Below are 144,179 nucleotides of genomic sequence, written 5' to 3'. Positions count from 1 at the left end.
TATATATCTTAATTGATTTACAAAATAAATTGGATAGAATTAGAGTTTTACAGTGTTCATCATCAGATCATAATGCTACTTGTTTTCAACTAATTGTTGATTTCAGGAGATTTTCTTTGACGTGTACAAGTATAATAAAGTTTTCTATCCGCAAAGGGTACAGGAAATTAATTCCAACTCCTGACACACAAAACCAGGCCCATGGATACTGTATCATATGACTAGCTACCCCCGATAGATACTAAACCAGGACTAAGGCTTAGACTTAACGCAAGGTCCATGCATTACCACCAGCCTATTTCATCTCAATTTACTTTATGGTTTTAATCTGACACAATGCCTACTCAGAGGAAACACAAATGGTTATCACCTCAAACAAATTAAAACCAATTTCCTTCACGTAGGCTACCATGATTACTCATCATTTGGATGTTGGATGTACTTCAGGTAGATCTAATAAAGCCATGGTGAAAGCAGAGCAGAAATCATACTATCAAATTCAGTAATTTGCTTTTAATAATATATCTGAGGAACTGTTTTTTTGACTGATATTTTAAAGATACTTACTGTTTATACCTTTACAATCTAATGTTGTTGTTTAAATCTTGTATTGTTTTATAACTTTTAATATAATTGAATGGACTCTTTTGGCACTTAAAGCATAAATGAAATAGAACAGATGGAAGCGGCAGTCCCAATGATAAATTCCTCCCACCCACCCCAGGCTCTCCTGCTCATGTGAGAAAACACCTATGGGCAGGCTTTACCGAGGGCATGCCCATATTAAGTGTTTGTAAATCTGTAACATTCTTAGAACCTAAACATATCAATGCAGCACGTATCTGCATCTACACAAATAAAGATCTTCTAAAAAGATAAATGGTCTCCTGAGATTTTTTTTCTGCTAACATCAAGAACTCTTTTGCAGCAGAAATCAAGACCCCAAAACTCATTCCAGTAAGTCAAGTTCATTCCACCTCTGTGGTTCAGATCATGGATGGACAGACACCAACTTAAGGTTTTGGTATTTAGTGTTTTTTACTGTTTTTTTATGTGACTTCCTGGATACTTGATTACTTAACAAATCTATCAGATTTTAAAGACTAACTTCATAATGAAATCACAAAATATATGGATTTAAATGATAATAAGTTGGTAAATTATATAATTTATTAGACTAAAGATACATTTACAGGAAAAAAATAAAGCTTGATTTAATAAGGGACTTGGATAGTGGGATACAGATTTAGATTCTCTTCAAGAGAAACTAAAAAATGAAAAAAAAGAAAGTAAATAAATGGAGATGAAATTAGTATTGACAGAGTTAAGGAAATAGAAGAAATCCAAAGTTTGTTGTCAGACAACAGAATTAGAGAAAACAAAAATGATTTTTATGCTACTACTCTGAAAAGCTTGCACAGATTAGCTGATAGATCTAAAATGTTACATAAAAATAATCAAATTAAAAATATTTTAAATCCAAAAATGAGGAAAATAATTCAGATATAGAAGATATCCTACAAATGTTTAACAATTTCTATAATTACATGATCAAGAAAGAGAATAATTTAGATGAAAATTTAAATATATTTTTAAATAATATTAAGTGAAATATTAATCCTTTTTCTTTGTAAATATCTTATGAAAAAATGACATTAAACAAGATCAGTGATCAATAAGTTTTCAATAAAGAAATGCAAAAATAATAAGGTTCCAGGATGGAATTGGTAAATTTTGGAAATCTATAAATTATTACCTCAAAGTATGCTATTATTACTACAAACAATTTTTAAAATAGTCATAGATGCAGAAAAATCCCCCTTCTAGAAATACTTTTTATTTTCACCATGTTAAAACCAGGTAAAGATCCTGGCTTATGTTCTTCTTAGAGACCCACTTTATTACATTTTGATTATAACATTGTTTATTTCTATGTTTACTAATAGATTAAAGAATCTATGAATTTTCTGACACATAAGGATCAAACAGTTTTTGTTAACTAGAAAGTTACAGGATAATATGAAAAAGAATTGTAATTATTATGGATTATCTAAAAACAAAAAAAAACATTAACTTAAAATTATGGACTTGGACATAGAAAAAGCTTGTGATTCTGTTAATGGGTCTTATTGGTTTAAGTTGCTAGAAATCTGTGGTTTTCCTTATGAAATTGTTCAGTTTATTAGCGATTTATTTAACAATTCTAAATCTCATCTTAAAATTGGAGCTTTTCTTCCACATGGATTTAAATGTAATAAGTGTAGAAAACAAGGTTATCTACTGCCTCCTCTATTATTTGCTTTAGCAATTGAACCAGTTATAAATTATATAAGGGATAATGCAAAAAAATGAGGGCTTTAGGATAAGTGGATTTCCTTCAAGATACTTCTACTCACTGATGATATTCTGTTAACTTTTGGTAACATTAGTAAGTCATTTAAAGAATTCCAAGATTTAATTAAAATTTGAGAGAATATCTAAAATGAAATGTCATAGTGCAAAAACTAAATATCTGCTAATTAATCAAAACTTCATGAAGACATGTTTAAATAATTCAAAAACAAGAATAGTAAAATTGTAATATATATTTAAGAATATTTATTTTGGATAATATAGATTCTATTCTACAAGAAAATTATAGGATTGAATCTTGAGAATCTAACTACTAAGTAGGATAAAATGTGCTTTTCCTTTGAACGCAAATTTATACTAATTAAAGTGGTTATATCTTCCAAAATATTATATATGGTTATATCTCCCAAGATATTATTATATATTATTCAATCAACAGCTTTGTTTTCTGATAAAAAAATATAAGATTTAAAGAAATTGCTATTTAATTTTCTTTAGCATCAGAACATAGAGACATGGAAGAATTTGTTTTCCAAAGTTGGAGGCATATTCTCAGACTTCTATGTTTAAAACCATTTTATGCTGTGAGACAATTGTTATAATGCAAAATGAAATCTATTACATAGATCCATTTGAGACAATTCCTCATTAAACACATTTCTCCATTCATTAGGGATTATGGATTAAAACATAGTTTTATTAATAGCATATTAACGTTATATTAAATTCATTTTGAAATTATATTTACAAACAATCCAATTAAAATGTTTTTTTTTCCTCAATTTGACATATGTCATGTATTCCTGGGTTTATTAACAGTAACATAAAGAATAATGTGTTAGAATAAAACACAATAATCTTATTTGCTGACTTACTTGTTTAATTAAATCCACTGTCTTTCAAATAGATAAGATTATGTAAGTATGTAGATAAGATTATGTTTAAGTATGAAGTTGAGTATATAAACTGGTTACCAAAAACAACATTATATTTTTAAGTATGAATTTGAGCATATAAAATGGATACTAAAACACAAAATTAGATTAAACATTTGGAAAAAAAGATTTGGTATCAGACACAGAGGAATTCTTAGAGTATTTTCATTATGTATTAGTTGTAATGGAGATGTAAAATGAACAGTTTCAAGATTATGCAATTTAATATTACAGTTATATCTAAAATAAACAATACATACTGAAATTTTATTAATCATTATATAATCTTAATGATGTGAATGATGCCAATAACAATGTGCTGATTTTAAAGACAGTAAGATTAACAAGAAATAGTATTTATGGGAAAGTATTTACATGGAAATATTTGTAGATAATTGTTAAACACCACATAAAATTGGTAAAACTTTTAGTATTAAATAAAATGTTAATTAGTGATATAAGAGAATACTAAAATATGACTGGTACTATATTTTTATGAATGTTTCAATAATGTTAAGTTCTGGGAAGATATACAATACTTTTTAAGGCAGCATGGTTTGAAAAATATTTTATATCAGATTCCATTATTGTGACTAATGTTCCAATTCCAAAATATATAAATGTACAGCAATATCCCTCAGTATGGACACCTTTGGCTATCCCAAGGAAAATTGTTACTATGAACTGGAAAAAAGAGTTTTCTCCCAGCATTTCTGGATTCAACAATCTTGCTGCTGCTGTTTTCCAAAAAGATATAGGCCCTGAGTCCAAAAGACTTGTTGTCAATGTAAGTGACCACTTACACTGAGAGCAGGCTGAAGATAGGTGTTTTGGAATCTGGCTACCAGTGTAAGCCTGTATACAGGCCTTACACCAAAGTATGTCACTTACACTGAGAGCAGGTCTTGCAGAATCAGGGCAGACTTACACTGAGAGCAACTCTTTTGGAATCTGGCCCATAGACTCTACTGCTATAAGAACCTAAAAAAAAATCTAAAATATTTTAAGGAAAAAAATATTATTATAGTAATTTAAGCAATTTATAAATTTTGATTATATAAGAATTAAAGATTGTACTGAGCAGTATAGTCACTTTGGTGGCCTATATGGATGTAGTCCTAACTACAGTCCAGCCAACCCGGGTCCGATTAGTGGCTTTGGAGACTGACAGAATGGCAGGGCTGGATAGGTGGTCGAAAGAGAGGAGTTGTCCTTAGAAGCAACCAATGAGTGCAGGGGTGGGGAAAGGGAAAAGAGTGTAGGGCATATACAATTAAAAAAAAAGCACACTGGATAGAAGTACAGATGGCAGAGCCCCCAGGAAAGCATGCTTTTGTAACCCGTTGTTCTTTCTCTGCAAATATATCAAGAGCTTCTAGTCTTAGATAAAAAAGGGCACCTCACACTGCTCCAAACTGGTTACCTAGTCAGCAGGCCATCTGGCCATTATTAACATCAAATCCCTGCATGGTAAACAATGTCCTACTGGTGCTCTGCTATGCTCATATGGGTGTATACATCTCTATTGTTGACCACTTTCTGTTGATGTCTCATAAGCTGTGGGGTGTCACACTATGCATATTTTGTCATATATGTCATGCTATAAAGCCTGATATTGTTAAATCTATCATAATTACATCTATGGTGCATTTAGTGTTCAGCATTTCCGTATACCATGGCCAATATTGTCATGTAAGCTATATGTATGAATCATCTTGTTGACAAGTCACATGTAACACATGCATCTGTACATCTATATGGCAAGCCATAATGTGCTACTAAACAACATGGATGCTCACAGGCAGGACTTTTGCATAATATACTGTTATATAAAATGTCATACCACAACACATATCATGTAAGTATCTTTAAAAGGGATTCCTTTGTGATATGCACACTACACTCTTATGTGTCACAAATAAATATGTATGGTACATGTTAGGTTAGTACATGTAGCATAGCTGCATAACACTGCTGGGATATGGCACTGCCTTTAAGATGTCTTGCAGTCTGTCCTTAGGTGTGTCTTCTCTACTTACACATTTGCAGCACTCCACTTTCACTTCCCTAAATTCCAGGATGGCATGCATGCCTATTTGGGTACCAGCACAGCACCATGGGCAGCAGAAATGGATAATGGGGTGATACAAGTCATGTGAAGGATCATTTTAAACTGACCTGTTGATGACTTTGTTACAGTCTTCCATGCTGTTAGGTGGCTGTTGACAACAAAGGATATGCTGAGCAACTGGACAAAGGAAGGAGGATACATGGTCAGTTACTGATGCTGTGTTACTGTGCTGCAAATTATAACCTTAAATTTGAGTGTATTAGTCAGACAGTGGAGCTAAACATTCTGCTTCTGTGCCATGGGTGTAGCACAGAGTATTAATGGAGAGGAGTGTAACACTTCTTGAGTCTATCCACAAGTCATTTACTTCCATTAGCAAGATCTGTTGTGCAGTCTGCCTGTCAGTGCCATATCCTAGCCTAGCAATACGTATCCCTTTCATTTTGCAGAATCAGCAACCTAGTCTGGTGTCCATCCTGCCTGACCTGACTCTCTACCTTCTGTATTTTTGTATTCCTCACCTACATTCTGTGCCCTTTCTGTATCAGCAGCCAGTCCACATTTGTCTTGTGTGGTATTCTATATTGGACAATATGGTCATTTAGTGGCAAGAGTTCTTCCTCATCATTTCTGGCTTTGTCATTTCATTCTCACTTCTTCTTCTTACTTTCTGAGTGAAGTTGTGCATGTTGTCTGCATATATATATGTTTTTTTTCTCAGGCTACTCTGGTTTCCTCCTACCTCCCCAAAAATACACTGGTTGACAGTAGTAAATCTTTCATGTATATGTTGCATTTACTGTTGCACCTGTGCGTAGGGTCTTGGATGAAAAAAGACAGTTGAGTAGCTCATTTGCTTAGTTAACACAAGATGAATAAATAAATAAATAAATAAATAAATATTCTGTATGTCCACTTTGCATGTGAGTGTTTGCGAGCATGCGTGTGTGTGTGTGTGTGTGTGTGTGTGTGTGTGTGTGTGTGTGTGTGTGTGTGTGTGTGTGCGTGTGTGTGTGTGTGTGTGTGTGTGTGTGTGTGTGTGTGTGTGTGTGTGTGTGTGTGTGTGTGTGTGTGCAGGTGCTCCATACATTCATCTCCACCGTATGTTCCATGCCTTGAGACTTCTCTTTAGTTACTCATCTAATCATTGTGTTCATTCTTGCAGTGTGAAGAATGTAATAAAATGCTCTAACATGTTCTTCTTCCCTGTCTGTTCATAGTCTTGGAAAACAACTTCAGATATTTGTCCTTACATACTTCCAGTCTGCTTTCTTATTGCTTCCTTTTCTCATCTTTCAATTTCACGTCTCTCCACATGACTTACAATGAAATATATTTACAGTGCTATTTGCTGTCTAGTGTGTAATACATACATGCCACTGACTGTGAATGCAGTCTCATCATTGTATGCTGATGCACACGGTGCAGAACACAAATGATGTGTTACATAGCACATTATGTCTTTCTTACTACCCATTGTTGAATGACTGTAACAAGATGGTATGTTTTGATGCTGTACACATTGGCATGAAGATTCCAGACTTGAGAACTATGTAAGTAAATGGCATGTACAGATGTGCTTTTATGTGCCATGGATTTAGTAATAGTACTGTATAACACATATTACTTCTGTTGCTAGATGTATGTGATTTTAGATCATAACTATTCATTTTTACCTGTCACTGATATATGGCATGTCATGTCATTGATGCTTTATGCCCATGACTAGTACTTTGTGTTTGTTCTGATGCTTTGTTTTCTGATGTATATATTTAATGCCTGTGCATGTTGCAACAAAAGGATATTCCTTAATTTCTGAAACACCTCTATGATGTACTTGATTACGAAGTCTGTCAGAAGGGTGCTGTGCACAGTCAATTTACAAGATTCTCAATGCTCTGTGTTTGGCTTGGTTTTCTTTTCATAATGATGTCCATTTCATGCTATTATCATGACTTCTGTTGATGTTTTTCTTTGCAGTAAGCTGTGTAGTTTCACGACACAGCATTCTGTGTGCTCCATGTTTTAGTTTCATTTCATTATGACATATCATTTTTTTGGGGACTCTGATCTCTGCTTACTTTGTATAGACCTGTGTATTATCTTTATACAACATTTTAGTTATCCTGTGGTTATGTTTCAGACTGAGTTATATTATGATGCTATGACATATCCTGACCTGTTGATTTGCAAAAACTGTTGTATGTGTTATATGTGGTAGCACCATGCTACCGCATAGCATTTTGTGGACCACATCTCAAGATTTCATAAAGTTGTGACAAATTAATTTGCTTTATAGTGCTGAGACCTCTGTTGACCTTTGTATTAGCAGGAACATGTGTCATTTCACTGTGAGTTTTTCTTCCACATGTTCTGAATAACATGATGTTCTGTGGGCACAGTCATGTTTTATTCATCTGTACTAACTCTAATGTATACAAATGTTTGTGTGCGATGACTCCACACAGTTGTCATAAATTCTGGATTAGATGTCAGGCATGTATGTTGTTTCATGTTTTTTCTTGTGCTTAGACTGTGGAGTCTCAGTTTTGATACACAATGATTAGTGCTGTATCATTTGTGTGATCTTGTGGTGACAGTTTCTCATTGTAGATCTACTAGAAATGCCATTACATGTTGCTTTGTATGTAAGTTATGTGCAGTGTTGTGTGACACATGAGCATGTTGTTTCCTATTAATGATATTTCAGATAATGGAAGACACAGGGTGATGATTTGCATAGACAACCATTCTGATCCTAGACTCCTCTGCATATACTACAATTTTGTACAGGACATATCAGCACTGGTAATGTTGCTATACACATTTTTATATAATCCCTGCATGAATTGTTGATGTCAGTGTTGATCCCAATTTCTTAGCTGGTACACAGCTCATAGTCACTGTCTGTAACACTCCAATTCTTATTATACTGCCTTTTACCTGTAGGGTTATAATGCTTGGAGTTGTGCATGTTACATGTGCTACCTTTAGCATGCATAATGCACTATGAACACTTGCATATATTTGCTTTGTTATTTCTTGTTTATCTCCCCCTTCCCACCCAGTAATGTGATGCTGGCATTGTTGTGTGCAATGTAATGGTATACCCATAGCCACATTTTGTCAGTCTACAAATATACTGTGTTTTCTGTGACTATCTTAATTTCTGATCTGATTGTGTGATAGTGGACATCTATTTCCTGACTATGGTTGTGCCATTCTGTTATACATGCTGTTAGAAAAATATGTATTAGTAATATGCATGCTTAGTGCATTTGAGGTTTAAAATGGTTAATACATTTATTCTGTTCATACTGCATGAATCTGCACAGCTATTGGAAACTTAACAAGAAGCATTCTATTTTCTGCTAATGTCAGCAAATAACAAGAAGTAATTCATTTCTACTAGTGTCATGAGACTTAACAAATTGTTATTGATTTTCTGCTTATGCCATGAGAAAGTACACAGCTGCTAGAAGCTTTGATAAGGAACACAATGGATGCTTGAAAGTATAAACCGTAGTCAGCATTACTTGTACCTAAGTTAGAAATGTACCTTGAATCTAGGCAAAATGTAACACATATATTAGAACTGCACAATTGAAGAATTGAAAGTTTGTGGTGGGCTAAAATAAGCCCCAAGGCCAGGTTGTTTTTCTCAAATGTTTTGTAAATCAGCAGTTATTCTCAACTAGTCAGCAATTAGTTCAGTAACATTTTCTGTAGAACAATACAGAAAGCTGTGTCTAACTACGTCAGCAATAGAAGTAACATTTCTGTGTGACATGGAAAGAACTGTATAAAAATGCCATACTAATTATTAATGTTCAGACAAACCATTCTGACAGCATGCTTTGTCTCCTTGCTGCAAGTTAATAAAGGGTGCCTTGCTTGAACCTTACGTGAATTGGTCTTTGACGTTTTTTCCTTTGACAGATTGGTCCTTCGGACCGGAATCCTCTCTTCACCTCGGATCAGACGGGCCAGGTGGTTGAAACCGTACGGGGAAGAAACCAAATCCTTCTTCTTATTTGAAAAGCCCTCCGACTGAATTGTCGTTCAAAAGAGGCCAGCCACTTTCTGATCTGCAACTGAAGGACGGGTCTCCGTGAATCAGGTGATCAATCATGTAGGCTCAGGTAAGGTGAATCTACTTTTTCCTGTTTTCTGTTTTAGATCAGGGACCAGATTTGTATTGTTTTTGTCAGGACTGTATTTTTGCTTACAAGTCAGGGACAGAAAAGATTACTGTCTTGTCATAGAGCAGGAGAAACAGAATAAGTAGGCAGTCATTCTGAAGAGACTATAACAAAATCTGTGGTACCACGTTAAAAATAAGAGAAGCTACGTAATGATTAAAAGGGTAGAACAAAATGGGTAATAATTGCACAAAAAGACCCCAAAATCCGCCGTTAACAGAAGACGCAAAATACATGCAGTCGCAGTGCACCGACAATATTAAATATTATTCAAAATGGGTTAATAAATATGAATTTGATGGAAAATTAGAAAAATCCTCACTTATCAAGCTTGTCAAACAGCTCAAAACCGATTCCAAAGGTCAGGTAAAAAAGCAACGTAAATTAGGAATTCCTCAGGCACACAAGTGGATTGAGGAAGTAAACCGTAGAGAACAAAAGAACAAAAATTCAAAAGCAATGTTTTTAGATAAGGAGGACAATAACTTAGTAATAGCATCAGCACCTCCACCTCTCTTACCAGAATATGAAGCAAGTGAACAGGTTAGTCCACCCCCATGATATCCTGTGGTCACTGAAGAAAGAGGCATTATGAAAATAAAACCATATATTAGAGATCCCATCGGGACCAGGTCTCGAACAAGGGCAGGTAACTCAAATGAAGGCATCGAGTTATATCAAATGGTTAAGAATTCATGATCTATGAGTGAAGAAGAAATATGCCCACTAATAGAAATACCCAACCCTCAGGCAGTTCAGGACAATCAGGACCCAACTATTTTAGTGTATAGACCTTGGACTCTGGAGGATATCCGGAAAGCCACTGAGGGAATTCCCCATGCAAAAGTTAATTTTAGAAAATTCTCTGAAGACTTACAAGGAATGAGGCTGAGTTATAACCTAAACAGAGAAGAGGTAGAAAAAGTAGTTAGACAAATTGTGGGGCCAGATTGGCACATGATTAGTGGCAACTGGAATCCCCATGACGCTACACAAAGACCCCTCCCACATAGCAGTGCAGAATTAGACAACAGAGTAAAAGGTCTTACAGACTGCATCTCTGAAAAATGGAAGCCTAGGGCAGACTGGACTTGCATTAATCAATGCATCCAACAAGAAGGTGAAACTATTGACCGGTATTATGCCAGACTATTAGAATGTTTTAATAATCACTGTGGGATGCAGGTTCCTGAAGATCAAACACAAAATTCCCCATATGAACAGCAGTTAAAGAATGCATTTTTAAAGGGCAGTATTGCACCTATAAGCAGTTTTATTACAAAACACATGGTAGATCATCGTACAAGCAGGTTACAGTCATTACTTGAATATGCTAGGCATTTTAATAGAAAAAGAAAAAGAAAGCTCAAGTATTTTCTGTAGAAGATAGAGCAGAAGTTTATGTAGTACAGTCTGGGAAAAAGGGCAAGAGAAATGCCCAGGGAAACAAACAATCTGATCAGCGATCAGAGGACTTTGAAGGGTGAAAGAAAAGGGTGAATGTTTTAAATGCGGTAAGAAGGGACACTTGGCAAAGGATTGCAGGAAAAACAAGAAGGCAACCATGGAAGACAAGGAGGGTGAGGACTGACTATATGGTAGTCAGGAATCACTAGAAGGGGATAGCGAAGAAAGGACAAATGAGAATGTGATAGAGGGAGTAGAGGATGTGACAGAGGAGATAGAGGAAGTGCAAGAAGTTAGTGATAGTGAAGAAAATGAAATATTAGACCAAGCTTTATTGAGCGTGGAGCTCTATTTAGCAGACACAAAACCAGAAGTTACACTCTTGGTAGAAGGGAGGGAAGTCAAATTCTTGTGTGACTCAGGGGCATCCCGAACCCTGATACATCCCTCCAAACTGCCAGAAAACACAGAGTCACCTGATTACATACTGGTAAAAGCAGCTAATGGACAGCTGTATCGGGTGCCCCTCTCCCGTAACATTGCAATAACTGATCCAGTTTCAGGATTGACTCAGAAAAGCAAAATTGTTGTTTCTGCAAAATGCCCAGTAAAGCTCTTGGGCAGAGACCTCATGCAACTATTTGGTGTCGCAGTAGTCCCAACCATGCAGGGTATGGAAGCACAGCGACAAATTGATACCTTTGCAGTGCAATCAGAGGGTGAAATGTTTTATTGGTACAGCCAGGACTTGGTTATGACTGGTCCAGGGACTGTGACTGAAGAATTAATGAATGTAGCCATCAGCAAGTTCCCCTCCCTTGACATTGATAAGCAACACCTGTTGCACTGTACCCTGTATTATTGTAACACACCAGGACCTGATAAGGAATATGAGCAAGAATTGTTTAAAAATCATGCAAACAGATTGATATTATGTAACCTGTACTGGGACACAGAAGGGAACAGTGTAGCCAGCTGTTCATTGCCCCAGGAGTTCTTTGCACTTTATAAATCTAATCAATTACCACATGTTAGCTTATCCAAGAACAAAAATATAGAATGGGCAGACCTAGGAGAAAAGGTCATGAGATGGGAGAAACAGACAGAATTAGAGCTGTCAGAACAGGGAATACAAATACAGAAGTTGAATTGGATAACTCAGACCCACCCAGCCATGCACTTGCAGTCTAGCAAGGACAGCTGATTAGCACTCCTATTAAAGGAGGAAGAGAATGCCTTACAAGACATACCAGAGACTCTCTGGTCAACAGGAAAATCAGATGTAGCACTTATTCGTACAGTGGGACCAGTTACCATCACGCCAAAGTCAGCATTTAGACCACAGAAAAGACAGTATCCCTTAAGAAAAGATGCAGAGGCAGGGATAAAGCCTATTATAGCAGCCTTACTTAAAGGAGGGATACTAGTAGAATCTCTCGATTCACCATGTAACACACCCTTATTTCCAGTTAAAAAAGCAAATGGAGAATGGTGTATGGTCCAAGATTTACAAGCTGTAAATGATGTAGTAATACCAAGGGCACCTACGGTGCCAGACCCACACACCCTGTTGAATGATTTAAAACCTCAACAGAAGTATTTTTCTGTGGTAGACATCAGCAATGTGTTCTTTTTGATACCGATACACTCTGATAACCAGTATTGGTTTGCATTCACATTTCAGGGGAAAAGGTATACATATACGTGACTACCACAGGGATATTTTGAAAGTCCAAAAATATTCTCACAAGAAATGGCAAGAAACTTGGCGGGATTCACCCCACCAAGAGGCAGTCAGATTTTACTTTATGTCAATGACATCTTGCTGGCAGCCCCCACCCAGCAGGATTGTAGAGATGATACCATAGCACTTCTACAATTCTTAGCCACTGAAGGACATAAGGTAAATAAAAGTAAACTGCAGCTTTGGAAAAAACAAGTTAAATACCTGGGATATCCAAGGAAGGTAGAACATTAGATGAGGACAGAAAAGTAGCAATTTTGCAAGCACCAAAACCCACTACCAAGAAGGAAATGATGTCCTTCCTGGGTACAACTAATTTTTGCCGGAGCTGGATTCCAAACTATGCTTTGGAATCTGCACTGCTAACTGACCTTATATATAAGAAGCCTATGGCAGGACAGGATTTATTACAATGGACACCAGAAGCAGAATCTGCTTTCTGCAAATTGAAGCAGTTAATAGCATCCTCATTAGTTCTAGGATTACCAAACTACCATAAACTTTTTTTCCAAACTGTAGATTGTAAGCAAGGTTATATGACATCAGTGTTAACACAACAGCATGGGGATAAGCAACGCCCCATTGTTTACTATTCATCACAACTAGACCCAGTGGCATGGTCCTTACCACACTGTGTACAAGCAGTAGTTGCAGCTGCAATGGCAGTACAGGCTTCGGCCTCAGTAGTCTTATTCCACCCTCTCACCTTGAGAGTGCCTCATGCATTCGCGATTATTTTACTACAAGAAAAGGTGGCATATCTTTCCCCTGCTAGGCATCTTTCCTGTATGACTATATTGTTGAGCCAACCTCACATGACAATTGAGCGATGCATGACTTTGAACCCTTCTACTCTGCTCCCGACCCCTGCAGACGGCACACTGCACTGCTGCCTGCAGGTAATTGAGCAAAAGACACTACCTAGAAAAGATCTCATGGATGTCCTCTTGGATGATGCCGAGGTGACATACTACGTTGATGGTTTGTGCAAAAGGGGTCCTGCAGGACAGAACCTAGTAGGATATGCAGTAGTTTCTGACACTGAGATTATAGAAGCAAAACCTTTACCACACAACTTATCTGCACAGGCAGCAGAATTGATTGCCTTGACACGGGAATGTATCTTAGCAAAGGCTAAATGTGTAAACATTTTTACTGACAGCCAGTACGCTTTTTCTACTGTACATGTTTTTGTGCAACAGTGGAAAAACCGAGGAATGATAACATCTACTGGCAAACCTATAAATCATGCACAGTTTATTTTAGATCTTTTAGAATCTATTCAGTTACCTCAGAAAGTAGCCATTTGTAAATGCACAGCTCACACCAAGCAACAAAATAGGACTACAAAAGGTAATGCGAGAGCTGATACAGCTGCAAAACAAGCAGCTACAGAAGTATTTCTTTTAAATGAGGAACTACAACCCTCTGAGATTTTAGACTTAGAAATGTTAAAAACAATGCAGACACTCACTACGCAAGCTGAAAAACAAAGATGGGTAAAACGAGGAGCAATTCTCAAAAAGGGACGGTACATCTCTAAAGAAGGGAAACTGATACTACCATCTAATTTGTTTAGATATGCAGCTTTGTTCAGCCATGGGCAGTGCCATGTCTCAACAGGAGGGATGGTACAGCTGGTGAACCAGGTGTTCACAATGTACGGATTTACAAACTACTCTAAAAAGTTTGTTTGACATGTCAAATTTGCAACAAACATCATGCACAAGGGGCGTTAAAGCCCAAGCAAGGGAGTTTCCCTACACCACCATATCCATTTCACACTATCTGTATGGATTTCATAGAATTGAACAAATTTGAAAATAAGAAGTATTGTCTTGTCATTGTAGATATGTTTTCCAGATGGGTGGAAGGCTTTCCAACCAAAAATCCAGATGCAGCCACAGTGGCAAAAGTACTTGTCAAAGAAATCATCCCTAGATTAGGCATTCCGGAAAGGATCTACAGTGACAATGGTACACACTTTGTAAACCAAACCATGCAGCAGTTAAGTAAGCATTTTGGTATTTCTTTAAAAAATCATTATGCATACCATCCGCAATCTGCAGGGCTAGTTGAAAGGCATAATGGTATATTAAAAAACAGACTGAGAAAGTTAATAGCTGAGACAGGAAAAAATTGGTTGTATTGTTTGCCCCTGGCGCTGTTGAGCATGAGAACTGTTCTGACTGCAAAAGGATTTACTCCTTTTGAAAAACTATTTGGAAGGGCTTATTATACACCCCAATGGAAACTTCTCATGTCCTCAGACCAGGAAGCTGATTTTACACTAGCTGAATATATGAAGAAAGTCATGAATTCTAAACATCTGTTGCAGTCAAATTCTGTTTCAGATAGAAAGCAAACCGAGACATCAGAGGTGGCAGTGACACCCGCAGACTAGGTGTGGATAAAAGTTGTAAAGAAGAAGAATTGGTCATCACCAAGGTGGGAAGGTCCATACCAGGTGCTTCTTTCAACACCCACTGCAGTCAAGATAGCAGAGCGAGCTTCATGGATCCACCTGATGCACTGCAAACTAGTTAAAAACTTTGAACTGGACAAAAATCTTACCTCTCCATCGGGGCCCTCAGCACAAAGTCTGGCTACAAAGGGGGGTCAGATCAATAGGACTGATCCGTCTCAACCCCAGTGAATAAACCATCGGTGCTGAAGGTCCTATTAGGGCAGAGAGTAAGATCACATGTCAAAAACAAAAATGATGGAATCCAGAAAAATCCAAATACACCTACTCGGAAGAGTCGGAGAAAACAGGAATGCAGAACAACCGTTTCCTCAGAAGTATTGCATAATCATCCTGTTGACTGTACTAGTGACAATAATCTTTTTGTTGTGGCCATTCCTTTTCCCAGCCACACAAACTGAACTGAATAAGCGTGGAGAGATGCACGTAGAGTGGCATCCAAACTTCAACACTTACCAGGCAATCAAATATGTGTATGCTGAGACCTTCAATGTTTCGAATTGCTGGATTTGCACAGCTTTGCCAACAGCATACAGGGTGATTATTGTTAACTTCAGTCCCCCTAGGAGCCAACAAGACCTGGGAAAACTTAGTCTATGATACATCAGATGTCACATCACAAGATAAAGTAGCATTGCACTTGTCTGTTCGACAGAAGGGGACTGTGTGTTTGTGTGTTTTTACAAAAATGATAAAGTTCAGGTGGGTTGGAGCAATTGCAATGTAACTGTTCCGTATAGATGCTACAATAAAACTGATAACACAGGTTCCTATTGCAACACAAGCTATGATTCATTTTTTGAACTGATGCATAGGACAACTGATGAAGTAAAACATAATGCTGACCTCTATAAACAACTGATTATAGTTGACAAAAAAATGTTTCATCCAGAGCCAGGACATAGTAAAGTTACTACGAAAGTAGAAGATTGCTACTTTGCATGTGGTAGGAAAGCATATAAGTGGTTACCTGAGAATTGGTCTGGCAGTTGTTATTTGGGGTACCTGGTTCCGGCCATACGACACACAGCAGTTTTACCTCAGGGGAAAATTCGGAATGTTCGATGAGAAATCAAGAAGCCTGTCAACCCAGTGGGGCAAATCAATGCGGGCTGGAAAAACCATCATGCTGTGAGCTTAGGGAAAAATGGACTGTCACATATGGACTTGGGAGATACCATCATCTCGTGGGCAGGTGTACTGCCAGCATACGGAGCAACAAAATCAATCTGGAACTGAGAAAATTGTCTAAACTTCTCGAAATAATGAGCAATGCAACCTTTTCCACTCTAGAATTGGTGACTGATGAACTGACTGGCATGAGAACTGTAATGCTTCAAAACCGCATGGTTCTTGACTTCACCCTAGCGGCGAGAGGAGGTACTTGCGCTTTAATCCAGGAGCAGTGCTGTTCGTATATTCCTGACCACAAACACGAGATAGACAATCACCTTGAGGTAATTCAGCAGGTGTCGGCTATGACCAAGCCAGAACCAAATCCATTGACGGACTTTTTCCAGAGATTGTTTGGGGGTGGGGCAGTATCCTAATGAACATCCTGATTGCCATCTGTGTAGGAATGATCCTGCTGGTGGTATGTGTGTGCTGCTGCATCCCCTGCATGAAAAGACTGATTAAAGACTTTATAGACATGTCAGTTTCAGAAACCTTATACCAAGGTGCTGAACTTGAAGAATTGCTAAAAAATTGAAAATGCTTTCATAAGTTTAAACTGAATGACTCTCTTAACTGCAAATCCTGAGTAGGAAGAGGTTAGGGGAAGAGAAAAAAAAACTGTTTATGCTTATTTTGAAAGTAGAATAAAAGTATTAAAAGGGGGGAAATGTTAGAAAAATATGTATTAGTAATATGCATGCTTAGTGCATTTGAGGTTTTAAAGGGTTAATACATTTATTCTGTTCATACTGCATGAGTCTGCACAGCTATTAGAAACTTAACAAGAAGCATTCTATTTTCTGCTAATGTCAGCAAATAACAAGAAGTAATTCATTTCTACTAGTGTCATGAGACTTAACAAAGAGTTATTGATTTTCTGCTTATGCCATGAGAAAGTACACAGCTGCTAGAAGCTTTGATAAGGAACACAATGGATGCTTGAAAGTATAAACCGTAGTCAGCATTACTTGTACCTAAGCTAGAAATGTACCTTGAATCTAGGCAAAATGTAACACATATATTAGAACTGCACAATTGAAGAATTGAAAGTTTGTGGTGGGCTAAAATAAGCCCCAAGGCCAGGTTGTTTTTCTCAAATGTTTTGTAAATCAGCAGTTATTCTCAACTAGTCTGCAATTAGCCTAGTAACATTTTCTGTAGAACAATACAGAAAGCTGTGTCTAACTACATCAGCAATAGAAGTAACATTTCTGTGTGACATGGAAAGAACTGTATAAAAATGCCATACTAATTATTAATGTTCAGACAAACCATTCTGCCAGCATGCTTTGTCTCCTTGCTGCAAATTAATAAAGGATGCCTTGCTTGAACCTTACGTGAACTGGTCTTTGAATATTTTTCCTTTGACACATGCTGTGTGCCAAATAACCTTATGCTATTTTATTGGATATTGTTGTCATGGACTGGCCATCTACAGCAGATCACCTACAATGGTTCATAGGTTTACAAGCTCATATTTGTATACTAGGCAATCAGTCAAGTAGACCATTAGGAGCCTATCCACTGCAGTTCCCATTACTTGATCCATCTGTCAGTTTTTATGATTCTGAGAAACTAGACCATGAATAAATTTACAGATCCCCATACACTTTTCCAAGCTGGATTAAAAGAGACATAGAGAGCTATTTTGTTTGCTATGCAGAGGGAGTTTACTTTGTAGATCTGGGATCCCTTGTGAGAGACATCTATCCCCAAACAGTTTCTTCTAATATTACTGAGTAATTGACTATCCCTAGAATGGGTATTGGTGCCTGGTACCTGTTTTACAAACATGTAAACATTTAAGCATGACAGGCTGATTAGCAGCCCAGTAAGCTAAGTAAAAACTGCCATGTAGAAATCTGTTCAAGACAGAGTAGATTGATAGGGCTTTTAGACATTCTGTGTAGCTTGACAAGCTCATACACAAGCTTTCTTGATGAGGGAGTATTGCGGCTTTCTTTGTTGGGCAATATATCTGAATAGGTACATGGCGAAGTGGGCATTATATTTTATTATGGGTCTCATAAGGGAGTAAAAGAGAAAGGATAATAACATCTTTGGACCTAGAGGATATACTATTAGTTATTAATTGTAAAAGGTAAAAATGATTCACCATGAGCAGACGGGTGATCCACTGTGGTGACCCCTAACCGGGAAAAGCTGAAAGAAGAAGAATGATATTTTATATCTGGGGGTCAAAAGACAGTTTTTTTGTTCATGAATATACCTTGATCTCTTATGTCATTATCTATTTTGAGAGGAGTATTGTTTATGTGGTAGGTACAACGATGTTATTGTCCCTCAAATAGAACAATACTACATTTATCTGCACTGAGCTTAAGACCATGGTCCTGACACAAATAATTTGTATGGGATAGGCCATTTTGGGAATATGGATGCCATCTGATGAGCTGATGAGAGCTCCAAGTTTACAGTTGTTAACAAATTTAGTCAGCCAGAGACACTTGACATTGGTATGGACATTAGTAAAGTATATGATGAAGAGGAGAGACACCAAAACAGAGCCCCATGGGATTCTACTTGTGACCTGCTTTATTGAGGAGAATGCATCACTAATCCTGACTCACTGGATCATATCTGAGAGCCAGCTTTTTAACATATAATTAATTTAATTTGTCTGTAATGTCAATATGTTGGATAATGCAGGAACCATGAAGAAATACCAATAGAATGTGCACTAATTTCTCATAATCCAATGCTTCTGTTACTTTTTCAAATCAATTTAAAAGATTTAGTAGGCAGAACCTACCTTTCACAAAGCCAGTTTGGTTAGGCTTGAGAGATTGAAAACTGTCAGTGTAATTTTTTATGAACTCTATAATGATCTGTTCCATTACTTTAGAAATGATGCCAGAAAATCTAATTGGTCTATAGCTCCTGGGGTTGGTGATAGGTCTACTGCTATGGAGGAGGTTCAACAATCACTGTCTTCTAGGCCTTCAATACATACTCAGTGGAGACACAAAGATTCAATAGTTTAAAAGGGAAATGGGCAGTGCTTTAAGCCAACAGGGAGACAGTCTAGCACAATGTCTTCAATCATGGAACTAATGATTTTGTTTAAGAAGAAGACTTCTAAGATTTGTTGTGGGATAGTTACAGGCAGTGGAATGGAATGAATAGAGTGAGCAGAGGAATAACGAGGAGACGCAGGGAATATTTGAACTAATTCTTTTGCTAATATGTTGACAATATCTTCAAGGTCAGAGCAGGTGGTATTATTAGAGATCAACTTTGTGGAATGCTGAGTATTGTTCCTAAGATTCATGCCATAGTTAAGGCTTTGCATTTATCCTCGGATTAGGTGGCAATATTTAATTTAATTATAATGTATTTATATTTAATCAGCAACCATATTTGCAGATTAATGGGGTTGCAATGGGCACCCCGGTAGCCAACACGTATGCCAACTTAGTGTTGTACCAGTGGGAGTTACAGAACCTACATGATGGGACTAACTTTTTTGACACGCACATTGTATTTTATCAACGTTTTGTTGATGATTGTTTTTTGATTTGGAAAGGCTCTATTGTTAGTTTAGAGCAGTATATATCACGTTTAAACTCTACTACCTCTTTTTTGAAGTTTAAATCATGTATAACTAACAATGAAGCTTCATTCTTGGATGTCAAAATTTTTCTGAATAATGGATTACTTAATACTACTATCCATAAGAAGGAAACATGTTTTGGGAGGTATCTGCATGCTAGCAGCATGCATGCCCCACATGTATTCAAGGGTGTGGTTAGATCCCAGTTCATCAGGGCCAGCAGGCTTAACACAGATGATGCTATATTTAATGTACAATTGTCTGAAATGTGTCAAGATTTTTCTAATAGTGGTTATGGTGTTAACATCTTGATGGAACTTAAAGATTATGTTATTTCCAATAGACATTCTTTATTTCCACCTTACTTTAGAGATGTACGACTTTTGGAAAGGGAGACTCAGATTTCTATAACACAAGATGTTACTGCTTGTAATAAAGTCAGATATGTTACCAGTTTTGGTAACAAAACTTCTTTTGTCAAATGAATAATACATAAATATTGGCCCGTGTTGATGGCATCTCCAGATATCTCTAAAATGTTAGGCAATACACCATTTTTTAGTTATAAGAACTTGAGGAACCTTAAAAGCATGCTATGCTATAAGGATTTCCATAGTATCACTCCTAGGTGCCCTGCTAGGCCTATATGCACTAATTTCCACTTTGGCACTTATAGATGTCACAATTGTTCTTGTTGTTCTGACTTGGTTAATGCTATGGGTTCTGATACGTTCGTTCATCCAAAAACGAAGTGTACATATAAATTTAATCTTAGGGCTACATGTGTTTCAACTAATGTGGTGTATATGGCAACGTGTGTTGCCTGTTCATCTTTCTACATTGGTAAAACTACTGCAGACTTAAAGACAGGATTATTGAACACAAGTCAGAAATTAGGAGACACTGTGCCAATAATGCTTTATTTAAACACATAGAGTCCCATGGTAATATGCATGAATTTAGGTTTAGAGTTATAGATTTAGTAGTTCCTTTGAAACGTGGTGGAGATATTAATAATTGTCTTGAGACCAAGGAGTACCAGTGGATTGTACGCATGGAGGCTGATTGTCCTCCTGACATTAATAATACAGTTAGTATTAAACCTATTCTTGTTAGATTACAGCGCAATGTTAAATAACATTTATATTGTACATTTATATGTATATTTCTGCAATTTGTACTTCCATATTATATTTTTGTAGTATGTTTCTTTAAATTTTTTTAAATTTGTCACCTGATCTTGGCTGCGATCATGTGATTGTTTGGCTTGTATATAAGCATGAGCTTTGTTGTATGTTTGTTTTTAGTATTGAGAAAGGGTTCTTCCCGAAAGCTTTGCGTTTATCATGTTTTATAAAGTGTTTTACTCAGCATTTTGTCTTCATTTTTGAATATTTAATTTGTACCTGGCTTTGCATATTTTCTTTGCTTACCTTTCTGAGGTCACATCCAGCTTGGTTGGTTCAAATTTATAAAGCCAGCAGATTTTATCCTTTTATTGCAAAGTTTGTTGATACTGAGGTTCTACTGTATGAACTTGTTTTTTTAATTTGTCAGTTTATTTGTGGCAGATGGGGATAAATGTCTTGATGCAGGAGTTTAGATGGGATTAGAATTTAGCAGTATAAATGGCGACATTTGCTATGTGTTCTTCATGGGTTGGAGAGCTTTGATATTTCATTAGGTCATCAGAGATGGTTAGAAGGCTGGTCCTTGAGAGATCTCTGTAGACTGTAGGATTAGAGGGCATCTTAGGCAGAGTACTTATAAAAAAAAGGCATTGTGTTGGTATGATCTGACCCATGATGAGGCTGCTATGTGCACGTGGAATATATTGGTAGTTTATTGAGATATACCTGGAGATATACCTGTTGCTCAGGCTGCTGCAGAGAGCTTGACCTACTGCCAGCTGTGATACTGAGAAAGGATAAGTGTTTATTCTCATTTTTGTCTGCATTTGGATTTAATACCTCTGTAATCTGTACAATTGTACTTATTCTTCTGTTGGTGGCTCTGGAATTGCCAGCCCGTCCTGTAAGTCTCTATTTGAACACTCCTCCTGAGTCCATCTCATTTGCTCACTTAACCGAATACAGTGAGATCATATTCTGAGTCTAGTGGTCATCCTAGATAATACAGAGAGAAGATTTGAGAAGGCCAGCCCACTTAGGTTCTTCCTTCATCTCTCCTTGCACTTTACTAACAAAAAAAAAAAATCATCTGCTTTTACTGTATTTGTGTTTCCTCCTTCTCTATTTTGCTTTTGCCTCTTCTTAAAAGTACTCAATTTTATTTATTCTGCTGCACTTATTGCTGCTTGGTAAAAGCCTGATTAAATTGTAACTGTTATTCTAAGTCTTTTGGTTTAAGCACTTGGGATTCATACCAGTTGTTTTACATTAAGCAGGTTTGTGGTCTGCACTGTTGTGGCAGGACAGGTAGCTTACATCCTTCTAAGCTGGGAATTGCTGATTCAAAGCTCAGTGCCTGCTATTCTAAAAGTGTATTAGTTCTGGTTTAAGCACTTGGACTTCAGGCCAGTTAATCTACATTAAGAAGGTTTGTGGTTTGCACTCTTGTGGGAGGAGAGGCTGGATTCTGCCCTTCTGAGCTGGGAATTTCTGGTCACAGGCTTAATGTGCCTGCTTATTCGAACTGTTTCTTTCTGAAATTGGTGTGCCTTGTTGCTGTAGCATAGGACCAGATTCAGGCCTGCTGAATCTAGCTTTGCTTGTATACCTTGAGCACTGATCCAGGCCATCTTTTTTGGAGAAGGTTCCCCTGCACCCTAGTAGCGGGGGTGTGCAGTTAGAACTTGTCTGATTGAAGACTGCTGGAACAGGGCTCAGTTTTGAGTTTTTTTTTGGTTAATTGGGTAACTTGTTTAAATCAGATTGTTCTTTTTCTATTGCTTTTATATGTGTGTGAATATATATATATATATATATATATATATATATATATATATATATATATATATATATATATATATATATATATATATATATATATATATATATATATATATATATATATATAAATTGCACTTTATTCATCTGCTTTTACTGTATTTGTGTTTCTTCATTACTAGGGGCATTGACCACAACTCTGAACTGAGATATACAACAATAAGCATCTTTTTATGCACATTTAAAATGTTTTTTTTTTGTATCTGCTTTTTTTCTGAAAAAAAAAAAAAAAAAAAAAAAATATATATATATATATATATACTTGTTTCCTGCCTTTCTAGGCTAGTATAGTCCAGTTTTCAGGTTAGTGCTGAATTCAGGGCTGTGTTATAGATCTCTGTGTTTGCCTATACCTTACTTGGATAGAAGGAAGTTTCTCTGTTCACCTGTCAGAGAGGGGAGCTTTGAGCAGCTTATCTGTCTCTGGAGGAGTGGTTTCAGGTCAGAAAGTAATAGTTTATTGGCCATTTTGGGCTAATTTCTATCTCTTTCATTTCCCTGCTATGAAAACTGCATTTGCCCAATTTTGCACGCCAGGCAGCGACAGTTAGCTAGGGTATAACTATAACTATAACTATTCCCGTCTCCACAAAGTCTCCTCTTCAATTTTTCCCTTGGAACTAGACAAACTTTCAACTTAAGCACTCAAGCCATTCATTTCTCAGCCCAGCACTTGCTCAATACTCATAGCAAGCACTTATAAACCCTAGCACTACAGAAGGACAAGGCTCTCCATTCGACCTTACCAGCCATTCAGTAAAACAGTTTACTGTACCTATCCAGGCATGTCCAAAGGGCAGTTTCAGGTGTACTCTCCAGTCCAGCTGGTGAATCTGGGAATTTTGAGGCAATGTAACAACTGCCTCATGTACACAGACAACCCTCTCCTCCTACCACCAAACACTAATACATGCGAGAGATGCAATTATACAGCCAAACTGGAGGCTAAGCTCTCTCAACCTAAGACTGGATCAGACAGTCAAGAGGAGAAGGGAAATACTGGCATCACACCACCAGTCTCACATAGACCCATTAAACCAGCACCGGTAAAAAAACACACGTAAATACACTAAAACATACTCGGAGGCTCTAAATAAAAATCTGCAAAAGCAAAAGAGCCCTCCAAAGCAGACATCCAAGCAACCTCCACCCCCCAACACAAACCATGCAACATATACTTCACAAAACCAGTGTGCCACTCAATCACAGCCCTCAAGGCAAAATAACATACCCAACATACTAGTAATAGGTTACTTTATAGTCAGGCACACTGACATCCCACTCACTAGGCTGAATAAGGAGAAAGTTACTGTTAGCTGCCTGTCGGGTGCCAGGATCCGCCACATAACACAAACACTCAGGTCACTCCAGAACAAGTACGAATATGACTCTGTCATTGTCCATGTTGGTGTGAATGATCTGAGCCGTACCTCCCTGGACTACATGAAAAGAGACATGGAAGAGCTCTCTGATCACGTAGCCCAGGCCAGTATGACCCTGACCCTGAGTAGCATCCTGCCCTCACCAAGAATGATACCAAGGTATAAAGAAAAAATTATCAATTTCAACAATTGGCTAAGTTTCTGGTGTCATTCAAAGGGGATCCAGTATCTGTCTGCCTGCGATGACATACTTGACAAGCCACGCTGCTTCACTAGAGATGGCGTGCACCTGTCACCCTTAGGCTTTCGAATACTGGCCAAGGCTCTTGCCACCTCCATATTGCCTTTTTTTAGGAAAGGCTCAAAAGACAAAACCACCACCGTAAACAGCACAAGTGACAAAAATCTGAGGGTAATACTACTCAATGCCAGAAGTCTAAACCTCAAAATGTACACACTCGAGGCACTCCTCAGTATGGAGAAAATCGATATATATGCAGTAACAGAAACCTGGTTTAAGGCTCTAGAGAGCACCCTAGCACTACCAGGCTACAACTCATACCATACATTTCGGTCACAGAACCCGGACCAAAATACAAAAGGCAGGGGAGTATCCATATTCATCAAGGATACCCTCACCTCCAGGTTAGTGGCACAGCACGATGCTTCAGAGATTATCCACGTGCAACTAACAATGGGCAAAACTGCAATTCAAATTGTAACTTGCTACAGATCACCCACCATGTCCCAGGACCCACATTCCGCATTTCTGGAAACACTGGGTAACATAAAGGTCCTACCAAACACCCTAATATTGGGTGATTTCAACTACCCAAACATTAATTGGGAGAACTACTCAAGTACTAACTCCCTTGCCCAACATTTCCTAGAATTTATAAACTCAAATGCCCTGGAACAATTGGTCAACACTCCCACCAGAGGTGACAACATATTGGACCTGGTCATCACCAACATGGGTGACCGGTGTTCCACACCAGAGGTCAACCCTTTGCTGGTTAGATCTGACCATAAACAAATCACTTTGGATATCCACATTCCGCCCCCACCCCTGGACAAGGAAACCACCATGAAAAACCTTTCAAAAGCAAACTTCACATTACTTAAGACGGAGGTGGAAAGTTTCAAAGCCCCCATGCTAAAGGATACCACTGTCCAAGCTGCAAAATCCTTTACTAATACATTCTATGGACACCTACAAGAATGCATGGATCATGCGATCCCAAGCAAAACCAAGACTTACTTCTCCAAGAAAAGGAAACCAGTCTGGTGGACCCCTGCCATAAACAATCTATACAATAGAAGGAGGAAACTAGTACAGAAAAGAGTAAAATCCCAAGAAGGGAAGACATCCCTGATCAGTATCAGCAAGAAACTATGATCCCTCATAAAATCGTCCAAGGCGAGCTTTGAAAGAAAACTTGCCAAGGACTCCAAAGATAACCACAAGGCATTCTTTAGCTATGTCAAGAATCTAAGTGGCAATGCTCAGATTTGCTCGGAGTTAGTGCAGAATGGCACAAAATACACTGAACCAACCAATATTGCCAACATTCTGGCAGACAGGTTCAATGCAAACTTCACCTCCCACTCACCCCCAAAATGGCCCATAACCATACCAGAAGAATGTAGAGCCCCTGAAATCACAGACACTCAGGTTAAAATAGCCCTCTCCAAAGCCAAAAACACAGCATCAGTGGGACTGGACTATGTCCCAGGCTGCATCCTACACAAGCTCAAAGACGACTTAACCCCTCACCTAAACACACTGTTCAAACTCAGCCTCTCCACAGGCTACATACCCATAGAGTGGTGCACAGCAACAGTTATTCCGCTCCACAAAGGTGGAGCCACAACAGACCCTGGGAACTATCACCCTATAAACCTGACTAGCTTAGTCTGCAAGGCTATGGAGCGCATCATCATGGAACTCATTAACAGAGACATTGGGAACCAACACTGGACCCTACCCAGTTCAGCTTTGTTAAGGGCAGATCATGCCTCCTAAACCTGGTGGACTTCTTTTAGACAGTTAGCAAGGCTATAGATGAGGGAAAGGTGGTACACACAGCCTACCTAGACCTCGCAAAGGCCTTCGACACCATTCCCCATTCTGGTATTATTGACAAGCTCACCAGCCTGAACATAAACCCCTATGTCACAAGATGGGTTGCCAATTGGCTCACGGACAGAACCCACATGGTGAGAGTTGCAGGAGCTAGGTCTGACTCTAAACCGGTTACAAGTGGCATTCCTCAGGGCTCAGTCCTAGGACCCCTCCTGTTCGGCATATACTTCTCAGAGGTACAGACAAGCACAGGAGGACTATGGCTGACCAAGTTTGCAGACAACTGCAAACTAAGGGCTATAATTGACTCACTGGCTGACACAGACATCCTCCAAAAGGGTCTTACTGAGACGGATACCTGGTGTCAAAATCATGGCCTCAAGCTAAATGCCAAAAAGTACATAGTTATTCCCTTTGGAAATAACAAAGTACCCACAAACTACCACATAGGTGGTAGTCCCCTAAATACAGAAAATGTAATAAGGGATATGGGGTCCCAAGTAGATAATAATCTCTCCTTTGATAATCACATTGCCAAAGTGGTTAGAAAACCCTTCTATGTGGCCCACCTAATCACAAAAGGGTTTGCATTCAGATCAAAAGAGGTCATTGTGCCCCTCTACTCATCACTCATCAGACCCATCATAGAGTACAATGCCCCATTTGGGATGTACCTTACAAGACACCTGCAACAGCTGGAAAGACCACAGAAGTACCTCACCAAGAGGATCACTGGCCTCAAACAGATGCCCTATGCAACTCGACTGAAGAAACTCCAGCTGTACTCAGTTGCATACCGCCTGCTCAGATGTGATCTCTGCCTGACATATAAGGTCATGTCCAACCCAGAATTGATGGACATGCTCCACCTAAAGAAAACCTTATCCCCTCTAGCCACACGCTCTAGGGATCTAAACCTCACCACAACAATAAATAGGACGTGCTGGAGGGATAGATTCCTGTCCCAGAGACTTCCCATGCTTTGGAACAAGATTCCAATTTACATTAGGCAGAGCTCCTTGCTAGCACTCTTCAAGAGAAACCTTGATGAGTGGATGGGAAGAAGAAAGTTTACCTCGGGGATCACTTCAGTTGCTCTGCTGGACAGAGGCACAGGGAACTAATCTAGGGGGTGGTGAAAGCCACCACATTCTGGCTAGGCTTATAAATGCCTTTGGGCAGATAGCCTAGTACCTACCTATGAACCTATGATAAGAACAAGGTCAAGTAGATTTCAGCCTCCTATTATAGGAGGGTGCTATCTGGTTTGGAGAGATAGCACTGATGATTTTCAGGACGCTGTGTGCATATTCATTTGTTTTAATGTATGTTTGCCTGTTTATGGACAGCTAATTAAAATGTCTTAGAAAGAATGGGCTAAGTTTAATAGTTAAGGCTGTACATTTTACCTTGTCTAGAATTGTCTTCATATAGAGATATTGATAATTATCCAAGTCTAAAACCAGTGCTGCAATACTGTTTGCTGCATTATTGTATTGACTGGACTGATATCTGTAAGTAGGCATTTTACTGCTTTGTTACATGTTAGATCTCTGTAGATGCATGGCTATTTGTCACTGTCTTTAAAAAGCAAGATGTAGTCGATGCCAATAAGGAGATAAAAAGCAAACCCAATTTTCGAAAAAGAAATACTTATAGCACTGGAACCAATTCAAACAAGAAGCCACCACACGTTCCTTCTGCAAGACTGCTTTATTGACCTAGGTTTCGTCCATACGAACTTCTTCAGAATACATACTATTACTGCAACACAAGGCTTTTATATAGTTTAATATATTGAATAATTACTCAATTGATTTCACTGATTTCCAATAATGGATTCTTAAAGGGGAAATGTCTCTGCTACAACACATTTCATACTTATTAAACCCATTATAACAACCATATTAAATAAACCTAATGTGTGATGTAAAGTATATATACATGCTGGTATATAAAAGGTTATTAAACAACTTATACTAAAAACTACTTGATTGATTATATATATATATATTATTATAATCAACTACACATATACATAAAAAACATACCCTACCTATACTGTACATATATTAACTTACGTCACACAACTTACGCCACCCAGTGCTACAACGCAAGGTAAACCTGACACAAATAGTAAAGAAAAATCTGTTAGAGACATTACTTGTTGGAAAACTACTGCATTTAGTTTTCAAAATGGTAACACCTCACAACGCCCATCAGTAGAAGAGGTGCCTGAACCGAAACCCATGCAAGAAATGTTAAAAACTTTTGAGACAAAACTGTTCAAATTCAAATGGACACAACTGGAAAACAGTTATCTAACACGTAATATAGAATTGGGTATCATTCCAAAAGGTTTACGGCTTTGGAGATATCCTAATGGCTGTGAACACAATGTTAGCATGTTACAAGAATTACATGCTTTGTTTGATAACTGTGGTATCCGTTTGATGTAAATTATGGTCAAATATAACAGCATAAAAATTGAAGAACTGTTAAATCAACTAGATGAATTAAATCAAAATATTTCTAAAGATCTTCTTTTTGAACACACATATGACCAGTATACGCATATCATTTCTGACGTTACAAATAGCTGTGACATTTTGTTTAAAAAGAAAAATGCTAAAATTCAACGTGACATACAAAGATATGCACAACATCAAGCATATCCAAAATCTGGAAGTCTAATGGGTCAACACCATGGTAACCAACACGCAAAGAATTTTTCGGCAGCTGTAGATGACGTCAATCCGCCGTATGAGGGAGAGGACGAGAATACTCGGAATGAGAGCGAAGACAGCATGGAAGATGGTGTCAGGCGTTCTAATCGGCTGAGGAACCAAAACGAGTATAGTAACCAACACGAATTTGATAAAAGAGGTGCTAAACCGAAACAGACTTTTTTGGGACAATATACAGTAGGGAAGAAACGGAAAATGTAACCACGGCTGCAATGGTCAAGGCGGGTACAAACAAAAGGGACAATAGTTTGTTTGAGTTTTTTCACAGTCAACAGACACAAAGACTGGATACAAGCATTCATAATGTGAGTATGCCCTGCCTAAACATTAGTATTGATTCCGTTGAACATGTAGACATTTGTATGAATTTGGCGCCTTTTTCTAGTGATTTAAATCCTGCAGTTGAATTAACATTTGACAATAACATTGTATGTGAATTGCATAACAGTAATAGTTCTGTTGAACATGCAGATAATTGCATAAAATTGGCGTCTGTTTCTAGTATTTTAAACCCTGCAGTTGATCTAACATCTGATAATAATATTGTATGTGAATTGTATAACAGCAATAGTCTTTTTATATCTGGGAACAAATAAGACAGTCATGATAATACAATTGGTTCTGCATTATTAGAATTGAGCATATATGAGTATAATGGAAATGAGTTTAATAGTGGAAAAGATAATGTGTATTTTACAAGTGCTGACAAACAAATATTTGAAAATGAAGAATGTTATTGCAATGAAGTTAATTTTTATATAGATTGTAATCCAGACCATTATGCAGTTAATAATCAAAATGGTATAGAATTGCAACTTACAAATATAGATACACAAGTTAATGAAAGTATAGTACCTGACATTAATGATTATGTTTTTTTTAAGTAACCCTAATATAGTGACAAATACACAACAGGATTTTAAAGTATACAATTATTCTTCAAAGAATATAACTGTGGAACATGCTGATTTATTTTCCAAAGGATTTAACTTCATTCCTTGTAAAAAAGGCAATGTAGTAGAAACTATATTGGACCTAAAGTTATTTTCATGTAAATTGAATTTAAAAACATTTTTTCATAATAAAATTGAAAATCAAAGTCAGCAACATAAGAGATTTATAAAACCTAGTTTATTCAATCCACCCATGAATGAAGAAATAGCGAAGTTTGAAAAAAGAAGTGAATATGATGTAAGAATGTTTTATAAAAAATATAAGTATAATAGACATTCAAATATGACCCAAAAGGAAGAAACATTACTTAATGACATCAGTAATGACTTACAATTAAGAATTATGAGGCCAGATAAGGGTAATGGCATAGTCATATTAGATTATAGTGACTATAGTTCTTATATGACCAATATGCTACTAAGTGATACTTACATTCACATAAGTAAGAACCAAGTGAATATAGCTTTTAAAAGAATAGAAGTACTACTAGATGATATGCTATACCAGGGGGAGATTACTGAAGATGAACATGAATATTTACAAAACGAACATCCAGTAATCAGTGGTATCTTTGGAATACCAAAAATACATAAAGGCCTCAATAATTTAGAATTTAGACCCATTGTAGATGGAAATAGAAGTGTAACATGTAATATAAGCCATTACTTGGATTATTTCTTTAAAGAGAGTATGAAATGCTTTACATATATAACAAAAGACTCATGGGATTTTTTGAGTAAACTAAAAGAGATAAATATGAAAAATGAATATACTTTTGTAACAATTGATGTCGTAAATCTTTTTACAACAATTCCACATGATATTGGCCTTATATGGCTTGAAGAACAATTGTTTGAGACGCATTTATATGAACAAGAAAAAATTAATACCTTAATAAATCTGATGGACATTGTGTTATAAAACAATTTCATATACTTTGAAGGAAGTTATTACCAGCAAGTACATGGAGTTGCCATGGGGGCACCATGTGCCCCCATGTATGCAAATCTTATAATGAGTTATTGGGAATATAATTATTTGTTCCAGTCAGATTTTTGTAAACATCTTATTATGTATACTAGATATTTAGATGACATCTTTATTATTTGGGACCATGAAAAAGACATGTTAAAGACTTTTTTGGAATATATAAATACTACAATAAGATTTTTAAGATTTACATATAATGTCCATGAGGAAAAAATGACTTTTTTGGATATAGATATAGTATATAATAAGGAAACAAATAGTTTAAAAACAAAAATACATAGAAAACCCACTTTTTCTAATGCATATTTGCATTTTAACAGCTGGCACCCTGACCATCAGAAAAAAGCTATAATTAAAGGGCAGATGGTCAGGGCAGCCAGAATGGTAAGTGAAGAACAGGATTTTATAGAAGAATTAAAATATATTATGCAATTATTCATGAATAGAGGATATCCAGAACAATTTTGTGTTAGAATATACAATGAAGTAATAAATAAAAGACAAAATGGAATTTACACTGCAATATTAAAAACTGGTCCTATAAATAAAACAATATTGGATAGTAAAGGAATAATAGAGAAAGATAGCTGTAATAATGTTCCATTGTATATCATTAATTACAATGATTGTTTTAAAGAGATAGAGAGTATAATTAGAAAAAATTGGGATTTCTTTATGTATGAAAAAACTTGGAGACAGCTTTTTCAAGGTCCAATAAAATTTGTATACAAAAAGAGTCCATCTTTCAAAAATATATTAGAAAATAAGGGAAATAACAACAAACATAGTAGCAGAAGTAAAGGCAACTTCAAATGTGGAATGTGCACTATATGTAATTACATATATTGCTCAGATACAGAAATAATAATTAATGGTTGTAAAATTAGGATAAATGGGCATTATAATTGTCAAACATCAAATGTAGTGTATATGGCTTTGTGTCAACAATGTAAAGCCTTCTATATAGGGAAAACAAAAGACAATTTAGAGAACAAATTAAAGAACATCTTTTGGATATACGACATCATAAGAGTACTAATGCTTTAGCAAGACATATAATTGATAACAATGACCATAGATTTAAATTTATGTTCATTAATCAAGTTAAATATGATTTGCAAGGGAAGACGACTATATACCATTTAGACATGGAGGAACTGAAATGGCAAGTATGCCTGAATTCATGTAACCCACCAGGTATAAATGAATATTCGACTATTATGCCATTATTGAAATTGAATAGAGTCTGTGGGAAATAGTTGATGTGTGATACACATAAAAATAAAATAAAAATACAATATAAATACACATTAATCATATTTATGTGTCATATACATGGTTTAACTTGTGTTAAAATATTTATTACATTAATTTTTGATCTTAGTGGGTTAAATGGATGGATTATACATAATCAGATTTAATATAATAAAATTACTTATAGTAATATTTGTCAGCAGTTTTTAAAAAATATATGCTTAATTTATTTAATGTTATTTATTTTAATAAGAATTTAGGTATCATGTATTATATCCATTATATTATATGAGACTTTAGTATATTGTTATACCTTCATACAATATATATATAATAGTTAGATGAAATATTATGTGTACCAATTTTAATACGTGTATATTATACACACATTATACAAGATAGTTTTTTAATATATGTACAGTATAGGTAGGGTATGTTTTTTATGTATATGTGTAGTTGATTATAATATATATATATATAATCAATCAAGTAGTTTTTAGTATAAGTTGTTTAATAACCTTTTATATACCAGCATGTATATATACTTTACATCACACATTAGGTTTATTTAATATGGTTGTTATAATGGGTTTAATAAGTATGAAATGTGTTGTAGCAGAGACATTTCCCCTTTAAGAATCCATTATTGGAAATTAGTGAAATCAATTGAGTAATTATTCAATATATTAAACTATATAAAAGCCTTGTGTTGCAGTAACAGTAGGTATTCTGAAGAAGTTCGTATGGACGAAACCTAGGTCAATAAAGCAGTCTTGCAGAAGGAACGTGTGGTGGCTTCTTGTTTGAATTGGTTCCAGTGCTATAAGTATTTCTTTTTCGAAAATTGGGTTTGCTTTTCATCTCCTTATTGGCATCGACTACATCTTGCTTTTTAACAACAGGTTTGCTGCATATATCGGTTACTATTTATCACTGTCTGTTCTGGACTATGGACATAATTTTAGCTACAGCTGACTTGATTACTTCATATTGATATGGTCTGGGGAAGTACGGTATTTTCTTGGCATTTTATTGTGGTAACAACTAACATTACTTGAGTACACATAAGCACTGTGGTCATAGATATACTCCTTTTGGACATTGTTACTTTGCATCCACAGATTTGTGCTCCATGTGCTTCACTGTTATTCTGTACCTTTAGAAATTATTCTCAGTCAGAATATTGCGCTCAGTGTCACTATGGGATCTAAGGCATGCACTCCAGTGATGAATGTTTCTATTAATATTTTTGTTAAAGGTCATGAATTTTGTTTCTACATGTCTTATTTACTTCATTTTTTATTACTTGCTGATTTCTCAGCAAGTGTATGAATCTCTTATAAGACTCCACATATTTTTTTCCCCTGTTCTTTGTAAAGTTCCTGCTTTTGTACTGCCAGTTGTGTGACCAGAAGCTGAACCTGTTTGCTAGTGTGTTGCAACATAATTGTTTGCTTGCTTTCCATATGTTGTGAGTGCTTTACTTTTAACATTGTGATGTTGGCTGTGGGAAGCATTCATAAAATTGCTTTTAAAGCATGCAATCGGCATTAGCTATAGTCTTGCTCCAGTGTAGTATCACCAATGCGGGAGTGCCTGATTCATAAGCTTTCCCCATTTGGCATAGAATAAGCCTGCATGAAGGAATCACACTGATGTGGTTCATGAAGAGGCAGAGTGGAAAGTCAGTGAGTATTTTGCTTTGCCATCCTGAGTCAGATACCCAGTTCTTATGTGTCTAGGAAGTGCAATACCGGGCCAAGCTGCACATCACAAAACTATGCTGTATAGCAATTTTTTGTAGCCCCCAGCTGCCTCAGACATTTTCCCTTAGAGGAAATAATGCCTTGATTCATCCCTCCAAGTGACTATAGTGGCAGTGGGGTATACACCAATGCAGAATTTACTTTACAACCACTCTCTCCTCAACAATCTCTAACTGCCTAACCTCTGACAGATTTATACTTGTATAAGTGGCTTTTACACTGCTTATGCATGTCATCCTGATCCAGCAGAAGGATAACCACATTTAAATGAGATGCAAGTATAACATGTTCAGGAACATTCTGGTATGCCACATTGGCATGTTATATACCAGAGTGTTTAGTGTGCAGAATCTTCATAACTGTTCTATGGTGTGGGAAGGGATTAACTTAAACAGTGAGCATTTTCAAAGGTTATATGAATAGGAACAAGACAGCAGTAGGTAACAAACATTACTATTTACATCAGGGAGGTGGGAAGGAGTACTTTCAACAGCAAACATTCAATAATGCACCTCACATGGAGGATAGGTACTACGTGTGCATCACTACATGGTAATGGTCTAAATTCTGAACAGCCAGACCAATTGAAACAGCAGTTCCCTGACCCCCACTGTACCGTGATCACACCATCCAAGGCTCCCCATTTATCCCATACATTTTTCCCATACATTTCTGATGTTGATGAATAGGGTTTGCCATTCTGACAGTGGATATAGACATCCATCAATCTATTATTATGAAACTGTTGTTTATATCAGATAAGTTGCAAAGCACAATTAAGCACATATAATTTCTTTAATATGTTCTTTTTCTTCTTTCTTTCTTTTTCTTTCTTTCTTTCTTTCTTTCTTTCTTTCTTTCTTTCTTTCTTTCTTTCTTTCTTTCAGGGATGCCATTCAAATGTGTGTCCAGTAGTCAGAATTCATGTATTCTAGTATCACTTGGTTGCAGTTTTACACTGTTATTTCACAGCGTACACTTGGTGTACAGGTTGTTATTTTACAAACAAAATTTAGTACAGCAAATAGTCCTCTCTTCCCATGTTAAGCAATTTTTTACTGCAGACCTCTGGTTTTGTATATACGTGGTGTTAGCTTAGTGAAGTTAATCTTAGTTGCACAATCTTTGAGAATCACAAGCAGTGTTTCTACATTAATTTGCAAGGAAAATATGTCTTACATAGATCTACAACAAGCTTTTTATGCCAGCAAGTTTTGTGTTATGTAGTCTAAACTTCTTATTGCACTGTCTCTTACATGTGTGGGTTTGCAGCTTTTACTCATATTGTTGCATTTTTGAAAATTCCAAGATTCATATCCAGATATCTTAGCAGAGTTCATTGATGAATAAGATGTGTCTGTCTTCTTAATGAGATGCTTAACTTAGAATTTACCATATTACTTTATAAACTGCATTAGAAGAGTTTTCTGTTTATTACTTCTGTAAGACAAAAAGTACCACTAATTTAGCACGTTAAGGTTCTTACTACAAATATTCAGTCTCAAAATATATGCTGGTATTGTCTCAAAGAATGGTTATTTTTAATACATTTATGACATCTAAACTCATTCCTAAATACAGTAAACTCTCAGTTAACCGGCACCCTTGGGGATTAATAAATGCCAGATAACTGCAGTTTCTGCTTGCTTGAGAGTTACTATTTAAAAAAGGCCTGACTAATACTGTACCCTATACTATTTGTTTGGTTTGACTTGTTTTCAGGTTGGGGAGATTGGGAATTTATTCCTATATTCCTTTCTAAAACTCAAAAAATGTTAAGGTATGGTTCTGTGGGGGGGAAACAAAAAGTGCAACACATGAAAATTGTACTGTACTTCTTTGATTTTATTTTTGCCGGTTGCTTGAGAGTTTACTGTATTATACTATTACATTTCAGTAAGGCTCCTAAATAATAATAATAATAATAATAATAATAATAATAATAATAATAATAATAATAATAATAATGTTCTTTTATGGATAGGGAATATTGAGTGTTACAGTTGTCTTTAAAACTGCATTTTATGGTATCCAGTAGTATTTGTTGTTTATTATATGATAGTTACAATATCACGGTCAAGAAGATTGTGTAGCATCCTTTTTGTTAAAAGTGGCAAACAAACAAAAAAAATCAAGCATATTTGTCCTTTAAATGGGCAAACATGAACCACATAACTTGGTCTCCCATTTCAATTATAGCTCTGAAGTCATATTGAATATTACAATGTTTTCTTTGCCAAAACTGTCTCAACAATTGTTATGAGACTTTCCCATATATATGAATAGTAATCTGAGATGAATTTTAAAAACTATTCTTGACTATTTTCAGAAATACATTTCAAGCATATAATGCACAATTGCCTAGAGAACAATATGCCATTAGAAAGCAATAGCCCATAAATGTATAAAAAGGTGCACTAATAAATACTTATTTTGCAATAACAATCCAGCCATCTAGTCATCCATTTTTAAACCACTAGTCCTAGTAAGGGTTGCCATGGCAGCAAGCTGAGCAGGGCAAACCAGACTTCCAGGTTCCCAGCAACAGTCTCTAGCTTACCCTCAAGAATGTCTTGGTATTCCCATGTCAGCTGAGAGATATAATCTTATTAGCATGTACTGCATCTTCCTTGGGGCCTTGTCCCAGTGAAGTGTCAGTGATATACTTCCTATGGGAAATTCTCAGGGACATCCACATTAGTTGTTCAAGCTACCTGAAAGGGTTCTCCTTCATTTCTTAAGAGCAGGGATTCTACTCCAATACTGCAAACAAATCCCCAAAACCACAAAACAAGTAGAATGCTCACTCCGGATAAAAGAACAACGTTTATTCAAACAGCACTTGTAAGCGCTTTTGTCCCAAGTTACTCTTTATACTGGGACTTCATCAGACAAAACAGATAAAACAGATCACCCTCTATTATGCTTTGTGTGAATTTTGCCTGTGTTTTTATGTAGGAAAAACCGAGCATAAACTTAAAATCAGAATTGGGGAAAACCTCAGAAACATTAGAGACCATTGCGAAGTTAATGCTTAAGCTAAACATATCACACAATACACAACACAAATTTAAATTTAAGTTCATAATGTTGGAAACCATTTGCTCCCCATTAAGAGGGGGCGCATGGCCACATCTACTAGAAAAAGCTGAATTAAGTGGGCAGACCCGCTTAGATTCTACTCACTGGCCAGGTTTGAATGAGAGCTTTATCTATTACCAGCTTTTTAAAAGTGAAGGCTTTGAATAGATACACATAAACAGTGTTTAAAAGCATGAACACATATAGATTATTGATTATTATACCATGACCCCCCCCCCCAAAATGTGCACGCTGATTGGGCAGCGTGCACATTGTAAATCGAGTTATACTAATGGAAAAAGGTCCGATCGTCCGGACTTTTTTCCATTAGTATAACTCTACTTTTAAAACACTGTCTCGCTATGTTAAATGGGTTTAACATAGCGAGACAGCTTTAAAATAAGCAACGGACATCTCTGTTGCTTATTTTAAAGCTGTCTCGCTATGCTAAACCCATTTAACATAGCGAGACAGGTTTAAAAAAAAAAGCAACGGAGAAAGCAAGATCTCTGTTGCTTTTTTTACTGTTTCGCTATGTTAAATGGGTTTAACATAGCGAGACAGTTTTAAAATAAGCAACGGACATCTCCGTTGCTTATTTTAAAACTGTCTCACTATGTTAAACCCATTTAACATAGCGAAAACAGTAAAAAAAAAGCAACGGAGATCTTGCTTTCTCCTTTGCTTTTGCTCACAGCTCTGATGTACTGCGCAGGCATGCAGTACATCAGAACTGCCGCGGATGCCAGACATCTGCGGAAGGGCAGTAAACAGGCATTATACTATGCCATTATTTAAGAAAAGTAATAGTTTCTTTTCTTAAATAATGTCATGGTATAATAGCAATAACCCACTTCTGGGTGTGGGTAATGCTGTATTTACCCACGGTTGGCTTTGTTTGGTCCCGAGGGCAAAGCCCTCAGGACCAAACCACGCCAACCGTGGGTAAATCCAGCATTACCCACACCCAGGCGTGGGTTATTGCTATATTGTTAGTTACATGTTTTTGACTTTTTAGAATTGAATTGGAGATCACTATTATCTGTCGGGTGCTGTATTACAAAAAGGGTGATCTGTTTTATTAATTGTTTATTTTATTATACTGTGTGATTTTTTTAACAACAACCTTTATTTACAATTTGATTTAGACACTATTCCCCTTTAACAATTTATGAGCAAGTGATGTCATGTTCTTTTAAAATATTTAAACGTTGTTTTACTTATGCTGTTTTGTCTGATGAAGTCCCAGTATAAAGAGTAACTTGGGACAAAAGCGCTTACAAGTGCTGTTTGAATAAACGTTGTTCTTTTATCTGGAGTGAGCATTCTACTTGTTTTGTGGTTTTGGGGATTTGTTTGCAGTATTGGAGTAGAATCCCTGCTCTTAAGAAATGAAGGAGAACCCTTTCAGGTAGCTTGAACAACTAATGTGGATGTCCCTGAGAATTTCCCATAGGAAGTATATCACTGACACTTCACTGGGACAAGGCCCCAAGGAAGATGCAGTACATGCTAATAAGATTATATCTCTCAGCTGACATGGGAATACCAAGACATTCTTGAGGGTAAGCTAGAGACTGTTGCTGGGAACCTGGAAGTCTGGTTTGCCCTGCTCAGCTTGCTGCCATGGCAACCCTTACTAGGACTAGTGGTTTAAAAATGGATGACTAGATGGCTGGATTGTTATTGCAAAATAAGTATTTATTAGTGCACCTTTTTATACATTTATGGGCTATTGCTTTCTAATGGCATATTGTTCTCTAGGCAATTGTGCATTATATGCTTGAAATGTATTTCTGAAAATAGTCAAGAATAGTTTTTAAAATTCATCTCAGATTACTATTCATATATATGGGAAAGTCTCATAACAATTGTTGAGACAGTTTTGGCAAAGAAAACATTTTAATATTCAATATGAATTCAGAGCTATAATTGAAATGGGAGACCAAGTTATGTGGTTCATGTTTGCCCATTTAAAGGACAGATATGTTTGATTTTTTTTTGTTTGTTTGCCACTTTTAAAAAAAAGGACGCTACCCAATCTTCTTGACCATGATATTGTAACTATCATATAATAAACAACAAATACTACTGGATACCATAAAATGCAGTTTTAAACACAACTGTAACACTCAATATTCCCTATACATAAAAGAACATTATTATTGTTATTATTATTATTATTATTATTATTATTTATTATTATTATTATTATTCAGGAGCCTTACTGAAATTTAATAGTATAATACAGTAAACTCTCAAGCAACCGGCAAAAAAAAAAATCAAAGAAGTACAGTACAATTTTCATGTGTTGCACTTTTTGTTTCCCCCCCACAGAACCATACCTTAACATTTTTTGAGTTTTAGAAAGGAATATAGGAATAAATTCCCAATGTCCCCAACCTGAAAACAAGTCAAACCAAACAAGTAGTATAGGGTACAGTATTAGTCAGGCCTTTTTTAAATAGTAACTCTCAAGCAAGCAGAAATTGCAGTTATCTGGCATTTATTAATCCCCAAGGGTGCCGGTTAACTGAGAGTTTACTGTATTTAGGAATGAGTTTAGATGTCATAAATGTATTAAAAATAACCATTCTTTGAGACAATACCAGCATATATTTTGAGACTGAATATTTGTAGTAAGAACCTTAACGTGCTAAATTAGTGGTACTTTTTGTCTTACAGAAGTAATAAACAGAAAACTCTTCTAATGCAGTTTATAAAGTAATATGGTAAATTCTAAGTTAAGCATCTCATTAAGAAGACAGACACATCTTATTCATCAATGAACTCTGCTAAGATATCTGGATATGAATCTTGGAATTTTCAAAAATGCAACAATATGAGTAAAAGCTGCAAACCCACACATGTAAGAGACAGTGCAATAAGAAGTTTAGACTACATAACACAAAACTTGCTGGCATAAAAAGTTTGTTGTAGATCTACGTAAGACATATTTTCCTTGCAAATTAATGTAGAAACACTGCTTGTGATTCTCAAAGATTGTGCAACTAAGATTAACTTCACTAAGCTAACACCACGTATATACAAAACCAGAGGTCTGCAGTAAAAAATTGCTTAACATGGGAAGAGAGGACTATTTGCTGTACTAAATTTTGTTTGTAAAATAACAACCTGTACACCAAGTGTACGCTGTGAAATAACAGTGTAAAACTGCAACCAAGTGATACTAGAATACATGAATTCTGACTACTGGACACACATTTGAATGGCATCCCTGAAAGAAAGAAAGAAAGAAAGAAAGAAAGAAAGAAAGAAAGAAAGAAAGAAAGAAGAAAAAGAACATATTAAAGAAATTATATGTGCTTAATTGTGCTTTGCAACTTATCTGATATAAACAACAGTTTCATAATAATAGATTGATGGATGTCTATATCCACTGTCAGAATGGCAAACCCTATACATCAACATCAAAATGTATGGGAAAAATGTATGGGATAAATGGGGAGCCTTGGATAGTGTGATCACGGTACAGTGGGGGTCGGGGAACTGCTGTTTCAATTGGTCTGGCTGTTCAGAATTTAGACCATTACCATGTAGTGATGCACACGTAGTACCTACCCTCCATGTAAAAATCAAACATATCTGTCCTTTAAATGGGCAAACATGAACCACATAACTTGGTCTCCCATTTCAATTATAGCTCTGAATTCATATTGAATATTAAAATGTTTTCTTTGCCAAAACTGTCTCAACAATTGTTATGAGACTTTCCCATATATATGAATAGTAATCTGAGATGAATTTTAAAAACTATTCTTGACTATTTTCAGAAATACATTTCAAGCATATAATGCACAATTGCCTAGAGAACAATATGCCATTAGAAAGTAATAGCCCATAAATGTATAAAAAGGTGCACTAATAAATACTTATTTTGCAATAACAATCCAGCCATCTAGTCATCCATTTTTAAACCACTAGTCCTAGTAAGGGTTGCCATGGCAGCAAGCTGAGCAGGGCAAACCAGACTTCCAGGTTCCCAGCAACAGTCTCTAGCTTACCCTCAAGAATGTCTTGGTATTCCCATGTCAGCTGAGAGATATAATCTTATTAGCATGTACTGCATCTTCCTTGGGGCCTTGTCCCAGTGAAGTGTCAGTGATATACTTCCTATGGGAAATTCTCAGGGACATCCACATTAGTTGTTCAAGCTACCTGAAAGGGTTCTCCTTCATTTCTTAAGAGCAGGGATTCTACTCCAATACTGCAAACAAATCTCCAAAACCACAAAACAAGTAGAATGCTCACTCCGGATAAAAGAACAACGTTTATTCAAACAGCACTTGTAAGCGCTTTTGTCCCAAGTTACTCTTTATACTGGGACTTCATCAGACAAAACAGCATAAGTAAAACAACGTTTAAATATTTTAAAAGAACATGGCATCACTTGCTCATAAATTGTTAAAGGGGAATAGTGTCTAAATCAAATTGTAAATAAAGGTTGTTGTTAAAAAAATCACACAGTATAATAAAATAAACAATTAATAAAACAGATCACCCTTTTTGTAATACAGCACCCGGCAGATAATAGTGATCTCCAATTCAATTCTAAAAAGTCAAAAACATGTAACTAACAATATAGCAATAATCGATATGTGTTCATGCTTTTAAACACTGTTTATGTGTATCTATTCAAAGCCTTCACTTTTAAAAAGCTGGTAATAGATAAGCTCATTCAAACCTGGCCAGTGAGTAGAATCTACGTGGGTCTGCCCACTTAATTCAGCTTTTTCTAGTAGATGTGGCCATGCGCCCCCTCTTAATGGGGAGCAAATGGTTTCCAACATTATAAACTTAAATTTAAATTTGTGTTGTGTATTGTGTGATATGTTTAGCTAAAGCATTAACTTCGCAATGGTCTCTAATGTTTCTGAGGTGTTCCCCAATTCTGATTTTAAGTTTATGCTCGGTTTTTCCTACATAAAAACACAGGCAAAATTCACACAAAGCATAATAGAGGGTGATCTGTTTTATCTGTTTTGTCTGATGAAGTCCCAGTATAAAGAGTAACTTGGGACAAATGCGCTTACAAGCACTGTTTGAATAAACATTGTTCTTTTATCTGGAGTGAGCATTCTACTTATTTTACGCCAATATCCTCCTTGATTGCTCAGCTTTTCACTCTGTCATGAAGATTGAGACTAGGAACCCTACAAAGGAACATAATGTATGCCACTTGTAACCATGATCTTATTATTTCAACCACTATGCACAACTAATGATCAGGTGAGGATGGTGACATAAACTGTTAAATTGAGAGCTTCTTCCCAGGATTGAGCTCTAGATTCACCACCATCATCTGAAACAATAACTGTAGTGCTATTGGTTGATTAGCTAATCCCCTGTACCCCTTCCCATGAACCAGGTCCGAAGATAGTTAACAGTCCTCAACTTGAGGTAACTGCCTCCACCAGTGCAGTCTTTTCTGGGAGAAAACCTTGGCCTCTGATTTAGAAGTGTTGATTTTCATCTCACCTGCTTCACATTCAGCTGTTGACCCCTCCACTGCATACTGGAGATCACAGTCTCTTGTGGCCAAGATGACAATATTATCTTTGAATAACAGAGATACTGCCTTCATATCAACAAAGTGGATTCTCTCTCTGGTCCTCAGCTATACCTTAGTATCCTGTTCATGAAAATTATGAACAGAAGGGGGGACAAAAGCACCCCCCTGGTGGAGTACTATGCCCACCTTGAATGCATTTGACTAGGGTACCATGGATGAGGACACACCTGTTGCACCACAAATACAGGGACTGATTGCCATGCTACAGCATCCCTTTCACCCCATACTGCTGTAGCCTATCTCACAGAACATCTCAAGGCTCTTGGTCATATGTCTTCTCTCAATTTACAAAAGACATGAATGCATATTTGGTAAATTCCAGTAACCCCTCCAATACCCATAAAAGGCAAAGAGTTGATCCACTGTTCCATGGCTGTGGTGGAAACTGCAATGCTACTACTGAATTAAAGGATGAGCTATTATATAGAATCTCCTTCACAGCACCCTATCCAGGCTTTCCAGGGGTGTGATCCCTTTACAATTGGAGAACTTCTTCTGTCTCCCTTTTTGAAAATGAGGATAAAAATCTCAGTTTAAAACTCCAAAAATACTATCCCTACCTTCCATGCAGCTTTGAAATAGCTTTGAAACTAACACTGTCAGTGGAGCAACAGATAGCACACTCACTTTTGCTGCAGAATAGGGGGTGTGCTGCTCTCCTGAGTATGTTGTCCTTCGGATGAAATGTTTAACCCATCTTCTTGAGTTCGTGGTAGCTCAACAGGATGTAAAAGATCCCATGACATCTATTGTAAAGAGTTGGGGTAAGTTCCTTGAAGCCATTGCCAAATTTCTCCTAGTGGTATAAATATCACCTCAGGTCTCCCCTGAAAATAGGCCACCAGTCTAGTGGGATTAACCCATTTAAAAAAGGATAAATAAATAACTAAATCTGAAAAAAATATATTAACTGTGGGATCCAAGATCTGCAAGCTCCTTCTGCTTCTCCAGACATATTTATTAACATTTGTTTAATCCCTTATCCCTGCCATTATAGAGCTTAACCACTATGGTATTCCCATATACTGCGATGGATCTAATCTTACAAGCTGCTTCTAGGGCTAACTTCTCAGAAGAGGGAATGTACACTGCATTCAGGAGTTCTTCAAAGTCCTTCTGCCATCTCCTATTAAAATTCCCTGCATTTGTACTGGTATCTGCTTTATATTTCTGTGTTGTTCCTGGAGAGTGGCTTATAAACTTTTGAGGAGTATAGAGCTGTATACAGTAATAAACACTACAAAAATATCACAGAAAACACTTTTATTTTAAAGCCATTTCAAATATAAAACAATTATCTGCAACACAGACATTTACAGAAAATAATGTTTCAAAAATGTAAAAGGAAATATATATATATATATATAAAAACAAGTATTCCTAATCCATAGTTCTAAATTGATTGTGTGTATTTGTAGGTGGTTGTCAAGAGGCACTTTTGATGTTACTTTTGTCCGTATTGCATCATTATATGAAAAACATCCTGTTGTGCTGCATTGCGTATTACAGTGGGATCTTGTGATGTTCATGCCAGCAATGAAACTTTAAGCTGACTTGAAGTATCTCTTTGACACGACACCATCATATTCATAAGTCTGCAATGAAATAAATAAAAAGACGAGTGTTATTGCCCAAACTTGATGCTGTAATACTAATACCTCAAATGTCATTATTGGGCAGAAGCTCCTAAAGGACTACACGTACTATGTATGGAAAATGAATAGCAGGATGGATCCAAGATCTCTGCAGTAAACAAAAGATGATTCAGGACTCCAACTCTATTACATATATATTGACACAAGAGATCACTACTAGTAGCAAAACAATGCCACATGCAAACTTTGCTGTTTCAGTGGACCTATACCCAGTCAAAACAAAAAAGAATGGCAAGCAATTAGAGAAGGTTTAGACAGGAAGTATAAGAAATCACTAAAGAAACAAGCCAGTATTTACCTTCCAAAGCAGTTTATTATGGCAGCACACTGCAATTTAGTAATATCACAGTTCCACAGTTCCAGAATCCACTGAGAAAACAGCAGCAATAGCTCACAAACAGGCAGGTTGCAGTCTCCTAAGGAAAGCAGCAAAGATAGCAGCATGCGATGTACAGCAGCAAAGATAGCAGCATGCGATGTACAGCAGCAAAGATAGCAGCATGCGATGTACAGCAGCAAAGATAGCAGCATGCAATGTACAGCAGCAAAGATAGCAGCATGCGATGTACAGCAGCAAAGATAGCAGCATGCGATGTACAGCAGCAAAGATAGCAGCATGCAATGTACAGCAGCAAAGATAGCAGCATGTGATGTACAGCAGCAAAGATAGCAGCATGTGATGTACAGCAGCAAAGATAGCAGCATGTGATGTACAGCAGCAAAGATAGCAGCATGTGATGTACAGCAGCAAAGATAGCAGCATGCAATGTACAGCAGCAAAGATAGCAGCATGTGATGTACAGCAGCAAAGATAGCAGCATGCGATGTACAGCAGCAAAGATAGCAGCATGCGATGTACAGCAGCAAAGATAGCAGCATGCGATGTACAGCAGCAATAGACAGCAGAAGGCAGTGAAAAACAGATCTGAAGTAGGCAGACTTCATTCGTCTGCAACCTGTGGGATCCGAGCCGGCATTTCAAAAGCTTAGGCTCCGAGCTCCTAGCTCCTCCCTCTTACCCATAACCCCTTGCCAAGCCCTAACTGACCTCAGATTTCGTTTGCCACTTTCAAGTTGCGACGGATTCTAGAGCTCCTGGCGTTTGTTTGGTGAAAGATAAGCTTTTTTGACAGAAAAAGTTTTAAAAATCTCTATTTTTTTTATTTGATATTGTTAGTGTTTGAGTGTGTATAGGCTTTCCTCTCTCTTTTATTTAATTTTCACGGGTGTTTGCGTAGTTTGTTTGTGTGTGTTTGTTAGGCCTTTAGGGTTGTGATGTCTGAAGCCCATAAGGCTGTTTTCTCTAAATGTACCGAGTGTGGCCATAAGCTGTCCCCAGCGGATGGCCACACTCGTCATCTTGGGGTTGAACACCTGTCATCTGGTTGTACCATTTGTGCAGGGTTCAACCCCCGGGCTTTGAGGGAGCGGAGGTCGAAGCTGGTGCTGGCGGGACTTCTCCCTCCAGATACCGCTTCGGCTTCTGCCCCTTCTACTCAGCAACCTGTTGCTGTGGGCTCTCCTCCTCCGGCTGGGATTCAACCTCCCTCTAAGTTGCCGGAGGAGAGAGAGCCTTCTAGGGAGAGAGAGAAGAAGGAGAGGCACAGGGAGAGGCACCACAAACGGAGAGCCGAGACTTCCAGTTCGGCTCCTCCATCTAAGCGGGCCTCCCCTGTGCCTTCTAGCTTTCCTCCTCCTCGGCTCCACTCCCCTCGGTTCTCTCCTGGGCCCGAGGAGGAGGAGGAGGCTAGCCCTTCTGCGAGGTCTCCGAGGCGGCTCTCTAGGTCCGCTTCGGTGGCCTCCACCAGGTCCACTTTTTCAATGAGTGAAGCTGATATAGACCGGATGATGAGGAAATTCATCCAGGCCCAAATGCAAATGGGAGTGCTCCTAGCCCCCCCCATCCGGGAGGGGCTTCGACCCCTTTTTTCGCCCCTTTGGCTCCTTCTCCGACCCATATTTCGGGTTCGGAGCTGTCGGCGCCGGGCAGAGTTGGATCCGGGGGTGGGTCGGATCCGATAGGTCAGCGCACCTCAGATCCGTCCCATCCCTTGAGTGCTTCGGGTACTTCGGACCCGACCTCTTGGAGCCGAGGACCGAGCCTCGGATCTGAGGGAGCTGGTGTGTCTTCGGCTCCTTCCAGGTCGGAGCACACCAGTCTCTCGGATCCGACGGTTTCGGCCCCGACTCCGATCCGTGCGTCGGATCCGAGTGGGGGTCGGCTCTCGGGGTTTAGAGAAGCTGGCTCCCCCTCGGCCTTCGACGTAGTGGAAAGGGCACTGTTGAGGACGTCCGGACCCCCGGTCCCTGCCACGGCTCCATCCCGCACTCCCTTGCAGTTGGGCCAGGCTCCCACCAGCCGGTCCCAGGGACAGCCCGCCTCGATGTCCCAAGTAGTTCCCTTGGAACATCCAACTGCTGAAGAGTACTCATCGGACAGCCCCCCCGATGAAGTACCTCGGAAGCGTAAGTGCAAAAGGAGGCACATGGACTCCCCCGAGTCCGTCACCGAAGACACAGATTTGGATGAAGGGGAAGGCTCCCCAAGGTCACCCCCTGAAGACGTCTCATTTGGAGACGTTATGGAAATGTTAAGGATCAGGGGGGGGTGGTCTTCCCCCAAGGCTTCCTCAGACGAGTCTGTGTTCTTGGAGGCATTCGAGGCGGGCCCATCTACCTCTTGGGTGTCCCCTCCTGCTGATCCTCTGGTGGACCTTATATCCATCAGAGCTTGGAAGGATCCGGACACCGTTGAGCCTGTACCCAAGCGTCCTGACCGCATTCTTTCCCCTCCGGCGGACCGCACTCACTGGAGCAAGGGCCCCCCAGTAGATGCCATGATGATGGCTGCAGCCACGAAGAGGGAATTGGCCCAGGAGAGTCCCTCTGTGCATCCTCCGGGCAAGGAGTCCCGCTCGATGGATCGCATTGGGAAGCGAGTTTTCAGTTCAGCAACCTTCTCTTTGAGAGCGCTGAACTACATGGCACATGTCATCAGGATGCAGCGGGATCTGATTAAAGAATACGCTGCATCTCCCCCAGAGTCCATGTCGGCTGAGGATAAGCAGGTATACTCCACCCGAATGGCCACTCTTAGATCGGTATCTAACACATCTATGCGGCTACTTTCTCATGCTACTGAGGGAGCCGCTAGAGCCAGCAGAGCAGGCCTAGTCATGAGGCGGCAGGCCTGGCTCCGCCACTGTGATTTCGCAGAGCCCTTCAAGGCGACTTTCGCGAATGCCCCCTTTGATGGTTCTGCCTTGTTTGGCAAGACTGTTCGCGAAACATTGGTCCAGAGCAAAAAGGACGGGAAGACGCTGTCTGCCGTCGGAGTCCGCTTCTCGGCTCCCCAGAGGTCCTTCTTGAAGAACCAAAAGGGACAGAAGAAGATGTGGTTCCGGAAATTGCAGCAGTCCCAACCTGCTCCGGATAACCAGTCCTCCCGTGGCAGAGGAGGACAGGGAGGTTGCCGTCCTAGAGGCAGGGGGGCTCCTAGAAACTTTGGGTCCAGAGAACCTTTCTCTGAGAGACCCTCACAGCAGCCCTGAAGGGTTGCCCGGCTGTCCGTCTCTGGAGGCAGTCGGGGGGTGTTTCTCGAGGCACCTAAATTCTTGGGAGTCCATCACATCAGACCGTTGGGTGCTTCGCGTGATATCCAGAGATTATACAATCCCCTTTTACAAAATTCCCAGATCTCGCAGCCTCCCAGATGTTCCACCCGACCAAAGGGAGGCAGCAGCTGTCGAAATCGGACAGCTTCTAGAAAAAAGAGCTATCCAGTGCGTCCCCCCAGATCAAACCGGGTCTGGGCTTTACTCCAGGTTCTTTTTGGTGCCAAAGAAAACGGGGGACTTAAGACCAATCTTAGACCTTCCCCAGCTGAACCTGTCAGTAACCAAGCAAAAGTTCCGGATGGTCACCCTTCAATCTATACTCCCCCTCTTGAGGGAGAACGACTGGATGTGCTCCATCGACCTCAAGGACGCGTACTACCACATTCGTATGGACAGACGGTCCAGGGGGTTTCTTCGCTTCCGGCTGGGAGCCAGTCATTATCAGTTCAGGGTCCTCCTCTTTGGTCTCACCTCAGCCCCCAGGGTGTTCACCAAAGTTCTAGCGGTGGTAGCGGCCCACCTGAGGCTCCAGGGATTACAGGTCTTCCCGTACCTGGACGACTGGCTCCTGACGGCATCATCAAGGCATCTTCTGTGCTCAGCCAGGGACTACTTTCTTCAACTAGCCCCAAGGCTGGGCATCACTGTCAATTGGGAGAAATCTCTACTACACCCCACACAAGCTATAGATTTCATAGGAGGAAGGCTAAACACCAGGTCAATGCGAGCCTTCCTCACTCCAGACAGAATTGCCAATCTGAAGTGTAATGTAGCAGCGGTCCTGCAACCATCTCCAACTGCAGCTTCGGTCCTGAGGGCCCTAGGTTCTATGGCGGCAGCTATCCCGCTTCTCATTCATGCTCGCTTATGCATGCGGGTTCTTCAATGGACCCTTCAGGTTCAGTGGTCCCCTCTTTGCTCCTCTCTCAACACCCCGATAGCGGTCAGCAAAGTGTGCAGGGATTCCCTTCTTTGGTGGCTTCTTTCTCTGGAGCCCCTGACAGGGAGACCTTTTTGTGCTGCATTTCCCCGAGCCACAGTGACCACGGACGCTTCTTGCCTCGGGTGGGGGGGGGGGCATTCTGCGGGAAAGATTGTCCAAGGCACGTGGAACCCCACAGAGACGTCGTTGCATATAAATGTCCTGGAAATGAGGGCGGTGCTCCTAGCGTTGCAAGCACTTCACCACGTTCTCCCTTCAGGGACTATTGCGATCCAGACAGACAACATGTCTGTAGTCTGGTACATCAACAAACAGGGAGGAACCAGATCTTACCCCCTTTGTCGAGAGGCCATGAGAGTCTGGGAATGGGCAATTTCCACCAAACGCTTTCTGGTAGCAATGCACATTCCGGGAAAATCCAACATCCTTGCGGACAAGCTCAGTCGCACCATTCTTTCTCCTCACGAGTGGTCTCTCAATCCTCAGGTAGCGAAGAAGATTTTTGCCATTTGGGGGCAACCCTGTTGCGATCTTTTTGCCTCTCCCTCAAACGCCAAATGCGACAATTTCTTCGCTCTGCTTCCCCCACCAGGGGAATTCCCGAGAGACGCTCTGGTGCATGCTTGGCCTCCCGGTCTCCTTTATGCCTACCCTCCACTACCTCTGATGCAGAGGCTTCTGCAGAAAGCCAACAGTTTGGGGAGCAGAATGATTCTCATTGCCCCGTTCTGGCCTCGTCAACCCTGGTTTCCCTTCGTATGGTCTCACAAAATCAATCCACCCTGGATTCTGGATCCGATTCCGGATCTCATCTCCCACCCTCTGGGAATTGCGGTTCCCAATCTGCGCACCCTGAAATTGACAGCTTGGCTGCTCCAGTTCCATCCTTGATTAGGACTCCCAGTATCTCATCACCGGTCAAGGCCATCTTAGTGGCAGCTCATAAACCTTCCACCAGGCAGGTTTATCGGAGTAAATGGAAGAGATTCTCTATTTGGGCGGTTCAGAGAACCTTGGATCCCTTCTCAGCACCTATGTCAGCGGTGCTGGATTTTTTAACAGACCTCTTTCATCAAGGGGCAAGTTCTTCCACGATTAAGGTACAATTGGCAGCTATCTCGCATTATCACATTGGTCATGAGGCAGCTCCCCTCATGACGGCGAAATTATGCAAAACCTTTCTCAAAGGGATTTTTTTGTTGAGGCCTCCAGTCAAGGAGATTGTACCACCTTGGGACTTGTCGTTAGTACTGCAAGCCCTTACTGCTCCTCCTTTCGAGCCTGCAGCTTCTACAGATCTAAAGTACCTTTCCTGGAAAACTGCCTTCTTGGTAGCTATCACTTCAGCCAGAAGAGTGTCTGAGCTTCAGGCTCTATGCGTCAAGCCGCCTTACCTTTCTTTCTTCCCTGATAGGGTGTGCCTCAGGACCAATCCATCTTTTCTTCCGAAGGTCTCTTCTGAATCTAATATTAACCAATCAATCAATTTACCTGTGTTTTTTCCCAAGTACTCAAACAAAGGAGAATACAAATTGCATTCCTTGGATGTTCATAGACAATTACGTTTTTATATTCACAGAACAGCTGGTCACAGGAAATCAGATCAGCTGTTCATCTCCTTTGCTAAATTTGCTCTGGGTAAAGCAGTGTCTAAAGTCACACTATCTAAATGGATCGCTAATTGTATTCTGCAGGCTTATGACACTTCAGGTAGACCTGCTCCTCAGAGGGTTACGGCTCATTCTACTAGGGCAGTTTCCACGTCAGCCGCCTTCAAGTCCCATGTTTCATTGGATGATATCTGCGCGGCAGCTACTTGGGCCTCGCCTCATACTTTTATTTCTCATTATAAGGTGGAAGTTGTTTCCAGGGGAAGAGCATCCTTGGGCTCAGCGGTGCTCCGAAACATCCTTCCATGACGGCCGCCCAAGATTCAGGTAGCTGGGGACTCTGTCCCACAGGTTGCAGACGAATGAAGTCTGCCTACTTCAGATTTAGAAGTTATGTACTCACCATAACGTTCCATCTGAGTAGGTGACTTCATTCGGATGCAACCATCCCCCCCTCCATCCCCCTGACCTTTATAGAGCGAGTATTTATGCTTTTTTGGTGTACTGTAGTCAGTATTTGAGGCAAACTCAATCTGAGGTCAGTTAGGGCTTGGCAAGGGGTTATGGGTAAGAGGGAGGAGCTAGGAGCTCAGAGCCTAAGCTTTTGAAATGCCGGCTCGGATCCGAGGTCGGATCCGATACCCACAGGTTGCATCCGAATGAAGTCACCTACTCAGATGGAACGTTATGGTGAGTACATAACTTCTAATTTTAAATCTCTCAGGCACTTAAGAAAACGCCTCGTTTCTAAATTCTGTCAGACTTAACATTTCATTGTAAATCATCAAGTAACTTAAAGGACAATCACATTAAAAAAACGGAAAGTAAAAAAAGTACATTTTGATAATCTACACAGCACTTTAACTGGCTTGACTTTTTCTGATTCGTTATACCTCAAAATGACCTGATATTGGCTGCCATAGTGACATTATATAATTTTTTAGCCAAGGATTCTCCATCTTAAAATCCATATAGTATCCACATAACATTACATCAGAGGTGGAAGACATTACTTGTGGTCCTGCCTTTTCACTCATTTATAGTGGTAGTACTGTGATTGTTGCTTCTTTTGTTTGTCTCTGGCAAGAGTTAGGTTATCTTTTTTAGTGACTATTTATGAATTTTGTTAGTGACTATTTTTGAAACAACATTTAAATCACTTTTAAATGTTAAGAATATGTAATTGATTTTGTTGAACCTCAGAACTGTAGTTCCAGGCCATAGTTCCTAAGTGAGGCATGAGGCAATGTGGTAATCAGTGACTGGTACCACACGTAAAAGACTCATAGTTCAGTTCACACATGCTTTCAAGACATTTGCCTTGGCCCTTTAGTTAGATTATTGTAAATGGAATCAGTGGTATACTTACTTTACTTTCTTGAATCTACAGATGCCTTAGATGTCATTAACCCTTTCTTACTTATTGACTTATCTCAGCAAAAGATGATCAATGTGATCTGGTAATGCTGTGGCCTATGCAGGAAGGCAATGATTCAAGAGCTCAAAGAAAGTCAGAAGGCAAAGAAGAAGAAGAATGCAGAATCAGGTGCAGGCAGGAAACAAAGGGAACAATAGCTAGATTGTGTTTTCTTTGTATGTTTTTTTAAGCTCCCTTAGGGTTGGATTAAATGTCATAAGAAGAAACATTGACAATTGGATGGAGTTGTCTTTTAATCCGAAGACAATTTTCATTTTGCTAATACATCAAAAATGTAAATAATAAATGTAAATAATTTTAACCAACTCAGTAAATGAATATATACTAGAAGCTTGTTGTAGCTGGCCTGCTAAAATAATGGTAGAATTAGTATTTGTGACACTGATGTTCCAAGTCTTGAATGGATGTATGTTATTAGAAGCTGTTGGAAACATAATTGTCACATGGGAAGATCTCGATCTTTTGAGTAGATACATTATCACCTCTTCATTAATTTGAGATAGCAGGTAAGTTTAGATTTTTAAAGACCTATGAACTCATGTTTTTATTTTATATTATATATAATATATTATAATGCAATCCTACAAGGCACAGGTGACCAAAGCAGAAATAATGATGCACATTAGTATGAATAGCATGCCAGAGGGCTAGGGCAGACCATACGTGGCTGATACAAAAGCAACAAAAAAGATACCTAGGGAATGGATTAAATTACCTTTGTTGAACTCCAGTGCACTTTTCAATATCTCAGTTTATTAAGCTGAAATTAACTATTCTGATTTTTAAACCAGATCTTAAATCATAGCTTTCAAAAAATAAAGGTTGAAAAGTCTGTATTTTAATTTGATTAAAAAAAAACTTTAGCAGTGGCTACATAAATATGTATGGACATGCAGAAATTAAGATGAAGTGTTAGGATGTACTACACCATCCCAAGTGCTATGGCTATGCACTTTGTAGCTGCCAGTTTCTGACTCCAGGCCCATTTCTTTTACTATATGCACTATGCATCCTTGAACCCTTTCCAGTGACCTATATTAGCAGTGCATTTTATAGCCCTGTACCACCAACTTCTCTGTAAAATATTATTTTGACTAAGATATGAACCAAGTAGTCATATCAGTATTCAAAGCAAAATTCAAAGTCTTGCATCAGGAAACATTCACAACAGAAAAAGGTGTTTCATGATTAACCTGCCTGTTTATGCTGAGAGTATATTAACTGGAAAGAAGGTCTTTTCCTTCCAAGATGTAGTGAAATTGGAGAAAGTTTTATTAGGAGGTGTACATATAATTCCACTCCATGATGGCACTGAGAATTATGTATTTTGTAGAGAGAAAGACATTCATTTTACTGATGTCTGAATTAGTGTTTTTGAGGCTCTGTATTATGGTCAGGGAATACTTTTGGTTACAACAAAAAAATGTTACCACATTTAGTAAACTATCTCCTTTCTGCCTGCTGTTCTTGTCCTATTCTCTCTCTTGTATCCTTCCTTTCCAAGTCCACTCCACTTACGCCTAGTAATACAGTATGAACTGTATTTTCTGTGTCTTCCATGTTTCTGTGTATAAATGCCAGCATTTATAAGTCTTTCTTTGTATGCTAGCCCACACAGTACCTCTCATCATTTTGGCAATTCTAAAGACAGAGCACAGGAGCAGTTGGCTGGAGGGAAGGGGACTGACCTGAAATAGGTTGGCTTCCCTGTCTTCTGGTGGGGATAGACCATCTGTTTCATTGTGTGCCACCACATGGCGTATACTGGGTGGAACAACAGCACTGAAAAAAGACAGAGAAAGGACAGGCACAATTCCTAGCCAGCATGTAACACTACTGCTGTTACTGGTGTGTGCGTGTGTGTGTGTGTGTGTGTGTGTGTGTGTGTGTGTGTGTGTGTGTGTGTGTGTGTGTGTGTGTGTGTGTGTGTGGGCATGCGTGCATAACCACATCACTGGATCCAGTAATGTAAGCATCTACTCTAGCAACATGCCTTATTACTAGTGAAAAACAAGGGGTTAGCATTAAGCATCCTATCCACAGCAGTAAACAAGAATAATTTTTCCCTCACTGTGTCAGGTACTAGTAGAAGGGGGAAACAAAATGCCCATTTATTCAAGATGGAGCTGAAAGTTGATGGGGGAGTGGAAAAGGTACAGTAAAAAAAGAATTAAGAATATACAAAAGGACAACGGTCAGAAACAGGTGTTTTGGCACAGAGGGATCATTGTCTGACTTTAACTCAGATGTGTTGGGTCAGTTAGCAGCACAAGCACTGGAGGGGCTGACTGGGTAGAGGAGGAAGTGAGTGGCTGATGCCGGATTCCCTCCTGATAGTGACAGATATTGGTTTTGTCCCATCCTGGGAGTGTCCTTGAGACCAAGGCCTAGAATTGCACATCCACAACCTCTGAGAATCAGTAGTATAAGTCTGATAATATGTGGATGCATTCCAGCTCATATGAGCACAGCCAGTGGACAGAAGTGTGCACCTGCATGAGGCTCAGCATTCTAGGTATTGCACCTCACTTGCAACTAGTGAGGGAGAGTTGTAGTAGCATTTAGACATTTCCTAATCCTATGCAGGATAGTATATAAGCTCCCCAGTTCTTTTCTGTTCTTCCACATCATCAATCAAAGCTGAAAGCTGCAGCAGAATTAAAAAGACTGGTAGGGGATAATGGCTTGATGAAAATTGGAAGGGGGTAGAATGAGCCAAGGTTAATATTTAATGCTGAGATGTTAGAGCCTATACTAGCAGCCAGTGTGCACAAGGCACTGAAACTCATTTTGAACATAGCACCAGTCTATTGCAAGGCACACATTTTCACTCACTCACTCACTCACTCACTCACTCACTCACTCACTCACTCACCACTCACTCACTCACTCACTCACTCACTCACTCACTCACTCACTCACTCACTCACTCACTCACTCACTCACTCACCCACTCACTCACTCACTCACTCACTCACTCACTCACTCACTCACTCACTCACTCACTCACTCACTCACTCACTCACTCACTCAATTACATGCACATCTATAGGCAATTTGGAGAGCACCAACTCATCTACTATGTCTTTGGGAAGTAGGAGAAATCCTTAGCACCTAAAGAACATGTACATGAACGGGGGGGGGGGGCATGCAGAATCTACACAGAAGACACCTCGCTGAGTACTGAACCACAGAATATCTTGCTGTGAGGTTTAATGTTACTTGTCATACTGTGAGTCAAAAAAACTTGACAGTTCTAGTCAATTGATAAAGACAGGTTGTATTACAGGATTATAGACACAAAATGCCTTAACATGACAAAAATGTGCAGGTCTGACAGATGCACCCAAAACAACCCAGAAATAAACTGCATGTAGTATGTAGCGGCACTTTTTTTTTTTTTACATTTAGTACCAAATGTTCGTTCAAGCAAACGACATTCTTCAGTAAGCCAAGAAGAAGCAGCATGTTAAATAAAACTCTTAGTCATTGTGAAACACTATTCTAGTTCTTCTGCAACAAATCCAACACTTCTGTGAAAAAACAAAGAATATAAAACATTACAGTCCATCTCATTATGTCTGTAAACCAGCAGTTTAAAACATTCCACGTGTTATTATCTTGATTTACAGTCTACTGAAATTAAATTAGATTAGAATTAATTAGAATAGTTTACTAACTTATTGATTGCACTGGCTGCAGAAATGAAACAAGCTGAGAAATAAACGTGGCTGTATAGTAAACCATTCTGGAACAAAAGTTACTTACTTGCACCATTTCCCCATCAACAATTTCCCTCCGTGTAATAAGTATTTTGCCATTGTCTTTTCTGGTGAATGTGGCAACAAGTGTGTTTCCATCCATTTTCCAATCACCCTGAAGAAAACACAGCAATTTGTAGAGATAAGTACATATACATTTTAAATCATGTTTATTTTATCAACTGCATTATACTGGCAAGCAAAATCATAAACAGAGAAGGTCAGAAATGGTTGCGTGGTTAGGTCAGCCATGCTGATCTCATCTGCCTTAATGGAATCTGTATTTTATTATGGTTAATATATTCCTTCCCTATTCTACCCTTCCCCATGTTTTTCCTACTAAGTCTGTTTGAGTCTTACAGCTGAGTAACTATTTAGAAGAATGTATTCCTTATTTTTGTACCACTTTCTATGAATAAAAAGAAATCCTGATGTTTCTTCTTTATTTTGCATCCTTCATTTCACATCTGGCTATCTTCAAGTTGTGACATTTCAAAAAAAGTGTCAGCTTTGAAGTGAGAAAGGTATTCCCATCTACCCTGTTTACTGCAGTGTGATATCCAAATCTCAGTCAAACCTTATTTTCCTCCTCTGCTCCAAAGCTTACATATTAAATGGTATTAGCTTTCTTCACAGTGTTATCATTCTGGGTTCATTTACCATAGAGCACATTACTTAGAAGAAAATAGTGCACGTCTGCGTTGCAGCAATCCTGGCTTCATACTCAGCACATTAATACTACAATACATTTGATTATCAGCACACACACACACACACACACACACACACACACACACACACACACACACACACACACACACACACACACACACACACACACTTCCTTAATTTATACACATTTAGCTGAGTTTCAGTGTTCACTTAAAAAATTGCTTCAGTAATGTACAGTCAATGAAGTGATGGTAGCCAAATATTACTATAGACGTTTATATATATATATAAACACACACACATACACACATACATACACCCACACGTGTACACACAGGACATATATATGTAAGGATAATATGACAATACCGTGCATTAAATACATGATATGTATTCAAGAACAATCTTATCACATTTTTGTGCTTTCCAGTCACTCAGAGAGATTACACTAAGTGTACATGAAGTCTACACGCTGTAACTTTTGTGAATCCCTGTCAATATTTAAAGCTGCAAGAATATCAGTAGGAAAAGTCAAATTAGGAGGAAGAAAGTGTGAGTTATGTGTGTATTGTCTGTTCACTCAGAACGGTGTACACTTAGTGTAGGTATTAGTGAATCCAAAACATAAAGTTAGATTGATGTTGCGATACACATTAATAGCACCAGGAATATGATTTGGGCTATTACTGTTCACTGCTACTAGAAATAATACAAATGGGAAAACTGTTTTGGGGTGTTTAATTCCTTGGAATTGTGCAACTTCTTTAAATACCTCAGAGTTTTACCCTTTGAGTATTACCTACTTTCTTTATAGCCACAAAGTGATAATTGCAGTGACAGAATATGAGTTAGGCAATTTTCTGCTTAACTCTTACTGATTTACAATGGCAGTGGATAAACTGGTATGCTGAAGTTTCTGACATGAAAACATATAATAAAGAGCCTTTTCTGTTGAATCAAACCTCAGACTTTGCTTCAAGCATCCTTATATCTCTTTGGGATGTTCTAAGCATATACAAGGGGTCTGGGATATAAAAAAAAACTATGGAATCACTAATAGCCAATTCAGAGACAGTCAATAGTTATTGTTTAGGGCATGTGGGTTGGGGGTGGGGTTGCATAGCAGTCACCTTTAAATACATGAAGAATATAAAAAGAATAAGTTTGGTGGACTGTGGAAGACCAGCAACAACAGAAAAACTATAAGGAGGGGAAACTAGGGTCTACTCAGGGAGGGTATGTGGAGATGTCAGGAAGTATCATTTCACACTAAAGGAAACATACTTTATAAGTAACTGTTGAACTGAAGTTAGTGTGACAACCAACAAAAAACAGCCACCCAGATCACAGTAGCTCGAACAGAACCTCAAAAAGTGACTACCAAGGTCAGAATCAGTTGTACGAATCCACACCAAAGTCCGAAAAACACAGGTTTATTGCAACGAACATAAACCACACAGGTTACACAGGTTGAGCGCTTTCATCCACACTAAGGCAGATTTCATCAGAACCAATTAGCATAGTAAGCTAGGTGTGATTATAAAGCTAATTTAGCGCCAAAAATCAATTAACTTCCTATGTGTAAATCACTCACATTATACAAAAATATATAAATATAAATATAAATGTACAAATAAAAATTACAAATGAATATTACCAATGAATGTTACCTATCATACATTGTTGGAAAATGTTTTCCTAAAAACATAAATATTAATATAAATGTCCTGTACACATATAGACTTAATTAATAATCCATATAATTACAATACAAGTATAAGGATAAAATCATAAAAATGTACATGAAAATATTTACAAATATACTGTAAAAAAGTATATATATAAATTGTCATGTTTTTATCGTACTTTTAACAAATGCTAACCCCTTTCCAAAAGCAGATAGGGTTTGATACTAATGCTTTCATTCAAACCCGGCCAAGAAGTGGCATCACATAAAATCTGCCACTTAGTTTCTAAACACGACAAACCAATCTTCCAGTTACCCCCATGTACATTGACCTCAATTTGATCAATAATTTTGAAGGTAAAACTATGCTCTAGGCCCTTTTCACTAATGTGTTTACTTAATGCATTTTTTGGGTCACCTTTGTTGATTTTATATATATGTTCGTATATGCGTGTCTTCAGCTTCCGTTCCGTCTTACCAATATAGTAAGCCGGGCAACAGGAACAAGAAGCTAAATACACCACCCGCATGGAGTTGCAATTTCCTTTCTTACCATGGCATACAGTTTTATTGTAATTTTCCAGTTTAGTAATCCTGTTGCTGTTTATATATTGACAATATTTACATCTTCCACACTTACTAGTGTGTTGATCATCCCTGCCGTGTTTATTCGATTTCCCACCTTCAATAATTCTCTTTAAATTTTCTGAGGTTTTAAATACACAGACAGGGTATCTCCCTAATGTTTTGGAAGTGTTGTCATTACTTGAAAATACATACCAATGTCTCCTTAGAATTTCCTTAACTAAGTTAGAATATGGGCTAAACATTATCACACACACGTTCCTCCTAGGACTTGAGGTCTCCTGAAGGTATCACCAACAAAGTTACTCCTAACAAGGGATTATACCTCTTACCCCATGATCCAATCACATATCTGGTAACGTCCTCCACCAAAGTAGCTGGGTATCCCCTAGCCAAAAACATCCCTGCTACTATATCCATTTGATCTTCCATGTCTTGTCTTGTGGAGCACATCCTTGCTACTCTAATGCATTGCCCCTTAAGGACATTTTTAAAAATGTGTGGAGGATGGTTGCTACCAAACTGTAAGTAATCATTGGAGAAGGTTGTTTTCCTGTAAATTTTTGACTTAAATCCCTCATCAGAATTACTTATGTAGGTGTCCAAATACGGAATTCCGTGCTTCTCCATTTTGTACGTGAATCTTAAAAAATCAGTTGTACCATTTAAGTAGGAAATAAAACAGGGAATATCCTCTCCAGGACCTTTCCAGATAATAAATAGGTCATCTAGGAACCGTGTGTAGAGTGCAATATGCTTAGAATATTGGCTAGATAATACAAATAGTTCTTCCCACTCAAGCATGACAAGGTTTGCAAAAATGGGAGCACATGATGCTCCCATGGCTACTCCCCTTGTTTGTTTAAAGTACTCGCCCTCAAACTGAATGTAATTGTTTGTGAGAACCAAACCCATCATGCTGAGTGTCAAACAAATTTTATCCCATGTTAAATTGGAATGTTTTCTCAAACTGCTTTCAAAGAATTCAAGTCCAGTAGTGTAAGGAATACATGAAAACAGGTCCTGAACGTCAATAGTCAGGAATATCAAATCTGAGGACCATATGTCATGTTTTAACTTGCCCAAAAAATGCCAAGAGTCTTTAGTTAGATTTGAAACATTGGAATAAACATGTTTACACCAGTGGTCAATAGCTACCCCTATATTGAATGTTTTTGATTTTGATCCTGATATGATGGGTCTAAAGGGGGGGTGGTTGATGTTTTTATGTATTTTGGGTATACCGACTATTTTAGCCATCACAGGGTGCTCAGTTCTTATAAATTCATATTCCTCATTCGTGATGCGATTGTCAAGTAGGTATTCCTCAATAATTAAGTCTATCCTATGATATCCTATATTGATCTGATTCAGGGAGATCTGTTCGTAATTACCTGAATTAAATAGGATATCTTGGATAGCTTGAGTGTAGATTTCCGAATCATATATCACCAAACCTCCCCCTTTATCAGGCTTCATAATCCTAATGTCTCTATTGGCCACAATCTGTTCCAAGCAAGTTCTCTCTCCACTTGTAAGATTGTCAGTGAATAATGTGGCATACCAAGGATCTCTCCGTATATGTCCACACAGATGGTATATATCCTTACATACCATCCTCTCATAGTTATTGACCTCTGCGTTACTAACTGGAATGTATGCACTTTTCCTAACCAATTTATTGTTGAGGTTATCACTAGATGTATCTTTAAATTGAAGGGCTAACTGAAGTCTCCTGCAATATAGTTTCACTTCCTTGATTGCGTCCACTACTTTAAATCTGGCCGTTGGAATGAATTTCATGCCTTTGCTAAACAGGGAAAAAAAGTCCTGCCCAATGTGGAGATCAGTAAAGTTGTATACTTTAAAACCGGAGAAGGAATGGGTGACAACCTTGCTGACAACACTAGTCTCTACTTCCAATGGGTGATTGTCAATATCTACAATATCGCCCACTTCCACACTCTTGTTCTTGTCAGCTTCAGTTAGAATATTCCCACTCGTTTTGTCACACATCCCCCCACTCTCTTGGGTGTCTATTACAACTGTGTTAACCACACTCTTTTCATTACTTCCAACTACCCCACACTCAGAAATCACTGTAGAACCAAACCAACAATCCTTGGATAAAAGGGTGTACCTAGAACTTCCTTTAGGCCACCCTGATTCACTCTCTATCTTCGTTTGCGGTACATGGGGGCCTGATGGAATCTTCCCCCTTGAAAATTCTCTTCCACATCCCTCCTTGAATTCCTACCTCTGTATACTTCATGACGTAGCTCTTTTTTGTTTGTCCTGTTTTGAGGCCAAATGTATGCCCTGTGTGTTTTGTATAATTCTAGATCTCGTTCTAACTTATCCAACTTCCTGTTGTATAAATCATAGGCCTTGGATTTAGCCACCCTGTACTGTTTTTGAAAAAGTTCTTGCCAACAAGGGAAACCGGGGTCCTGCATAATTTCATTGTTCAATTGTTCTATTTCTTCCCACAAGTTCCCTATCTTTTCATCATTGAACTTCATCAGCAGTTTGATAAACTCAAAACCAAACCAGTCAAATAGTTGATTAAATTCATTTTGCACAACGTCATTATACTGAACTCCTAGAGGTAGTTTAAAAAAATCTTAGCCCTTTGGGCACAATTTTGAGATTCAAACATTTTTCCAAGTAACTATTGTCAATTTTTACACCTTTTATGTTAAGCAGTTTTTTACCAAGTAAATAAATCCTAGATTTTATAGCATCACCATCTAAAGTACCATTTCTATCTTCTACATTTTTAGTAGTTTTTAAACCAAAATCATACTCATCATTTAAAAAATTATTCAGGTACTCATTCTGATATTGTTCATTGTTTTTATTATACTTCGTAATGTTATTACTGCATAATGGAACACCCTTGTCCTTTCGTTTACTACTGTTGTTACAACAAGTAGTTTGCCCACAAGGGCTAAGACATTTATCTTTCCCCACAGTACCTTTTGAACAGTCAGCACCTAGACTGACTTTGGAAGAATAGGTTTTCATCGCAGCCCGATGCTTCGGCTTAGCCCCCAAACGGTGCGTTTCTTCATGTGGGTTAAAAATACTAAAGTCAAAGGTAAATTCCCCATCGTCTAGCAAATGTGCATCCAAGTCGTTAGGATCCAAATTAAGCTGCAAACTTGGCGTGTCTGCCCGACTTTTAGGTATTTGTCCGTTTGGAATACTTAACTCGCTGATTCCAGCCACCTCATTGTAAGATATAGAACCACTGGAAGCAACCCTTATAGTACGTTCGTTTGTAGTAACCACATTCGTGGAAACCACATTGGTTGAGGTTAAGTTTACATTAGAGTTTAAATTCGAGTTTAAATTCAAACCCGGTGAAGCTGCTTGCAAGTTAGCGGAACTCCCTCCGGGTCTGATAAGGGTTGCAACTAGTTCGAGCAGCTTGCTGACGTCATCCTTAAGCGATTTCACTTCTTCACGTAAAATCACGAATTCGGTTCTGCTCAATAAAGCAGACGGAGATCCAGGAGAGGCCATATATAACAACTGTTGAACTGAAGTTAGTGTGACAACCAACAAAAAACAGCCACCCAGATCACAGTAGCTCGAACAGAACCTCAAAAAGTGACTACCAAGGTCAGAATCAGTTGTACGAATCCACACCAAAGTCCGAAAAACACAGGTTTATTGCAACGAACATAAACCACACAGGTTACACAGGTTGAGCGCTTTCATCCACACTAAGGCAGATTTCATCAGAACCAATTAGCATAGTAAGCTAGGTGTGATTATAAAGCTAATTTAGCGCCAAAAATCAATTAACTTCCTATGTGTAAATCACTCACATTATACAAAAATATATAAATATAAATATAAATGTACAAATAAAAATTACAAATGAATATTACCAATGAATGTTACCTATCATACATTGTTGGAAAATGTTTTCCTAAAAACATAAATATTAATATAAATGTCCTGTACACATATAGACTTAATTAATAATCCATATAATTACAATACAAGTATAAGGATAAAATCATAAAAATGTACATGAAAATATTTACAAATATACTGTAAAAAAGTATATATATATAAATTGTCATGTTTTTATCGTACTTTTAACAAATGCTAACCCCTTTCCAAAAGCAGATAGGGTTTGATACTAATGCTTTCATTCAAACCCGGCCAAGAAGTGGCATCACATAAAATCTGCCACTTAGTTTCTAAACACGACAAACCAATCTTCCAGTTACCCCCATGTACATTGACCTCAATTTGATCAATAATTTTGAAGGTAAAACTATGTTCTAGGCCCTTTTCACTAATGTGTTTACTTAATGCATTTTTTGGGTCACCTTTGTTGATTTTATATATATGTTCGTATATGCGTGTCTTCAGCTTCCGTTCTGTCTTACCAATATAGTAAGCCGGGCAACAGGAACAAGAAGCTAAATACACCACCCGCATGGAGTTGCAATGTCCTTTCTTACCATGGCATACAGTTTTATTGTAATTTTCCAGTTTAGTAATCCTAGTATTTGGACACCTACATAAGTAATTCTGATGAGGGATTTAAGTCAAAAATTTACAGGAAAACAACCTTCTCCAATGATTACTTACAGTTTGGTAGCAACCATCCTCCACACATTTTTAAAAATGTCCTTAAGGGGCAATGCATTAGAGTAGCAAGGATGTGCTCCACAAGACAAGACATGGAAGATCAAATGGATATAGTAGCAGGGATGTTTTTGGCTAGGGGATACCCAGCTACTTTGGTGGAGGACGTTACCAGATATGTGATTGGATCATGGGGTAAGAGGTATAATCCCTTGTTAGGGAGTAACTTTGTTGGTGATACCTTCAGGGAGACCTCAAGTCCTAGGAGGAACGTGTGTGTGATAATGTTTAGCCCATATTCTAACTTAGTTAAGGAAATTCTAAGGAGACATTGGGATGTATTTTCAAGTAATGACAACACTTCCAAAACATTAGGGAGATACCCTGTCTGTGTATTTAAAACCTCAGAAAATTTAAAGAGAATTATTGAAGGTGGGAAATCGAATAAACACGACAGGGATGATCAACACACTAGTAAGTGTGGAAGATGTAAATATTGTCAATATATAAACAGCAACAGGATTACTAAACTGGAAAATTACAATAAAACTGTATGCCATGGTAAGAAAGGAAATTGCAACTCCATGTGGGTGGTGTATTTAGCTTCTTGTTCCTGTTGCCCGGCTTACTATATTGGTAAGACGGAACGGAAGCTGAAGACACGCATATACGAACATATATATAAAATCAACAAAGGTGACCCAAAAAATGCATTAAGTAAACACATTAGTGAAAAGGGCCTAGAGCATAGTTTTACCTTCAAAATTATTGATCAAATTGAGGTCAATGTACATGGGGGTAACTGGAAGATTGGTTTGTCGTGTTTAGAAACTAAGTGGCAGATTTTATGTGATGCCACTTCTTGGCCGGGTTTGAATGAAAGCATTAGTATCAAACCCTATCTGCTTTTGGAAAGGGGTTAGCATTTGTTAAAAGTACGATAAAAACATGACAATTTATATATATATACTTTTTTACAGTATATTTGTAAATATTTTCATGTACATTTTTATGATTTTATCCTTATACTTGTATTGTAATTATATGGATTATTAATTAAGTCTATATGTGTACAGGACATTTATATTAATATTTATGTTTTTAGGAAAACATTTTCCAACAATGTATGATAGGTAACATTCATTGGTAATATTCATTTGTAATTTTTATTTGTACATTTATATTTATATTTATACATTTTGTATAATGTGAGTGATTTACACATAGGAAGTTAATTGATTTTTGGCGCTAAATTAGCTTTATAATCACACCTAGCTTACTATGCTAATTGGTTCTGATGAAATCTGCCTTAGTGTGGATGAAAGCGCTCAACCTGTGTAACCTGTGTGGTTTATGTTCGTTGCAATAAACCTGTGTTTTTCGGACTTTGGTGTGGATTCGTACAACTGATTCTGACCTTGGTAGTCACTTTTTGAGGTTCTGTTCGAGCTACTGTGATCTGGGTGGCTGTACTTTATAAGTAAGTACAACTGCTAGATTTTCTTTTGAAGGTAAATATTTATGTTTCCCTTGTTTCTAATTGCCTTTATCATCTCTCTATGAAGATATTTTAATGTAAAATAATCATCAGGTCTTCTTAGCAGCCATATTGACTGGTGCATAGAAGTAACAAAGCTTAAAATGGGTACACATAAGATACATTTCTTCTAAAATGTTCTATCTGTAGATCGTAATTATACTGAAAATTTTGAACTCAAGAATTTGTTCTAGGTCAAAGAATCATATGCTGAACCATTTACTTAGCATTTGTACAAGGGCCAAGAACAAATCTGTAAATCTAATGCATTCTTGGAGTATCACGTGGTAAACATATTTTCTATGATGGATATGCAGCACACCACAATATCTGTGTAGCTCTAAATAAGTTCAATGTAGCCCAGTTTTCTTACATTGAGTTCTGTTCCATCTGCTGTGTCATAATCAAAGACCACTCCTAGTGTAAACTCAATCTCCTTAGTACGGAAGGTGCTTTTTTCAACCACTTTAAAATTGTTCCCATCTTGCTTGATTGTGATGTGTAAGTTGTCATTGGCTCCTAGCTTCCTTTTCACAAAATGGACTCCTGTAGTCAGAAAAAAGAATGAAAATGTTAGACTTACTGCAAACAATATTTTATGGGCGCTTCCACTGTGCAGCTATGACATGGAACTATATATGTTTATTTGTGTGCACATCTTTGTCTGCTGTACAAACTGAGGCTTTGTAACATTTTACTGAGTGTTAAATGATGACGTAAATTTTTGGAAAGGACACCACATTCATCTTTAGCATTTCTTAAAGGAATTTAGAAAGGTCACTACTATTACATTTTGTTACTTGTTGATTATTTTCTGAGAAGAAATGTGAGTAGGAAAGTTTTAAAACCACTGCGGTATATTGCAAACTATCTTATAAGTTCAACTGTTTGTCAGGAATATATATCAGAAAGCATTGTCCCATAATATGCAATCAAATCAAATAAGGATTATAATGAGTTTTGGTATTGGGAGTACCAAAAGCCAAGATCATGTATCTATCACTTTCCATTTTTTACAGCAGGCAGAAGGTGATTGCCTTATACCTTTCTTCATGCATTTCGATGCTTATAATACCAGTAATGATAGTGGATTTCTGATGCATCCCTGTGTTGTCATTCTCCTTTTCAAATGGAAGTGATTCACTGTTCATGCTGTTGCATACAGAGAGAAACCATCATTTTATAAAATGTCACAATTTCAGTCCAAATTATTTTGCACCCCCTTATCTTACAGTGTCACTCTGCACAATGGCAGCATTACATTGTTTGTTGTGACCTAGTTCATAGGTTCATAGGTTCATAGGTTCATACTAGGCTATCTGCCCTAGGGCATTTATAAGCCTAGCCAGAATGTGTTTGGCTTTCGCCACCCATTTTAAATTTATTTTGCTATGCCCTTTTTCGAGGTTAGTATACTGTGCCTCTGTCTAACAGTGACACAGAAGTGATACCCGGGGTAAACCTACGATCTCCCATCCACTCATCAAGATTCCTCTTGAAGAGAGTCAATGAGGGACTCTGCCTAACCTGGACTGGGATTTTATTCCAGAGTGAAGGGAGCCTCTGGGTTATGAATCTGTCCCTCCAGCATGTCCTATTTATTTCAGTGCTGAGGTTCAAGTCTCCCCGAGTGGCGTAGCTCGATGGGATTTGGATTTTCTGAGGTGCAGCATGTCCATTAATTCCGGGTTGGACATGGCTTTATACGTCAGGCACAGATCGCCTCTGAACAGGCGGTATGCCACTGAGTAGAGCTGGAGTTTCTTTAACCGGGCAGCATATGGCATCTGTTTGAGCCCTTTGATCCTCTTGGTGAGGTACTTTTGGGGTCTTTCCAGTTGCTGCAGGTATCTGGTAAGGTACATCCCAAAAGGGGCATTGTACTCAATTATGGGCCTGATGAGGGATGAGTAAAGAGGCACGATGACATCCCCTGATCTAGATGTGAATCCCTTCATGATTAGGTGGGCTATATAAAATGTTTTTCTAACCACTTTGGCCACGTGGATGTCAAATGAGAGATTGCTATCAACTTGGGTCCCCAGGTCCCTAATTACTTCTTCTGTACTTAATAGATTACCACCTATGTGGTAATTTGTGGGCACTTTGTTTTTGCCAGAGGGGATGACTATACACTTTTTGGCATTTAGCTTGAGGCCATGGCTCTGGCACCAGTTGTCTGTTTCTATGAGGCCTTTTTGGAGGATGCTTGTGTTGGCTGGAGAGTCGATTATGGCACCCAGTTTGCAGTCATCTGCGAACTTGGTCAGCCACAGTCCTTCCGTGTTGACCTGTACCTCCGAGAAATATATACCGAACAAGAGAGGTCCCAGGACTGAGCCTTGTGTGACACCACTTGTAACTGGTTTGGAGTCTGACATGGCTCCAGCGATTCTAACCATGTGGGTTCTGTCCTTGAGCCAATTTGCAATCCATCTAGTGACATAGGGGTTTATATTTAAGCTGGTGAGCTTATCTATAATGCCCGAGTGGGGTATTGTATCGAAGGCTTTTGCGAGGTCCAGGTAGGCTGTGTGGACCACCTTCCCCTCGTCAATGGCCTTGGTGACTGTTTCAAAGAAATCAACCAGGTTTAAGAGGCAGGATCTGCCCTTAACAAAGCTGAACTGGGTAGGATCCAGTGTTTGTAGGTCCCCAATATCTTTATTTATGAGGTCCATGATGATCCTTTCCATAGCTTTGCGGACCAAGCTAGTCAGGCTTATGGGGCGATAGTTTCCAGGATCCATTGAGGCACCACCTTTATGGAGAGGGACCACTGTTGCTTGATGGAGAGTCTTTTTTTTCTGGATTCTTCTTGCATTCCAGCTAAAACAACTAACTGGGTCCAGAAGAAAAACTGATAAAATTCAACATATGAACATTTTTAATGCCTATATTGGTTCTTTTAAAATCATGTATTGCTATTGCTGTAACTGGTTCTTTGAAAACTATTGTATTATGCTATTGCTTGTCTGAATCGCTGTCCCAGTTACTGTATTGTTTTGTCTGGTACTTTGAAAGCTAATGTATATCGCCATTGCTTTAGCTCATTCATTGTGCCAACCTGGCAGTGGGAGACTCTCACATCATGTCACTGAACTTGGAGCTCCAAAAATATTGCACCTTGAATACCTAACACTTTGCTCAAATGATCATGAATCAAACTTGTTTAATATTAGTATTTTCTTCAAGTGCTATTTTTACACTGCTCTACAATCCTAATGTTAGGCAAATGTTCTATTTATTTATTTATTTTTTTGCAAAAAAACACTGAATTTAGAGAAGAGCATGTTTTTTTGAAAGCAATTGCTTGAATTAATACAGTTTTAGCAGTAGTGTTTTAGTGGAAAAACAATACCCTTGCATTTCTAGTCATTAAAATGAAAAACATTTATAAGTATAGTGTATGACAAGTTATCTGTAGAATGTATACATGTATGCATTCATGCCTAAGTACAGCACTTCATATTTATATTTGCTGATTATGAGTCTATAGAAAATGGAATAATTATTCAACTCGTTCAAGGCTACTAAATTTAAAAATGTTCCACCACCACTGCATGCACTAAACTGATGAGTCTAAAATGCAAAACGTATACTTATTTTGGGGGTGTATGCACTTCTAGCTTCCAGTACTCTTTTTATCAGACTTTTTTTTTAACAGACAAATTTAACATTGCTATATAATAAAAAACACTGACTAACTTTGTATCAGTCCAAACAAAACATGTCAAAACAGGTAACAGTATTTAAATTAATAGAGAATTAGACTGGAGATATCATTCATATCATTTTTTTCAAAGAATCAAACAGTAACGATCACATGGGGAGATACCTGTTAACCTATGACTCAATTTTTTATTACTACTTTTTATTACTACTTTTTATTTTCATGGTCTGTGTGAAAATGACTCTAATAATTGCCATCTTCCAATACTCTGAGCGTCTTTTCAGAAGCAAACGTTACCAGAAGATGAGTGTTTAAGATTTAATTACTTATTTTTGGCTGTGGTAGTAGTTGTGGTGGAGGTGCTTTACAGAAGTGAGGAAAGGGTGGTTTTCTACTGTGGGCTTTCAGTAATGCAGGATTCCTTTGTGGAGTGTGAAGCCTATATTGCTATAGTTAATGTGCATGCACAATTGTGATATCAGGGCAGCACCTTTCTGTATTGTTTAAGAGCAGTAAACAATATGAAACTTCCACTTACCCTAACTTATCTCTAATTATATGTGACAAGAAAATAGATTAGACCAGAAGCAACACCTCATCTAACATAAAGTCTGGCATGCATTTGTCAGTGCAGAGTACTGGCTTACAGTGGAATGGAACTGAAGCAACAGTGTTAAAAACATGTGATCAATAAAACCAAATGTATCAGGCAGCTTACAAGTAGAAATTAAGAGAATAATCCTTCAGTGTGTTGAAACTTTATGTTGCACATAAGACAATGTTTGTCGGTAGAAGGCAACATATTTTTCCTGTCTTGATGTAACTTTTTTGCATTCCTACTCGTGTGGTATTAACTGTGATGTTTAGTAAAGCTAAGGAATAAAAATAAGTAAAATTGTTTTCCATGCTTCTTTAGCCACAATTGCTTTTGTTCAGCTCCAGTGCAAGCCAACATTCAGCAATGAAACTGAATTAGGTATGCAAGATAGTCTATGAAAGTTGATATTACAGTCTCTGCAAACTGATGCTACATTTACATTAAAGGGAACATTTATGACATTTTATTTCAGAGAGTTGAACCTTAGTCTATCTAGGTTCACAGAGCATCTGAATTGCATGATATTAACAAGATTAGTTATTATAGCAATAACCCACGCCTGGGTGTGAGTAATGCTGGATTTACCCACGGTTGGTGTGGTTTGGTCACGAGGGCGAAGAAAAAAAAAATTACTTTTCTTAAATAATGGCATTGTATAATGCCTCCTTGCTGCCCTTCCGCAGCTGTCTGGGTATTCTGTGGCAGTTCTGATGTACTGTGCATGCGTATATTTACACAGTACATCAGAGCTGTGGGCAAAAGCAACGGAGAAAGCAAGATCTCTGTTGCTTTTTACAGCCTGTCTTGCTATGTTAAACGAGTTTAACCTAGCGAGACAGCTTTAAAAAAAGCAACGGAGAATCTCCGTTGCTTTTTTTAAAGCTGTCTCACTAGGTTAAACCCATTTAACATAGCGAGACAGTTTTGAAAAAAGCAACGGAGAAAGCAAGATCTCCATTGCTTTTTAAAGTGTCTCGCTATGTTAAATGGGTTTAACATAGTGAGACAACTTTAGAAAAAGCAACGGAGATGCTCCGTTGCTTTTTTAAAAAGCTGTCTTGCCATGTTAAACTCGTTTAACATGGCGAGACAGGCTGTAACAAGCAACGGAGATCTTGGGTTCTCCATTGCTGTAAAAAAAAAAAAAAAAAAAAAAAAAAAGTCTGGGCAACCGGACCTTTTTCCATTACTATAACTCTGATTTACAACGTGCATGCTGACCAATCAGCATGCACGTTTTGGAATATTAATGGGGGGGTCGTTGTATAATAAACTAGTTACTATATGTGGCCAGCTTACTAATATCCTGTGTGTTGAAGTTCTAAAAATTCAGAACAGTTTTATAGCATATATTCTATCTACTGCCTCTTAATGCCTACTGATTTCAGTATTGGGACTGGTAGAAAACATCCACAGGTACTACCAAGAATCGAAGAGCAGCTGCTGAAGTGCCAAATCACAACTTTAATAAAAACACATACAGGTCTCACATTCACATTAACGTCTCCTACACAATACGTTTTCATTTAGAATTACTTCTTCAAATGCGGACTGACTATTAGAACCATTCCCTTTATACTTCCTCTGCCCCATAGGATTAGTTAATTATCCAATGAAAATATAAAAGTCATTATTCATTAATTGATACAGATTGTGAAAAGCAATATAGTTAACTGTGTAAATGCAGTTTAAAATAAACATAAATGTAATTAACATTTAAAAAAACAGTGCTGACAATATACCTTTTCTAAAAGAATCATTGTTAAAACTTCATTAATTAATGTTTAAGTCCTGTACTTTAAAATTTTAAGTTTCATAAAAAGCATGAAAAAATAAACATGAAACTCCCTCTAGTGTCTTTTCTTTGAAGTGCAACCATAAAAATACAAAAAAGCACACACTGCTTATACTTTAACTAACATTTAAATAAAATTATAAATATATACATATGTTGTAAACACATATGTTTGCAGTAAAATTTCTGATTACTGTTAAAAACCTGCTTAAAAGGTTAAAATCCATATTACAAAACCTTAACAAATGAATATTCCCTTAGGGAGACATTGTTAAAGCTTAGCTGCCCTTAATTTAAGCACAGGGGCCATTGAAATGTAATCATTTAATCCAGGAAATTTGTTTGCTTGGAGGGTGATCTGCCAACATAACTCCCTGTATTCTATTGTCTCCTCCCATAAACTACCCCTTCCATCCATCTTTACACTTTCTATGACAAAGAACTTGTACTGGGCATTATTACATATTGGCTTAAACTTAAATAAAGCATTAGTATCTTTGTGAGTCTGAATTTCATAAACATGCTCATATATCTTTATTCAAAGTTTGCACTCAGTCTTACTGACATAAAATGCCTGACAATGCTGACGTAAGACTAAGTAGATGAGGCCACTAGACTCACAATTACTATATTTCTTACCCAGGATCATTGTATTCCTGCTTTCCAGATAAATACTCTCTTTATTTGCTATATAACTACATTGGGCACAGTGGTCACACTTGAAAGTTCCTTTTCTTTTCCTTATTGCACTATTCTGCCCTACTTCTTTTTCTAATAAATTTTTCAGATTACATGAGTTTCTAAAGACCACTTTTAGTTTATTCTTATATAACTTCTCAAGGTCTGTAAGTGCAACAAACCTGTTCCATTCAGTGTCCAAGATAGACCTGATCAAATTAGAACGTCCATTATATTCTATTACTAAGGCATTTCCATATGAATCCTGTTTGGCCTGCTTTGACTGGTAGACTACACCAAGAAATATTCCATGCTTTTTCTTAGGGTTGGGACTTAGATATGTATGTTGCAAATAGAGCTGACTACTGTAATGATTGTCTAGCACTTACTTTTGTAAGGTGTTTTTAGAAGCTCAGTCTCCTAACTGCACCCAATTAGTTTCTTTCTGAACTTGTTCCTTTGATCAAAACTACATTATTCCACATGTTTTGGCTTTCTGTAAGTAGAGCTCTGAATCTAAAGTAATTGCATTCCGGCATTGAAAACCTTTAAAACTGAAGTTGACTTCTGATATATACCTCACTAGGCATCTACAAGAAGTGAAGCATCCATAAAGTCTCCTCACAAAAAGAATACTTGGTGTAGAAATGTACCACATGGACTGCCTCAAAGCCCTATCCCTGTACTTAGTCTCCTACAGAATGCTGACAGGCAATCTATGCCTGTCCTACAAAGCATCCTCTGATCTAGGTCTGGTAGACCTACTACACATCTGCAAAACAAATAGCACCAGAAATACCTGATCCAGGGATCTAAACCTCATCTATAATATAAATACGAAATGTTGGAGGCATATACATACATATATATATATATATATATATATATATATATATATATATATATATATCAGATATTATCCTTTTTCTGGAATAGACTTCCCATCCATATGAATTAGAGCCCTTCCCTGCACTTGCTTAAGCAAAACTTGGACCAATGGATGGGGAATCAGACATTTACCCCTAGGTCTGGCACCTGAGTCTGAAGGAGAGAGCTTGTAAATGCATGACAACTCGTGCCCAAGTTATTTGCCCAAGCTACATATACTCCCCATAAAAACCTATGGTATACAATCCTTTCCAATACATTTGGGAAACATGGCCATACTGAAAAAGGCTCTTTAGGGTCATTAGCCTTGTAATCAATTATGAACCTAGGAACCTATAAACCATAAGAGACAGATTTAACTACATACTGTACACTAAAAGTATTAGTGGCTATATGGGCTTTTTAAGCCTTATTGATATTGTATGTTACCTAGGTGATCTCACTGGCTTCACGCTAAAGTCTCTTAAGGTCATCTGGCAACAATAAGAAGTATTGCCTATAAGTTTAATCCAAGGTAATAATCTATTATGCTGTGTCTTCTGATTAAGGTTGTCACAGATTTTGAAAAATAAACAACATTTCATTCAGTAATGAAAAAGAAAACTTTCCAAAAATGTTAGTGGTACTAATTTTTTGATAAGTTCTGTATTTACATACAGACATATAAATGGTTATATGGCTTGTAGCAATAAGGTGGGTTTGATATAGATTCTTGCACACAGTGGAAGGGAGATGAGCAACATTCTCAAAGGCAGCTGAGAGGCTATTCTTTCCATATGGACATATGTCTTTTGCCACTGTCTTATCTATTCAAACGTCAAGTATATCCTGAAATGTGCATATTTATTACTGTTTCCATTCATACATGATCCTTACTTTTCATGATTTGTTTAGCAGAGTCCACCTAATTGTGTATGGAAAATTAAATCATATGCATACTGCGATGATGTGTGGCATTGCCAGATATGCTAGGAGAAACAGGGCAGTGGATGTGTTACACATGCCAGCATAGCTAACTGGAGTTTTGTAAAGGATTACATGTCATTTGTATATCAAACTGATTTGTACAGGTGCTTGTGCTGAAAATGTATTTGTAAAGCTGTTTGTGTTAAAAATGTACCAACAGTAGGTTAAAATGTACCAACAGTGGGTCCTGCAGGACAGAAAAGAAATACATACCAGAAACTGTATTATAACTGTTGAAATGGATATAATATAAGAGAGGTAACTAGAGGAGAAGAAGCTAATCTCAGTCCAGCTAACTTTGAAAGTAAGTCTGAAATTAAATTACCTGGTTTAGGCCATAAAAATTGTATCTTACAGTTCTGCTTGCAGCCAGAGACAAAATGTCTGTGAAAACCGGGACTGTTAATCCAACTGTATTGTCCTTAGGGGTGAACTAATTGCTACCCTGGAAGGGTGGAAGTTTTGGAAATGGTTTTATAGCTTCCAGATGCTATAACACATCTTAACAAAGGTGTGTGTGTGTGTGTGTGTGTGTGTGTGTGTGTGTGTGTGTGTGTGTGTGTGTGTGTGTGTGTGTGTGTGTGTGTGTTGACACATATGTTCAAGATTCTGGCTCACTTTCTAGTAAAGGGGTATTGTGGGAACCAAAAGTCAGATGACCAGATGTATGCGATGTCAACACTGAAATGATGTTTTAATACTAGATGAGACAGAAGTCTCTGGGCAGTCTGTTTTTGAAAGCTGCCACAAAAAAGAACCACTCACCCACATCATCTTGCCTTGCTCTGGTAAGAGAACTAGGGGACAGTAATTCTTTAGATCAGTCAGGAACATATAGTGAGATTTGTTAAGTATTGTTTTTCTGTATCTGTTTGAATATTTCCATTATTGTTATTTTTAATATTGTATGTGATTGAAACTCTGGTGTTTATTGTAAATAGATATTTATTATTCTCATTTATTATGTATTATTAAATATATTTAAACCTTTCATTGTGGCTGGACTTTTAGAGAATATTTTTACTTTTGAGAGTACTTATATTTATTTGGTGGCACTGTGGCTGCTCCTGAACGCCTTGCTGCATTGATCAAACACTACTATTTGTATTAGTATTAATTTTACTCAGTATAATTGAGAACTCTTTTAAGAGCCTTAGAGTAGCTGGCGGTGTGTTCTGGTGGTAGTATCTACCTTATAGTCTGGGTAGAGGGGACATAGCTTAAAATCTGTGTAAGCCTTTCTCAGGTGTGTGTGTGTGTGTGTGTGTGTGTGTGTGTGTGTGTGTGTGTGTGTGAAAATCAAATGTCAAAGAGTGTGTCTGTCAGCTATTTGGAGGAAGGACACTACACTGGTTTCACAGAGAGGGTGGTGTAGGACTTGGCTTGGAACATTCCACTGAGGACTCAACTCTACAGCTGTGGTCAGTGTGGTGTCTTATTTGGGGCTTAGTGAGAGAGAGGGAAATCCAGCCCCAAGATGGGAGTGTGTTCCCTCTGTGCTGTTAAGAGAAATTGTGCTTGATGCAGGGGGCTGCATCCGGAAATACAGTATGTTATCTATTTTTGTTCCAAGTGATCATCCCTCACTGGTGTCAGTGAAGAGGATTGAGGCTCCTTGATTACTGGTCCAGAGGAGGGATGTCACGCATGCAATAAAAAATCACAACTTTCACAAGAGTAAAAGTAAAGGCTACATGTTGAAGACAATGTTATAAATTCTAAAATTACTAATATATTTTCAAACAACAAATGCATTCAGAAAGTAGCATTTCACTTAGGTACTTTTACAAACCCTACCCTTACATATTGTAATTTTTCACAAATGAAGTAGAACCAACCAAATAACAAACAAATAAGCATGAAGGCGAACTGGAGCCGAGGAAGTAAAATGTATTTAGCACTTTCGTCACAATTACCAATGACTTCGTCAGAATACATTTACCAATTCTAAAACACAAATACTCTTGTTCAAGCACATTAACATATCTAATTGAAGCTTTTGCTTCCATTTAAGATGACAGGCTCAGAAATAATATATAAATACTGTGCAAAATACAATCTAAACATGTTACAAGAATAATATGAAATGTCTATTTATAAAAACTAAAACATATATATATATATATCCATGTATAAATAATTATATATGTATAAATGTATAAAACTGCTTTTTCTTCTTACATATGCAATCCCTGTACTTAAAAGTAGTGATGCACTTTTAATTTTAAATAGCTGCTGAGGGATGCTACTTCATTAAGACCTGGAAAACTTGTAGCATTAACCCTCAGTTGCCATAAGAATTCTTTATATTCCAAAAACAAATCCAATGGATCACCCATTTCATCCATTTCTACTTGATCCAATACCGCAAACTTAAAATAATGACTTGGAAAATGAATAAGGTGTTTGGCCAGTGCATTTTTTGTATTAGCCTTCCCTATATCATACATATGCTGATATATCCGTGCTCTGAATGCATTCTTTGTTTTTCCTATGTAGTATCAAAACACATCTGACAAACTCCAATGTATACTACTTTTTTGTACCGCAGTTGTTCTTCTAATTGTACTTGACCCATCCATAATTTTTGATAAATACATTGTCTCCCTCTAAAATATACTTACATTGAGTGCAATGTCCACATTTTGTCATCCTGCCTTTTTTGGCATTATTCTGTCTTTATTTCTTTCCAATATATTTTTTATACTTGTGTCTTTTTTGTAAACTACAATTGGTGCTTCCCCCAGTTTGACACTTATAAGCTCGTCACTTTTTAATATGTAACAATTCTTGACAAAAATGTCTCTAACTAGTGGGACGTGTAGATTATATGTCAAAATCAATGCATTTCTGTAGTTACTGATGTTACCAGTTGCTGATTCACTGTTTTCTGATAAAGTACCCGTTCCAGATTTATCCAGATCTAATAATGGGTGAAAGTGTCCCACAATTTTCTTGTGGGTTACTTCATCCAACAAAGGTTTCACAAAGTCAGCTGGATATCCTGTCTTCATCAGCATACCCAATAAAACATCCATAAAACAGGAAAGATTTATAGACAGTATGCTTGGTCATTTATTTGGAGATCGATATGAACAGATATCCCGTAATGAGTTAAATATAGCATATAGAAACATTGATACTGTATTATAAGATTTATTATTGAATGACCAAATTACAGAGACTGACTACAACTTCTGTCTACAGAATAATCCAAGGATCCCAAATCCACAAAGACACTAGAAATCCCCCCTTAAGACCTATAGTGGACACAAAAGGCTCCAAGACACTCACGATAGCAAAATTTGTTGATAGCCAACTATAAAACTGTTTACATGACTATCCACAATTTATTAAAGATTCTTGGGACTGTTTAAAGAAAATCAAACAGGGATATTATGGTAATGACATCATATTTGTAACTGTTGATGTTAAGGATATATTTAATGGTATACCTCATCAAGAGGGTGTTGAATTGTTCCATGAATTTCTTTGTCAACACACTTCCTTAACACATTCCAGGATACTTACATTAAGAACTTTGATGGAACTAGTACTGGAAAACAGTTATTTGACATTTGAGGGACATCTGTTTAGGCAGATGTCTGGAATTGCAATGGGGGCAGCATGTGCCCCCATTTTTGCAAATATTGTCCTAACTCAGTGAAAGTTGTCGAAGGTGTTTATTTCGGAGGGAATGAAACACTGTAGATTTTATGGGCGATACCCGGATGACATTCTAATATTTTGGGATGGCAGTCCAGACCAGTTGTCTGAATTTTCAGTGTTTCTGAATTCTAGTACTACTTTCCTGAGATTTACCATGGATACTCATACAGAGTGTATCAGCTATTTGGACATACAGGTCAGCAAAGATAAGAGGAATAAGAAATTTTCCTCCACTATTTTTAGGAAGCCAACATATTCAAACACACTTCTCCACTTTGAAAATGGACACCCCTTGCACCAAAAGAGGTCCTTAGTGAAGGGACAAGGGGTGAGACTTGCTGGGATGATAAGTGATCTGGAAGAAATATCAAAAATTATGGATGGGTCAGGTACAATTAGAAGAACAACTGCAGTACAAAAAAGTAGTATACATTGGAGTTTGTCAGATGTGTTTTGATACTACATAGGAAAAACAAAGAATGCATTCAGAGCACGGATATATCAGCATATGTATGATATAGGGAAGGCTAATACAAAAAATGCACTGGCCAAACACCTTATTCATTTTCCAAGTCATTATTTTAAGTTTGCGGTATTGGATCAAGTAGAAATGGATGAAATGGGTGGTCCGTTGGATTTGTTTTTGGAATATAAAGAATTCTTATGGCAACTGAGGGTTAATGCTACAAGTTTTCCAGGTCTTAATGAAGTAGCATCCCTCAGCAGCTATTTAAAATTAAAACAGATCACTACTTTTAAGTACAGGGATTGCACAAATGTGTGTAAGAGCAAAAAGCAGTTTTATACATTCATACATATATAATTATTTTTATATATATATATATGTTTTAGTTTTTATAAATAGACATTTCATATTATTCTTGTAGTATGTTTAGATTGTATTTTGCACAGTATTTGTTTATTATTTCTGAGCCTGTCTTTTTAAATGGAAGCAAAAGCTTCAATTAGATATGTTAATGTGCTTGAACAAGAGTATTTAATGTGTTTTGGAATTGGTAAATGTATTCTGAAGAAGTCATTGGTAATTGTGACGAAAAATTTAAATAAATTTTATTTCCTCGGCTCCAGTTCATCTTCATGCTTGTTTGTTATTTAGTAGGTTCTACTTCATTTGTGGCAGTTTATGGAGTCTAGTACGTAGGTTGGACCAGGAGCGAGGGACACCTATGAAGAACTTACAAATGCCATTGGGAATCTTACCGCTCTCATTGACGTTTTAACTCAGCAACTTACTGGATTGGGGCAAAGACTTAATAAAACATCAGTCGATCCTGGCTCCCAAACAGTCGACACCATTGGGAATACACAGGACTCATTTGGTAGTATTCCTCCAGGGCAAGGGAGCCCCAATATACAAGGGCGACCAAGCGGAAGGGGTGACTATATCACAACATCATTCGGGTCATCCGGACTGGTTCAACTGATGCAGCAGTGGTGTCAGGCTCAGTCTAACAATGCTAACAGTCGCAAAGAGACACATAATTCCTTTAATCTAAAGGAATGGATTAATAAAGAAAGTGATGGGTTATTGGGGACTGAAAGCCAATGAACCAATCAAGGTACTGTTGACCAAATGTTAAAAAATTTGGAAAGAGATATTTTAAAACTGAGGAAATTGCAGATAGAAAAGCAGTACCTAAGGGAATGTTTGAAAAGGGAACAAGTCCCGAAGATTTCTGAATGGCCTGGTTAATGGGTCAGAATTACACAGAGACTTGGTGACTTTGTTTAACCGTCAAGGTTGTGAGCTATTGGAATTGTTCATTAGAGACAATGATAAGAAATGTGTGGCATTACAAGATTCGGTTAACAGATTGGATGATTTTATTAAGAAAGACCTGTGTTTTTGTATGAAAACGAATGAATATGATGCATTGTTTTTCAATGTTGATAATATTATTAACAAAATTAAAGAGAAAACATGCAAAAAACTTGGTAGAGATCACAAAGAATATGAAAAAGGGCAGGCTTACCCTTTAGTAAAAAATGGGGGGGATTCATTTTATACAACAAGAAAATATTAATGAAGAGTATGAAGGTGAGATTGATGAAGTAGGTTTTAACAATGAAAATACCCCAGGTAACATCCCTTTAGTACCCCCCCTAAGGAGGTCAGAAAGGATCCTTCAACAAAACTACAATTACAGGAGACCATCGACCGGGAATTACCGGGGTGGACACCAGTATTCAACCTTGAACAATCAGGGGAGGGGTAGAGGAAAGGGGAGACAGGGGAATTGGTAGATGATGACGCATTAAAAAACTTTTTGAGTAATGATGATAATCATGATGAAGTCATTATTTTCAGTAATCATCATGACTTCAAAATATATAATTTAAGTAGTGCTTCTGTTATGCAGGAATGAGCCCACTTGTTTCTAAAAAAACTAAATGTTGTACCGATTAAGAAACTTAACTTAGAAAAAACATTGTTAGATGTTATTTTGTACACAAGGAAACTTAATTTTAATGTTGTTTTGGAAAAGGACAACAGTAGTAATTATAACTTGAAGTGTAAAAATGCCAGTGTGTTTATCCCCCCCCCCCACTACATCCTACCATTCAATTCAGTAGTTTCAAGGGATGTGTATGAACAAAATCAGAGACCTATCCAGGAACAAACTGAATTTGAACGACCACAATTTGTCTAAGGAAGAAACAAGTCTTTTAACTAGTATTTCCAAGAATAGAACTATTAGGGTGATGAAACCCGACAAGGGGCCGGGTCTAGTAGTTATGGATCAGGAAAGATATATAGACAGTATGCTTTGGAGATGGATATGAACAGATATCACATAATGAGTTAAATATAGCATATAGAAACATTGATATTATATTATATGATTTATTATTGAATGATCAAATCACAGAGACTGACTACAACTTCTGTCTACAGAATAATCCAAGGATCCCAACAATTTTTGGGATCCCAAAAATCCACAAAGACACTAGAAATTCCCCCTTAAGACCTGTAGTGGATGCAAAAGTCTCCAAGACACTTACAATAGCAAAATTTCTTGACAGCCAACTAAAAACCTGTTACATGACTATCCACACATTATTAAAGATTCTTGGGACTGTTTAAAGAAAATCAAACAGGAATATTATGGTGATGACATTATATTTGTAACTGTTGATGTTAAGGATTTATTTAATGTTATACCACATCAAGAAGGTGTTGAATTGTTCTATGAATGTCTTTGTCAAGACACTTCCTTAACACATTCCAGGATACTTACATTAAGAATGTTGATGGAACTAGTACTGGAAAACAGTTATTTGACATTTGAGGGACATCTGTTTAGGCAGATGTCTGGAATTGCAATGGGGGCAGCATGTGCCCCCATTTTTGCAAATATTGTCCTAATTCAGTGGGAGCTGTTGAAGGTGTTTATTTCGGAGGGAATGAAACACTGTAGATTTTATCGGCGATACCTGGATAACTTCCTAATATTTTGGGATGGCAGTCCAGACCAGTTGTCTGAATTTTCAGTGTTTCTGAATTCTAGTACTACTTTCCTGAGATTTACCATGGATACACATACAGAGTGTATCAGCTATTTGGACATACAGGTCAGCAAAGATAAGAGGAATAAGAAATTTTCCTCCACTATTTTTAGGAAGCCAACATACTCGAACACCCTTCTCCACTTTGAAAATGGACACCCCTTGCACCAAAAGAGGTCCTTAGTGAAGGGACAAGGGGTGAGACTTGCTCGGATGATAAGTGATCTGGAAGAATTCTATAAAGAAAGGAATGTTTTATTGGGTATGCTGATGAAGAGAGGCTATCCAGCTGACTTTTTGAAACCTTTGTTGGATGAGGTGACCCACAAGAGAATTGTGGGACACTTTCACCCATTATTAGATCTGGATATATCTGGAACGGGTACATTATCAGATAACAGTGAAACAGCAACTGGTAACATCAGTAACTACAGAAATGCATTGATTTTGACATATAATCCACACGTCCCACTAGTTAGAGACATTTTTGTCAAGAATTGGTACATATTAAAAAGTGACGAGCTTATAAGTGTCAAACTGGGGGAAGCACCAATTGTAGTTTGCAAAAAAGACACAGGTATAAAAAATATATTGGAAAGAAATAAAGACAGAATAATGCCAAAAAAGGCAGGATGACAAAATGCGGACATTGCACTCAATGTAAGTATACTTTAGAGGGAGACAATGTATTTATCAAAAATTATGGATGGGTCAAGTACAATCAGAAGAACAACTGCGGTACAAAAATGGTAGTATACATTGGAGTTTGTCAGATGTGTTTTGATACTACATAGGAAAAACAAAGAATGCATTCAGAGCACGGATATATCAGCATATGTATGATATAGGGAAGGCTAATACAAAAAATTCACTGACCAAACACCTTATTCATTTTCCAAGTCATTATTTTAAGTTTGCGGTATTGGATCATGTAGAAATGGATGAAAAGGGTGATCCATTGGATTTGTTTTTGGAATATAAAGAATTCTTATGGCAACTGAGGGTTAATGTTACAAGTTTTCCAGGTCTTAATGAAGTAGCATCCCTCAGCAGCTATTTAAAATTAAAATAGATCACTACTTTTAAGTACAGGGATTGCACAAATGTGTGTAAGAGCAAAAAGCAGTTTTATACATTCATACATATATAATTATTTTTATATATATATATATATGTTTTAGTTTTTATAAATAGACATTTCATATTATTCTTGTAGTATGTTTAGATTGTATTTTGCACAGTATTTGTATATTATTTCTGAGCCTGTCTTTTTTAATGGAAGCAAAAGCTTCAATTAGATATGTTAATGTGCTTGAACAAGAGTATTTAATGTGTTTTGGAATTGGTAAATGTATTCTGAAGAAGTCATTGGTAATTGTGACGAAAAATTTAAATAAATTTTATTTCCTCGGCTCCTGTTCACCTTCATGCTTGTTTGTTATTTGGTTGGTTCTACTTCATTTGTGGCAGTTTATGGAGTCTAGTACGTAGGGTGGACCAGGAGCGAGGGACACCTATGAAGAACTTACAAATGCCATTGGCAATCTTACCGCTCTCATTGACATTTTAACTCAGCAACTTACTGGATTGGGGCAAAGACTTAATAAAACATCAGTCGATCCTGGCTCCCAAACAGTCGACACCATTGGGAATACACAGGACTCATTTGGTAGTATTCCTCCAGGGCAAGGGAGCCCCAATATACAAGGGCGACCAAGCGGAAGGGGTGACTATATCACAACATCATTCGGGTCATCCGGACTGGTTCAACTGATGCAGCAGTGGTGTCAGGCTCAGTCTAACAATGCTAACAGTCGCAAAGAGACACATAATTCCTTTAATCTAAAGGAATGGATTAATAAAGAAAGTGATGGGTTATTGGGGACTGTTAACCAATGAACCAATCAAGGTACTGTTGACCAAATGTTAAAAAATTTGGAAAGAGATATTTTAAAACTGAGGAAATTGCAGATAGAAAAGCAGTACCTAAGGGAATGTTTGAAAAGGGAACAAGTCCCGAAGATTTCTGAATGGCCTGGTTTATGGGTCAGAATTACACAGAGACTTGGTGACTTTGTTTAACCGTCAAGGTTGTGAGCTATTGGAATTGTTCATTAGAGACAATGATAAGAAATGTGTGGCATTACAAGATTCGGTTAACAGATTGGATGATTTTATTAAGAAAGACCTGTGTTTTTGTATGAAAACGAATGAATATGATGCATTGTTTTTCAATGTTGATAATATTATTAACAAAATTAAAGAGAAAACATGCAAAAAACTTGATAGAGATCACAAAGAATATGAAAAAGGGCAGGCTTACCCTTTAGTAAAAAATGGGGGGGGAATCATTTTATGCAACAAGAAAATATTAATGAAGAGTATGAAGGTGAGATTGATGAAGTAGGTTTTAACAATGAAAATACCCCAGGTAACATCCCTTTAGTACCCCCCCTAAGGAGGTCAGAAAGGATCCTTCAACAAAACTACAATTACAGGAGACCATCGACCGGGAATTACCGGGGTGGACACCAGTATTCAACCTTGAACAATCAGGGGAGGGGTAGAGGAAAGGGGAGACAGGGGAATTGGTAGATGAAAAAACTTTTTGAATAATGATGATAATCATGATGAAGTCATTATTTTCAGTGATCATCATGACTTCAAAATATATAATTTAAGTAGTGCTTCTGTTACGCAGGAATGAGCCCACTTGTTTCTAAAAGGACTTAATGTTGTACCGATTAAGAAACTTAACTTAGAAAAAACATTGTTAGATGTTATTTTGTACACAAGGAAACTTAATTTTAATGTTGTTTTGGAAAAGGACAACAGTAGTAATTATAACTTGAAGTGTAAAAATGCCAGTGTGTTTAACCCCCCCCCACTACATCCGACCATTCAGTAGTTTCAAGGGATGTGTATGAACGAAATCAGAGACCTATCCAGGAACAAACTGAATTTGAACGACCACAATTTGTCTAAGGAAGAAACAAGTCTTTTAACTAGTATTTCCAAGAATAGAACTATTAGGGTGATGAAACCCGACAAGGGGGGGGGGTCTAGTGGTTATGAATCAGGAAAGATATATAGACAGTATGCTTGGCCACTTATTTGGAGATGGATATGAACAGATATCACGTAATGAGTTAAATATAGCATATAGAAACATTGATATTATATTATATGATTTATTATTGAATGATCAAATCACAGAGACTGACTACAACTTCTGTCTACAGAATAATCCAAGGATCCCAACGTTTTTTGGGATCCCAAAAATCCACAAAGACACTAGAAATTCCCCCTTAAGACCTGTAGTGGATGCAAAAGGCTCCAAGACACTTACAATAGCAAAATTTCTTGACAGCCAACTAAAAACCTGTTACATGACTATCCACACATTATTAAAGATTCTTGGGACTGTTTAAAGAAAATTAAACAGGAATATTATGGTGATGACATTATATTTGTAACTGTTGATGTTAAGGATTTATTTAATGTTATACCACATCAAGAGGGTGTTGAATTGTTCTATGAATGTCTTTGTCAAGACACTTCCTTAACACATTCCAGGATACTTACATTAAGAACGTTGCTAGAACTAGTACTGGAAAACAGTTATTTGACATTTGAGGGACGTCTGTTTAGGCAGATGTCTGGAATTGCAATGGGGGCAGCATGTGCCCCCAATTTTGCAAATATTGTCCTAACTCAGTGGGAGCTGTTGAAGGTGTTTATTTCGGAGGGAATGAAACACTGTAGATTTTATGGGCGATACCTGGATGACATTCTAATATTTTGGGATGGCAGTCCAGACCAGTTGTCTGAATTTTCAGTGTTTCTGAATTCTAGTACTACTTTCCTGAGATTTATCATGGATACACATACAGAGTGTATCAGCTATTTGGACATACAGGTCAGCAAAGATAAGAGGAATAAGAAATTTTCCACCACTATTTTTAGGAAGCCAACATACTCGAACACCCTTCTCCACTTTGAAAATGGACACCCCTTGCACCAAAAGAGGTCCTTGGTGAAGGGACAAGGGGTGAGACTTGCTCGGATGATAAGTGATCTGGAAGAATTCTATAAAGAAAGGAATGTTTTATTGGGTATGCTGATGAAGAGAGGCTATCCAGCTGACTTTGTGAAACCTTTGTTGGATGAGGTGACCCACAAGAGAATTGTGGGACACTTTCACCCATTATTAGATCTGGATATATCTGGAACGGGTACTTTATCAGATAACAGTGAAACAGCAACTGGTAACATCAGTAACTACAGAAATGCATTGATTTTGACATATAATCCACACGTCCCACTAGTTAGAGACATTTTTGTCAAGAATTGGTACATATTAAAAAATGACGAGCTTATAAGTGTCAAACTGGGGGAAGCACCAATTGTAGTTTACAAAAAAGACACAAGTATAAAAAATATATTGGAAAGAAATAAAGACAGAATAATGCTGAAAAAGGCAGGATGACAAAATGTGGACATTGCACTCAATGTAAGTATATTTTAGAGGGAGACAATGTATTTATCAAAAAATATGAATGGGTCAAGTACAATCAGAAGAACAACTGCGGTACAAAAAAGTAGTATACATTGGAGTTTGTCAGATGTGTTTTGATACTACATAGGAAAAACAAAGAATGCATTCAGAGCACGGATATATCAGCATATGTATGATATAGGGAAGGCTAATACAAAAAATGCACTGGCCAAACACCTTATTCATTTTCCAAGTCATTATTTTAAGTTTGCGGTATTGGATCAAGTAGAAATGGATGAAATGGGTGATCCATTGGATTTGTTTTTGGAATATAAAGAATTCTTATGGCAACTGAGGGTTAATGCTACAAGTTTTCCAGGTCTTAATGAAGTAGCATCCCTCAGCAGCTATTTAAAATTAAAACAGATCACTACTTTTAAGTACAGGGATTGCACAAATGTGTGTAAGAGCAAAAAGCAGTTTTATACCTTCATACATATATAATTATTTTTATATATATATATATATATATATATATATATATATATATATATATATATGTTTTAGTTTTTATAAATAGACATTTCATATTATTCTTGTAGCATGTTTAGATTGTATTTTGCACAGTATTTATATATTATTTCTGAGCCTGTCTTTTTAAATGGAAGCAAAAGCTTCAATTAGATATGTTAATGTGCTTGAACAAGAGTATTTAATGTGTTTTAGAATTGGTAAATGTATTCTGAAGAAGTCATTGGTAATTGTGACGAAAGCGCTAAATAAATTTTATTTCCTCGGCTCCAGTTTGCCTTCGCGCTTATTTGTTATATTGTAATTTTATTATTTATTTATTATTTAAACCATGTTTACCTTAAAATAGCATTCTAAATTTTAATTTTTATGAGAGTATGAAAACACTATATCTTTCAATAAATACCTAATATGCATAACAATTTTTGAATTTTTGAAAATTATGAATTTTTAATTAATATTCTCATTTTTTTATTACTTTCTGACAATAAAAGCAGCTGCACACAGCTACCAGCTCCAGTTGCATAGCGGGATAAAGCCTTGAAGATGGCCCAGGTAACTTGAGGTCAGTAAGTGGCTTGTGCACCTTAGGAGGATTGGCATGGCCTTTGTGTTAGGGAGGGGACAGTCAGGGACTAACCAGTGTCACAGTCCCTCAGTGGAGGGGCAGCAACATGTATGGTGGTCTCCAGGATGTGCCTATGGCCACCAAGTTACTTTAGCAGTAGCTGTCATTATGAGTGCATGGGAGCACCCAATCTGGGGAGGGCATTGTGGTCCCTGTAGTGATGTGGGTCATCCATTCTCTTATTCAAGAAAAAGGTTAGGCCTAAACAAATATGGTCTCAATTCCAGGACGCTGCTGATGTGGCAAACTACTGTTGAGGCTGCTGAATGACAACCATTCTTGACCAACTCTCACCCTCACTCGAGAATACCCAAGATGAAGGAATGAACCGACATGGCTCAAATGGGGGAAGGTTGATGTTTATATGATTTCTCTGTAGTGGTATGTATGTGTTTGTGTGTTTGTGTGTGCGTGGGCAAGAACATTGTGTTTGAGGGAAAGGGATTGGGTAAAATTGCTGCTTATTGCTTTTTATATTACATTGTAGCAGTAGATGGTTGATTTTTAGAAAAAGCATTGTGCCTTTCAGTTACATAGTATTTAGTTAATTATGTAATAACACAGCTATTACATGCTCAAAAAAGTTTGGAGGAACACTAAAAAAGGATGATTAAATAAGACAGCAAATAAGTGAGAGTAGAAGCCTAAAATCAATGTTAACTAATAATACTCTCAGGATCGCTGCAACTAGCCTATATTCTCCTTATGTACTACTGGCAATGTCAACAAAGGTTCAGATATACACAAATAAGTGCAACACATGATACTGTACTGAATAATGTGGAAGATGAAGTAGTTAGATTGACTTACATGACAGTGGGAAAATGGGTTCCCATTGTATGTTCCAGGACTATAACTGCAATCCTAGGCAATGCAGGAATTTAAATGACATTAGGAGAAAATGTATACTAACTCTGAAAGTGCAGTATGTCAGAGCATTCTTATACATGGTACAACAGTTTTGGCATTAGTATATAAAAGTAATGAGGGTGTAGTGTGCAGCACTCTACATCTTGGGGTGCAAGGGAGAACCCCTCTGCAAAAATGCATTAAATGTGTAACACTAACTCTCATAATTTTGTAAACTGCACTGACCTGCTCATAGTTTCAGGACTCAAATTATCAAGTTTCATACTTTTGATACTGAACCTGGGCAAAGACTGCAATGTTGTGTTATGTATTATTTATATATTTACATTACTAGTGAGATATCAATTATCAAGTCTTGATCTATGTATTAAAAACTCGGTATCAGTGAATTGTTGTTAAAATAAAACTGTAATTGTTTATTATCTGGTGGTTTGAGTTTCAATCATTACCTAAAAAGGCATATTGTGTCAAGCAAAGTAAATACAGATCCTATACATAACGTCTGCATGCAATATCTAAATTAAATTGTAAACAAGAAAAAAGCTGTAATGTTAAGTGTAAGAAGGTACAATATTGCAATGGTTAGCAAATGATAATGAAGCAATGAGAAACTTGACATCTCATATCTGACCATACCTTTCAACCTCTTAGAGCAAAAAATCTGGACAAAGCCTAACATAATGGGGGGGGGGGGTGATGGGGGGGGGGTCAAAGGCCCAAAAATAGCGAATTTTTTTTAAATGTTGCCCTTCCCTTATAAATTTAAAAAGTTGTTAGAATAACAGGGTTTGTCTTTGCATGCATTTTTCTGAAGAATATAAAGCCTAAAACTCAAATGTATGTCATTATATATTGAATTCAATCCACAGATCACCCCCCGCCCCAGTGATTTTTCAGAAAACCACAGATTTATTGAGGAAAAGACCTAAAATCTATGGCAAAAATCTGGGTATTCTGTGAAAATCTGGACAGTATGTATCTAACTTTGAAAGCTCCATAGCATCCAGGAACAGCAAAACTTTTTCCCAAGCAGATCTTTGGGTAATTCAGTTCATCCTTGTAATTAAGATGCATTACAGCACTGTATAGATTTTTAGAGACAAGGTATTTATTTTACTTCAGGTAATTAATATCACTTTTCCATGTACTAATAACAACTGCTAGATGGTTTTTGGAAGAAAAAAATAAGAGGTAACACCAAATGGTAATGCGTGAGTCAAAGTGTGTGTGCGTGTGTGCATGCGTGCATGCGTGTGTGTGTGTGTGTGTGTGTGTGTGTGTGTGTGTGTGTGTGTGTGCACGTGTGTGTTAGTCAGAAATAAGTAATTTGGGTAGACTTTATTCTAAGAAAGTGTCTTGTGGGTCGAGTATTCAACATGCAGTGGTGAGCAGCAGAATACAAGAGAACCAAACCTGTGGCTCAAAACAGCTGTTTTTGTGAATCCATTTGGACAGCCAGGATGCATCATTCTAACTACTTGCTCTTACCTTCCAAAGTTTGTTTAAACAGGTGTCAGTTGTTACATTTTGCAGTTATATACAAATAACACCTGTATTTAATACAAGATTTTTTTGAAATTCACCCAGTGCCTTATGTATTTATTTTACATTTTATGACGTTGTTATGACCAAGGCCAGTGGTAAAAAAGAAAATGCAACAACATTTACAAAATATGGTTTGCATCAAGTCTAAGACAGAGAATCAAATGCAGGTTTACAAGATTAAAACATATGATACTGTATGACCCAGCAAGTGACACCAGAAGGTACAGTAGTATACAGTCTGTGCACATGACTATAGATGCTATGATTTATTTGCACTCAGTCATGTGACAGAAAGTAGTAGATAGGAAGAGAAGAGGAAAGGGCAGTTAGACAAGGAGACAGAGAGGCAGGCAGAGCATTGTTGGAAGTGGAAAGGGGATGTGGGGGTAATACATAGTAGGAAATTATGCTTTATGGTAGCAGTTACCACTGGATGAGTCCTTTTTGTAGAGCTGAAGGCCTGATCTAACTAATGTTAAAGAAATAATTGATCTAATGTTCGAATGTACTGAATTACAGATAACAAGCATAAGTTTGGAGAAGACTTTCTCCAAGACAGACATGTCAAAGGTGGTCACTGAAGTGTTTGAGCTCCTGAGATATGTGACCTATGAGGACATGAGGCTGACAAACTTTAGAGCTTGATTGCTGATGTAGTAGCATGAGCCAAGATAAAAAGTTATGGACAATAGTACTTGGAAAAAAAATTATTAAGTAATGGAGAGGATATTGGCAGAATAAAGCTGATTATACTGAGAAGTGAAACTGCCTTCTGTAGTTGGAGAAGTGAAACTGTCTTCTGTAGTTTTTTCAAACAGCAGAGGTTAGTATAATGGCTAAGATCTTTGCCTTCAAGACACAAGGTGCAGGTTTTGATTCTCACATGGGTTAATCGGCTAGGTTAAAATGCCCCACAAGGGTCGTTAGCCTAGTACTGATCCATGAGCAAGTCTTGGGAAGTATTTTTGTAAGTTGACTATTACAAGAGTTATTTGGAACCAATGTACAGACGACATTTTCGAGTTGACGGATGAGTATATTCGTAGAAATGACAGGTGTGGATGTGGGGGGTGGAGGGGTCCATGTTCCTTTCTACTTCTCAGTTGCTCCGAGGGGCATATGGATATTTTGCTGCATTTGCTGCAGTTGATGTTGTAGTTCAGTGTGCTGTTTACTTCAGGAATATGTACAGTGGAAAATGCTTGTCAGCATCTCACTGGATGGCAGAGAGGTAAACTAATTTGATATGCCTGAAGACTATTCATACCTCTATCCTTGCTTCCTAATCTGAGTGCCCAAAGGAACACAGCAAAAGTCTACTACTCCTCATACAGAGCTTAAACTGATCAATGCAGGTAGTTAGAGGACAAAGAAGAAAATGCCAAGATCCCATATCAAACAGTGAAACATGAAATGATGTCACACAGATGATATTTTTCAGCTTAAATCAGCAAGTGTTGAATTTTCACTTTTTTTGGCAATCATATCGTTTGCTTTAAATATTTTATGGTACAGAAAATTTCATATGGCGAATTAAGGACCATCTGGCCGAAATGCATACTTTTTGACTGTCTTTGATTGAAAACAGGTGTTTATAGTCAAATTTAACACTTTCAGCAAAACATTGGAACATGGACAATTCAGTTGTCCCTTAAGTTGTGTCATTTTTAGAAATTATTATATTAATTAAGGAATGCTGAATTATAGTTTCCTGCAAGGAGGTAGTGAGTGGCATTCTTTTTATGTATTTATTTAAATGTGTTGGCTGGGATGAAGTAATTACCCATCAGAACAAATTTTTTGACTGTCTAGGAGAAAATACAAAGAATGACATAGAAATGCAAATTACAGCGTCAGTAAAGGTAGCTTACAAGAGTAATACACATCAGCAGGAGTGGGAATTACAAAAAAGTTTTGCAAACGCAGTAAATAAAGAATGCACATGCATATGCTAAGCAATGCCCATTAAAATTTATACAAACATAAACTAAGTAAAGGATACATATGATATATATGCTGCAAGAAATGGCCATTAGGCATTAGCATATACCTAACATGTCGTGCATTGTTGTAACATGAGGAATACACTGGGTATTGGGCTTGAGCATTCATCAGGTATGTTACATATTACCTACAAGGCCATCAGCAGCAGAAATGTTTATCCAATCAGGACTGTTTTAAAAAAAATCAAGCTGCTCTGGACTTGCAGACCATTCTGTGATGTAGAAGCTGAGCTGTACCAAGCACTGAATATTTATTTATTTATTTATTTTAACATAAAATATTGACTGATTGTAAAGGTCACCAGGCCAACTAAATTGCTAGATCTTTTTAACACAAGGTATGACTACATTTGTTAGTTTGTTTATGTCTTTCGGCTTTTCCCGGTTAGGGGTCGCCACAACAGAACTCCGGTCCGCTAATGATTGGTAGTTGATTTTTACGTGCTGAGTTCCCAGCCCTGATGCACAACCTTCAACGAAGGTATGCCCATTCACGCATGTCTCCACGCAGAAGACGCTCTAGCTGACAATCGAACCGAACAGCGTCTTACTGTGAGGCGACAACGTTACTGCAGCACCACCACTACGGGTATAAGGTATTAATTTTTGCATTGTTCTATAAATTACATGTCATAGAAATAAATAACTTATAATTGGGATAGTGAAATGTAATTCATCACATTTGTTTAACTGATCTGGTCAGTAAGTCACAAAAATCACTAAATGCAAATATAGTCTCCTCTGAGATGTTATGACCTTAGAAACATAAAAGTTGAACACAATACAGTGAAAGTGTGTTATGCTGAATGGTTTTTGATCATCTGTGTAGGACCCAGCTGTTATAACACTCATAACCCTTCACGTTATGCTGCTGGTGAAGGCCTCCCTACTAACTACAAAGAAGCTAATGTAACTTTTCCTAACCCACAAAACTTGCATTTCATATAGCACCTACAGTTATTTATTTATTTATGTTTTCTTTTTTAGTACAATGTTAGTTAATGATTTCATAATTGCTGTTTGTCTTGCTTATAACCCTACACAGATATTTCAAAGGGGTTATCTGAGAGTCCAAAAGTGTGTGTGTGTGTGTGTGTGTGTGTGTGTGTGTGTGTGTGTGTACATGTGTGTATGTTTGCAATTCAGAAATGAAAAATTTGGGTACACTTCTTGATAATTAACTGTCTAATGGGTTAAATGCCCAAAGTACCATTATGTATTCACCAAAATATATAAAGTTTCCCAATTGGTAGACAATAATTTAGTTCTGTTATAGAATTTAAGGGCTCATTATAATGATCTGTTAATTTATGATAGAATAATCACAAGAAATAATTTAATAAACTTACCCATTTGCTCCATGAATTTGTCATAGTCTTCATTTTTGTATACTTTCCATGTCCCGTCGAATGCCATGGTGTTCTACAAAAAGTAAAAGATCAGGTAGAAGAGCCGTGTCTAATCTGCAGTCATGGCTTTTAAAGCTTGCAGGGTAATAAAATGTTTTTTTTTTTTTCTGTTATCTAGCAGTTCATCTTTATGATGATGTGGCTGTCTAAAGATCAGGTGGAACACAAAAACATGCCACAATCAGAGTCAAACGTATTTATTATGTATTTCATATTTTCATTTAGTTAATCACTGCTAAAAGAACCTTTAACATCGAAGTAGTATCCCAGCATAAAACTAATAAGATTGAGCAGAGATAATGAGTGTAGTTTGTACCTCAGCCACCAGAGGGCAGCAGTGCAATATAATGAGCAACATGTACTAGTTATAAGGACTTGGTCCTTAGATACTCCAATGTAAGTTGCATCCCTTTACAGCACAGCGCAACAGTAATCAACATAGTTTTGATTTCTCCTAGTTACTTTAACTGCAATAGTTCTGGGGTGGTTTACCTAGTCATTTGCAGTGTATGTCAAAGTTTCTATGTGGGGAAAACAGAGAGACAACTTAAACGTAGGATATATGAGCATATGAGTAGTATTAGTAATAAAAACAACCATAACGCTTTATTTAGACATCTTGCCCTATGTCCTGAGGCTAAGTTTGGCTTTTTTGTCATTGAGAAGGTACATAAGGAATTGAGGGGGGGGGGGACCTTGAGGAATCTCAATTGGCCTATAGAGAAACTTTTTGGCAAGTGGTACTTCAGGCTAACAAGTTCCCAGGCCTCAATGATAATATTTCTTTGACACCACTTTTAAAGCTTAGGTTGGCGAAACTGTGAGTTGTTTGAAACATTTAAATTAATTACAGATTATAAAAAATACACTCATGGCTTTATGTTTTGCATCTTTCATAGTTTGAAAAATGTATACTTGTATATGGACTTTCCATGGATCAAATAATTTCAATGGGTTTATCTATTTACAAGAAAGTAGTATTAAGGATTGTTTTTATTATAGTATTTGAGCTTTGTAGCATCACATGCATTTTATTTTATGTGTTCATCAAACACCCTGGGTTATTTCCCTTTTAAATATGAGTATTTGTTTTTATTAATTAATTGGATTAATTATATGTGTGTGTGTGTATGTATATATATATATATATATATATATATATATAGAGAGAGAGAGAGAGAGAGAGAGAGAGTCAATTGATTTAACATGCTGATTGTCTGATGAAGTCTGAGGAATACTTGGATGAAAATGCTGCTTGTTTTTTACTGAATTGTGTTAAGAACAATAAATCCGGGAGTCTATTTTTATAGCTACGAGTGGTGTAGTGCTGCTTTCTATTGTCCTTTTCTTGGTACTTGTTATTGCTGGACAACAGTTCCTCCTGTTCTTTTTGGTTTTTGTGTTATGGAGGAAGAAGGTCACTCTACCGGGAATGGAGTTATGGAAGGTGTCAGACCTACTCAAGTGGGCGAATTCCGTAAGATTGCTGGTCAATTGACCCAACTCAAGCTTTTGACTCCTTTAAGTTTGTTCATTGTGGATGTCCTGTCTTACTTTCGTTTACCTGGTAATCAGGAAGGTTTATCGAACCATGGGTTTAACTTACATTCCTCAGTCACTGGTGTCTCCCTTCCTGCGAATGCACAGGAAACAGGAAGTAATTCTATGTATTTTGATGCTACACCTGCGGCTCTGTGAGAAAGAACTAATTCTAATTCTCCCAGGGGAACTCAAACTAATTTGGGACTTAACTGTAATTTCAAGCAATAGCTGCAAGATAAACCGGTGTTTTGCAAGCCAGCAACTGTTGCTGCATCCACGGAGCCCTCTGAAAGTTATAGGTAAAATTTAAACCTATTACAAGAAGCACTAACCAGGTACAAAACTTTATCAATCAACAATGACTATCTCAATTAATTTATTTGTTTACGAATTGTACCTAAAGGTTTGAGACTTTACAAGTTTCCCAACAATGTTAGTGCTAGTTCTGAATTTCATCAGGAACTTATTGCTATTTTCGACAATAGTGGTTTGGAAGTTCTTAGAGCTATTGTAAAAAATAACGAAAGACAAATTGTGGTTTTAGAAGAAAAAATTGCATTGTACAATTCTCGTATGACGAGTGATTTGTTGTTTGACTTGGAAGTAGAGAAAAATAAATACTATGACATTAGAAACCTTATTGATAAGAAATGTGATGAAATTTTACATAGAAAGTACAAGAAATTGGATAGGGACATTAGGGAATATCAAGAAGGGAGACAATACCCCCAGCCTAAACAGTTTAATGTGCCCGTTGGTTCGGAAAGCAATGTATGTTCCGAATTTAACCAACAGGGCAGGGCAGTGACAATTTAACAACTATAGAAAGGGTAAATGTTTCCGATAATTATCAAGAACACCTACCCCGTAGATCGGATAGATTGCGTAATAAAAATAAAAATTCAAATTACAACCATTTTTGCACGGGGACTCATTACCAGGAGGGAGGGGGGGTTCAGGAATTATCGGTATTAGACTCAAATGTTATTAAATATGTGCAAGTAGATGACAATGTTCAAATTGTTTCAAGATGTGGTTTCCATGTATTCAATTACAGTCAGTATGAAATTACCAATGAATTTTTTGATCTTTTTGTTAAAGGTTTTAAATTTGTTCCTAAAAAGAAAAGTAATTTGACTCAAGTTATTTTTGACTTAAAGATGTTTATTCAAAAGTTGAATTTGGAGAATATTTTTGGAGATCAGCACACCTGCTTGGATTCTGATATACCTAAGAAAAATAGTGTATTAAATCCCCCTATACACCCCCAACTCAAAAACCTAGAATCTGTTATGGAAAATTAAATTAGGAAAATGTTTGAAAATAACAGGGTATATTCGAACCTGGACATTAAACAGAAGCAGGTTTTGAGTCACTTGTGTTCCAACCCATCTACCCGTGTTATGGAACCCGACAGGGGTGGGGGGTTGTCCTCATGGACAAACGGACAAGATTATATATGAAGGCAAGATGTTTTCTATCCTTAATGATGGTAGTAGATATAGTAAGGTCTCCATTAATGAGGTCAATCTATCATACAAGAAAATTGATTTGGCACTTAAGGATCTTTTTGATCAGGAGGTTATAGATTTTAAAACACAACAATATTTGGAGAACAATTCCCCAAGGGTACCCTCAATTTTGGGATACCTAAGATTCATAAGTGCATTGGGGACCCCCTCTCTGACCCATTGTGGTCTCAGAAGGTGCTAAGATTGCACCTTTAGCTAAGTTCCTTGACTGGAAACTCAAGGTGTTATGGGTAGGGAAGTTTACCTACTGAAGGATTCATGGGAATTCATGAGGAAGGTCAAAAATTAACTATATACACCAGGATTAATATTTGTTACAGTCAATGCTGTTGACATATTTTCAGTAATACCCCATGAGAATGGATTGACCTGGCTTGAGGAAGCTCTTAGGGGCAGTTCTGGTACAACTGAGAATAGTATATTCATGTGTTTGGAAATAGCAGACCTTGTCTTGAAAAATAATTTTATGTATTTTGAAGGCGAGTTCTTCAAACAGGAGACTGGAGTGGCAATGGTGGCTAGTTGTGCCCCCATTTTTGCAGATATGGTAGTATCCATATGGGAGAAACAATTTTTGTACAACAATGATTACATCCAAAAGTGGACATTATACACCAGGTTTTTGGATGACATCTGTATTTTTTGGACAGGTAGTTTAGATGAATTAGATGAATTCATTCATTACATTAATCAAGCTACTACATTTTTCAAATTTACATACTAGACCAGTTTTGACAAGGTGAACTACCTAGATGTCTTAATTAGCAAACATGAACAAGGTTTTAAATCTTCCATCTATAGAAAATCTACCTATTCCAACACATATATTAGTTTCATGAGTGCACACCCTTTCTTTCAGAAGAAAGGGATTATTAAAGGCCAATATGTGCGTGCAAGTCGCATGACATCAACTGAAACTGATTTTGAGATTGAATGTTCCCTACTCAAGGGAATGTTTTTGGAACGAGGTTAGCCTGGGATTTAATTATTAAAATTCAACAAGAAGTATCACAGGGGAGGAAGGATAAATATATACCAATTTTGGGAAGGGGTATTGATTTTTCTAATCAATATGGAGCACTTAGCCAGATTGATGGAAGTTATAACAGATATTTTATTACCAATTTTAGTGGTAATGCATACCATATTAAAGCTATTGTTGAAAACGAGTGTAAAAAATTTTTTGACCTCACCAATTTACCCATCCTCAAAAATAAATCTATTAAGGTAGCTTTTAGAAGGGGCCAGAATATAAAAAAGTTTGTTGGAAAAAGCCAATTACGAGTCCATTCTTTCACATAAGAGAAAGGGGACATACAAGTGTGGGGTTTGTAAGCAATGCCCCTACATTATACAAAAGGAAGAAGTATTGGTAGCCTCTAGACAAAAAAGTTTTGATTTCCCCTAGTTATTTTAACTGCAATAGTTCTAGGGTGGTTTACCTAGTCATTTGCAGTGTATGTCAAAGTTTCTATGTGGGGAAAACAGAGAGACAACTTAAACATAGGATATACGAGCATATGAATAGTATTAGTAATAAAAACAACCATAATGCTTTATTGAAACATCTTGCCCTATGTCCTGAGGTTAAGTTCGGCTTTTTTGTCATTGAGAAGGTACATAAGGAATTGAGGGGGGACCTTGGGAATCTCAATTGGCCTATAGAGAAACGTTTTGGCAAGTGGTACTTCAGGCTAACAAGTTCCCAGGCCTCAGTGATAATATTTCTTTGACACCACTTTTAAAGCTTAGGTTGGTGAAACTGTGAGTTGTTTGAAACATTTAAATTAATTACAGATTATAAAAATGTACACTCATGGCTTTATGTTTTACATCTTTCAAAGTTTGTAAAATGTATACTTGTATATGGACTTTCCATGGATCAAATAATTTCAATGGGTTTATCTATGTACAAGAAAATAGTATTTAGGATTGTTTTTATTATAGTATTTGAGTTTTGTAGCATCACATGCATTTTATTTTATGTGTTCATCAAACACCCTGGGTTATTCCCCTTTTAAATATGAGTATTTGTTTTTATTAATTAATTGGATTAATTATATGTGTGTGTGTGTGTGTATGTATATATATATATATATATATATATATATATATATATATATATATATATGTATATATATATATATATATATATATATATATATATATATATATATATATATATATATATATATATATATATCTACCCCGGGATTCATGAAGCTTGGCGCAAGGCCGGCATTAGGTTTGCGCCGACCATGTGGCGTGTAGATGGCGCAGTAGCGCCAAATGCATATTAATGAAGGCGCACTGCTGCCACAGCCATGTGCATAGGAAATGAGCTCGAGTGCATAGGGCGTGTCGAAGTGCCGCACGGAGGCGTGGAAATGCCAGCTGTTGACGTGCAACCTAAAATGCTTGCATAAAACAATTTGCATGCAATAGTAATCACATCTGTCAGTGTCCATGGATACTGAAACGTATGCAAAGCATGCAAGACAATTCCTGCGAACACAAAATGAAGAAGCAAACACAAATGTACGGTAGGGAATAACGGGTCCCTGTCCCTCGAACAAATGACATTGAAAACCGTGTGCCCATATTCCAATGCAGTGTAGATAGTTATACCAAGTGGAAGTGAAATGCATCATGTTAGCGCGCCGCCAATAGCTACGTCCAGCCCAATGGTCAGGGTCACCAGCTGTCCCACATTGTGAGGGAGAGTACACAGCTGGGCAGATGTGTCCATAACAATACCATGATAAATGTAAATATCTAGCGACCGTATGACAGAATTATATCCCACAACGCATGTAATAGTCACATACAATAGGTATGTCCATATGTAACATACCACATGTGACTAGAAATAGAATAAGCAAGTAAACGAAACAGAAGGAGCATATAAACTGCTACAACAATAAGACAACATGTAGGCAGAAAGGAAAAGTATTATCCATAGTGCTGACCGTGGGTATGTGTTGTCCAGTACAATCGGATATGTGTCCGGAATATATCCCATCCTGGACATATGAAAAGGTGGCACCCTACCAATGATCAGAGCAGTCGACCAAAATCCGCCCATATGTGGTCCAAGCTGTACTTGTCAGGATGTGTCACAGTTGAACGGGTATTACCCGGGTGTACCAACCATGTCATGAAAGTTAAGTATGGGCGTGTACCTATGTGCGTGATGTACAGCATGTGGAAGGTGAAACATGCAAGGGTAGTCCACACAACCATACAGGTACCTGACATATGTAGTGTATGCAATGTGTTACCTTGACCGTGTCATGGGCCATCAACCAAAGCAGTGATGGATGGAGTGTTAGGAATATGTGTGTGGGGGGGTGGGTAATGGTATAATCCTCAAAGGTGAGACTGTGCTATATGCAGAAAAGGTGAACTGGAGGTGTATGAGGGAGCAGCGGGTGAATCAGAAAGAAACACAAAGAACAAGTATACACATCTGCAATACAACCTGACAGGCCATACTGTAGAACACAATCACACAAACATATGAATATTAAAATGTGCGATACAAATGTACAGAAATGTCACCGGCACATACCCACAGAATGATCCTGATGGAACCGGCCCATTCAAATGCAACACACCTGGATGCATAATTGAATGCCCATCATCCCCTCCACAGCACATAACCCGCCCCCATACCTGAAAGTCCACGAAATCCAGCCATACTCAGCCTACTAGCTTGGCGCAGCCACATCTACACATAGTGACCACTACTCATATGTAGTAGGCAGTGTCACCCTAGGCAGTTTCAGGATTGAAAACTATGTATCCCTTGCATGTAAAACCCCCAACACATTTTCGTAAAGCCAAAAGAATGGTCGGTATTGGTCTTGTTAAATTTTTGGATATCCCTCATGGGATAAGTAACTTGTGTAAACATCAGAATAGGTATCAAGACACGATGTCCAGTCCTGTAGACATCTTGACACAAGTTGAATGTGCAGTAGTGGTGCACGAGACTGTCCAGCCCTAGATGGTCATGCAGAACCTACTACCCAGGATCAAACACCTGCCTGTGACGCATGTGTCCCCACATGAATAATCGAGAGAATATATTGTACACATTCTCATAGTGGCACTTAGAAATAGGGTGATGAAGGCACTGACGTAAACAGGGTACCCCCTGACCCACTGTGTGAGGGACGGTCACTGTTTGGGTAGGTGTGTCCTGACCAACAATGATACAAAGCCAAATGTCCTGTGATTGTAGGAAATAACTATGTACCATACTGCATGTAACAGTTCCCTAAAGCAGTCATGTCAGGATAGAAAATACGTAATTCGTAGAAGAAACAGACTAACAACTAAAGTGCTAAAGGTATAGGCTCTCAGCTAGGAAAATAATGAATGTTCTAAACCTGCACTGACCTTGGGTATGTGTTGGCCTAAACAATCTGGTGTCCCCAGAATATATCCCAACCTGTACATATGACAATGTGTCAACCCTACCAATGGTCAGAGCATTCGCACAAGAACTGGCCAGCCTCTTAATCACTCACAAAGCCATTGATCTTTGGAGGAAAGGTGTTGAATGAGAATGACTAATTACAACAATTAAGAGTAATAGACGCATTTTAACTGCAGAAAATAAGTAGTAATACGAATCTGTCAACACGTTCCAAGTTAATAGTACTAATATTGTAGAAGTGTCCATGATTGTCCCTGATTTGTCATAGCCTTGTCCCTGTCACTGTAGAAATTAGTCCCCAAGTATCACAGAGGTCCGTACAGATATGTACACCAACCAACTGTCACATTTGTTGACAGGACTATTGCATACCTGTAGTGAATTTATAACTGATGTCCAGAATAATATTCATCGTATATATGAATGAATGAAATAGTCAAATGTGAAGGGAAACACCAGTGGAAAACCCCCACCCCCACCCTCACCCTCACCCTGTATCATGTAGTGGAACCACTCCCCACCCTATTTTATGTAGTGCTAACCTAATAATGTGGTCAGAGGTGCCCAAACACCTGCGTCTGTAAACACAGGTAGAATGTTAAAATCGGGACTAACTCTGCCCATGTGCTACATCTGACATTTGAACAGGTACAGGGCAGTTCTAGTCACCAGTCGGACAAGCCTAAACCTGGACTAGCACATGAACATCCTGACAATCAAACACACGTATGTGCTAGGACTATAAGCATAGGAGTTCGGAATATCCTTGGAGTGAATAGACATGCAGCACGGGTCCAGAGCAGTAGGAAATAGGGAATGTCAGAAGTGTAGCACTGCAGTTTTCCCAGCAGGAGAATGGATGCCTGCTGTGTAAGTGAAGCGGTGAGGCGTATGTTAGAGTAGCTATCAACCATGGGTATACATATAAATGAGGCAGAACAACAATAGTGTAGTGGTTAGAGCATCCACCTAACGTAAAGGCATTCCCGGTTCAAGTACGACTATAGCACATATTAATTTATTGTGTAATGAATGCCTCTGTGCTGTAAAGCCAACATTAAAACATGTAAAGGTGAATGCGTGTCTCGCATGGGGCCGTTAACTGGATTCCATCAAAGTGGTACTTTCATAAGGAATAAGGCACATGTTCATAGGTTCATAGGTTCGTACTAGGCTATCTGCCCTAGGGCATTTATAAGCCTAGCCAGAGTATGTGTGGCTTTCACCACCCCTTAGGATGAGAATACTACGCACTTTTAGGGATTAGTTTATTGTGCCTTTGTCTAGTAGTGACACAGAGATGACCCCCGGGGTAAACCTACGATCTCCCATCCACTCGTCAAGATTTCTCTTGAACAGAGTCAGTGAGGGGCTCTGCCTAATATGTACTGGGATCCTGTTCCAGAGTGTAGGGAGCCTCTGGGTTATGAATCTGTCCCTCCAGCATGTCCTATTTATTTCTGTGCTGAGGTTTAAGTCCCTTGCTCTCGTGGCTCTGGTGGATTTGGATTTACTAAGGTGGAGCATGGCCATTAATTCCGGATTGGACATGGCCTTGTACGTCAGGCACAGATCACCTCTGAGTAGGCGGTATGCGACTGAATAGAGCTGGAGTTTTTTCAGTCGGGCAGCATATGACATATGTTTAAGACCCTTTATCCTCTTGGTGAGGAACTTTTGGGGTCTTTCCAACTGCTGCAGGTGACGGTAAGATACATCCCAAATGGGGCATTGTACTCAATCATTGGCCTGATAAGAGAAGAGTACAGGGGCACAATGACCTCACTTGATCTAGATGTGAAACCCTTCATGATAAGGTGGGCAATATAGAAGGTCTTTCTAACCACTTTGGCAATGTGAGTGTCAAATGAGAGGTTACTGTCAACCTGGGTCCCAAGGTCCCTGATTACCTCTTCTGTACTTAATGGATTACCACCTATGTGGTAATTTGTGGGTACCTTATTTTTCCCAAAGGGTATGACTATACATTTTTTGGCATTTAGCTTTAGGCCATGGCTCTGGCACCAATTATCCGTTTCAATGAGGCCTCTCTGAAGGATGTTGGAGTCCGCTGGAGTATCAATTATGGCGCCCAGTTTGCAGTCATCTGCGAACTTTGTCAGCCACAATCCTCCTATGTTTGCCTGTACCTCGGAAAAATAAATGCCGAACAAGAGGGGTCCCAGGACTGAGCCCTGTGGGACACCGCTTGTGACTGGCTTAGAGTCTGACATAGCTCCAGCAACTCTGACCCTGTGGGTTCTGTCCTTGAGCCAGTTTGCAACCCATCTTGTGACATATGGGTTTACATTTAAGCTGGTGAGTTTGTCTATGATGCCCGAGTGGGGTATTGTGTCGAAGGCTTTTGCAAGGTCAAGGTAGGCTGTGTGAACTGCCTTACCCTCATCAATGGCCTTAGTGACTGTTTCAAAAAAGTCGATCAAGTTCAAGAGGCAGGATCTGCCTTTGACAAAGCCAAATTGGGTAGGATCCAATGTCTGTAGATCCCCAATGTCTTTGTTTATGAGTTCCATAATGATCCTCTCCATTGCTTTGCAGACCAGGCTCGTCAAGCTTATGGGGGTAATTTCCAGGGTCCGTAGAAGCACCGCCTTTGTGAAGTGGTACCACTGTCGCCGTACGCCACTCTTTGGGTACGTATCCTGTAGTAAGGCTAAGATTAAATAGGAGCCTCATGTGCGGGTTCAGTTCCTCTTGGAGTTCATGTAGCACACAGCCCGGGACACCGTCCGGTCCCATTGATGCTGTGTTTTTAGCTTTTGAGAGGGCGGCTCTCACCTGGGCATCTGAGATATTAGGGAGGCTACACTCTGCTGGGATAGTTATTTCTCCTTTTGGGGGGGAGGGGGAGGAGAAATTTGCACTGAACCTGTCTGCCAGAATATTGGCAATGTCAGTGGGTTCAGTGTATTTTGTATCATTTTGGACTAACTCAGAGCATATCTGGGAGTTTCCACCCAGATTTCTAACATAGCTAAAAAAGGCTTTGTGATTGTCTTTTGTGTTTTTTGCGATTTTTCTCTCAAAGTTGGCCTTGGATGATTTTATGAGTGATCGTAGTTTTTTGCTAGTACTGATCAGAGATGCCTTCCCTTTTAGGGATTTTGCTCTGTCATGTAGTAGCTTCCTCCTCCTGTTGTAGAGCTTGTTTATGGCTGGGGTCCACCAGACCGGGCGCCTGCCCTTGGGGGAATGGGTCTTGGTTTTATTTGGGATTGCATGATCCATGCATTCCTGAAGGTGCCCGTAGAAGGCATTTGCAAAGGATTCAGCAGTGTGGGTTGTGGTTTCCACTAGCCCAGGGGCCTTGAAGGATACCACTTCAGTCTTAAGAAGTGTGAAGTTGGCTTTTGAGAAGTTCTTCACCGTGGTCTTTTGTGCAGGGGGTGGGGGCGGGATGTGGATTTCCAGTGAGATTAATTTATGGTCTGATCTTACCAGAGAGGGATATACTTCCGGTGTGGAGCATTTTGTCCCCATGTTTGTGATGATCAGGTCTAGTATATTGTCTCCTCTTGTGGGGATGGTGACCAGTTGTTCCATTGCATTTGAGTTAATGAATTGTAGGAACCTTTGGGCTAGGGTGTTGGGGCTTGAGTAATGTTCCCAGTCTATGTTTGGGTAGTTGAAGTCTCCCAATATAATGGTATTTGGAGAGACATTCATACTCTCTAGTGTCTTCAGGAAGGCTGTGTGGTGTTCCTGAGTTTGAGAGGGTGGTCTGTAACATGCTACAAACTGTAAGGCAGTTTTGCCTATGGTTAGTTGCACCTGGATGGTCTCTGATGCTTCGTGCGTTGCCACTAACCTGGAGGTGTGGGTATCTTTGATGAATATGGATACTCCCCCTCCTTTTGTGGTTCGGTCCAAGTTTTGGGGCCGGAAAGCATGATATGAGGTAAAACCTGATAGTGCTGGGGTGCTCTCAGGAGCCTTGAACCAGGTCTCAGTCACTGCACAGACATCGATATTCTCCATACTGAGAAGGGCTTCGAGGGCGTGCATCTTGAGGTTTAGACTTCTGGCATTGAGCAGCATTACCCTTACTTTTTTTCCACTTGTGTTTTCTAGGGAGGTGGGTTTGTCCTTTGAGCCTTGCCTAAAAAGGCACTATGGGGTGGCAAGAGCCTTGGCCAATATCCGGAAGCCCAGGGTGACAGGTGCAAGCCGTCCCTTGCGAAGCAGCGTGGCTTGTCCAGCATGTCATCCCAAGCCGACAGACATTGGATCCCCTTAGAATGACACCAGTAATTAAGCCAATTGTTAAAACTGATCATTTTGTCTTTGTACTGTGGCATCATTCTTGGTGAGGGTAAGATGCTGCTCAGGGTCAGGGTCATACCAGCCTGGGCTACATAATCAGAGAGCTCCTCTATGTCTCTTTTCATGTAGTCCAGGGAGGTATGTCTCAGGTCATTCACACCGGCATGTACAATGACTGAGTCATATTTGTACTTGCTGTGGAGTGACCTGAGTGCATGCGTTATGTGGCGGATTCTAGCTCCCGACAGGCAGCTTACTGTGACCCTCTCCTTGTTCAGTCTGGTGAGCGGTACGTCAGTGTGTCTGACTATGGAGTCACCTATTACAAGTGTGTCTGGCATGTTGTTTGGCCTTAAGGGCTGTGACTGTTTAGCACACTGACTATGTGAACTATGTGTTGCATGTGCTATGTCTTCAGATGGTGTTTGCTTGGGTGTCTGCTTTGGAGGCCTCTGTTGTTTTGGTAGATTTTAATCAGCGCCCGAGTATGTTTTTGTGTGTTTATGTGTTTGGTTTGCAATTGTGATAGATCTATGTGAGACTGGGCTTGTGGTGTGCGTGGTTACCTTCTCCTCCTGACTGGTCTTGCCAGTACTGAATTGAGAGAGCTCAGCCTCCAGTTTGGCTATATAGTTGCATCTCTCGCATATATTTGTATTTGTTGGAAGGAGGAGAGGGTTGTCTGTGTACATGAGGCAATTGTAACATTGCCTCAAAATTCCCAGATTCACCAGCTGAGCAGGAGAGGACGCTAGCAACTGACCCTTCGACATGCTAGAAATAGTGAAAAAGATTGCTGTGTAACTGAGTCAGAAAGGACCTATAGGGAAATGGGTGATCAAGGGAATTTAGGTGAATGAAGTACTTTCTTTTATTAAGAGTGCTTTACTTGTATAAAGAAATGCTTTAGGAGCAAGTGCTGAGCTTTTCAGATAGAGTATAGGCTGTTTAGATTGCAAGTAGAACAGTTCTAAGGGAAAAATTGAAGAGCAGACTTTACGGAGCCAGAAATAGTTTAAACTTGGTTAACCGGCGCTGCCCTATGCTGCTCTATGGGCAACTTCAGCTGCTAAATCGCTAAAGCGCCGCAAAAAAGCGGCTTTATAGCAGGGGGTTGAAAAGAGCCAGGAATTGACCCAAATGGCCAATAAACTACTAGTTTCTGGGCTGGAACCAATCCTCTAGGGACAAATAGGTTGCTCAGTGCTCCCCACTCCCACTGGTGAGACAAAGAAGCTTCCTCTTATCCAAATAAGGGTATGGATAGCACAGGAACCAAGACAAAGCCCAGAGATCAGCAAAATCTGAAGACTGGACTATTCTAGTTCAGAAAAGCGGAAAAACAAGGATATTTTTTTTTTTTCTTTTTTTTCACAGAGAAGGGAGAAAAGATGCAGTAACAAACAGTAAATGCTATAAAACGGCTAGCGCACTTTAGTGTGTTAGCCTAACAATTAAATTTGACAAAAATAACTTTTAAAAGTGCTTAACAGTATAAATTCAACACAAGAACAGTAAAACAATATGCAGAGCAGTTTTTTAAGCGAAATGCAGTCGAGATGCAATACTTTAAGCGAAAGCCAGAAAAAATACTTATAAATCCAGGAAAGTCACTCTTTCACTCTCTGCTGCTTGTAGAACTCTGCAGGACACCACGAGGAGCTGTGCTGAGTCTGTTACAAGTAAAAAAGCGGGCTTTATAGCAGGGGGTTGAAAAGAGCCAGGAATTGACCCAAATGGCCAATAAACTACTAGTTTCTGGGCTGGAACCAATCCTCTAGGGACAAATAGGTTGCTCAGTGCTCCCCACTCCCACTGGTGAGACAAAGAAGCTTCCTCTTATCCAAATAAGGGTATGGATAGCACAGGAACCAAGACAAAGCCCAGAGATCAGCAAAATCTGAAGACTGGACTATTCTAGTTCAGAAAAGCGGGAAAACAAGGATATTTTTTGTTTTTTTTTCTTTTTTTTCACAGAGAAGGGAGAAAAGATGCAGTAACAAACAGTAAATGCTATAAAATGGCTAGCGCACTTTAGTGTGTTAGCCTAACAATTAAATTTGACAAAAATAACTTTTAAAAGTGCTTAACAGTATAAATTCAACACAAGAACAGTAAAAACAATATGCAGAGCAGTTTTTTAAGCGAAATGCAGTCGAGATGCAATACTTTAAGCGAAAGCCAGAAAAAATACTTATAAATCCAGGAAAGTCACTCTTTCACTCTCTGCTGCTTGTAGAACTCTGCAGGACACCACGAGGAGCTGTGCTGAGTCTGTTACAAGTAAAAAAGCGCGCAAAAGCGGGCTTTATAGCAGGGGGTTGAAAAGAGCCAGGAATTGACCCAAATGGCCAATAAACTACTAGTTTCTGGGCTGGAACCAATCCTCTAGGGACAAATAGGTTGCTCAGTGCTCCCCACTCCCACTGGTGAGACAAAGAAGCTTCCTCTTATCCAAATAAGGGTATGGATAGCACAGGAACCAAGACAAAGCCCAGAGATCAGCAAAATCTGAAGACTGGACTATTCTAGTTCAGAAAAGCGGGAAAACAAGGATATTTTTTTTTTTTTTTTTTTTTTTTTTTTTTTGTAATCACAAAGAAGTGGCAGTAAACATATGTAACTCACAATAAGGAGATGCAAGTGTGCCTGTGCGGGTGTAAGCAGCTTGTAGCATAGCAAATGTATGTTGTCTTGTATAGCTGTAACTTTTATATATATATATATATATATATATATATATATATATAGATAGATAGATAGATAGATGCGTGTATAGATAAATATTCACAGACATAAAAGAAATATGCAATTTTATATATATATATATATATATATATATATATATATATATATATATATATATCTATATAAGAATGAACACCGAAAGATGAAAGCAAACATAAGGGTTGTGAAGGGAATCTAGAGCAAGTAAGGTATTATAAAGTGCTCACAGCATATGTCAGAGAAAGCTGCACAAGAGTGAGTAGAGCACCGCTATTCACACCAGAGGCAGGGTTATACCAGTGGCCATAACATCGTTGAAGTGCTACGTCAACATTATACACAGACGGAATGTAGTTCATGTTGTGACCACCTACACTTGTAAGCTGCAAATCGTTTGTAATCCATAACACCAGGAAATGCACGTATGCGCAAATATGAAAGGAGGGAGACCCTGTGAATACACGAAGCGGTACAAAATGTGTGTAGAGCCCCAATGCTCTGGAGAGGGCAATGTGTAAAGGTGTGTCATGGCTGCAATATCAGGTGCATAATGGCTGTTATGCATGGAAACTCAACACGGGTGTGCTGGAGAAACTATGGCTATGTGATTATGGACACAGGAGTGCTAGGGTATGTTGCACCGGTTGCAATGGAGTGGCCCATGGAGGTCAACTAGTACATAGGTGCGATTCCCAGATAGAGCGTCGTCTGCATGGAGACATGCGTGAATGGGCGTACCATCGTCGGAGGTTGTGTGTCAGGGCTGGCAGCCTGGCACGTAAAACCTATCTGCCAACCATTAGCAGAACGGAGTTCTGCTGTGACAACCCCAAACCTGGAAAAGCAGAAAGACACAACTACATGCAGACATCAATATGTTGACGTACAATCTCTGTAACACAAACACTCATTTTATTAACATTAATAATATGAATGTGCACAGAAACAAACACAGTAGCAGGAATAATAGGCTGCGCATATGAGTAATAGGTCAAATGACACTGTATCACATCACACTTATCAGCGGTACCCCAGACATGAAAAACGTGCGACATCTGTCCACTGTATAATGTGCAGTATACTGATCACAAGTTCACCGGAGTGAAGTGTCGGTGTCATAATGACTAAGGCAATAGTATGTTGTTGAAGCAGAGATAAAACCCAATACGCATGTGTAAGTGTCTATGTCCGGGAAATGTATTGGTTAACGGACACACATATATATATATATATATATATATATATATATATATATATATATATATATATATATATATATATATATATATATATATATATATATATATATATATGGATCTACCTGACTACATCGACAGTTCAGAAGAGCAAAACGACTTCACCGACACCACATAATCGACAGTTCACAAACACGACACCTCATACACTGGACACATCATAACAACAAACAAAACAAATCCCCTGTCCAAAACCCACACACACAACACAAGCACACCAAAATCCTTACAAACCAACACTAACCCATACATACACAACTATCTACAACCCTAACCCAAACCCTTACCCTAAGGTCTGTCACTAACGCACACTCACCTAACCCGCCCCTAACCCTAACTCACTTAACCCACCCCTAACCCAAAACTATCACTACTGCACCCTTACCTAACCCGGCCTAACCCTAACTCACTTATCCCACCCTATCTCTACAGACCGCCAACATCGCACACTTACCTTACTCGCACCCTTACCTAACCCGGCCCTAACCCTAACTCACTTATCCCACCCCTATCCCTACACACCGTCAACATCGCACACTTACCTTACTCGCACCCTAACGTCCGTCACTACCGCATACTTACACATCCTTTCCCCATCTCAGTGTTCTCAGCGTCGGTGTCTTCCTCCGTCGGTCTTCTGCCTTGTCGATCTTCTGGCGTCGGTGAAGTCAAGCTCTTCTGAACTTTTGATGTAGTCAGGTAGATCCATATATATATATATATATATATATATATATATATATATATATATATATATACACACGCACACACACAAAGATATATACACATATATATATATATATATATATATATATATATATATATATATATATATATATATAGATAGATAGATATATATATATATACACATACAACAGGTATTGATATATACACATACACACAAAACAAATATATATGTCATTGTAGATATACGCATGTACATAACTAGGTTACTTTACAACAATTAGGGGTAACGTGTTCAGACTGGGCATATGTTACTGGGAGGTCCAATAAATAAACGTTTTACCTCCCACACCACCCAGCTAGGCTGGTCAGACATACAGACAGGCAATAAAGATAAATACACTGCTGATGTCCAAAACACCGGCAGGAAAGTACCAGTGGGAGAGATCTGCAAGGTCTACACTTTAAACATGGATAACGGGGTCCCTAGCGGGACACCAAAAATTCACTCTATGTGTGAACCCCTGGTTATCGATGTGAGCAGGATGTAGGTGTACATGGAACAGTAGGTTGTCCCAGTGTAATAACACATGGGTTGACAAAATGTATGACATGTGTCCCGAGATGGGGAGACTGGGCAATGTGTAGGGGTGTGCTCATACCCCAGCTGTGCTCACAGTAAGTATTTGTCATGAGTGCTGTAGAGGGGTGCCAGGTAGGTGAACCATGGGTATGCAATAATGAGCTTAAGTGTGCAGGTGCTGGTTGGCAGAGATGTAGTAGGCCTGCCCAGTGGAAGTCATTAATATTCCTATGTGGGCATAGCAGACGCCTATACCTCCCATACCTGAAGAGCACATAGTCTGTAAACTATCGGGGGAATACATAGGGACCATATCAGTGCCGTGTACCCGATTAGCATGGACATCCATAGTTATGAATCAGAATGTAACAAAGTCCAACTAAACACTTCCAGAACTAGTGATATTAGGTGGACAGGTGGTGGAATACAGGTAATGACAGATGACAACATGTATGAGTCATAAACAGCATGTACCTCGACAAACGTGAATTAATACATATGCTCTGTGACTGTCAATGTGTCTGGTTAATAGAACCAATCATCTAAATGTGTCCCACAGGGTGTTATGCATTGTTCCTGATACAGTGTTCATTCTCCCCCATTGGTATGTGAGGTCTGCTAGTGACGGAAAGTGCATAATTTGCTGACCACCTTAGGTAGATGATAGCATAACAGATGAGGTTTACCACCCGTTCGCCTTTGAGGGACACACCTGTCTGGGCAGTTGTGTCCTGCAAAATGAATGTTATGGCACATGGCCTGTGAGTTCGGGAAAGGAGGCCATATATTGTGCGTAGTGGTGTCAGAAATTAATTTGTTGTATCAGAAACAGCTACATGTAATAGGAAACAGTATTGGCAACTATAATGCTACAAGAATAACCTTAACGTATGCAAACCGTTGAAGTAGTCAGTTTATTACTGGCTGTGGGTATGTGTTGCCTTGACACATGTGATAGCTCTACATATAGGACCTATAGGGCCGCCACCATTCTGAATGGCCAAAGTGGGACCTGCTCTGTAGAAATGTCAGATGTACCAGGGCAGAACATACCTACAGCCATGGAAATATACATATCAGCACAAATCAAAGCGTAGTCTAGCAGCAGTCAAGTTGCTTATGCTACTTCATATAACATATCGACGTGTCATGTATACAAGACCTGTAACATGCAACTATTACAGACATGTAGAATATGAGAATGTCCCCTAATCAGGACAGTTGCAATGGCTAGAGAATTGTCACATGACATATACCTAATGAGGGACTGTCCCATGCAGAGTGGGAAAGGTGTTACTCCTACAGTCTCCCGCCGTGCAATCTGAAAGGTGGAAAACATACAGTAGGGATGAGTAGCATGACCCGGCGGAGAGCTGCATTAACCAAATAACATTCACATATCAGCATTGCAGAGTATTGGTTCCCATGTATCAGCCAGATGGGAGCAGATTGTATGAGGAACACACATATAATATGATTATGTCACTGGACAGGCTGCCGAGTCCGTACAGTCGAATGCCTGCTGTTGCCAAATGGTTAGACATACCTGATACTGTAGTCATGTAGTCCAATGTAATATGCATCACAAGGGATCACACACACCCAGCATGAGTGACAAATGTAAGCACAAATGTTGGTGAGCGAGCAGGTGTAAGCGTGTTTGTCTACCAGTATGCCAGTAGTGCACTGTCAAAGAAATGTGGAGTCTAAACGGGTATAAGGTGCTGTAACCAGAAGTCAGCAGTGCCTAACACCGTGCAAACCCACGCACAACTGCTCCCACCTGCTGGAATGTGCCTTACCCACTCTGTATCCAAAGGCGTTGTTCTGTCCGCAAACAAAGAACCGTCCTATTCACGTGTTGGTAGCAGTACCCTGCGCTCATAGCTCGTGTGAATTAACAATACACCATGGCATATGTACAGACAATAGACCACACACACACACCATACAGCACAGTCATCCAACAATATAGCAATGTACTGGCAGATATGTCCGGACCACTGGTGTTTGCAGACCTGGCCGTCCTGTGTTTCAGTGTGTGAGCATGCCCAGTATGACTGTTATGCATGTTGTCGACCAACATTACCGTCATACCGTCATGTGTGTGAGCATGCCAAGTATGGTCAACTGCATCACGTGTCACATGTTCAGATAGTCAGTACTGTGTTGCCGACCCCTCCGTTCTACACAGACAGGTGTCATTCTGACTCTGCAGGGTAGCTAATGGTCATGTGGCATTGACAGTTGCTACATTTCTGCATAGCGTGGGGGGACATCCAACCGCATCCACAGTCCTACACAACACCGGGGGTGGCGCACATGACTCTTACATGTGTACATTGGACAGGGGGCACAGCTGACAGTTGTACACATCTGCTACTACTGTACTGGTATGCCAGGTACTCCATGTCAGTGTGTGGACCTGCCTAAATTGCTGGTTGGAGGGATACCAGTGTACATCAGATCCCAGCTTTAATTACCAGCATAGTGGTGTTGGACGTCCTAGCTTTCACAACCTACATTAAACTGCCTGGCCTGCTGTAGTCTGTGTGTGTCTCTGGGGGTTGGGGTCATTCATTGGGCACATCCATAGGCCATTGTATATCATTTGTCTGTACTGGTCCACACCTGTCCAGTTGCATGGAACGTGTGTGGGCTGTATGGACACACATGATGTTCAGCCCATAATCTGCAGTGGGTTAGGGCACCCTGTGTACTACTGGCTACCATTGTGAACCCCGTATGTGCTACAGATGTCATGGTGCCACTGTGGACGTGTACTGTCTGCTTCCCTAACATTCGGCCACCAAAGTCTCTTGTATGCTCACATACATACCATAGCAATGGGTAAATACACATTCTAATACAACTGCCAAATGTTAGGTCAATAGATGTACCCTGGGGGTGCTCTGGACCTGAGGACGGTGATGGAGGGCTGCCTGTGTCGGATGCACACAGGTGCACCTTCTATACATGGCCGAGCACAGGTAGTGTCATATTTGGCATCCGTTGTACTGTGTGTGGGTCAGAGAGGGTGAAATCCCTGGGTACCTACTGTGTCAGTGCATATGCCTTGTGTTGCATCTTTGCCAAGGGCAGGTCATACTGTGCACGGCCCTTTTGCCGACTGGGCCCTGCTCAGGTAGTTCCTTCGCCAAGTCACACTGTGCCTGTACAGGCCTTGGCAGTGGTGTTGGGCCATGTGGCCCTGCCCCATGCTGTTCCTGCTGCAACTGTTACTGCAGGATCAGATTGTGTAGCATAGCAAATACCATAACAATTTGTGTGCATGTAGCTAGTGAATATTGCAGGGCTCCACCGGATGTGTCCAGATACCAGAACCGTGACCTGAGCATCCCACACACATGCTCAATTATATGTCTTGCCTGTGCATCTGCCTCATTATGGTGTGAGTGTTCAGGTGTGTGTGCATTGCTGATGGGTGTCATCAGCCACGACACCAGTGGTTACCCAGCATCCCCCACTAGGAGACTGTAGGGGATGTCCATATTGGCAAAGGTGTGGTACAGCTGTGTCAGAATCCATATATCGGAATCATCATAGCTTCCAGGGCAGACAGCACACACATTCAATCTAATGCCCTGCCCATCGCATATGGCCTAGCTGTTGGAGGGTATGCCCCTGCAGTGAATGTAGGCCCTACCCCGCTCACCGGGTGGTGCTTTGATGTGTATGTGTGTGCAGGCTATAGCACCCAGTACCCCAGGGTAGTCAGCCATGTGGTGGAAGAGATGCATATTGCTGGTCTACAAATCACGTGTGTTGAGGACATGTACGTGCTCACTAGCATGTGTTGACATGGCATCTGTGAACTGGTGCAATACTCTGGATGCAGATGCCTGTGAGATCTCCATGATATCCCCAGTTGTGGTGTGGGAGGTACCTGTGGCTAGTATACCTAGGCCAACACATATCGTGGTATCCACTGTGATGGGTTTCCCTCGGCCTGTTTGATGTGTCAAGTGTGGCAGGTACAGGTCAACAAGCTGCTGTAGAAGGTCTCTATCCACCCCATAGTGCTCCACCATCCCCAGCTCATGTAGGCCCTGGTAAGTCACCCTGGGTCTATAAAGTCTTATGTCACCCCAGTAAGGGTTGTTCAGCAGCATACACATCCTCACTGCCCTCAGCCTCCTGCACATGTTGGTCTATGTTGCCTGCTGCAGCCCTTCTCATTTGGTTGGACTGTGTTATGAAATGTCCCCACAGGTATACACCGGTGGTGTAGAGTGTGGAAGAAACATGTGTGTATGCTGCTTGCTCACATTACCGTACTGTTCAGGTGCGGGCTGGCCATGTCATCTGCTGATTGTGCTAATCATCACCTGTTTGTGCAGCCTGTACACCCTGACTACCCCACTACTGCTTTTGTCCCTCCCAATGTCACCAGACAGGTGTAGACACAGCCTTAGCTTAGGCGTGCTAAGGCAGGAGCACTCCCGTGGCACAGGTCTCCAATGTACGTACAGTATGCCTGACCCCCCTCCTATGCTGTCAGCTATATTCGAGCCCTGCACCCGGCTATCTACACACATACACTCCAGGGATCTGCATCACACCCTGGGGATAAATGGGATACACTATTGTCAACCTCATCTGCATAGTATAGTCTTCTAATGAATAGTTTATATGACCCATACTGAACCTCCAAATTAATAACCACTGCTTAGTGTCGCTCAGATCCGTACACAACTGGTAACAGGTGCCTTACTATCACTGTATTCGATGTCCCATGGTCTTCCCAGCAACAAAATAACCGGTGTCTACACAACTAGAACCCGGGACCATGCACACAACAGATGATGTGCATTACCACTACGCCATGGCAGATATACATACATCCGAGGTTATCACGTACAGATTATCCAGCACAAACATTGAATAGTGCTAATGTCCCCAGTCATATATGTATATATCTATGTCTATCTCTCTATATCTACATATATCATATATATTATATATATATATATATATATATATATATATATATATATATATATATATATATATATATATATATATATATATACATACACACATATACATATACACACATATGTAGATATTGCATTTATATCACAACAGCGGACCACATGACAGCAAAGCATTTGACAGGAATGAAATAGAAACTACATGTGCCACCTGCATCATGTAGTGTTGTTACTATCAAGGCATGTGTGTTTTGTTGTGTCACACGTGTCAGACTGTATTAAGGGTAAGAGTAGGGCTGCTGACATTTACTCACCAGACCTATTGGCGAATGTATGTGTTGACAACCCAGTGCCTTGGCTGATTATGCGGGCTGTGGACACTATATAGGACAGCAACAAAACACACTGAACACATCCTGAAGCTAGCCACCCACAGATACCAACACATAGGGTATGACTGCCAAACACATACACCTGCAATGCTTTGGAATCGAGCACCTACCTGTTTATTCTACCACACTACAGCATTACGCAGTAACAGAATGCGCTACCAAGATTTCAGCATCGCAGTACTCCCAGAGGCATACTTCTAAGCGGGTGACATCATCAGCAAAGGCAAAGATGCTGATAGGGAGTGTACGGAGAGTGAGCTGTCTAAAAACATAATTTTGTACACAGGCAGCTGGTAACACACACGGCAGGGCTGGGATTAGAACATAGAGCCGACTACCTGATCACACTACAGCATTATGCAGTTGCAGAACACGCTACCGAGATTACTGGATCACAACACTCCCAGAGGCAGACTTCTAGGTGGGTGACATCATCAGTAAAGGCAAGGATGCTGGTAGGGAGTGTACAGAGAGTGAGCCATCTAAAAACATTATTCTGTCTACAGGCAGCTGGAAACACACACACATGGCAGGGCTGGGATTAGAACATAGAACTGACTACCTTATCACACTACAGCATTATGCAGTTACAGAATACACTACCGAGATTACTGGATCACAACATTCCCAGAGGCAGACCTCTAGGTGGGTGACATTATCAGTAAAGGCAAAGACGCCACTAGGGAGTGTAAGGAGAGTGAGCCATCTAAAAACATTATTCTATCCCCAGGGAGCTGGAAACACACACACACACATGGCAGGGCTGGGATTAGAACATAGAACTGACTACCTGATCACAGTATCAGCATTACGCAGTTACAAAACGCATTACCGAGATTACTGGATCACAACACTCCCAGAGGCAGACTTCTAGGTGGGTGACATCATCACTAAAGGCAAAGACGCCGATAGGGAGTGTACGGAGAGTGAGCCATCTAAAAACATTATTCTGTCCCCAGGGAGCTGGAAACACACACACACATGGCAGAGCTGGGATTAGAACATAGAAATGACTACCTTATCACACTGCAGCATTACGCAGTTCTAGACCGCGCTACCAAGATTACTGGATCACAACACTCCCAGAGGCAGACTTCTAGGTGGGTGACATCATCAGTAAAGGCAAAGACGCTGGTAGGGAGTGTACGGAGAGTGAGTTGTCTAAAAAAATTATTCTGTCCCCAGGCAGCTGGAAACACACACGGCAGGGCTGGGATCAGAACATAGAACTGACTACCTTATCACACTACAGCATTACGCAGTTACAGAATGCACTACGGAGTTTACTGGATTACAGCACTCCCAGAGGCAGACTTCTAGGTGGGTGACATCATCAGTAAAGGCAAAGACACCGATAGGGAGTGTACGGAGAGTGAGCTGTCTAAAAACATTATTCTGTCCCCAGGCAGCTGGAAACACACACACACACACACGGCAGGACTGAGATTGGAACATAGAACTGACTACTTTATCACACTACAGCATTACGCAGTTACAGAATGCACTACCGAGATTACTGGATCACAGTACTCTCAGAGGCATACTTCCAGGTGGGTGACATCATCAGCAAAGGCAAAGACACTGATAGGAATTGTATGGAGTGTGATCAGTCTAAAAGCATAATAGTGTCCCAAGGCAGATGGAGATGAACACATGGCAGTGGTGTGAGCAAGACAACTGGCTATCTATGAAGCAGTAGTATAACACTACATAGATACGAGATGCGCCACAGACAGTACACCTTTCAAGACAGTCAATATGACCTTCTAGGAATGCAGATCGAAATGGATGCTGGCAGTTACGGTGTACATACCTGTGAACCACTGTGTTAAATTTAGGAATCCATCCTGAAGTGGGGTATGGCCATCTGATGCTTGGATGACCACTATCGCTATACAGGATAACAATGGCCATGGCCATACACAGGGGCACACAACTGACACAAGGTGTCACTGGGCATGCTCACACACTTAGTAGCACATGTCTGTCTGGAATGCACTATGTGTCCATCTACAAAATGGCGTACTGGGCATGCTCATACAGTAGCGAAGGGCTGTCTTGTATGCACACAGATTCTAAACAGGGAAGGGCACAGTGTGTCAGTAGTCATCATTGTTAGCATGAATGCTGTACGACATATGTCTGACACTGGTGGTGTACACAACGTCTGCTGCTGTCCATCACCTTAGCTGTACCAATCCAAACCTGGCACACTAATACCACCCGTGGTGTTGTCCTGGCAGGAGTGGGTACTTCGCACATGTAGTACCATACATAGATGAAGAACCTGAGACCAGGTAAACACCCTGACACCTACAGGGCAACTGCATTGTATGTGTAAGTCAAATAGTGCTAGATGTGTAGCGTTCGTAATCATAGCTGCCAATCTAGATCCAACAATGGGGAATACTGACATCTGTGCAGTGAGAAACACCTGGCATAAGGCTCAGTCGTGCACAATAGCACTACCACTGTATACCTCAGATACAGACATGTGTGCTATAAGACCGTTACGGACCGCTCCAGGTGTTAGTGTCCCCATGTATATGAAGGCCACTCACATGTACTGACCAGTACACTCTCAAAAGCCATCACAGATGTATCAGGTGCAGATCACAGTGGTAAATGCCGCACTGTAGTATGTAGCCCTCACACATCACCGTGTCCTTGGACCAGCAACACACATCCATACATTAGTACAACACCATGTTACTCATGACCAGTGTACTGTACCTAGCTGTACAGCAACTGTGCAGACTACCCATGTACTGATAGGGTTCCATCATGTGTTATGCAATGCAGTGATACCACTAATCATAACCAGGTTGGCTGCACACATAACAGGGGCTCTGGGTCTTATACAGCTGTAACAGATAACTGTTTCTGTACACCAGGCAACACACCCATGTTTGGATGTGACCTACATGTAACCACCGTAGATATGTAGATGCCCCATACACACACACACACACACACACACACACACACACACACACACACACACACACACACACACACACGCACACAAAACACATATGTACATAGCATAGCTAATGCTGTCCTTCGTGCAGACTCTTGGCTATAGTGATTACACGCATGCACATGGAAGGTAGGTCCATGGCTGTTCAATGCTAACAGTACATAAGGTAGCAATATTGACTGAGTTAACATTCCCTCTGTACTGGTTACCCGTGACAACTATCATAGCATACAACAGTCCATGTGTCATGTATGTCACATGTTCACCAACTGCAATGCATGCAAACACAGCTACATGACAGGAATGTAGGACCTATACACATGTACATCTAGTGGTGTGCATTCAGCTGCAATGTATGAGCAGTAGCTGATGTTTGCAGTTTATCTGTGTCCGACTACAACATGCAGTTGCAATGCAGTCCCATCATTGACACCTGTATATGGTGAAATACTGACATAACGGTAAGATGTACATCAGGTATGGATGGATGTGTGTACATAAAGTGGTGGGCTACCTCTGCAGGTGGATATTTGCTGGAGACAGCTCACAGGTATGTCACACGCCGTCCTACCAAAACATGTGCAAACAGTAGGCTATGTTTCTGGTAATTGAAGGTGTACATATACAACCTACAAAGTGGTCAGGGTGTCACTGACTGTAAAGCAGTTGACACCTGAAACACTTAAGTCCTCCCGTGTTCATATAGCAGCACACTTGACAAAGGTAGCATCGGTACACATTGTAATGCGGGCAATCCTGCTGCATGTCTGTCAGACGTATCAGAAGATAGCAGGTGTTTGTTTCACAGTGCTGCCATGTGTGTTTGCCTGTGTGACCATATATGCCACGTATGGTGGGGAATACATCCCAATTGTTACCCACCCCTGTACACTGTTGTAGAGATCTGTACATACTGCAATGTAGACAGCAAGACATAGGCAGAGGTGGTGTGTGTATCACGCACGTCAGCTATTTGTATGTGCATGACATGTGGACTCCAGTGTGTGTATGTGTATGTATGTATGGCTGTCTGGTGCATGGAGTGAGGATGTATGCTACCATTGAGAACTGATGGGGCCCCAACCCCTCAAGGTGATGCAATCTACTACCCTGTTGAGGCTTTCAGTCTTACGCATTACTGACTACCTGTACATGTTCATTCTCTGTGTTGTGTCATGTGGGTGCACCATACTGTAATGGTGATTAGCACAGAGGCAGGGGTCCTCACCTCAACACTATCCAGTGTGTGTTACAGTGTCATTGACCCCGTCAGTGTAGGCGTGTTACTGTGTGTGTCTGTGTATGTCTGTGTGTGTTCACATACTGTAATGTGACAGTGTTTTACTGCTACACAGTGAGTCCCCATGCTATCAACTGGCCCCCACCCTTGACATCAACTAGACCGCTGTGTAAACCCCCCGCACCATGTAGCTGCACCTGTGAGGTCACCTGGTATGGATGTCCCGTCTCTAGCCACCGTAGCCTAGTACACATCTCACATGCTCCTGGATCAGTAGGTGTGTAGAGATCTATGGAATGTCAGCCTTACTAACAGTGAGGTAGAGACTATGTATAGTATGCTGGTATTGACATCCATGCCTGTGAGTACTCCACATGTACACATCTGTAACTGGAAACACTGGTGCTTAATGGCACATGCATTTAGACCTTAAGGAGGGAAGCAGGGCATCATTACCGACATGCTGTGACTGTTACCAAGACACATACTGTGAACATAAAATAATGCAGTCTAATCCTGTACTACATGGTATGTCTGCTGCATGCCAACTGTACGCAGCAACTGTAATATACAACTATCTCACTAATCTGTTCACCCTGTGCATCAGACCATATGAGCATGTCCCTGCACTGATGATGTGGATGACAGGGATGCGGCACAGGCATCATCATATGCACAGGGTGATAATGTTTGCCAGGGGCCTAGGCTGCACCAGTGGATGACATCATGTGTGTGGGTTAGGGCCTGTGATCTACTTGGGCATGTGTGGTTATTATGCATGAGGGTGTCGGTGCCCTACAGATATTTCTGGTGTGTGCGTGTATGTGTGCAAACAGTTCTGCCATGTATCTGGCCTACACAGGGGTATTGTTGACAGCTCCAGATTGTACAGACCAGGTTGTACAGCTCACTGTGTCTGTCCATGGCCACATGACCTGTGCCTGCCAGGGGTTGCACGGGCACTACCAGACAGAGGTACAGAATGGGTACTGTCCGATGACACATGTCCACTGGAACTGTGTCCCCACTGGGACCATCCAGGGCCATGTCCACGTGGCCTGCTGTGTCCTAGTGTGGACAGCGCAGCACCAGCTGCACTGCTGCTGCTACCGGCACTATGGGAGCGGGCATGTGAGGTGGCTCATTCGTGTAGACCTGCACCAGGTGGTGTAGCTGGCCTACGTCCATGTGGCTTATGCCTCACTCCTACCAGATGTTCCAGCACAGACAGCTCATGTTTACGGATTGCCATGCCACCGTCAAGGATTCCAACCATGTCACCCAATTGCCTGTCCAAAACGTCAGCAATCTGTTGTTGAGCATTTGCCAATGCCTGAATATTTTTTTTCAAAGAATGGATAGCAGCCCTCTGAAGCCTCTGCCCTTCTCTATTCTGCCATTCAGCACATGCCTGTGCCACAATTACAGTTTGAAACATGTGTCTGGTGACACCAGCTGCTGCGCTCTGTCATGCAGGTGCATGTTGGCCAGGGGTCCTCCTACGAGCAGCACTGGCCATATGCCCGTGTGTCGCATCTGCGGTCAGTTCACTGACACCATAGTGTGACAACACAACTTCCGTGGCCACCACACGTTCCTGTTCCGAGCTGACACATGGTAACTGTCCTTCCTCTATGGCCACTGGTGATGGGGTATGTGTTGGCATGAGAACTGTGTGCGGGGAAGAGGGGGATATAGGTGGGATGGCAACCACAGGCACAGATTCACCCCCTGACAACCCTGCCTGTACCTCAAGCATATGTTCATCACTGCTAGAGTCTGTGGGGACACTAACATCAGATGGACCGCAGGAGGGCAACACACCTACATCACCTGTGAAGGCAAACAAAGACTCTACATTACAATGGAGATGCACAGACACACACACACACAGACACACACATGCACAGACGCACACGCACAGACACACAGACACATACAAACAACCATGCATGTGATATGACAGAAGGCATGCAGCATGCATGTGATACAGCAGATGGCATGCATCTCAGACATTAACAGTGTTAGTTAGATTACATCCCTGGGTTGCACATAACAGCAAGCATGTGTCATAGCAGAAGCCATGCATTTCACACAATCATGGTAGTAAGCATGCATCCCTGTGATACACCATGTGGACCAGCACAGGTTAACAGTACACATGGCTGATGTGAGGCATATGTCCTTGGCATTAACATGTAGTATGACATGTAATCTGCTGATGTGTGCAGTGGCATGCATACATGCTTGACACAATGGTGTCCTGACACATGTACAGTGGTGTAATGGTGTCACATTGCAGTGTTGACTGTATGCCCTACAGATCAAATGCACTTTTAGCAGATGTGTATGACCATTGAGGGTGGTATGAGGCATCTATATTGCTATACAGTGTGAAGTACAGACACAGTGCCATTGCATGGAATCCTGAGGCGTCTCTATTGCTATACAGTGTGGAATACACATACAGTGCATAGCCATGACTGCGTGCATACACAATACATATATAATTTGGATTGTGACCCACGTCGCTGAGGTGTATACACACTAAACCATGCTGTGTCATGTGTGACAGGTCACTCAATGACATACCGGTGACAGCCCTGCACAACTGCTAACATGTCTTAGCTGCTTGTCAACCATGTCCACACATGGCATACTGCTCAATACACCATGTTCCACATGACATGTATGTACCACACACACAAGGTGCACAGCTGACAGTGATGTCTGACAGCAGCAAGGGAAATGTACGGCATCTCTGGCCTGATGTGGTGTCTGTGTATGTATGTAGAAGCTGTACAGGTGACAACTTTCATGCTGTGACACAGTCATGATGTGCAACACATCATATGTGGTCAAATTAAGTGACACCTCCACAAGCTGTGCACAGGCTGTTAGGATGTACAGTGTTCCACATCTACTATATAACCATTCAACAAAGGCTATAGTTGGACTGTGTGTAGACAATGTGCAACAGGGTGTACACACATACACATCACATCTACTGTGCGTTACTACATGTCTCTGGCCATCCTCCATGGCCATGTGTGAGCATGTGTTGGCCAGATGTGTGTGATGGCCATCTATGTCACCTGTCTGTGTTGTCCCATATGACATACACCCATAGATATCAGATACTCCAGTGTCTACAGGGTTATACAGACAAAGAGTTGTATGTTTGGCATGTGGGGTATGTTTTATTGGATAGTGTGACAATGTTGTAGCCGGACCACTACATGTCTGGGACATGTCAGCTGGCACATCACAATGTCTGCACTCATTGCAGGGGCACATTCCACAATGGTGGATCATGTGGGCTGCCCATATCCCGGCTCACTGTGTAGTACTGTTTGCGTACCCCACATGTGTTGTTATGATGTATAGTACATATTCATACATTGAACAATGCCTCCACCATTGTATGGACAGCTGTCCACACATCTATCAATGAGAGTTACTGTGAGGTCATGTTGTTGTTTCATTTTGTTTTTATATATTGCACATGGGTAGCCAGCATGATTGATGAATGCTGTGACCTGTATATCATGACTGGACCATACATTATGTGTACATGTGTTAACTGGCCACATGGCGAATAGATCCGTCCATTCACATGCCTGATACTGATAACTGTCTCACCTGCAATGAACTGCTGTCTCTGTGGCATGCCAGAGGTACCTGTATAGGGTTGACACAGCGGTTAGATCATTATCCATGACTGTATGACAGCTACAGGGTGCACTTTGCAAGTTAACACATTCGCCAGTACAATAGCATATACTACGGAGTATGCACATGTATGCATACACAGGGTAGCATACTATAGTATGCGGCATGTGTGTAAACATACCTTGCATATGATGTTACATTACATAGTGTACAGTGACACATGCGACTAAATGTGATATAATATTTCTATGTGCAGTAGTGACTTACCAGGCAACTCCAGGCTCTGTGGTTGGGAGACACCCACCTCCACGATGGCAGCTAGAGTTTCTGGATGGTGTTCTGATGGGGTCCCCAAGCTGGCCAGTAGCTCCTCGGTAGGTGTGAGTGGGGGCTGGGTTTGTTACCCACCACCTGTTCTACCTTTTTCCCTGGCGATTGCATTGGCACGTTGTTTAGCATGTCAGATCAGGTCCGTGCAATGTTTGCACACCTGCTGGTAGGTGCGGTTATGGCCACCCACATCATTGACCCTCCTGCGAAGTTCCTGCCACAGGTCATCACGCTGCTGGCCATGCTGTGGCAAATGGCTGAACAGTTCCTCATAGTTATCATGGAGGTATGGTATGAGGGCATCATCCTCCATGTGGCTATATGCCGGCAGTCATGATCGAGGCATTATCTGTAAGACATAATGATGGAGGCAGGTCACAGCATCTCAGAGATGCACAGAGGCACAGATGCACATTCATGTGTATTTCATTTAGTACTTATGAACATTTGTCTTTGCAAATTGTCATGACACTCACACGACTGACATGTTTGTTTCACACACATGTAACACCCAATGGGGATTGGATATTATCACCATATACGTGTGTCACCTCATTACATTGCTCATACTCCATGTGAATGCTGTCATGATGTGGCCATGTCTGTTTGCCTGTACTGGTGTTCTTACCTATCAGCACATGCCTGGATGCATGCACATGAATGCTGTTGACGTTGATGCTGTGTATATGTCACATATCATCACATTCACTGCCTTCACGGACATGGGCAGTGACAATGCAGACATGCGCACGGAAACCTTTACAAGCATGTGTTTTTCCCTATACATCTACACGGCACTGTACAACAGTTCAACATCCTGCCACATATCGCCGCTGTTGCACATGTGATACACATGGGACAATGGCTATCTGGATGGTATTCACAGGGATGGTTATCAACTATAGCATGTACAGCCAGGATCATGTAGTATCCTGTATGCCCTGGGCCATGTATGGCCATAGGATGTCAGGCTTTCTAGCTGTATCCAACAGCCATGTTCCTAGTGACAGTTGAATCAGTGCCACATTACTGATCCAGACAGTCACTGATACATCTACCATGTGGTCATCGCACCATGTATGACAGAGATGACATGTACAGCTTTGCTGGACAGGGTGGCATTGTATGACAGGTGTATGTCACATGTATTTCACAGGGATCTGTCTGGCATGTGGCGACCCTTGTACTAGGATGGTGGCTGTCCATGACATATGCCTTTCAGATCAGGATATGTACATGTAGCATGTCCAACATCACAGTGTTGCACATGTCTTTATGCAGGGTAGGCAGAGTGCTTCATAGTGGAGATGAGGATTGTGAAGGCTGGTGATGCCCATCCCAGCATGGCCAATACCCCTAGAAGGTGATATGTGAGCCGATGTATGGCTGTCCAATGATCTCCATGCTCATGGATGGCACCCTGTCATGACTTAGGCTGCTTCTTATGACTACCTAATAGCCCTGGTGATGTCACTAGCTCAGGGAGGTAAACTGCACAGCACTATCCCTTACACACAGTGTCCATAATGTTGACCACTGCCGAGGTGGTAGTTAATGGGTACACGGTTATTAACATAGCAGTGACAATGCAATAAGCTGCTGTCAGATTGTGCACATATGTCACGCACCTCACCCACAAAGCCCATGCTGTATGTTATCCACAACACTGAGTCAGCTATTGCTTCTAGGTCATGGCTATTCACATTCTCACATATGCAGATGCCACCCATTTGTCTGTGTGGTATGGGCTACAATGACAGGGGAGTACAACACATTAACCCTGTTTACTGTAGCTGCCACTGGTGTGCTATGCACATGTCACTCAGACACCTTTTGTAGTATTGCTTCTGTGAACAGGCCACTGCTAGAACACTCCTGTGACATACGATGGTACATGTTGTATACTGAGTGTAGGTGGAACACAGTATGTGTGATGATGTCCTCTGACCTGTCACAGGTATGCTTTGCAGTGTGTATACATCAGTACTGTTATATACATCTGTACTGCTAACAACATCTATTTTGATTAAGGTTCATAGGCTTTTAGACCATACTCAGCAGGGTGCTAGTGCTGTGCCTCCCATTATGAGTGGCATCTCCACTTTGTGGGTTGTGATAACTGTTAGTGTGATCCATTCCGTATTTTCACAGACTGCCATGAACCTATGTTTTACATGGCAGTGTATGTGTAGAGCCAACTGTTTTGCCATATCTGTATTATACGACCAGGGATTTGGACAGGTCATATGCAGCCAGAGTGTACCTTGTACCATCATAGTTATGGTTTCAGGGGCTCTGTCATGTTCATGGATATGTGATTGTGTACCTATTGGGGGGGCAGTGAGTTGAAATTACCCAACACCCTATCTGTATTGCTTATTCATGCTCAGCACTTGTTCAGAACATGTACACACTTCATGAGCTACTAATTACTTTATCACTCAAACCTACTCATTTCCTATGGGTAAACACTGTTTGTCCTTACATTTCCAGCATGCTTGCAGTACAACAGCTGTTGTACACACTTACTTCACATATCTTGTGAGTACTGGTTGACTAGACAGGCATGTCCAAATGTCAATTACCAGTGTTATTGCCTGTCTATATGATGACTGTAGGCAACATGTGGCAATATAGCAATCGGCTCATGTACACAGTCAATGCTCACCTCCTAACATACGACACTACAGCCTGTGAGAGATGCACATATGTAGCCATGCTGGAGGTAATGCTCTCTCCAACCCAGACTTACCCTGACAATCATGTGGGGATGTTAAACATTTGCAGCACACACCACTCATCACATAGTCTCAGTAGATCTCCACCACCACAGGCCACACATAGTAAGAGTACAACATTTGCGGAGCCTCACCATACTACTCTATGTGGGCAACAGAGGCAGCCCCCATCACCAAATACAACACCAATTGCTTATAGGTCACAGACTCATGTGTGCCCATCAACTACAGCCAATAGGGTGTTATAGCATACACAACACACTAGTCATAGGTGACTCTGTAGGCAGTCACACTGAAGTCCCACTCAGCAGGCCACACAAGGTGAAAGTCATATGGCTGTCGGGTAACAGGATCCACAACGTGACCTATGTACTCAGGTCACTCCTCAACAGGTACAATATGGCTGTCATTCTCCACGTTAATGTGAATGCCCTGAGATGTAACTTCCTGGACTACATGTACAGGGACATGGAATAGCTCTCCGATCTTGTAGCCCAGGCAGGTATCGCCCTAGCCCTGAGAAGCATTCTGCATTAATCCAGACAGATGAATAGTGGAACAACGGAATTATTCACGTCAACAGTTGCCTATGCATCTGGTGTCATTCCAAGGGTATCCAGTATCTGTCTGCTTTGACTGACATGGTCGACGAATCACAAGGCTTTGCCACAGATGGCCTGCACCTGTCGGCCCTGGGATTATGGGTAACATCTCAGGCTCTTGCTGCTCCTATACTGCCTGTTTTAGACACATTTCAGACACATATTCACCACCTGAACAAGTACAAGCAAGCAAAACCTGAGGGTATTGTTACTCAATGCTTGACATCTTCATCTCAAACGCACTCATCTGAGGCACTCCTTATAATGGACCACTTTGATGTCTCTGCAGTGACCGTGACCTGCTTCTAGACTCCAGAGAACACCTCTGCACTGACAGGCTATTACACAGACCACACCTTTCAGTCATGTAACCAGGACCACAACACCCACGGCAGAGGTGTGTACATATGTCACAGGGATGTACACACCTCCATGCTGGTGGCTTAGCACGATGCATCAGAGGCAATCCAAGTGCAACTAACTGTGGCCAGAACTGCTGTACAAATTGTAGCTTGCTATGGATTCCACAACATACCCCATGGTTAACATCCCTCATTTCTTGGTGTACTGGAAAGTAGAGTTCACACAGGAACTACTGATGTGACACTGACACTACCACCCACCTAACTGTGATACCTACTCATGTACCGACACATTAGGCCAACACCGTCGTGGGTTGATAAACTCCATTCGGCTGGGTCAACATATACACACCACCACCAAGGCCAACAATATCGTAGACCTGGACATTACCAACATGTGTGACTGGTGTAACACACCTGGGGTATCCCCTCGTTGGTCAGTTCCGAACGTATGCTAATCACCCTTGTTATCCACATAACGGCACCACACCCTTCACAGAAAACACAGTACAATATTTCTACAGAGCCAACTTCACGCTTTGTATGACAGGAGTAGTAAACGCTATGACACCCGTGCAGATGGACAATATAGTTACAAATGCAGAAACATTCCCAACTGCACTTCATTAGCACTTACACAACTGCATGGATCATGCTATCCCACACAGAGCCATGACAGTACTCAACACATAAAGGACGCCCCTCTGGGGGTCCACTGCCATGGACATACTGCACGACAGGAGGAGACAGTTGCAAAGTAGGGTACACTCCCAGGGGTGGGGTAGCTCCCTAGTCAGCCTCAGTTGGATTCTGGGATCCCTTCTTACATCCTCCAACACTAGCTACATCAACATTACTGCGACACATTCAAAGGACTACCACTAAGCATTATGGAGGTATGTCACTACTCTCGATGGCAATACCCACATCTGCTCTGACATACAACAGTTAGGCAGACACATTACAGAACTGACTGATATTGGAAACAACCTGGCAGCTAACTTTACACCCCTCTCACACCCTAATGGGCCCACATCTATACAGGATCAATGCAGAGTCCCTGCGGTCACAACTATGCCATTCAGACCTACTCTCTCTAAAGCCTGGAACACACACTCCATGTGACCATCCTACATCCCAGGCTGCGTTTTACACAAACCTCAGAATGACATGGATCCCCACTTGGGCACCAGATTCACTAGTAGCCTTGTATCAGGCATTGTGGACCTTGACTGGTGCACAGCAACAGTTATCACACTCCACAGAGGTGGCACCACAATGGACTAGAGGAACTATTGCCCTATACACCTGACTAGACTGTTCTGCTATGCTATTGAGAACATCATCATGGAAGTCCTTCACAGAGACATTGTTGGCCTCCACACCTTTGATACCACCCAGGTTGGATTTGTTAGGTCCACAACATGGCTCCTACACCTGGTGGAGTCCTGCAAGACAGTTACCAAGGTCGTAGATGATGGTAAGGGGGTCCACACAGCCTACCTTGTCCTGTCATTGGCTTTCAACACCGGTCACCATTCTGGTATTGTCACTATACACATCCACCTGCACAGCGACCCATACATCCTGGGGTGTTATGCACAGTGGCTCACGGGCAGGACACACACGGTGAGGGTAGCATACCACAGTTCCTACTGTACATCAGTTACAATTGGCATACCCCAGTCCTCAGTCATAGGACCCTCATGTTCGTTATGTACTTCCCTGAGGTACAGTCCAGCACAGAAAGACTTTCCCTGAATAGGTTTCCAGACGACTGCAAACTAGGAGCCATGATTGATTCACCAGCTAATATACACACCCTCCATACTGATATCACTGTGATGGATACCTGCTGTCGGTAACATGGCCTCAAGCAGCATGGCAAATGGTGCATAGACATACCCTTTGGATTACAACAATCACTCTGTGACTATCACATAGGTGGTGGTCCCCTACATACATGAGACATTATAAGGGATCGTAGTACACACATAGATAGCACCCACTCCTTTGATAACCTATTGCCAAGAGGGCATGGATATTATTCTACATGGCCACTGTAACCTGTACTGGTTTGTAGCCGGAACAAAGCCTGCCATTATACCTCTATACTCCTGACTTATGAAACACATTCAGGGGTACAACACCCCCTTTGGGGTGTATCTTATGGGACAGCAATGGCTTTAAACACCACAACATTAACACACCAACAGTATTACTCACCTTCAAAGGATGACGTATGCAGCACAACTACTGGAACCCCAACTGTAGTCATTTGCATACTCGGAGGTGACCTCTGCTGAACATACAAGGCCCATGTACACACCAATATTGATGGATATGCTCCACATAAGCAACATAAGCAAAGGCCACTAAGAGCGACATGCTCTGGGATATGTACCCAAACGCTATGATGAGCAGCACGTGCTGGAGGGATACATTCCTGAAACGGGCACTCACCATGCTTTGGAACATGATTCCTATGTACATCAGACAGGGACCCTCACTAGCACTCTTCATGAGGTACCTCGATGGGTGGATGGGGAACAGACATGTACGCCAGGGATTACTGCAGTGGCTGTACAGTACACAGGTCCAGGAAACAAATGGCTGTGCTGTTCAAAAGCACAGGACAGTAACCTAGGGAGGTGCTACCAGTGACAACACTGTATTAGGGCTTACAAATGGACTTGGCCAGACAGCATAGTACCTAACTGTGAATCTATGGCACTATTACATGTCCTTTGTGCATGGATAATTGAGTAGCTCTTCCATTTCAATTAGCTATCATGCTGTTATACTGTCTGGTGACTACAAGACATATGTATCCTATTAATGTGTATTGTACAGTCCAATACACATACCTTATGTTTGCATAATATACCAGTCATGCTATATAAAATATTTGACTTATCTACCTACAATACTGTACTTTACACATATTTGAAACCAGATCCCATGATGCAAAGCATAATTGCACAGCGGGACCACTTTAGGCATGTTATTCTCATTATACACCCATACATATGCCTACTGTTACTGTATATCAACATACACTATCCCTCTTATGGCACATACTTGTTGGACATACCCTACCACCAACAGCGGCTGGAGTGGTATTGTTATGTTTAAAGCCCTTATCTAGCATCTCTTGTGGTGTCTGAGGTGTTTACCTTGTAGCCCACAGCAGTACACACAATTTCTACAAGCGTTAGTTACTATGCTCAACAAGACATCACTACATAATACCTTTTTCCACTTTCTGCATTGCGTACACTTTCTTTTATACAGAACAGGCACTACATACACTAACATACTGAGTGTTCTACATACCTTCTTAGTGGTCGGAGTATACAATACTATCTGTGTTACACCTTTCCTCTTTAAATGATTCAGTGGTATGAGCATTGAGTTTGAATGTATGGCAAGCCATCGTTTTATACGTGGATACCTGTAACATGTGGTATCCTGCCACCAATTGGTGTTCCGGAGTAAATTATTACATGCACATCAGCTGTGCAGCTACTCCATTGGCCAATTACATGACAACAGTGGTGTATAATTGAATACTCCACTTGGGCGTTGTCCTTTTGCCCTACCTTCGAGGGAGACGGTCTGGATGTATTGTATTGTGATGAATTGCAACAGCTATATGGAGAGACCCAGATACTTTGAAATCATGTCCTCTGTGGATTGTGTGTGATGGTTAGAGTAAATAGTTCTACATGTGAGTGTAGCTGTTATCTCAACCATCTGATATGAGACTATTTCAAACAAAACCTGTAACATCAGTGTCTGTTCCATTGTACAACAGCAACAATTTCACATGGTGCCATTACAAGTGTGTCTCTCACAAGGTATGTTAACACTTCTGCAGATGTCATTGAGTGAGTGGATGTTTGTCATTAAACCATTGTTACTTGGTTCCTACATAGCAGGCAGGTGATGTTGATCCTTCAATCCCTCCCAAATACATCAATATGTACTGAACTGTTGCTACATGAAAGCTGTCTTGTGTATTTCTGTCACAAGTATTTGCACTCATTGCTGTTGTGTTGGTGACTCCTACTCTTTGTCTTGGGTTGCCACCTTTTCAATTGGCCATATTGGGACATTTGCTGGGCACACATCAGGGTTTAGAGGCTGACACAAACACTGTCAGTACAAAGGATAGAACTTACTTTTGCCCTACATTGAACCTTTTATTCTTGAAGCACTTTAGCTGCTTATTATGTTTCTTGTACAATTTACGTATTTGAGAGATGGACATAACTATTTCATGCAACTATTACTTAATATATCGGACATCACTATGTCCTACAATCATGGTACATTTGCCCTTTTTAATATTTTTGTCAGGACACAACTGCTCAAAGAGGGACTGTCCTTCTCAAAGTGGAACTGGTGGTAACTGTATGCTTAAGGCCAGATATGACCACAACTACTGTAATAATCTACCTCCGAGTTTGCACGAACAGATCCATGATGCAAACACACACACACACACATTACAGTCCCACAGAAACACACACCGCACTCTCAACACCAACTTAACACACACTACAGCAATCGGAACCACACTTATACACAGTACCTACCTGGTCCGCAGCACTGGCAGCAATAACTAAATGTCCCTTGACATCGTCATAATATTACTCATGGTTATATTGTTCAGGTACTGAGGTCTTTCTATCTTTCAGCCTTGTGATTACACATGTCGGTATGTAAAGCATTCAGTAGTTGGCAGTATCCTATTCATTTGTACCTCCATGGTTGTGTACATGTCGTTAACCTGTCTTTATAGTCGCAGATATATGTATTTCCATATATATCGACATACATCTCTCTATCACCCTTTCTATCCCTATTTCATATATATATATATATATATATATATATATATATATATATATATATATATATATATATATATATATATATATATATATATATATATATATATATAGACAGGGAGAAGGAGAGAGAGTGTACACACCTTTCGTTGGGTACATGGCAGTGTATTCTGTTTGCTGAACCCCACACTTTTGTGTTTTAACCTGTCACAATACACACCTGCCATTGGTACATCTCGGGTAGCTTGGTGGTAGGTGAGTGTGTACATGGTTGCGTATTCTACTCCTGCCAGTGGTCGTTTTACCTCTCAGAGCAGGCACTGTTAGTACATGACTGAATAATGCTGGTTTCACCTGTTCTGGACATCCTTGACCGTGATCTGTGCAGAATTCTGCAAAGCTTAAACCTGTTTTGCGCATATCCATGTAGTCCTGTTTAAACAACGCTTACCATCACTTGCTGCCGCATTAACCCGCTAACATGTGCTTACACGTGCTCTAATGACCTACATCCAACATCCATTATTCATGCTATCGGGATTACGTAATGGACCTTGCATGACATGGAACGGGTGCATACACGACACAGTCAGTGGCTTTACCACTTGGTTATCTGTTGTTTGTACAGGTGTTAATGGTGTTTTGTATGTGAACTGTACTACGGCTGTTCCTCCATACTGCAGTCAAACGTGTAACTCAGTTTGTTTACATATGGATGATACCACTTCATGGTATGCCCAAGTGATGTTTAATGGATGTGCTCCAGCACTGGGAATCTATGTCAGAGTGAGCCACACACTGTAACCGGCAACTGAACAGCTGGGCAGCATAGATGTAAAAGCACAGCCACAGGAACCAAAAAAGAACCAACCAAGAATACACTCCCAAATCACAGTTGTTTAATGAAACGACTTAGCGCTTTCACCTTACAAGGCATCTTCAGAGTCAAAAAACACACATACCCCCACCCCACATTTATATGCAAACTATTAATCAATCAATCAACACAACCAATGAGCCTTTGCAAATATACTCCACTTAAGTAAACTAAAACTTCAATAAAAAATTCTTAAGAATATACACACAACCTATACAAATTTAAATATAAATATAAATATTTGCTTTTGCTTTAACTCCTTGTGGGTTAGCCCTAGTGACTTGAGCCACACACTGTCATGTTCTACACCTTGACACAACCATAACTGGAGAATGCTGGGGTGGCAGATACCTGTCATGGGTACTCCCCATGCTTTGGCACTACATCCCTACATACATTATATGGAGGCCCTCATTAACACACCGGGGAATCCATGCAGAGTAGGTGGGGAGCAGTGGTTACACACGTGGTTCCAGAAATTGGCTCTGCTCCACAGAGGGACCGATGGGGTGGCGATAGCAGACACATTTTGCCTAGGCTGCTGCATAGCCTCTGACAATCGTGCATGCACCTACCAATGTACCTAGGCACCTATACATACAGTATCAACATATGCTGTTAGCTTAGTTTACTGTTCAGGTGTTGACTTTCCTTGTTCCAATAGCTGTTGTGTGTGCAATAGTTGAGGGCTGCCTATGTAGGATTCACACAGTAGGCCACCTATACATTACAATTTGCAGGTGGTCATGTGTGTGTGCCATCTGTTTTACTGTGTGTGCAGGTGGAGAAGTGTGTCAGTCCGTAGGGGCCTACACTGTCAGTGCATGTGCTATACGTTCCCTCTTTGCCAAGGCGTGGACATATTGGGCATGCCTCCGTCTGCCTACTGGGGCTGGCACAGGTAGTTCATGGTCTGAATCCCTCTGTGCCTGTGATGGCCTTGGCAATTGTGGTGGGCTGTGAGGGCCTTCACCATTATGTCCCTGCTGCAGCTGTTTCCGCAGGATCATATTATGTAGCATGGCACATACTATGAAGATGTGGGCATACATGCCTGGAGAGTACTGCAAGGCTCCACCAGATATGTCCAAGCAACGGAACCATGATTTCAGCATCCCAGACATATGCTCTATGATGATTCTGGTTTGTGCATGTGCCTCATTATGGTGTTCTTGCATGGGTGTGTGTGCATTTCTGATGGGAGTCACCATCCACGGCTCCAGTGCATAGCCAGCATCCCCCACAAGGTGGCCATATGGGATGTCCCCCCTGACAAATACCTGATACAGCTGTGAGGCATGCCAGATGTGGGAGTCATGGTAGCTTCCAGGGCTGCCAGCACACACATCCATGATAATGCCCTGGGCATTGCACACGACCTGGCAGTTGATGCAGTGGTATCCCTTGCGGTTTATGTAGTGCCTGCCTTGGTCTTCGGGTAGTGACTTGATATGTATGTGCGTGCAGACTATTGCACCCAGTACCTCTGGGTAGTGTGCCACATTGTGGAAGAGACGCATATTGCTGGCCAACTCCTCCTGAGTTTGGGGGAAGTGTATATGCTCACTGGCATGTGGTAACATGGCATCCAGGAACTGGTGGAATACCCTGGATGTTGATGCCTGTGAGATCCCCATAATATCTCCAGTTGGCCTTTGAAAGGTACCTGTGGCTAGTATTCTCAGGCTTACACATACCTTCGTGTCCACTGGGATGGGTTCCCCTCTGTTGTTTCTCGCTCTCAGGCATGGCCGGCACAGCTCAACTATTTGCTGTATGATGTCCCTGTCCACCCTGTAACGCTCTACTATCTCCAGATCATGTAACCCTTGGTAGGTTACCCTTGGTCTGAGCACTCTTCTCCTCCACCGGGGCCTGAGGTGGTTGTCAGCATCATCCTCCACAACACCTTCAGTCTCCAACACATGCTGATGAATCACAGCTATGGCAGCTCCCAAAATGTACATTGTAAAAGTTCCCCATCTGTTTACACCGATGGTGCAGTGTTTGGGAACACACAATTGTGTGTGAGGTGCCTTCACACTTTATACTATTGTGCTTTGAACACTGATGATGTCATAGGGTGTGTATGTACATTAGGAGCTGCAGGGTATCTTGTGTTTTACCACAGATACTGCTATTGTGCTGCCTTTGGTGTTACATTACATTTAGCTGCCGTGGATTACCTCTTTCCCTTGCCTCCACTTTTCTTAACGATTCCCCTCCCATTGTCTGGCATGCATCCAGCAGCCTGCTTTCTTGTTTTGTACTTTCCCGAACCTGGATTGTCTTGCGAAATGTGTTCTGTTGCCAATCTGCTGCAGGTTTACTTTGCTCAGTGGTTACAGTTCTCTTTTCTTTGCAATCCGACACCTCCCCTATCCTGTTCTGCAGGTTGCTGCTAGCAGCCTTGTTAGCTGGCGTCAATTGCCCACTGTGAGTTAATAGGTGTTAATTGCTCGGTTGTACTCCAATTACCCTACTGTGACATTCCCTTATTGTCTTCCCCTAAACTTCCTTTTTGGGCTGTGGTGCGTGGCGCGTGAGTCCGCTTACTGGGATTCAGGCACGTTTTCATCCACGTACACATGCGCTTTTGGGCACCATGTGTGCTCTCAGCTGAGCAAAGCTATACCTACATCCATGTCCCTGTTCTGTGGCTTTGCTTAGCAATGGGCAGCCCAGATTTGCATTGCTCCAATGTGCTTACAGCTGCAGTGGCACACCCCACTGCTGATGTCATGTATTCCTCCAGACCACTCATCGGTGTTGTAGCGCTGCGCCTTATTGTACATCCTTAGTCCGGTGGGACATTTGCGATTCACTATTACTTGCCTCATTTGCATGGCATTGACTACTAATTCATAGTTACCATGCCAAACACTGTCACAGGCTCTTAGCAACCCTTACAGCTTGGTTGTGGTGTAGCATGCATACCATTGACTATTATGGTGAAATTATGATTTGTGTTACATTGCTATTTTATGACATTTGTATATATTTTCCTTGTGTTCCCGTTTGCGCACACATGCTCTACAGTTGTCCTTTGCGCTACTGTGGCCATGACATTAAATGTTATTTTGTATGTGTTGTGCATCTTTTCTTATGCCATTAGCTGTATATTTAGCGAGTGGCATATGTTAACTTTGTTATACATGAGTCTGGTCCACTTCCATGGCTACGATGTTCTGTTTATCAACATGTAAACTGTTTTATTTTTTGGTTTACATTTCTGTAGGCTTACACTATGCCTGCAACACTTCATGAATTGCTATGTACCTACATTTGCATGCTGCAGTATGGCGCATGGGGTGATTTGCATACCTACGCCGGGAGCTGCCACACCTGGCATACGCCGGTAGTGCACGTGGAATTGGATCATACCTGAATTGCTCTGCGGCCATATTTGGCATTATACCACCTACGCTACGCCTGACGCAAACTTCATGAATCCCAGGGATAGTCAATTGATTTAACATGTTGATTGTCTGATGAAGTCTGAGGAATACTTGGATGAAAACGCTGCTTGTTTTTTACTGAATTGCATTAAGAACAATAAATCCGGGAGTCTATTTTTACAGCTACGAGTTTTGTAGTGCTGCTTTCTATTGTCCTTTTCTTGGTACTTGTTATTATTGGACAACAGTTCCTCCTGTTCTTTTTGGTATTTATTATGTATTTCATATTTTCATTTAGTTAATCACTGCTAAAAGAACATTTAACATCAAAGTTAATGAGCAACATGTACTAGTTATAAGGACTTGGTCCTTAGCTACTCCCATATAAGCTGCATCCCTTTACAGCACAGCACAACAGTAATCAACAGGCACACATATATTAATATTTTTACTTTTTACAAATATTTAAAACATTGTAGGGTTTCCATTATACATGTTACCTTTGTACCAATTTATATACTTTCTCTCCGTCTATTTGTCCTGTAAAGTCAGTGGATTGCAAAGGTCGAGTATTATTAAAGTTAAATTTGATCCTTACATTTAGCTGTTACAGTAAAGGGTAAAACCCGTACACTTTCTACAGTATGGTAAAGCATGAAGATGTACAAATACTACATGCTGAAGGACGTAGCAGATATTGTCTGCATTTTTTTTAATGCTGTAAACCCATAACTGCCTCTTTTGTGATGTGACTAAGAAGGAGGGCCTAACTTGTCCAGAGTCACACAGGTGACAAATGTGGACTAAAGAAATCAAACCTAGGACTAGTGGATAAACCTCGCAAACAGCTCTTACACTTAACCCTCTGTACTAAACTACCAGACTTAGGACCTTACATTTGTAGCATGAACACTTAAGTGATCCCTTGGTGTCTGTCTTTCTGTCAGAGTGGTTATCACTACACCAGCTGCTCTAAACAGCAAGCTTATGAGAACTGTCATGAGAGTCACCAGCAAAACGAAATCTTATTTTCTAGACAGACCGAGTGCATGAAGATGTGGTCCTTGATTTTGTGATTTTATTAAAGACTTAAGATGATAAGCTACTGTAAGAGGAAAGAGGAAGCTGTTAGCAGAAAACATATTTTCTTATAATGGTAGATTATATAATCTTTTCATAAATCCAGGTCTGGTTGTCTGTGAAAGTACAGTTGTGTAAAATCTTACCATAACAGTAGATGTCTTGTCTTCACTGCTGCAGTATTCTTAATATATCGGGATTCCCTGCCATGGAAGCCCGATGTCCAACCAGTCTAACAGAGTCTCCTGTTATTTTAAAGGTATGCCGAATGCCACCCAAACACTCCTTGTGTAGCATAGGGCATAATGATGATGTTCAGGCCTACCATAGGCAAAACTTATTGCCCTAGTAGAAACACCAGTCCAAGGAACCCAAGAGGAAAACTGTGTATCCAGGAAGGCAAAGGACTAGGGGGAAGGAGGGAGGCAGCGAATACTGCAGCAGTGAAGCAAGGACATCTACCATTATGGCAAGATTTTACACAACTGTACTATATCCTTGCATTCACTGCTTTAGTATTCTTAACATATAGGGAAGTGCCAAAGGTCAAGAGGAAACTAATGAGGAGGAAGGAGCAGAAGAGTCTCCTAAAAAGCCATGAAGAATGGCACTAGTAAAACCAGCTCTAGCTGTAGAGATGCCATCCAATTTGTAGTGCTTGATAAAGGTATCACAGAAGTCCAGGTTACTGCTTCAAGAATAGAATTAGTGTCTAAGCCCTTGAAAAAAAGCACCCAAAGAAGCCACAGCTCTAGCAGAATGAGCCTTGACAGAAGATGGAAGGCTCTTGCCATGAAAAGTGTAACAAAAAGAATTAGCCTTAGAAATCCAAGAAGAAATAGTTTGTTTGGACACATCAGGTCTCAAAGATCTAGGATGAAAAGAAACAAATAACTGATCAGATTTTCTAATAGCCTTAGTCTTATCCAAATAAACATTGAGTTGCCTATGCACTTCCAAAGTATGCAGCACCTTCTCACTGTCAGATTGTGGAGAGGGGAGAAAAGCAGGCAGATTAATAGACTGATAAAGTGATATCTCATTAACCACCTTCGGCATAAAAGAATTGTTAGTGCACAAGGACACTCTGTCCTCATGAAAGATCAAAAAAGAAGGACAAGCCATAGTGGCCTGTAACTCAGACACCCATCTGGCATAAGTAAGAGCTAGCAAAAGAACAGTTTTTCAGGAACAATGTTGCGAGGAAGAAGAAGCAGTAGGCTCAAAAGGAGCCTGAGTTAACTTCTCAAAAACAAAATTAAGATCTCAGGAGGAGGAACAGGCTTCCTGGGAGGTCTAATATTAAGGACACCTTTAAGAAATAGTTTTACCTCATATCTAGAAGGTAAAGGTTGAGAAAAACGCAGAGAAGCAAAGATAGCTGATAAGTGGGCCGTGATAGAAGAATAGGTCAAACCAGCATTGATCAACTCACACAAATAAGAGAGAACCAAAAGAACAACCACAGTAAGTGTGTCCAGGTTAAGAGAGAGACACCAAATAGAAAACCTCTTTCATTTGGATAAGTATGATTTCCTAGTAGTAGGTTTCCTGGCCTCCTGCAGGACTTGCAGCACATCCTCAGAAAAAGGTGTCTATGAGGAATCAATATCCTGTCACCCACAGTGTCAGATGAAGCGTGGACAGGTGGGGATGGATGGAGATCCCTTGTCTTGTGAGAGTAGATCCACCCTGTGAGGCAACGTGATGATTACCTCTGGCTAAATGCAGAAGAGGGAACCAGTGCTGCTGCAGACAAAAGGTAGTCACCAAAAAGAATTTGGGAGCATCGTGTTGCATCTTGAGTAGGACATTTGGAATGAGAGGAAGGGGAGGGAATGCATAAAAATGTCCCCTTCCAAGAAAATGAGAGGGTGTCCACCTTCTACATCAGAGGACCTGGGACTCTGGCACAAAACAGAGGAAGTTATCTCTTCAGAGGGGAGGCAAAAAGATCCACTTGAGGAGTACCCCACTGGTGGATAATGTCCAGAAACACATCCCTGTGAAACATCCATTCATGGGACTAAATTAAGGACCTGCTCAACGTGTCTGCCACAATGTTCTGATGGAAGGGATAAAAATTGCCTGAAGAGTCACTGATACTTGACAGCAAGATCCCATACCAGACGTGCCAACTGGCAAAGAAGATAAGATCTTGTTCCTCCCTGTTTGTTGATGCACCACATCACTGTGGTATTGTCTGTGAACACCTTGAAGGGCCTGGAGAGAAAGAGGGTGAAAGGCCTGAAGAGCCAGCAGAAGAGCTCAATCTATTTGCCACTGATGTGCTCCTTCTGCTGATGAGGCAACCACACCCTCTGAACCCATAGGGAGCCAAATGTTGCCCCATCCATTGTCTGAAGCATCATCGAACAATTCCAGAGAGGGAAGAGGGGGAGGATCCCTGGATTCAGAGACAACTGCTGAATCCACTAATGAAGTTCCTGTCTGCAACAAGGAAAAATAGGAACTACAAAGTCTGGAGGGTGTGCATGTTGATGCCATGCTGACTTCAGAAACCACAGAAACTTTCTCATGTGAAGTTTGTTCAGAGGGATCATTGTGAAACTCAGAACTCTCAGAAAATTCCTGGCAGTAATGGAATCCAGAGGAAGAAGAGTGTGAAAAAAAGAAATGAGAGTTAAGGCCTTTGGAGGGGGCAGGAAAGCCAGCATTGGCACTGTCAGAATGCTCCAAACCAGAAAAACATGATCCTGAGAAGGAGTCAGAGAAGACATTTTCAAATTTATAGTGAACCCCAGACTCTGAAGAAGGGAAACAGAAAAATGAAGATTTTGCAAAAGGGTCTCTGGAGAGGATGCCGTAATCAAAAGGTTGTCCAAGTAAGAAAATATTTGGATCCCTTGAAGCCTGCAAAAAGCAATCACAGGAGCAAGACATTTGGTGAACATCCTTGGGGCAGTAGAAAGGCTAAAGGGAAAAACAGAGAACTGAAAATGCCAGAAAGCAACAGAGAAATGCAAAAACTTCCTGAAAAGAGGATGGAGCAGAATATCGAGGTAAGCATCCTTGAGATCCAGAGACATCATATAGGCATGAGGGTGCAAGAGAGGAAACAGCATCTGGAGGTGCACCATCCAAAAGGAAAGCCCTTTTAGAAAAGTGTTTATATGAGAGAGGTTCAGAATAGGTCTCCATGTGCCTTCTTTCCTGAGAACTAGAAACAGTCTGGAGTAGAACCCTTTCCCCCTTTGGGACACAGGCACCTCCCAAATAGTATCCTGTGTCAAAAGATTGTGAAGAACCTAAAAAGGGAAGTTGTTCACAATGAGGCAGAGGAATGCCCATAAAAGGAGAACAAAGAGGAGTTCAACACCATGAAGTACCCATGATGAATGACTGACAGAACCCAAGAATCCTGAGTGATCTGATGCCAAACAAAGAAGAGAAAAAAGTGAAGAGAAAGTGGAATGTTGCTGGGAAGGGAAGGATAGTCATACAGCCCCTGGTTTGTCTTGAAAGGAAGGCTTCAGAGTCCCGGAAAACTAAGGAGCCTTAGCAGGAGGAGCCTGTTTGCCACTCTTCTTATCTTTAGTAGAAGGGTGGGATTGCCTATGAACAAAAGCAGGCTTAGCGGGGTAGTTTCTCTGAAATTTAGGCGCAGGAGAAACAAACACATTTTTAAGATCCTGTAAGAACTTACCCTTTTCCTGAAGGGACTTAAACAAAGCAGCAGCAGCAGCTTCCCCAAATAAAAGCTTAGAATCCAGAGGAGCATCCATCAACTTAACCCTAATATCATCAAGTAGAGGTTGAAGCCTAAGCCAAGACTACCTCCTCATCACTGAGCCAAAAACAGCAGCCCTAGAAGAGGCATCTGCTGCATCATAACTACATTTAGTAGTATGACAAACTACTTCACAGGAAGTCCCTAGCAAGGATAGAACATAAGTTTTCCCTCAGAGTCTGGAAAATCTGGAAAATCTGAAATAATTTGACAGGCTTGAGAAAGAAGAGTTAACACATCATCATACAGCGGATCATCTCTTTCCATTTCTTCCTATCCTCTGCATCTTGCTCTGTCACACCAACCGCCTGCATGTCCTCTCTCACCACGTCCATAAACCTTATCTTAGGCCTTCCTCTATTCCTCTTACCTGGCAGCTCCATCCTTAGCATCTTTCCCAATATACCTATCATCCCTCCTCAGCACATGTCCAAACCAAATCTAATCTCTTGCTTTGTCTCCAAACTGTCCAACATGAGCTGACCCTCTAATATACCGATTCCTAATCCTATCCATCCTAGTCACACCGATTGCAAATCTTAACATCTTTAACTCTGCCACATCCAGCTCTGACTCCTGCCTTTTGTCAATGCCACTGTCTCCAACCCATATAACATAGCTGGTCTCACTACACTCTTGTAGACCTTCCCTTTCACTCTTCGGATACCGTCTGTCACAAATCACTCCTGACACTCTTCTCCACCCATTCCACCCTGCCTGTACTCTCTTCTTCACCTCTCTTCCACATTCACCATTACTCTGAACTGTTGATCCCAAGTACTTAATTACCAACTCTACTCCCTGCATCCTCACCATTCCTCTACCCTCCCTCTCATTTACATATATTCTGTCTTAGCCCTGCTGACCCTCATTCCTCTGCTCTCTAGAGCATATCTCCACCTCTCCAGAGTCTCCTCAACCTGATTCCTACTCTCACTACAGATCACAATGTCATCTGCAAACATCATAGTCCACGGGCCTCCTGTCTGATCTCATCTGTCAACCTGTCCATCACCACTGCAAATAAGAAAGGACTCAGAGCTGATCCTTGATGTAATCCCACCTCCACCTTAAACGGATCGGTCACTCCCACTGCAGTCCTCACCACTGTCACACTACCCATATCCTGTACCACTCTTACGTACTTCTCTGCCACTCCTGACTTCCTCACAATACCACAACTCTTCTCTAGGCACCCTGTCATATGCTTTCTCCAAGTCTACAAAAATGCAACTCCTTCTGACCTTCTCTGTATTTCTCCATCAACACTCTCAGAGCAAACATTGCATCTGTAGTGCTCTTTCCTGGCATGAAACCATACTGCTGATCACTAATCATCACCTCCTTCTTAACCTTGCTTCCACTACTCTTTCCCATAACTTCAAGCTGTGACTAATCAGTTTTATCCCTCTGTAGTTACTGCAGCTCTGCACATCACCCTTATTCTTAAAGATAGGTACCAAAACACTTTTTTCCACTCCTCAGGCATCCTCTGACTTTCCAAAATTTCATTAAACAATCTAGTTAGAAATTCCACTGCCATTTCTCCTAAGCACCTCCATGCTTCCATTGGTATGTCATCTGGGCCAACAGCCTTTCCATTCTTCATCCTCTTCATAGCTGCCCTTACTTCCTCCTTGCTAATCTGTTTCACTTCCTGATTCACTATCCCCACATCATCCAACCTTCTCTCTCTCTCATTCTCTTCATTCATCAGCCTCTCAAAATACTCTTTCCATCTACATACCTAGACATATGGGTCTGATAAGTAATAGCCCTAACAGCTAGGGTAGCAGAAGTGTAAACCTTCTTACCCGGCCTTTCCATAGCTCTGCTGTCCTTGTCAGATGGCAATAACTTGAGCAAAGGAAGCAAATGAGATGGCTTATCAGAGGCTATAGACACTACAGAGGGGTCATCAGTAGGACATTTTTTTAAGAAATAACAACCATCAGGCACCCTATAAAACCTGTCAGGTTTCTTCAGAGCAGGGGGAAGAGAATCAGGTGCATGAGAGACATTGGAGAAGCATCCAGCAAAGCAGCCAAAACAGGAGGAATAGCCACAGGCGTAGGAGATTCCAATTGCAGCAACTCATAATACCTCTTATGGATATCAGAGCCCAGGATGACAGTCGAGAACTATAGTAGGAACTTCTTCCCTAGCTGAAAATGGAGGAACTCCCCAGGCCCTTGCGAAAAAAATCAACCACGGTTTCCCCCTGAATGTCCGAGATGGATGCCTGCAAAGCCTCGTTAGATGTGCTGCCAGCTGGATCCTCACCAGCCTACAAAATAGTCATGGCAAAAAAATCCAGCAACACAGCTGGGCAAGGCTCTGGGTTTGTAACGACTTCAGGAGAAACACCTTGCAGAGGCTGGACAGCAGAAGATTCTGGTTGTACCTTTTTCACCTTCTTCTTCCCTAATGGCTGACACTCGGGGCTGGAGTTTCCTTCCATTGTGTCTTTAGCAAGAAGCTTAAGACGCTGGTTCACAATATACAAGGAAAGGGAAGAAAGTCTACTGTGAGGGGTTTTCTGGATGAACGCCTGAGAAACTAAACAAGATGTATAGTCATGAGAAGTTCCTAGACAAAAAGACACTTATCGGGGCATTCTTTATGGGGCATCTGTCTCACACACTGGCATTTACCCTTCCTGGATGACATTAACTCCAAGGAGTACAAAACAAGACAAGATAAAACAAAAGCCCCAATCTGGCACTTATCTGCAACTGCAAAGAAGCCAGCAAACAGGTGTTTGTAGTCACTGGAGAATGAAAATGCATTCAACTGGCAGAAAATGGATGCAGGTAGAAAAGATACGTTCAGAATAGCAGCAAAGAAGTTTTGACTGTGATATACCTGAACATCACCTTTATGCCCTATGCTATACAAGGCGCATTTGGTTGATGTTCGGCATACCGTTAAAGCAAAAGGAGCCTTTGGTAGAAGGCTAGAAGTTGGGATTCCATGGCAGGGAATCCCCATATGTTAAGAATACTGCAGTAGTGAGTGTAAGGACATCTATCTATTCTGTTTGACAAAAATAAAAAGGAATGGTAAAATTCAACAAAATGTTTTAATAAATGGACAAAATCATATGTGCAAGCTGTTGGCCTTCATATTTGATTCTGTAGTCATATAACGTTTTGCAGTCACATTAATAGGTCTTTATAAGCTCTATCCCTTTTATCCAAAGTGACTGTAAACAATTAACTGGATACAGTTCTAAAACCAGTAGGGAGTTCAATAGGTATTTCACATCAGCCATGTCATCCTAATTTAACTCAACATATCTTTGTGTAAGATCTCACTAGCTATCAGCCTTTGGCTGCATTTTCCCATCCCATAACTGTGCATATATGAGGTTTGAAAACTATTAACTAGAATAAAACCTCACAATTTGACTTGCACTAGCAGTGGAGGCTGTTGGATCCTTTTAAAATACATAATATGTACAAAATATACATATCTACTATTCATTTCAATGCTTGCTAGAGTGTGCTGTACTTCACAGGAATGTTGTTCTGTAACTAAATTAAATATTAGTTTAACTTTATCAGAATAATATGTCACAACCCTCAGCTACTACAGAATACACCTAGCTGGTGATTTCCTGTTTATTAAGTCATATAATCTGCCTTACTAGACTCTCCAGCAAGTCTTTCCAAATTTTACACTTAGCTATTCATGATCTAGATCTGTGCATTCAAATCACCTTCACCTTT

At 39.8% G+C, this 144,179-nt stretch overlaps 1 protein-coding gene across 1 annotated transcript; it reads right to left on the bottom strand.

Moving 5' to 3' along the window:
* Positions 1-42,576: 42,576 nt before the first annotated feature.
* LOC122792846 (fatty acid-binding protein, intestinal-like) lies at positions 42,577-92,170 on the bottom strand. Its single transcript, XM_044060406.1, has 5 exons — positions 92,104-92,170; positions 65,258-65,430; positions 55,800-55,907; positions 43,815-43,986; positions 42,577-42,752 (listed from the first exon to the last, which is right to left on the bottom strand). The coding sequence occupies exons 1-5, from the start codon at positions 92,168-92,170 to the stop codon at positions 42,577-42,579; spliced, it is 696 nt and encodes a 231-aa protein (XP_043916341.1).
* Positions 92,171-144,179: the final 52,009 nt, after the last annotated feature.

This window comes from Protopterus annectens, chromosome 2.part0 (assembly GCF_019279795.1).
Source record: "Protopterus annectens isolate FY-2018-M chromosome 2.part0, PAN1.0, whole genome shotgun sequence".
In the NCBI taxonomy this organism is placed as follows: Eukaryota; Metazoa; Chordata; order Ceratodontiformes; family Protopteridae; genus Protopterus; species Protopterus annectens.
This window is presented reverse-complemented; position numbering and strand designations above follow the sequence as displayed.

What these genes read in the sequence shown, in the direction of transcription:
- LOC122792846 (XM_044060406.1), bottom strand. Translation starts at nt 92,170, where the DNA reads ATGGCATTCGACGGGACATGGAAAGTATACAAAAATGAAGACTATGAC. An exon ending in CAAATTCATGGAGCAAATGG is followed by an intron (nt 65,431 to 92,103) that starts GTAAGTTTATTA and finishes TTCTGACTACAG; the next exon opens with GAGTCCATTTTGTGAAAAGG. An exon ending in TTGATGGGGAAATGGTGCAA is followed by an intron (nt 43,987 to 55,799) that starts GTAAGTAACTTT and finishes TACTGTATACAG; the next exon opens with CTCTATACTCCTCAAAAGTT.